The following is a 141732-nucleotide window of genomic DNA, read 5'->3' on the forward strand; positions in this document are numbered from 1 at the left end:
TTGAATTTCAATGGTGGCTTGCCCTTAGTCAAAGGATCATTTATCATTAACTCAGTGCTTACATGCTTAATGACCACTTTCTTTTCTTTAACACATTTCCTTATAGCTAAATACTTAATATTGATGCATTTACTTTGACTCCCACTATTATTATTCTTTGCTATAAAAACACCAGCTGAATTGTCGCAATAAATTCTCAATGGCTTAGTGATAGAGTCCATAACTCAAAGTCCAGAGATAAAACTCTTATGTCATATACCATGTGAAGTAGTCTCAAAATAAGAGACAAACTCAGCTTCCATAGTGGAAGTGGCAATCAAAGTCTGATTGGCACTCTTCCATAATACAGCTCCACCGACCATAAAAAAAAATGTATCCTGATGTTGATTTGTGTGAATCAATACAGTCAGCAAAGTCAGAATCTGAGTAACCAATTACTTCTAGATTGTCGGTCCGTCTATACATAAGCATGTAGTCTTTGGTTCCTTGAAAGTATCTCATTACTTGCTTTGCAGCTCACCAGTGGTCTAAACCTAAATCACTCTGATATCGACCCAACATTCCTATAGCAAATGCAATGTCGGGTCTTGTGTAGACCTGACCATACATTAGGCTTCCAATAGTAGAAGCATATGGAATATTCTTCATTTGTTCCCTTTCAAGGTCGTTTCTTGAACATTGGTTAAAGTCATTTCTTGGACATTGATTCAAATTGAACCTATCATCATTCACAATGGGGGCTACACTTGGTGAACAATCATTCATTCAAAATCTCTTTAAAACTTTATTAATTAAGATTTCCTGAGACACACTCAAGATACCTCGAAATCTATCTCTATATATCTTAATGCCAATGACATAAGATGTCCCACCCATATCCTTCATATTGAAATTTTTAAAGATAAATTGTTTCACCTCATGTAGCATACCTTTGTTATTGGTTGCTAGTAAAATATCATCTACATATAAAACAAAAAAACATATTTTACTTCCACTGACCTTTTGATATATACATTGACCCATAATATTTTCGACAAAATCAAATGAATAAATTACATTATAGAATTTCAAATATCATTGGCGGAATGCCAGTTTTAAACCGTATATGGACTTCTTAAACTTGCAAATCAATTGCTCACCATCACTAGAGAGGAATCATTCAAGTTGTTTCATATAAATCTCATCCTCTATATTTTCATTGAGAAATGCCGTTTTCACATCCATTTGTTGCAACTTTGAGTCAAAATGGGCTACTAATGCATCGGATTCCATCAGAACTCCGCAGTTAAATGTGTTTAGGCGAGAGTAGTACTAGGATGGGTGTGACGCCCCCAAATTCCGTTTGGGATCGGACGGACATTTGAAGCGTCGAGACATGCAACACAAGGTTACCTGCCCCCGTTCATGACATATAAGATGCAATAATCCTAACATGCATCTAACATTATGCAATATTCGCAGCGGATAATTTTTTTCTTTAGCAATACTATGCACCAAACTGAAAATATCCCAATACTTAAAACATACTTCATACATAAAGATCCATTGAATAACTAAGATCACAACACTATTCCAAAATAGTTATGATCCAAAAGTACTGGAGATGCAACTCCATCGTACAAGTAGTAATTTAACTACTATATTAACATTAACGACGCACCGTCGTTCAGTCGACTGTGTCTAGTTGGTCAGCTCCTGATCCTCCTTCAGGTCCTGTAACAAGATCTACCATTCGGGGGGAATGGTAGTTGGGACTACCACAGTGAGATTTGATTACAAATCTCAGCAAGTTAACAAAAAACTTCCACACAGACTAATGATGCATGGATGACAGTAAAAGCATAAATGCATAATCAAATTCATAAGTAATTAAAGAATAACTTAGCGTACAACATAGCATAATTGACATAACTTAAATTGAAACATGAACTTGATCTGAAACTTGACTTGACATGAACTTGCTCTGAAACTTGAATTAACATGAAAAATACATACTCCACAGTTGTTGTGGCCCCATGTATTCTACGTGTAAATACATACTCCACAGTTGTTGTGGCCCCATGTATTCTATACAAACTTGACTTAACATTAAAAATACATACTCCACAGTTGTTGTGGCCCCATGTATTCTACACAAACTTGACTTAACATGAAAAATACATACTCCACAGTTGTTGTGGCCCCATGTATTTTACACATCACAATTGTAGTTAAATACATACTCCACAGTTGTTGTGGCCCCATGTATTCTACACAAACTTGACTTAACATGAAAAATACATACTCCACAGTTGTTGTGGCCCCATGTATTTTACGCATCACAATTGTAGTTAAATACATACTCCACAGTTGTTGTGGCCCCATGTATTCTACACAAACTTGACTTAACATTAAAAATACATACTCCACAGTTGTTGTGGCCCCATGTATTCTACACATCGTAATGTACTCAAGATGAAATGTGACTGGAATACGAAAGGACTGAAGCCCTGACGTAACATAACTTGACTTGAACATAATTTGAAATACATAACCAACTTGAGATAGTAACATTTCGTAACATGGCATAACATATAACAGACAACATATTTAACATGACATATTTGTAATGTATAGTAATACATGACAGAATATATTGTGTAACAGATAAAAATTGATGACAGAATAAATTCTGTATAATAGACAATTACATGATAACTTGGCATGGCATGACATATGTGATAACATACATACATACACTGTAATTCTTTTACTTAACACACATACACAGTAGACTGCTAGTAAGTTAAAAGCTAACTTACCTCGATCTCCGCGTTTCTTATAAAACTTTAAGTGCGATCACGAGAACTGTAATTAGTGATTCTAAAAGTTAGAACTAAATCACTAATAATTTGAAATATGGAAAATACTAACTTAAAGAGTAAAATTTTCATTTTACTCTCTACATGTGGGAAAATGACCGTTTTACCCATAACTTAAGAATTTTGCATACTAACTCCAAAAGTTTCCAAAATTTACATTCCTCATGTAAATTTTGTCCTAAACTTAAATATCAATTCAGAAAAATTTAAAACAAAACACAACTATGAAGAACACATTATGGCCGAAACATCCATAGGCCATTTCCCTTGATTTTTGTTGCAATTCCTTCCAATTTCAAAACTCATGCTTAAACCAAAATTTTGCAACAAACATCTTCCAATCCTAAGTTCAAAATCATACTTAAAACATCCATTTAGAAAAAGCTAATAATTAACACCAAACTTTTTTGTAAAAAGATCCAAGTACTTGAATCACAAGTTTTGACCTTAAATCAAAACATCTCCAAGAATTTCAAAAATCAAATCTTACTTCTAACATATTAATAATATCATCCTAACATCAACCATGATTTAAATCATCGAACTAAAGTCACCAAAATCACAAAATAACATTTGGAGTTTTTGGTTTTACACTTAGTCCAAAAACATAAACTTTTTCCTCAACTAGTTTTGATAAATCTCTTGATCTATGACTTATATTTATATGATCTTCAAACCAAACCATCACATGGTTTAAAAAGATGTCCTAAAACATATATAAGCTTCTAATTCAAGATCACATGGTTAGAAATTAATCAAAACATAAATTTAGCCAAAAATATCCACACTTTGGCTTATCTGAATATCTCTTTGCATAAAATTTCATATCTTTGAAACTAACATCAAATATCTTCAAAATAATAATATAACATGTATATAAGATTTTTAGGATCCTCCAATAAAATTATTAAAGTCATTAGAATAGGTTTAGACCACCAAAGAGTTAAACTTTCTCAAAACAGAAACTGTTTTTCCTCTTCCAGTTTCTAAGTTTCTAAATCTAAGAAAATCTTTCATCAAAACCTTTAATCATGCAAAACTCCTCAACCAATAGTCATATATACATGTTAAAAATACTCCATAAAAATTTCGGACCAATATCTATCCATTAGCTTGGTCAAAAACTCCAAACTATAACATACTCTCCAGATTCACGCCCAGAAGGACCTTTCTATGGTTAAAAATACTTTTGACCGACCAAATGACCATGGAATGATACGAAAAATATATCTACGGAAACTAGACTCAAAGAGGAACAACTTATATGAAGGAGACTTTATGATAAAACACTTACAAAAGCTTCTAAATGGGTGTGCAAAAGAACTCCTAAAAGCTGTCCGAGAGAGAGTGTTTGGTATTCTTTCAATGGAAAGCATAAATGAAGATAATTTCGTGGGGAGGGATGGCTGGAGATATTTGTGGATAAGATATGGAAGAGATGAGGCTGGAGTGAGAGTTAAGTGTAGGACTCTCTTACCCGAAGTGAGAGTTAAGTGTAGGACTCTCTTACCGGAGTGAGAGTGGAGTGTAGGACTCTCTTACCTAATAATATCTACAAAAATCAACTCAAGATATTTTTACCCAATAATATCCACGAAAATTACCTCAAGATATTTCTTTTTATCCAATAATATCTACAGTTTTAAAAAGACGTTTTGACCGAAAATATGAAAAAATGTTATTGCGCCATAAGACTTTAAATAACCCCCCGAGTCTAATGGCACAAACCATAATACATTTTGACACTTCTAACTATCTCCAATAATCAAAAACACACTTCTGATACCATAGTAAATAATAACACTAACTATGTAATTAGACAAAAACCTATATGATTAATGGATTCGTGAAAACTTATGGGGTTTTCACTAGATTCTTAAAGTTAATAGAAATTTCACAATTGAATTTCTAGCGGGCTGTTATAATGGGTGACCTCCTAGGAAGTCCTCGTGTTGCACCCCTTATTTTTGCCTTTGATTAACTATGTGTCTAAACAATACATTGTTTATGGCTTGGTGAAAAACGACACGTCGTTTAGGAAGGCAACATTGAATCTATGTTGAAGAAAAATGACGTGACAGGTCGTTTAGGAATGTAGCATTGAATCCGTGTAGGAGAAAGGTAGCATTGAATCCATGTGTTTTTCTCCTACACGGATTCAATGCTGCCTTCCTAAACGACGTGTCGTTTTTCACCAAGCCATAAACGACATGTCGTTTAGACACATAGTTAATCAAAATCACCCAAATTAAACGACATGTCGTTTTTCACTAGACTACAAACAACGTGTCATTTAGCTCTAGGCTGCCCACTAAACTACATGTTGTTTAGCTCTATACAAATCCAGTAGTCACTGAAAGACATGTCGTTTTGGTCGTCTTTAACCTCTAAAAATGAATAGTAACTCCAAAAAACCCCTACGAAAATCACATTTTGTTGACGTAAAAAATTAATATTTTCTTTTCATAAAGGCTAGAAATGTTTTTTTTTGAATAAAAAATAACTAAAAACCAAAACTCAATTTCTTCAAAAATTATGGTTAAAAATAAAGACAAACAGAATATCTATACAATCATCAAAGCAGAGATAGAACCTGGCTTTGATGGCAAATATGAGCTTAATAATGATTCTATAATGCAGAATTAAACACTTAATAAGAATCAAAACTAAAAATATATAAGAAATTGTACCTCCAACCATTGATACTTATTCACACTTTCTCATTGTTTTTCTCTCTCGTTTTGGCACTTCCAAGCTCTACTCACTCTATTTAGATGGTGTAAGATTGAAGGGATCGAATTGAGCGAGTTTAGGAACCAAACCGTACTATTTATACCAAAGCTTCTATTAAGTTTTGGTGGATACGTGCCCCACGTGTTCAGTTTATCATGGGCAATTCTAACGTTCTACAAACGTGATGATAACTTAGATGTGGACCATTTCAAAAGCTCCTAAAATCAATGAGAGTTAGAGACTCGTTTATATGAAAGGTCTCCGTGAGAAACGGTCAACATAAGTTATTACTTAAGTTATACACTATAAACTCTAAAGTTATAAGTTAGAGCATTGCTACTCATAAGCCCCATATACCACACAGCTCACTTTTTTTTATTTTTACAATTTTTTTAGATTTATTCTTTTTAAACTAATTCAATTTTTCTATTCATTATTCATATAACAAAAATTTGATAAAAGAAAAAAAATTAAAAAAAATGGATGGTGTGTGGTGTATGGGTTTATGTTTAGAATTTTTCTATAAGTTATATTTCTCACTATAATCTAAATATGTACAAAATGTTTTATCTGCACTAGCTTATAATTAAAATTTCTAATTTAATTATTTAGATAGTAATAACTTCGTGTGATTTGGTGTGACTATAAAAATATCAAGAGTTAAAGAACTCATGAGTCTTGGTTAATAACCAATGGTTATAAGCCCTCCTCTTCCGTGTTACAAAATTCTTAAGAAGGAAGTGAGTTTAAAAAAAAAAAAAAAAAAAAAAAAGAAGAAGAAGAAGAAGAAGAAGAAGAAGAAAGAAGGTGGCGAGTACGAAGAGAGAGTGCAGATTGCTTTCGGGGAGAGAGATGTAGAGAAGACGAGTAGGAGAAGATAAAAGTGTCAAAGATAGATAGAGAATGTGAAAAGGCAATAAAATAATTAGATAGTGAAATGAGATAAGATGATTTTAGATAAAAATTAAATAAAATATTATTAAAATATTTTTATTATTTTAAAATTTGAAAAAATTAAGTTATTTATTATATTTTAGGTAAAAATTTTAAAAAATTATAATAACATAATATAATTAATTGAAATGGGATGAAATTGCGAAAAAAATAAACCTAAAGCTACCCATCCTCTTGCACAGCTGCACACAAAGACTAAAATGTCCTGACTTAAACGGACGGACACAAAACACTAATAGATCATGTCATGCTTATTTTCCCTTCTTCTACGGATATTGGATATGATAACAATGTTGATATATCTATAAGTTTTTTATAGTTTATTTTAAAATTATAATTCATAAATATTTAGAATTTATTTGGGATTGTAATATGAGTCTTAAAAAATGTTTAAATAATTTTAAATTAGATTGTTTGGGTGTTTCATATTAAATCACTTTTAATTTCAAATAAGTTAAAAAGTACAAATATGTTTTTCTGAATAATACAGAATTTAATTCGAATTTTAAAAAAATTGTCAATAGACAAAAATACCTATACAATTTTAAAATAATTACAACTTTCAAACTTTCAAGGATATGATTATAACCTTAAAAAATTTAAATAATCTCAATTTCTACTTCAGAAAGCATTTTTTTTTTAATTTATTTCCAGTCAAACGTAATATATTGGAAAGTATTTTAAATATATGGTTTTCAAAAAATAAATAACTTTTTTATAGTAAAACTTATTATTTAGGTTATGAGCTATAAGCTCTAAAGTTATACTTAGGTTATGAGCTATAAGCTCTAAAGTTATAAATTATATTTCTCATCGCAATCTCAAATATGTACTTAATTAGAGTTATTATATTCTCAATATTGTTTAACTGATAAAATTTAATTTATAAGATTTAAAATTTAAAATCTATCTTCCAAATTAAATTATATCATATAAACATTTTACTAAAAGTTTGTTTGGGGTCGTGTTAGGAGTTTTAAAAAGTACTTAAATAACCTTAAAAGCTATTTAATAGAAAAATTAGATTGTTTGAGTATTACATATTAAAATATTTTTTAATCTCAAATAAGTTAAAAATGTATGTTTTTTATGTTTTTCCTCAAATGTATTTTTCAGCATAAATGCGGAATGTAATTCAAACTTTAAAAATACTGTTAATGGACAAAAATAATCATACAATTTTCAGATAATTATAATTTTTAAACTTTGAAGGATATGCTCATAATATTTTTTAAAAAATCAAATAATCATCATTTCTATGTTAAAAATAACTTTTTAAATTTGTTCCCAGACAAATATAATATGTTTGAAAGTATTTTAATCATATAGTTACTAAAAAATAAATAATTTTTTAATAATATAAGTTATTACTTAAATTATAAACTATAAGCTCTAAAGTTATAAGTTATATTTTTTACTATAATCTAAATATGTACAAAATGTTTTATCTACACTAGTTTATAATTAAAATTTCTTATTTAATTATTTAGATAGTAATAACTCCGTGTGATTTGGTATGACTATAAAAATATCAAAAGTTAACGAACTCATGAGTCTTGGTTATAAGCCATCCTCTTCCTTGTTACAAAATTCTTAAGAACGAGGGAGCTGAAAAGTAAAAAAAAAAAAAGAAAGAAAAAAAAAAAGAGAAAAAAGAAAAGAAAAGAAAAAGTGAGTAGAAAGAGAGAAAGCAGATTGCTTTCGGAGAGAGATGCAGAGAAAGCGAGTACGAGAAGATCAAAGAGCCAATAGTAGGGAGAAAGTGATTTTAAATAAAAATTAAATAAAATATTATTTTAAAATTTTTAAAAAATAAATTATTTATTATATTTTATATAAAAATTTAAAAAAATTATAATAATACGATAAAATGAATTAAGACGAAGCTGTGGAAAAAATAAACCTGAAGCTACCCATCCTCTGTTACAACTGCACACAAAGTCTAAAATGTCCAGACTTAAACGGACGGACGCAAAACACTAAACAAAAGGACGGAAAAGACAAAAATATATGGGTAATGATACACTTACCACCCTTTTACCACTATTTTACCATTTGTAGTGTATTTATTTTTTTATCATTTTCTTTTAAGTATTTTTTTAACATCCTTAGCCATTAAGAAAAAATTTTAAAAATATATAATTTTAATAATAGTCACTTGCTTAATCATTAAGTAAAAAAAAAAAATTAAAAAAATTAAAAAATTAAAAAAAGTGGTAAAAGAGTAGTAAAGTAGTGATAAACCTATCATTATTCAAAATTATATATGCTTTATAACTTTTGAGAATAGCTCAGCAGATAACTTTGTTAAATGAAGGACCCACTTTTCTAAACGTTAAAGAAGTTAAAGGCAATAATAAAGTTTTATATTCTAAAACATTTTTGGTTTGGCGCGATAGATTTGACATCTCACGTTAAGGTATATTAATTTCTATTTTTTTATATAAAATTTCTTTTAATTTTAATAAAAAAAGATTTTATAATTTGAAGCAATATATATATTCTTTTTTATATTTGTGAATTTTTAGGTCAATTTATGCACACCTTAATTAATTTTATAAGATCTTAAAATTAACGATAAGATAAACTTCTAAAATGTTTAAAGAGACGCGAACAAATTGGGATGGATATATAGAATTAAAATAAAAATAATAAACAAAATTAAACGGAAACGGCCTGGCATTGGATGCCAATCTATAATGAGAGAGAAGTTGCTTAACTTTAGTCCAAATTAAAGGCACCCCTTCCCGCCATATCCTCTTAAGAAAAATGATGATTAGTCTGTAATTTGAAACCTCGAATGCTGCACTTCTCAAAAGAGAGAGAGAAAAAAAAGGAACATTGTACGAAACAAGTGGTTCTGGAATGTTGTGACTTATGAGCCTGGTTTTTAGCTTTACCTTCGACTAAATTCAATTCATCTTTTAACTCATTTTAAACCGTTGATTGATACAACTTATTATTTTTTTAATTTTTTATTAAAAAAATTAAATTTATCTTAATTTAAAAAAATTAAGTAATATTTAAATAATAAATTAAGATAAAATCAATTGAGATAAAAGTTAAATAAAATATTATTTTTTAATATTATTATTATTAAAAAATTTTAAAAAAATTAAATTATTTATTATATTTTATATAAAAATTTAAAAAATTTATCATAATAAAATAAAATAATTCTTATATTTAAACAACACCTTAAACATATAATATATAAAATATTATTATTTACATCTCAACTCAAGTTACTTCAACTCACTTCAGTTCACATCAACGTCTATTCTTAAGTCATATTGTCTGGATATTAGGGACGGGCCCACGCTCTGACAACTGACCCACCCATGGCACAAAAGTCTTATCCTTCAATCCCCCACTGAAATTTCTTCTTATATACACCAATATTAATGTCATATACATTGTCTAAAGTATATAATAATAGCACCGCTAACTTTTCAGTCCTCCTTGGTTAGAAACGATATTTGCTTTTGGGTATCACCCATCTACTGTTCAAGTATATTTCAAATTTTTTTTTATTTTTATTTCATTTTTTTTAAAATATTTTTTTAACATTTTTAATCATTAAAAAAAAATTAATAAAATATATAATTTTACTAATACTTACTTTCTTAATCATTAAATAAAATAAAAAATTAAAAAAAAATAAAATATAAAAAAAGTAGTAAATGAATTGTAGAGAAGTAGTAAGTATATCATTTTCCTTTATTTTAGAGTATTTGCGTCATTTTTTACAAAATAAATAAATCTTAAATTTGATAAAAAAATATTTTTTAATTATAAATTCTACTTTTTAAAAATATAAAATATCGACAAAAGCTACTAATTTTATTTTTTTAATTGTTAAGGAAGTATTTTTAAATAAATTTATGAAATTTTTTTCAAAATTTAAAAGAATTTTAATAATTACTTACAAAATATATATATATTTGACACTTACGGTAGAAATCCTTGGCGCGACTCCACTAGCAGGGCTCAAGTTCTTTTATCACCCTGCATGCAAGTAATGTTGCATATATATATATATATAGATAGCATCAGATACTATATGACTAACGACTGCGATTGTTAGGGCTTGATCTCTGAATTCTAAAGTCCCTTCAACTTTCGAAAAGCATAGGCCTGGTTTGACTATTAAAATTAAATTATCTCACGTTATTTTATATAATTATTATAATTTTTTAAATTTTAATATAAAATATAATAAATAATTTAATTTTTTTAAATTTTAAAATAAAAATTATATTTTAATAATATTTTATTTAATTTTTAATTTTTACCATATTCATAACAAAACGAGATGAATTATTTAAGTAGCGTTTAAAAAAGCATAATTGAGAACACTTGTTCCTTTCGCTTTTAAGTAAATTTTGTGATGCGTGAAACGAACAGTTTTGAGTTTTTAAACGAGGCTATGAAAAGCACTTTCGGGTAACTTCTCACACAAGTTGACAGCTTTCTATAAAGCTCGAGACATTCCAAATTTAACACACACACATTGACGAGGACAACGAAAAAGCTCTCTACTCACGTACTCGCACGATATGCAAAGCACTATAACATTATATATTTATTATAAAAAAATATTTTAATTATAAAATTTACAAATCAATATAATTTAATGTGATACATTAAATTATAAAATTATTTTTTATTATAAATTTAATTTAATATATTATATAAAATTATATCAATTTATAAATTTATTTATTAAATTAATAAAACTCTATATTATAAATGGTGTGCCAATTGCGCTTTGTATAGTTTTAACAATATTAGTAATTGAAAATTTTTATTCTCAAACTAATGTGTAGTATAGAGCACACGTGATAAAATATTTAGATGACATAATTTGATTTTGAAGATATATTTTAAAATTTCAATCTTACAAATTAAATATTATCATTTAAGTAATGTAAATGGTGTATTCTATACACTAACTTAAAAATAAAACGACTCTTATTATTTTTTTCTCTTAATTATATTATAATCTCAAACATCAATGTCTTGTATTATTTAATGTGAAGACATGAGCATATGTGACATTTTAATTGGGTATGAAAATTTTTAAAATAAATTATTTAAAACAAGCTTTTAATTCTACGGTCTAGATACCATATCAACACAATTGATATTATTACCAGTTCGTTTGCAAGTATCATTTAAATTAATTATGAAATCCACAGTTAGAAATGAAAGTTTTGTCCACAAAATTTTCATGGACCAACTATACCATACGCTTGTTAAAAAACCAGTGAAAATAACATTTTAGGGTTTGAATATAATAATTTATGGTGCGTTTGGATGGTAGTATTTAGGATGAATGATTTGGATTTAGGGTTTTATAAACCACATCTCCTATATGAATCATATATTAAAATCTATATATAGATTTATACAAAAACTAAACAAGATCGAAAAATTGAATAATACATGCAATATGATTTTACGTGCAATATTATATATATAAAGTAATATTTCCATTGAACTAGTATTCTATTTTTTAATTTGAAATTTAAAATTTTCGTCATTTTTAATAGCAAACACATTAACATTTACAACTATGTAAGTAAAATTGTAAATATGTATAATAATAAAATTTTTATATGTAGTTATTTTTATATATTTTTTATATACTTCATTAATGTGATTGGCTATGCTACTTTTTTAATATAAAATAATTATTTTGACTAATTACATTAGTAAAAAACATAAAAAATATATAAAAATGACAACATATAATATAACTAAATATTACTATTTATAATATATTTTAATACTTCTAAACACTCAAACCTAATCTTAAAATAAAATATATTTTTATAGCATTCTTTAGAAGTATAATTGAAACAGGAATATATGAATATTTTCTTTTTTAACTCAACTCGAATTGAGAATCTTTTCTACGTTGATGTAACACTAGCGATAATCAGAATATAACTGGTGGGGCCACCTTTAAAAGCAGTAGATTATTCACATAATCACCCCCGAAGAAAAAAATAAAATAAAGAAAAAAAAAAAGGTGGAAAAGAAGGAGAGAATGTTAATTTTATATGAAAAGATTATTAAAATAATATGAATAATAGTGGAGAAGAAGCCGATTCGGACACGTAATGCAAGCGTCTAACATACGCATTGTGAGAGTTATCCGAATAAAATGCCACCTCAGCCTCACGTACAAAAAAAGAAGACGACAAAAACATTTACGAAATTCTCAATATCACGGGACACAAGTCATCCTTTCCACATGACTACGTCGTATGTTGATAAGGTTCTTAAAAGGACGATGTCGTTTCTACCAGGTTGTTGTTTTGTTGATAACATGGATTTTGGCGGCTTAGAATAAAAAACCAAAAAAATAATTTTTTTTTTAGTAATTTAATTTTTAGTATCTTATCATTATATTTAAATATACTAATATTAAGATAGAAGTGAAAATATATAATATATAAAATTTATTCTTATATTTAATCAGCATGTCGTAGTGAGATAAAGGGACCACGTCAAGATATTATTAAGGCTGATGTAGATGTTTTATGAATCTACCAAACTGAGGAAGGTGGGTGTAGGAGCCCATGATTTGATATTTATTTGGTATGCCATTGTTATTACTCCCAAAAATAATATTATAATCATAATTCTTAAAAAAAAAAAAAAATCATGCTTCCATTTTTTGAACCACATGCTAACATTTTTGATAGATAAGGTTGATTTTTCCGTTAAAAAAGAAAAACAAAGAAAAGAAATATTTATTTGATGTATGGAGGGGATATTGTAAGAATTACTATATATAAATTTTAATGTTAAAACAAAAATAATGTTAAAATTAATTTTTTTTATATATTTTTGGGTAAATTAAATGGAGAGTTCTAGAATTTTAATAATGTTTCTATTCAAATGGATATGTGCTGTTAGATCTAGAAATGAAAAAAAAAAATGAAAGGAAAAGAGAAGAAACCGAATTAGTTTTGGATGTCTAAAATTAACCGTTCGGTTGGAGTTGGACAGCATGGTTGGCAGTAACACTCTTTTGATTTTCAACTCATAATTAGAAAATATAATTAATTAAATATTATATTTTTATAATTAAAATGACACACAAACTCCAAAAATATTATTAAAAATCGAATATTTTTCTTACCCTCCGATATCCTCTCTCTATCTCTTATCTATATATAAAGGCTTCCTCCGTTGCGAGCTTCGATCTCGTTGCTTATTTCATTTCATTCGATCCGTAGAAACTCTCCTTGGGTGCACAATCTCTGTTTGTGGTTTTGTTTGTTTAATATTGCGTCTGTTTGGCCATGGGTGATACGCTCTTGCCAGCAATCGGGACGGAGATTCTGATTCCGGCGTGTTCGTTGGTGGCAATCGCCTTCGCGCTGCTCCAGTGGCTCATCGTCTCCCGAGTCAAGCTCTCGCCGGGAGGCCTTGACTCCGCTGGTGCCAACAGTGGCTCCGGCAAGAATGGCTACGCCGAATACCTCATCGAGGAAGAGGACGGCCTCAACGACCACAGCGTCGTCCTGAAGTGCGCCGACATCCAGAACGCCATCGCTGAAGGTTTTTCATCTCTGTTCTTCAACTTCCAAAACTCAATTTATTTTTTAATTAGCTCACTTTCTGTTCTCTGAGCTTGCACTTCAAAACACTCGATTTCTTTTTTATTTAGTTCTCTCTGTTTTCTGAGCTTTTCCTTCTCTTTTCCGGGGAGTTTTTGGTAGATCTCTGGTTATTTTTGTTTGTTGATTTTTTTTTTCCGGATTTGTATGCTTTGAGATTACGTCTTCGAACTAATTTCTTCCATTCAAAGCGTTTTATTTTGATTTATGACGCCTTGTTGGTATTCTGTCACCAGGGTTTGTGTTTCAAAGAAAGTAACAATGTTTTTTATTCTCTCTCTTGGAAAGTGTATTAATAAATTAATGGAGTGGTGTTCACTTTTGAGGAAGATATAATGATCATAGCATGTTTAATTCGTGTGTTTTATTTTTTTTCCCATTATATGGTTTATGTTTGATTCTCATTGTTATCATATCTCATGTTTCTGGAATCTGGCCCCACTGGGAAATTAAATACCATGTTTTCTGATCAACATTAATTCTCATTGTTATCATATCTTATTGTTTATGCGCTGTCAAGTTCATTGATCTATTTACTGTTTATTATTCTTTCTTCGTGTGTATATGTGAGGGCCTGGGTGCGATCTTGCACACTCTCTCTCATGCATGTACAGAATACTAATGAACACTCTCTCTCATGCATGTACAGAATACTAATGATTTATTTATGCTAATACATGTGCCAAATCACACTAGACTTTGAACTCTGTCATTGTTAAACTTTGGACTCTTTGTCATTGTTAAACTTTAATGCCATGTTCTGTGGTTGTTTTCGTGAGATATTCAAATATATCTATCTCAATCTCTTTGCAGTTCCCTCATTCCCCGTACGATAAATTATTCAATACACTCGTTGTAGTATTCCCTGACTTTGTCTCCCATAGGTGGGGTCCACAACACTGGTGAAAGGAAGTAGTTCTACACTGGGTGTACAGAATAATTAAACTTCTCCCACATGGGGAGAATGGCAGTTACCTTATGAAGGGTATATGTGCTGATTAGCCACCTTTGGACAGCTTCATTCAGATTACTAGATTTGGAGAAGTCTGAAACTAATAGTGGTTGGATGTACTTACCATGTCGCCTACTTTATAAGCCTTTATTGACTTGATCACTTTAACCATAGATATCATACCTCTAATAGTACACTGTCTGAGGGTTTAATGCCTGTTGTTTAAGTAGATAATGTCCTCGAGTTTTCCCTTTTAAAATTATTTCTCCTTTTCTTAATTTTAATTATTTATAATTTGTTTGATATGTCCTTGTTGCATGGACAATGAGAATGCTATTTTCACATTTTGTTTGGAGTTCTTTATCATGTTCACGTATTTGAAGATAACCTCTAAATCATTGTAACATGAAATTAGCATTTTTGTTGGTCTTATTACATCCTGTCCTGGAGGGGGCACTTCATTTGAGGGCCATTGTGGCAGTTTATTTTGGATAATTTTGAACAATTTGATACGAGGGACTTCTCCTGCTATTCCTAGGGTATTGAGAAAATATCAATATTGCTCATAAAAAAAGTAGAAAATATCAATATTCGATATTTAGAATATATTTAGTTGGTCTGATACTTCATGGGTCCCTTTCTTGTCCATTTAAGTTTTATGAAGGATAGAACGCTTAAGATCCAAATTTCCTCAGCCTCTGAATGTTACTAAAGATGAGTAAACATTCCTTGGTGGTAATAAAAAATTGAGGATGTATATAATGTTTGAGATTTAACTGTTTCTCCTAATTTTTCCTTATGATTGAATCATCATTGATTATAGGTCTTGATTCTTGACAAGATTTATCTCTGCTTTAAGTTTCTATCAAGCCCATGAAAAGAAAAATTATTGAAGTTTTTTTAATTATGTTTTTTTTTTTTTTTTTTTTTTTTTTTTTTTTTTTTTTTATGTTGGGGAACCTCTCCAAGATAGGTCCGAATTCGGACCCACCCCTGCAGATTAAACTTGGGTCTTGTGCATCGCACCCTTGAAAGTTTCCTTACACGAAACTGATTAAATCGTTGGTTTTTCACTAGGAAGTGTGGCCCCAAAGGATTGTTTGCACCCATGAGGTGTTGAACCTTGGACCTTGAAGGGAGTAATACCCCAAGACCAAGGCCTTCACCACTTGGGCCAACCCCTTGGGGTTATAAAAATGGTTGAAGTTACCATCACATTTTTGTGAATATGGTATTGTTTTTGCCTTCAGCATGTTACATATGTGGAGATTCCATTTTATCAACTGCTCTTTATGTTGTCGTTATATTCGTTGTGATTGTGGCACGGTAATTTTTTCATTTTCCTTGTTTCCAAACTTCATCTCCAATTTTTTAAAAAGTGCCTTGGGGGATCACTAAGGGGTGGTTTGGATAGTGAGATGAGATGAGATGAGATGAAAGTTGAATAAAATATTGTTAAAATATTATTTTGTTTTGGCATTTGAAAAAGTTGCATTGTTTATTATATTTTGTTTGGGGATTTGGGAAAGTTGTAATGATTAGATGAGATGAGATGAGTGAGATCAACTTATTATTCAAACAAGGCCTAATTTTGTGGTGCCTGAATATTACAGGAGCAACCTCCTTCCTATTTACGGAGTATAGGTATGTTGGTATTTTCATGGTGGCTTTTGCTGCATTGATATTCCTTTTCCTTGGCTCTGTGGAGGGTTTCGGCACAAGCAGCCAGCCTTGCAAGTATGATCCAACCAAGCTGTGCAAGCCTGCTCTTGCAACTGCCATCTTCAGTACCATATCATTCATGCTTGGTGCTGTCACTTCAGTGGTTTCTGGCTTCCTTGGGATGAAAATTGCTACCTATGCAAATGCCAGAACCACCTTGGAGGCAAGAAAGGGTGTTGGAAAGGCATTTATTATTGCATTTAGATCAGGTGCAGTCATGGGCTTTCTCCTTGCTGCCAATGGTCTTTTGGTGCTTTACATTACCATCAATCTCTTTAAGCTGTACTATGGCGATGATTGGGGGGGCCTCTTTGAGTCTATAACTGGTTATGGTCTTGGTGGATCTTCTATGGCTCTGTTCGGCAGAGTTGGTGGGGGTATCTATACTAAAGCTGCTGATGTTGGTGCTGATCTTGTTGGCAAGGTTGAAAGGAACATTCCTGAGGATGACCCTAGAAATCCAGCTGTAAGGATCTTTACTTCACGGAAATTTTTTAGCTTCTTAACTTGCTCTTTTCCTGTTTCTATTTTTGAATGACTTCTATTTTGTCAGGTCATAGCTGATAACGTTGGTGATAATGTTGGGGATATAGCTGGTATGGGATCTGATCTTTTTGGCTCATATGCTGAGTCCACCTGCGCTGCCCTGGTTGTTGCATCTATCTCCTCTTTTGGGATCAATCACGAATTTACTGCAATGCTATACCCTCTCATTGTTAGTTCTGTGGGTATCCTTGTTTGTTTGATCACCACTTTATTTGCAACGGATTTCTTTGAAATCAAGGACGTGAAAGAAATTGAGCCAGCATTGAAGAGGCAGCTCATCATTTCCACTATTTTGATGACCGTTGGGGTTGCAATTGTTAGTTGGATTGCACTCCCATCTTCCTTCACCATCTTCAACTTTGGAACTCAGAAAGTTGTGAAGAACTGGTAAGCTTTATTGACTCGTGTTTTTTTTTTTTTTTAAATTTCTTTTTAAAAAAAAAAATTGGGAGGGGGGATTCCAATTTTAAGGCCTTGTTTGGATACAAGAAGTGTCTTATCTCATCATTATAACTTTTCCAAATTTTTACACAAAATATAATAAAAAATTTAACTTTTTGAAATCCCAAAACAAGAATAATATTAAAAAGTAATATTCTAACAATATTTTTTTCAACTGTCAACTTTCATCTTAATTCATTTGATCTCAACTCACCATCCAAATGGCACCTAAATGTCTTGCTTTCCTCTTTTGCCATCCCAAAATAAATGTACTTTTGAAACGTGGAACCATTACAACATTTACTTTGATATTTTCTTAAACTACCCGCATTCGATTCAAAAGAGAGAGCAAATTTCGCATTCAAAAGTCATGCCCAACTCTAATATAGAATTAAAGGCATTTTTAGAAAGTTCATTAGACATTCTAATTTTCATGAATCATCACGCCCTTTCAAATCAAGATGCTTATATGGGGGATGGAGGGCGTGGTGTTTGCATTGCTTGTTTTGGTGCTCCATTAGCATCAAATGAGGAGACATTTTGCAGCTTTATGTTTTCTGCTTTAGTTGAATATGTTTATAGGAATTGTTTTGATTATTTGGGACATCCAAGCATCCTTCAGACATGTTGTCTTTGTTTTGTGTATGCAGGCAGGTGGCCTTGTGTGTTGCTGTTGGTTTGTGGGCTGGGCTTATTATTGGATTCGTAACTGAGTATTACACTAGCAATGCATACAGGTACTAGTCTTGGCAGCATTTAGGTATTCTCCGTTCTATTTTGTTTAACGATGTTCTAAAGTAACTCTTGCTTTACATTATTTCTTGCAGTCCTGTTCAAGATGTTGCTGATTCCTGCCGGACTGGAGCTGCTACTAATGTCATTTTTGGCCTTGCATTGGGCTACAAATCTGTCATTATTCCTATCTTTGCAATTGCTGTTGGCATCTATGTTAGTTTTAGCTTTGCTGCTATGTATGGTATTGCTATGGCTGCCCTTGGAATGCTGAGTACCATAGCTACTGGATTGGCCATTGATGCATATGGTCCAATTAGTGATAATGCTGGAGGCATTGCTGAGATGGCTGGCATGAGCCACAGGATCCGTGAGAGGACTGATGCCCTTGATGCTGCAGGGAACACCACTGCTGCTATCGGAAAGGTTTGAAAAGTCTCTCAAACCCTACACTCCTCCATTTTCATTTACTAGTATGTGTAAGGTGCTGGTCTGTATCCCTGCTTCATTTTGGTTGGAGCTGGGAGAGCGATGTCCACACTTGTTTGTTTCCTGGAGTTTCATTTTTGGACTTTTTATAGAAGCATGCCCTTTTACTTTTTTTATTTTTTTTATTTTTGGTTTTCAAAAGCATGTTTGCTGACACTTGACTGGTGGTTTTCCTTGATTTTTCACTGGGATCAATCTATAAGCAGTTCACATAACTTGAGAAATGGGAGAACTACCCGAGCACTGGCTTTTGCCTTGTCCCATTTTGATGCTTAGGAATTATTTTTTTCCCTGCACTAATATTTTGTGAGAAGCATTAGATTTTATCAAGTGCAAGTCCAAGATTGTACTGTGTTTTGTTGTCAAATATGATTTTATTCGCTACAAGCCCAAGATCGAGATGGGCAAACTACATGACCAAAATACGTTACTGTAGAATCCAAAACTAATTTTTAATCCAATTCAGAACTCTTAATTTGTGCTTTTATTCTAGGGCTTTGCAATTGGTTCAGCTGCTCTGGTGTCCCTGGCCCTCTTTGGTGCTTATGTGAGCCGTGCTGGAATCTCAACAGTTGATGTATTGTCTCCGAAAGTGTTCATCGGTTTGCTTGTGGGAGCAATGCTTCCTTACTGGTTCTCTGCCATGACAATGAAGAGCGTGGGAAGTGCAGCTCTGAAGATGGTTGAGGAAGTGCGCAGGCAATTCAATACCATCCCAGGTCTCATGGAGGGCACTGCCAAACCTGACTATGCTACCTGTGTTAAGATCTCCACTGATGCTTCCATCAAAGAGATGATCCCACCTGGTGCCCTTGTCATGCTCACACCCCTTATTGTCGGTATCCTTTTTGGTGTGGAGACTCTATCTGGTGTCCTTGCCGGATCCCTTGTTTCTGGTGTTCAGGTAATGCTAAGTAGCAATCTAGGTAGCATACCTTTTCAATCAAAATCACGTGGTAGTTTTATTTACGGTCACAAAGGCGTGGTTGCTTGCAGTCATATGATTTGGCATTCATGTTCTTACCTATCTTCATTGACAGATTGCTATCTCTGCATCCAACACCGGTGGCGCCTGGGACAATGCAAAGAAGTATATTGAGGTAAAACACTTTCGATTTGTCACTTGTAATTCTTTTCTTCACCAGCTGGCCATGGAGGTCTATTGCTTTATAGTATAGCTTATGTTATTGGATTTCAATGATAGGCTGGTGCTTCAGAGCATGCAAGAACCCTGGGTCCAAAAGGATCAGATCCACACAAGGCAGCTGTTATTGGTGATACTATTGGGGACCCACTCAAGGATACATCTGGACCATCTCTTAACATTCTCATCAAGCTAATGGCGGTCGAATCGCTCGTGTTTGCTCGCTTCTTTGCTACACATGGTGGCCTTCTCTTTAAGATCTGAAACAAGGGGATGAGAAAAAAACACAAATGGGGGGGATGATTTGATGATCATTTGACCCTTTTTGCTATGATCTTCAATCTTACACCTTTTGTTTTCCAATTGCGCATGGATCATTCTCTGCTGATTCTTCTTTCTCTTCGTATTGTCCCTTTGCAAAAGTGATAACCTAGTGTCTAGAACATTTTAGCTTTTGAAAAAAATCTCTCCCTCAGAGTTGGACCGGCAGAGAATTTCTCCTTTTTAGGAGGTTGATGAGGATGATGATAACGATGATGATGTAGTAGTGTTCAATCTTTAACAAGAGTTGGAACTCTGCTATGTTATTCTTTATGCTTCATAGTGGGACAGGTTATTGCTTCTTTCCTTTTTTATTTATTTATTTATTTGTTTTATTCATTATGAGTGCTACCATGCTTGCTTCTAAGATAGATTGAGAAAGTGGGGGGATGTTGAGCTGCCCTTAGTCCTTTTCTTTTCCTTTCTTTTGATATTTCCTTTTCTGTGATAAAATAATGATGGTTACAAATATTGAAAGAAAAGACAACTATTTTTTACGGAAAAAATGATGAAAATGTACCTTCTAATGATTTTAGTAGAGGAATTTGATTAATGGAACTGTTTTTAGCTATGAGCTCTAAGGAAAAATTTAGTTGCAAGTATAACTGTACAGTAATATGTGTATTAATTTAATGTGATTGATTAAAAAATATATTTTATTGAAAATAGTATTAATTTAATATTTGAATATGAAGAAATAAGTATTAGTATACAGATTAATACGTGATTTTATTTGTCTATAGCAAAACTCGAGCTTGAATAATAGGTCTTGCAACCTAGATGTTTGAGAATAATAAAAATTAAATTATTGGAGATGTATAGACTATTCGGAACATGAACTTAAAAAATATCACTTGAGATGCCATAGCCTTTTTATACAACACGATTTACAACTAAAGAAGCGAAAGGCTAATTTGGACTCTCGGCCTGCACAAAGGGATTTGTGTAGACATATAAGTAATTCTCTCAATCCAAACGCATTGGACTGTTCATTATACATACTTAATGGTTAGATCGACCAGCCAAAAAGGGATAATTATCAGCAAATTATAGATATTAATAATTAGTAGAGAAATGCATGCATGCATGCTTGTGATTTTGAATCTCAGCTTGTGCAAGAAGTAGAACAAGTAAGTAAATAAAATAGAGCCACGTGGGCTGAGTTGTGAACAAAATGTAACAAAAGGTAAGGATATCATTATCTTAATTGGAATCCACATGAAACCAGTTGAGCGCAAAGTCTTTAATATTTTCACCCGACTCATTGACAAATTTGAAAGGGCAAAGGAAAGAGATTGAAAGAGAGAGCGATGGAGCATCTAACTAACCATGTCTGTTTGAAGTTGCGGTGGATTTTAAGTAGTAGTTAAAATAGTTTTAAAATTATTTTAATAGAAAAATTGAATTGTTCGGGTGTTACATATTATTATTAAAGTATTTTTAATATGAAATAAGCTAAAAAATATGTTTGAGAAAAAATATAATTTTGATGTTTTTTTTCAAACGTAATTTTCTAGATAATACATAACATATTTTAAATTTTAAAAGATTGTGAATGAACTAAAATACTTATACAATTTTTAGATAATTATATATTTCAAACTTTCAAGAATGTGTTTACAATATTTAAAAATTCAAATGATTGTAATTTCTATATCAAAAAGTATTTTTTAATTCTTTTAAAAATAAATATAACATGTTTAAAAGTATTTTAACATATGTTATCAAACAGTAAATAATTATTTAATAGTAAAACTTATTAATTAAATTATAATCTATAAACGATAAAGTTATAAATTATCAATCTCAAATATGCAGGTTTGCCCAAAGAAAATGACTTCGGGCCTCAATTTGAATTTGAGTATAATTCCTTTAAAAGAGGACTAGAATTCTTGAAACTTGAAACAATCACCCTTCTTTCTAAAAGCCATAAATAGAAACTAGACAAGAGCCGATCGAGAAGTCGCAAACACTTCATCAAAATGAATTTGAGTAGAATTCTTGTAAAAAATACAGTTGAGTTCGATTTGTATATAAGAGGATGCCACAAACCCAATACCCGATGAGAAGGACATTTTTGTCGCTATGAACACCACGTCACATGATTCATTCATGCGAAATATGACATGTTCCCTAGATTTTTCTAAGAAATAAAGGCAATGCCTATTGCCTGCCACTAATGCTATTGCTAATCATTCCTTAATTTCTCACTATTCCACTCTTTTTATTTTATTTTATTATAAATGGCTATAAATTTATTTATGTGTAATGCTATACACACGTAACGCACGTTTTTGCAGCCCCACCTGTTTTATTATAGAATTATTCCTTTTGGTTACGGTAGAGAGGGTAGGAAGGGCCTCTTATTTATGATGAAAAATAACACGTTTTGAATACATAAAATCCCTTCTTGCCTATTTAAAGTCCCGACATTTTTCTAGTCGTAAACGAACACGCACTCCCTTCTTTGCCTTGCACGGTTGTACCGTCCGTCGAGCCGGAGATCAGTTGGAGCTTGGAATGAAGCTGAACGAGCCTTTCTGTGTGCCTGCGGCCTGTCTCTTGTCAATTGAGTCGGCACTGTCGTCTCGCTTATCTCCAGCAATGCTCTCTCTCCACCCTTTACACCAGCATGCACCTTCAGTACTCTCAATACGGCCCAAAGCTTCTCTCCCTTTCTGCCCTCTGCGCCACTCTATCACTTTCAACAACCAAGCTGCCATCTTCTCTCCTCGCCGTCGTCGAGAACTCTACGTACGAGCCCTCGACGCTGCTCAGCCGTTTGACTATGAATCCAAGCTCGCCGCTGCTCATTTCCACTCCAGCCAGCATCTCAAGATTGCCATCATTGGCTTCGGAAACTTCGGGCAGTTCCTGGCAACTACACTCGTCCGCCAAGGCCACACCGTACTCGCCCACTCCCGCTCTGACTACTCCGACGCCGCCAAGTCCCTGGGCGTTTCCTTCTTTTCCAACCCCCACGACCTTTGCGAAGAACACCCAGAAGTCATTCTGCTCTGTACCTCTGTAATCTCCATCGAATGGGTCCTCAGCTCCCTCCCTCTCCAACGACTCAAGCGTAGCACCTTGTTCGTCGACGTTCTTTCTGTCAAGGAGTTTCCCAGAGACATACTTCTCGAACTTTTGCCCGCCGATTTCGATGTGATTTGCTCCCATCCAATGTTCGGACCCCAAAGCGCTAGACACAACTGGAAGGGACGTGCCTTTGTTTACGAAAAGGTTCGAATTGGCAACGAAGAATCGAGGATTTCGCGGTGCGAGAAGTTCCTCGATATTTTCGCGAGAGAAGGGTGTAGAATGGTGGAGATGTGCTGCGAGGAGCACGACAAGCACGCGGCAGGATCGCAGTTTATTACCCATACGGTTGGTAGGGTCTTGGAGCTGTTCAACTTGGAGTCCACGGCGATTAATACAAAGGGGTATGAGGCCTTGTTGGATTTGGTTGAGAACACGGCCGAGGACAGCTTTGATTTGTATTACGCGCTTTTTATGTACAATAAGAGCGCTTTGGAGATGTTGGAGAGGTTGGATTTGGCTTTCGAGGCGTTGAGGAATGAGCTCTTCGACCGGTTGCATAATGTGGTGAGGAAACAATTGTTTGAGAAGGTGCAGAATTCGCAGGACAGTTACACTTGGCCTCAAAATGGTGCTGCATTGTCTTCTTCTGCATTGGTTGTGAGGTAAAACTCATAAATGCTTAAAATTAGTGTGGAGTTCCTTTTAATTCTCACAATCATTTTCGCGTTAAAGTTGCTTTCTTTGGTGTTAAATATGGAGAGAAGTTGCTTTGAGAATGTCTGGTGTAAATCTGATCTTTTCAGCATCAGGAAGTTTTAAAACTTGAAACAATAAGAGGGCTATCGACCAGAGTGTCGAGAGATTCTTTCTGAGTATGGCAATTCCTGCTTAAAGCCAAAGGTCATAAATACGGGCTTGTAGATGATGGTCAAGGTTTTGTTCTTTTATTATTATTATTATTATTATCGTTGTTGTTGTTGTTTTTTGGAGTTCAAAGTTCAAATTAGCAATAGCTGAGATCATGCGGTGAAAATTCCCCCCTTTTCTTTGGCTATTGGTGGGATTACATCAAAACTTGGTCAATCAACATGGATAAATAGTGGGCTTGAAGTCCTTTGGGGATGTGCATGAGTCATGCTAGAAACACAACATTCACAACGATTTTTCATCAAGTTTTTAGTTCAAACTTTCAGGTCTCAGGATAATGCTCAACCATACGAGTACAAAGGGCAGATCTCTGACCGCTTCGATGACAACTTGAAACTAAAAATTGCAATAGTTGGATTTGGAAACTTTGGTCAGTTCCTTGCAAAGACCATTGTATGCCAAGGACACACGGTTTTGGCGTATTCTAGATCGGACTACTCTGATATAGCTAAAAAATTAGGGGTTTCTTACTTCTCTGATGCAGATGATCTTTGTGAAGAGCATCCAGAAGTGATTCTTCTTTGTACTTCCATTCTTTCTACTGAGAAAGTTCTGAAGTCATTGCCGCTTCAAAGATTGAAAAGGAGTACTCTGTTTGTGGATGTACTTTCTGTGAAAGAATTTCCAAGAAGTTTGTTTCTTCAAAATCTGCCACCATATTTTGATGTTCTCTGCACACATCCCATGTTTGGACCTGAGAGTGGTAAAAATGGGTGGAATGGTCTTTCTTTTGTTTATGATAGGGTTAGGGTTGGAAGTCAGGAATCAAGAGTTTCACGGTGCGACCGGTTTCTTGATATTTTTGCACGAGAAGGGTGCCGAATGGTGGAAATGTCTTGTGCAGAGCATGATCAGCATGCGGCAGGGTCACAGTTCATCACTCACACAATGGGAAGGGTTTTGGAAAAGTTAGGGTTGGAGTCAACACCAATTAACACAAAGGGTTATGAGACACTGTTGAGTTTGGTGGAGAATACTGCAGGGGATAGCTTTGACCTTTACTATGGCTTGTTCATGTACAATGTAAATGCGATGGAACAGCTAGAGAGGTTGGACCATTCTTTTGAATCATTGAAGAAGCAGCTCTTTGGGCGGTTACATGGTGTTCTTCGGAAGCAACTGTTTGAGAATGCAGAGAAGCTCCAAATTTCGTGGGAAAGATGAGTCTTGCCACAAGTATCTCAAAGCAGTGCTGCATTGGCATCTTCTTTGGAGACTGTCCAAAACAATTGAGTTCCATATTCCTGCCATTTGGCAAGCGGTACTCGTACGTCTTCTTGAATTAAAAAAATTAAATAAAAGCATGGTTCGGAAGTTTGAACCCTGAGAATTTTAAGGTTCAAGTTCTTTGGCTTTGTTAGATTGCTTCCTGCATGTAACTAGAGGCAGATATAGTTATATATGAGATTTTATGTGCAATATTCACATCCTTAGTTGTGTCATTGCTGGTACCTAGATTTGGAAAATCAAATCCAATTTGAGGATTCAACATTCTATTATCAAATATACTGTGCTCTTAGTAGCTGGTTTGAAATTTTAGTTTAGCCCATTATCCTGCTCTCCATTGTCTAGAACTGTCCTCACGATTTTTGTTTCTTGTAAAATTTGGTTGCTGGATGAAATCTCATTCAGAATTTCTGGAGTCATTGGCTTGGTTTTATCTTATATTCACTCTTTTATGAAGCAAATTATAACAAATATACGACAACTAAGTTGCATCTGAAATTTTGGTATTTTAATAATTTTTACTTGTTAAAGATAAGTGCATTTCTTTTCATGTTGATCAGGATCACTGCCCTTTTGAAGAATTCCTTGGGGTTTTGTGGTGTGAAGGAGACTTGATCTGTTTTGCTAAGTGGGTGTTGGTGGTTTGTAACAACATCGATACTTGCTTGGAGCTGCAACAATTGGAATGCTTTCTTTAATCTTCAATATGTTGAAGACAGTGGCTCATTGTTGCAGTTATGATAATTATGTGTAACTTAAGTAAAGGGATGCACCGGTAATAAGTGATTAATTGAAGTTTGAGGCACTACAAGGACAAGGGAAGGTAAAGAAAGAATCAAGATCGGAGGCGACTAGAGATGACATTGTGGCCTGTAATGTTAGGGAAGATACGAGTCTTGATAGAGCTGCCAAAAATTTATTGATTTACTCAAGTTTTGATTCTTCTAGTTGTTGGAGTATATATGGTTGTTCCTCCATTTAGGTTCCAACTTTTTGGAATCTGGTTGATGTCAGTTATTAAAGTAATTGCTAAGGTGTAAGCTAGGAAAGAGTTGTGCTCTTTCAACATGTTTTGTTACTTATACTGATGCGAGCTCTGACATGAATGAAGTTCTTATCTTTGTCCTGGTTAGTTCTTCTTCTTTTTTTTTTTTGGGCCAAGTTTGAATATCTTCTCTACTTGAGTTTTCGTGTGTAAATGTCAAGCAGAGATCAAATTATACATAAAGCATCAATTTTCTTTTGAGCATGCATTGGACTGAGAAAAATTCCTCTTCCAATGTTTTCATAGCATTTATTTGTATTAAAAGAAGGATCAAGGTACCAGGCAAATATTCAGAATATAAATCCTGCTTGCAAACAGAAGGTTGTTGATATGCTTCCGTGCCTCGGTGGTGTACTGCTTTTCATCATGGCCTAGGGGTCATGATAAAATGGTAAGACACAAGGTCTATAACCAGCTGTAGCCATTATTTCCATTGAAAAATTCTTTCAATCATCTTTGCTTCCAAACCACAAAAGATTTTCATAACAGATTAAATTTTTGCACCATCAATTGGCCTCTTGCCTTGCTGGTAGCTCTGGAAGTAGATATCTACATAATTTTTTACTTTCTTGTATAATCTTGGCTGTGACTTGTTGACCAGCCCATCAACCGGTTGAATCTCTTTTTCTGATTCTGGAATACAGAAAACAGCCAAAGAAATCCTCTCCCTTTCTGAGTTTGTCACCACCCTATGTACTGGGCTCTTGAATATTCCATTACTCATTATCTGCATAGAATACAGAACCAGTTAGTGTGAATAAACCATTTATTGTAAACCTATCTATTAGTGTTTATGGCATGAATTTTCTTTCCCCAAAACAAAAAACAAGACATTTATTTCCTAAGGCAGAACTTGTACTTCGATATTGTTAGTTGAATAACGAGTTATTAGAACTGGACATTGCGTTAGTGTAGCATTTAAATGATGCCCAGTAGGCACTTCAAACCTGAAAATCTACTCTTAGTTATATTGCTGATTTTATTTTTTTAGCTGAATACTACTCTATTCTAGTTACCTCTGCTTGATCACCGACATTAATGAGAAGAGCTTCAGGAATGATTGGAACTTTATTCCATTGATTATCTTTCTGGAATTGAAGACCTTCCACTTCTTTGTCTTGCAAGAGAATAGTGATTCCCGATCCATCTGCATGTGGTTTGACACCAAGAACGAGATCTGGCCTTGGACATTTTGGGTAGTAATTAAATCTTGCAGTCATTGTTGGTCCTTTTCCATATTGGTCCAAAAAGCAGTTATCCTCTAAGTTCAGCGACCTAGCCATGGCCTTAAACACTACTTCATTTATCATTTTCATCTTGAAGGTATAATCATGAAGAATGTCCCTGCAGTGTTTGTGAATGATTAAATTACATTATTCAATATTCAACATGCATCTTGCTCTTTGACTCTTGAAATGTCGGATCAAGAAACCGAGCAGATGAAGTTGATGAACAGATACTACATAAGCTAAACTGTATTATATAACTTTCATCTTTGTATTCGCTTAATGCCTTTTCTAACATACTTTTTTGAAGTCAGAAGTTTTTTTGCATATAGTTCTGTTTAGGTAAAACTTGAATGTCACAAAGCAATTTATTCTGTTAATACTGCTAATACTTTGAACGGATGAACACTCATCATGAACATCAGCCATTCATTAAAATAACTTAAATTTCTTTAACTGTTATTTGTTTGCAGATGGTTACCTAAAATCTTGGGGAATTTCAGGCCAAAACTTCAGCCTTCGCTGGTCTTCTGGATATATGGTAAGATACAAGCGGTCAGTCCAATCGAGTATTTGTTGTGCTGAAAGGATCATGTCATTTCCATACCCTTCAATTTCATCAACTTCTCTGGAGTATTTTTGCTTCTCTCCCACTGGAAGTGCGAAAAATTGTTTCGTTACTTCACGAACTTTTTCTAGGAATGAACTTGTTATGCCATGGTTTATTGCCTGGAACACAGTCAACCTTGAGATACTTTGCACACGGTTGGAACTCAGAGAAAAATGAAATATATATACAGATACGAATAATTCCCCCCCCCCCCCCCCCCCCCCCCCCCCCCCCTTCTGAAATTGCCCTGAAATATAGTCAAAGAACTTTGTTCATTTGACTGTATCCTTGAAGTTCTGTTTTATGATTATATTGGGGTATATGAATCAACATCAACAGGATACAGAGATTCTTGAGCTAGTATTGCTTTAAAAATATGGTTTTTATGATCTACGATATGCGGAGAAAATAGGATCGATATACATATATATATATATATATATATATATATAGAGGTACGATGGCTTCCATAGTATGACAGAAAAAGAAAAAGGTGTGAGACCTGAAAGCAGCCCCAAGAGCTTAGAGCGGATCGAAGTTTCTCCAGCTCCTCTTCTGCTGGTCAACGAAGAAGTAAGCAGGCTAAGATCGACAACAGGAACCTCCATCAATGGAACATCCAAGACTCCACCGTCACCATCCTTGTGAATATATTTCTCTGGAAGTTCTTCGCCATTGATGACCAGTTCTTGGACAGTTTTCTGCAACCACTGGGTCTTGGCAGGAGGGGCAGATTCGGCCATATCACCTTGTGAAGGAGGCTGTATGTTTAGGCACTGCTCTTCTGACTTCAACGCTAAATAATAGGTATTGCAAAGGGCAAAATCCAAAGGGTAGTTCTTTTCAGCATTGGGTGGTGTTCAATTATATATATATAGGGAGAAAAAAGGGAGAGAAGTTGGACTTCTTTGTGCTAAGAAGAGAAAATATTTTTCAATCTGTAATGTTGCGTAATCATTTTGAAGTTTCAAAGACAAGAGGATTTATTTTATTTTATTTTTTATTTGGGGGTTATCACTTAGTGCGTACCCTTCACTGCCACAAATAAAAAATTTTAAAATTCTTTTTTCTAGAATTTTGAGGGTCGATCTTCTTTTAACAAAAAAGATGGTGCGTTGTAATTTCTTAATAGTTTAGGAGGTGATTGCTGAAATCAATAGTTCGAGACTGATTGTTGAAATTGATAATTTGGGGGTGATTTGCAAGTTGGTTAGTAATTTAAGAATAGGAAGGGCTTGCGTGTTTTCTCATTACTGCAACAATGAGAAGTTTCGAAGGAAATTTAGATGGAATTTGTTTGCAGGAAGAGTAGTTTTTGTTCTATTTTATTTTACTGCTTGACCAAATGCAGGACAGTTTGTTCCCTTCATCATTTGGTCCAACATTCCAGCTTACTTCTTACTTTGTTGATCATGGATTTGCTTCAAATATGTGAAACTTCTGGCATTTCTAACCGTCATAGCCGCAACATTTCAATGGTAGGGATCTAATTCCCTGTCGACCAAGCCATGGATACCACATTCAGAGCAGCAAATAAACTTGATTGGATTTTATTCAAGGTTTAAACTTGTTGGATTTTATTCTTGTTTCCCGGTTTCCACATACTTAAATCTTCACTGTTTCAAGAGCTATCTTCCCTTGCTGATAGCACTCATAGTTTATGGCTCCATAGTTCTTCACATTTCTATACAACCTCGGCCTCTTCTCGTCTATCAAGCAATCCACAGGTCCAATCTCTCGCTCTGGCTCTGGCTCACTGAGCGTTGCCACTGATACTCTCATCTTCTCTGAGTTGGTCACAACCCTGTGCACTGGACTCTTGAATATCCCGTTGCTCATTATCTGCAATATGAATTGAGTTACAAATGCTTATATCTGAATGATGATAGGGATTAGGGATTAAAGTTACAAAATTTGGGAGAAATTTACCTGCATTTGATCACCGAGGTTCACAAGAAGAGCATCGGGGATTGAAGGGATTCTAACCCATCTATCTTCTATGAAAACTTGAAGACCTTCTACTTCTCCATCTTGCAAGAGCACTGTAATTCCTGACTTATCTGTATGAGGTTTGAGGCCAAGAACCTGATCGGGTCTGGAACAAGGTGGATAGTAGTTAAACCTGGTTTGCATCATTGCACGCTCTCCAAATTGTTTTGAGAAGCTATCCTCTTCCAACTTCAATGACTTTGCCATGGCCTTGTACAGAAGCTCCATCACAGACTTTATCCTTGTTCCATATTCATGAAAGATCTCTCTGCAAGAAAATATCATAAATCTATATCAATTGAAGCAGGTCTGCAAATTTCAGAAGCAAAAGAAAGAAATGAAATGAGAGGGGGTTAAGTACCCAAAGTGAGTTGGGTTTCGGGGCCAAAGCTCAAGCCTTCTTTGGTCTTCCGGAAATACATTGAGAGCAAGGCGATAGGACCAGTCAAGAATTTGCTTTTCTGACACTACAACATCATGTCCATACCCTTCACCCTCGTTCACTGCTCGGGCATACTTCTGCTTTTCTTCCATTGGTAGAGCGAAGAATTGTTTTGTAACTTCGCGTACTTTGTCAAGCAATGAACTTGAAATCCCATGACCAATTGCCTGAAACATTGAAACAAATACAAAAGAAAAGGAAGGAGACGAAAGGAAAGATCTATTAGATGTAGAAGGGCAATCAATGAGGAAAAACGAACTGCTGTTCAGTTCTTCTAAGTTCTTAAACCAAGGTGGTCCGAATTGGACTGGATATTGCCGGATTGAGCCGAAAGTTTTGGAGTCGGGGCTGAGACTGGGAGTTGCATGGCCCAAGAAAAAACATTTCGGCCGAATTTGGATGAAGAAAATGTATGGGTGTATGGGTTGGGAATTAAGGTAACGATACACCTCCAACCCATTTATAACTTATAAATAATTTTAAATATAATGATATTTTTATATTATATTTAAACACATAAAATTATCAATAAAATCAAAATAAAATTTAAAACAATATTATTTTTCTACATAATTGTATACAAATTATAAATAAAAAGTAAGTTTATCATTTTCCTGATAATTAAAGAAAGAACTGGGGCCGAGAAAGAAAGAGAGAAACGACCAAGGAGTATTTGGGTCGATAAGAGAGGAGAAGTTTGGGCAATAGAGCTAGAACGGGCTGTGGTTCAATTCTTATGGAAAGGGCTTAAGCCCGCACCCAAACGAGGAAGAAAAAGCTCCAAACCTATCGAGAAAACACGAAGCCGTTTGGATAAAACAAGAAAAGCAAGGGATCTTGGGGAGAAAATCTCTCTCTCTCTCTCTCTCTAAGTCTAAGTCTAAGATATTACGCCTAACTACTTATGCAGAATAAAATAAGAGGATTCAAGTTAACTAAGACAAAACTCAAAAAATTAACCTGGAAGCATCCCGCAGAGCTCAGAGCTGATCTGAGTTTGTCAAGTTCATCCTCAACTTGTTTGGGATCAAGATGTGACGAAGATGGGGAAGAGAAGAGGCTGATATTGATGATGGGAATGGAAACCAAGGATAGAGAAGACTCAATAGATCCAAAGGTGGAATCTTTGACGATGAACTCAAGAGGGGGTTCTTCGCCCTTGATCGACATTTCTTCAACACTCTTGGACATGAGGGCAATCGCTTCAACAGAAGAGAGAGCCATTCTGCTTTTAATGCCCCCCTGAGCCAGTCTGCAACCTCAATTGCCTATATATATAGAGCAAGACTCAGGTGGGCTAGCTCCAAAAGTGCAAATAATTAAAGTGGCCATGGCTTTAAATATAAAATACGTTATGTGAATTTAATTAGCTGTATTTAATGGAGTTTAACATTTAATGCTTTGCATGAATTCTGTCTATCTTTCTTAAAATTAGAAATCAGCTTTTCAAAACACCCTCTCTTAACCTAGGCAACCAAATCAACAATTCTACAAAGTTAATGCAATTAGGTGAGAGGTCACTCATAAATGCATATACACCTCAACCTTATTAATCGGCTCTTGTTCAAAAGGCACCTGCTAATAAGAATCTATTGAATTGAGATATATTTTCATTTTTATCTAAATACTTTTTCTGATATTAAATCAGTAATGTTAGATATAGTCTTAGGTTGTATAAGTCCCGTATACTTCTTTTAAAAAAAGATAGGTTCCATTATTAAAAGCTAATTCTTTTATGTGGGTGCTATATTTATATTTAAAAAAAAAAAATATATATACAATACTTACATATTCTAATATTACAAATATCATTTATCATATTAAATACAGTATACATTTATATATATATATATTTCTCTCTGGATTATATAAAATAGATCTAAATCATAAAATTATAGAAAATCCTTATTGGCATCTATTAGGGTTATGTTAATCACATCTCTCTAACATGTGACGTTTGAACATTCAATGAGCATATTTACATATCTAATTGATTTATTTTACTTGAAATAGTTATAGAGCAAGGATCGGCTTTGGAGCACTTTTCAATGCTCTTTGTTCCCCAAGGCAACCGAAAACATGAATGGCAATTTGGTAAAAGATAGCCGACAAAACATATTTAAAATGCCCTACATGTCGGCATACGTCTCCATTTCATTTGTCTTCTTTGATTAATTAGTCTTGAAATTGATTAACAATGAAGCATTTTTATTTTTTTATTAAATTCGGTTCCTGCTAATTGTTTGAACCATCATGAGTATTACAAGACAAGGTCTATGTTTTGGAAGAAGATGCCTGCCAACTTCAGGTTTTCCAGATGTGATGGCCCTTCTGTTTGCACATATATGTCCCGTTCCATTCGTTGAAGCAAAAACGATCGAGCGAGGTAGAAAACAGCAACCACGTGAGGGTGAAGAGTGCCGGTCTTATCAATAATAATATTATATTATTCATTTTTTTCAAAAACATATTATAAATAATTATATAAAAATAAATCTATAAACTAACACAACTTAATGTTAATATTATGTTATAAAATTACTTTTATTATAAAGTAAATCTTACCAATCTCATGAAATTACGTCAATTTGTGAGTTTACTTTTTTATAATATTTTTTATGTAACTAGCCATTTTTTTTTTCATATCATCTTCCAATAAGAAACGGATCGAGTTTATAGTGTTTTTCTTTTTAATTATCATGAGATCGAATCTTAGCAACAAGGCACTTGTTTGATTGATAATATTTTATCATATTTTTTAAAGTAATTTGACATATTTTTCGGTTAATAATCTCATTTTGTGATCATCATTAGGAGTGGGCAGCAAGCCCCGCACCTCGCTGCTCTGCCCCGCCCTCATCTGGGGCCTCTAGCGGAGGAGGGGGACAGACTGGGTTCAACCCCACTTCATATATATATATATATATATTATACGTATATATATTTATATGTTTATATATAACCCAAGCATGAAACGATGTTGTTTCGTCTGTCATTTTAGACAAAATGACGTTGTTTCATGCCTGGGGTTAAGAAGCCCCCTACCCTGCAACCCCTTTTAGACTTTCAATCTCTCTCTCTCTCTCTCTCTCTCATTTTGTTGCTATCATTGTTCGTCTGATTTACTGCGCTGAAGGTAAGAATCGAATCTCATTGAGTCACTACTGATAATTTTGATTTCATTTTAAGTTTTGTTGAGTTTTGGAATGGAGATAGAAGGAATGATGTGATTGAATTGAAGATGGATGATGAGATTGTGTTTGTGAATTGTGTGTTTTGGAGAATTGATTGTGCATGTGATTGTGTGATTTTGATTTTTTGAATTTTGATGTGCAATTTCAAATATTGTAGGGTTTAACTTTTGGATTAGAACCCTAAAAACACCCTGGGCATGAAACGATGCCACGCCGTTTCATGTTTGGGGTGTTTTTTTATTTTTATATATACATATATATATATATATATAAATATTATATATATGAGTGGGGCTCAGCCCCCTCCGTCCCCTACCTTTGGTGGAGGCCCTAGATGTGGACGGGGCCACTTGCCCCTAGAATCTGCGGTACGGATACCTAGCCCTGCATGGGCAAGGGTGGGGCGAAGCAGTGGAGTGCGGGGCCCCGTTACCCACCCCTAGTTCATGGCAGAATTGGCCAAGAGAACCCCCACCAAACTGTGGGAGTTCATGGATCAGGTCGATAATTTCATCAATACCAATGACACACTTCGCACTCTAATCGAACCAAAGAAGAAAGAACTGGAGCAAGTGTACAAGAAAAGGAAGGCCCTGGCTATCGGCCTTGCTCGCAAAAAAGCAGAAAGAAGGCCGTGCGACAGAAGGAGGGAGGAGCCCTCATCGAAGAGTATGGGAACTGGCTAAACCACTTGGCGCTCGCCATCCAAAAAGATGAGTGCCAGCCCGCCCAAGAGGATAACCAACTAGTGCGCTATTACTGCACCTACTACCAGTCGACCACTCACAGCATAGAAGATTGCCACTCCGCTCGAGGTGGAAGGGATCGGGCAGCACTAAAATATCCCCTACTTGACAGGTAGAACAAGTGTGGAGGAAGCGATCTCGGAAAAGAAGCTCTAATAGGGGCGATAGGCAAAGAAGAGCAGAGGGTCCCCAGTGAAAGGAAACCGAGCAAAAACCTCCGCATGGTTCTCCCAAGTTTCTGTGTCGAGAAGGATTTCCATTGGGAGAAATCAGAACCATTGGATACAAATGGAGCCTGATGACAAGAAATAGAAAGTGGTCTGTAAAGAAAGTCCTTTACTGAGATGAATTATCTGTTATAAAAGGTGGCTGTAGAGGCCATTATATATACAGAAGGTGGCCTCTGCTCTGCACTGTCAAAGCACTAGAAAATAGAAAACAAATTCTAACAACCTACTGCTGTGTATAAGGACAGAATGTACACGTATAGAGAATATACAAATATGTAAATGAATATACTGTATTACAACTTTTAACACTCCTCCTCAAGATGGACTATTTATGTTTAAAAGTCTCATCTTGGAAACTAAAGACTCAAACTGTTGTTGTCTCAATGCCTTGGTGAAGAGATCTGCCAATTGCATGTTGTTCTTGACATGCAAAGTTTTGATTAAACCAGCTTGAAGCTTCTCCCTTGCTACATGACAATCGATGTCTATGTGTTTTGTTATCTAATGGAAGACTGTGTTAGTTGCTATTTGTAATGCTGCTTGGTTATCACAGAATAACAAGGCTGGATGTGAGTGAGGGACATGTAAATCCTTGAGTAATTGAACCAACCATGTTAATTCACATACTGTTGATGCCATAGATCTGTACTCTGCCTCTGCAGAGCTTCTAGAGATAGTCGTTTGCTTCTTAGATCTCCATGAAATCAGTGAATCTCCAAGGAAGATATAGAAACCAGTGACATTTCTTTTGGTGTCAACACAACCTGCCCAGTCTGCATCTGCAAAGGCCTTTAGGTGCAGCTTTGATTTAGAGGACAAAAAAATGCCTTGTCCAGGAGTCCCCTTGATGTACTGCAGCACCCTATTTGTTGCTACAAGATGTGTATGTCTAGGCTTATCCATGAATTAAGAAAGAACTTGTATCGAGTAGGAGATATCAGGCCTTGTGATGGTCAAATATATTAATCTACCAACTAGCCTTCTATATGCTGCTGGATCATCAAGCAAAGTCCCTTCTATTTTGCTTAGTTTTAAGTTCTGCTCCATTGGAAACTTTTGCATTTTACTCCCCAACATCCCACTATCCTCAAGAATCTCCAGTGCATATTTTCTTTGGCCAAGTGAAATCCCATTAGCTGATCTAGCTATCTCGATGCCCAAAAAATATTTTAAAGGTCCTAGATCCTTTAATTTGCTGTCTAGAAATAACTTGAGTTCTTCAACAGCATTCATGTCATTGGATGCTATTAATATGTCATCCATATACACAAGTAGGGCTATGAAGGATGAACCAGAGACCTTAATAAAAAGGGAGTGGTCTGTAGCAGACTGGATAAAACCATGTGAAATCAAAGTTCCTGAAAATTTGCTAAACCATTGTCTCGAGGCTTGCATCAAGCTATAAAGTGACTTAAGCAATTTACAAACTTGTTTATTCTCCCCCTGTTTAGCAAATCCTGGTGGTAAACTTATATAGACTTCTTCATGAAGTTAACCATGCAATAAAGCATTGTTGACATCTAATTGTGTGGGATGCCAATTGAAAATGAAAGCAAGAGCCAAAATGGTTCTAACAGTTACCATTTTAGCAACTGGGGAGAAATTATCATAATAATCAAATCCTTCTAGTTGGGTATAACCCTTGGGCACTATTTTATTTCAATTGTCCCATCTGACCTGAGTTTGACTTTGTAAACCCATCTGCACCCTATGGGAGATTTACCATTAAGTGGGGTAGTTAATTCCCAGGTTTGATTAGCTTCAAGGGCTGCTGTCTCAGCTGCTATAGCTTGTCTCCATTGAGGATGAAAAACAGTCTCACTAAAGGATTTTGGCTCATAAATTGTGGATAAATTGAAAGTAAAAGTTTTATGAGAGGGTGAGAGATGATGATAATAAATTGTAGAGGCTAAAGAATGAGGATTACCTGCTTGTGGAGGACCATCAAAAGAGGAAGACTGAATTGGAGTCTGAAAGGGGAGGAGCCTGAGATGAAAATCTAATAAGTAGCCAGGAACTCTTCTAACTCTAGTAGAAACACGAGTAGGTAAAATGTTGCCTATAACTGAAGAGGGGATTCGTTGAGGAGGTAAGTGTCAGTCAATATACAGTCACCCCAAAAGGAAAAAGGAAGACCAGATTGAAATCTAAGAGATCTTGTAATGTTTAAAAGGGTTTGATGTTTTCTTTCAACCCTTGCATTCTGTTGTGGTGTTTCAATGTAAGATTTCTGATGTATGTAGCTTTTAGAATTATAGAAATGAGTCACGAGGAATTTTAGACCATTATTAGTTCGAATACTTTTAATTCTAGAGTGAAATTGAGTGTTGAGAAGTTCAAAAAAGGCTTTGAGAATGGACCTAGTATTAGATTTATGTTTCATTAAGTAGGTCCAAGTACATCTAGTGCAATCCTCCACAACAGTAAGGTAATATTTGAAACCAGAATGAGTGGGCACAGAAAATGACCCCCAAATATCACAGTGTATAAGACCAAAAGGATGAGAAGAAATTGAGCTACTAATATTAAAAGGAAGGCATTTTTGTTTTGCTAGAGGGCAGGTAGTACAATGAAAGGGGTCTGAGTATGTAATCTCATAGTCAAGTTTCTGTAACAAACTAATTCTAGAGGCAAAAGTGTGCCCAAGTCTAAAGTGCCATAAATCAAAACAACATGGTTTAACAAAATTACTAGAAATAGAGGTATTTAAGGTTGCTTGTTTGTAGAAGTATAGGCCATCTCTCTCTTCATCGACTCCAATCATCTTCTTGCTGGTAAGGTCCTGAATCAAGCAAGAATGAAGCATGAAAATAAGAGAACAGTTAGAGTTAATACTTAATTTGCTAGCTGAAATTAAGTTGAAGTGAAAAGTAGGGACACAAAGCACATTAAACAAAGTAAGGTCAGAGGAAAGCTGAATTGTGCCTATATGAGAGACAGATATGGAAGTGTTATTTGAAAGTTTAACAATTGAAGAGCAAGGGACAGAAGATACAAAGAGAGAAGGATCATTGATCATATGATCCAAGGCCCCTGTATCAATAATCTAGGTGGCAGAAGAATAAGATACATGATGAGAGGAAGAGAAGGATGTTATACTTAAGACATTGTGAGAAAATGCTAGATTGGTAGACTAAGTGTTTGAATCTATTGGTTTCACAGAATGTGAATTCAACATAGAGATGATTTGGTGGTACTGCTCATTGGTGAAAGACATGGTAGCAGAACCTCATGTCATAGGTGAAGAAACATTAGGATGAAATAAATCATCATAAGTAACAGGATTGGAACCTGAAGTAGTATTGCCAGAAGTTGTAAAGGGCTTATTTTTGAATTTAAAGCTAGGTGGGAAGCCATGTAGTTTATAGCATCAATCAACAGTGTGGCCTAAAATACCACAGTGACTACAGAGAGGTCTCTCTTTAGCATAAGAAGGGGTTTGTCTATTGGTTCTAGTGTAGTCTTGTCGAGATAAAAGGGCCATAGGTTCCATAGGAGGTGTAGGAAGAATCTCAGGTTGTCTTTCTTCTTGATGGACTAAGGAAAAAATTTGGTTAATGGGTGGGAGGGGTATCATAAGAAGGATTTGAGCTCTAACAGCCGAGAAAAACTCATTAAGGCCAACTAGAAATTGAATGACATATTCAAAGTGTTGAGTAGTAACAACATCTTTGAGGGCACCACAAGAACAGAGAGGAAGGGGTTCGTAGTTACTTAATTCATCCCATAGACTTTTGAGGATAGTAAAATAGGTAGAAACAGAGAGTCTCTTGAGAGAGACCAGATATTTGCCTTTGAAGTTGAAAAATACATAGGCCATTAGCTTGAGAGAAACGGTCTCTCAAGTCATTCCAGACTTCTTGAGCATTGGCAATATATAAAACACTATTAGCAATTTCTTTACAAACAACATTTAGAAGCCAAGAAAATATCATTTCGTTGCATCTACACCAAGGACCAAAATTAGGGTTATCAGCATTAGGTCAACTGATAGTTCCATCGAGAAAAACATGTTTGTTTTTGGCTTCTGAGGCAATAAGCATGGACTGGCGCTATGAATGGTAGTTGTCCCTTGAAACAGAAAGGGGTTAGGAGACAAGCATGGCGCTTGGGCTCTCCAAGTGATGGAGGTAATAAGGATTGGAAGGATGATCAGGGTTCACAGCAGGTGGAGGTGGAGGTGGAGGATCACCAGAGGTAAACATGAGGAGCCTATTTGGCAACTGAGAATAGAAAGAAGAATGAAAAAAACTCTTTTCTCAAGAGCTTTCTGATACCATGACAAGAAATAGAAAGTGGTCTGTAAAGAAAATCCTTTACTGAAATGAATTATCTGTTACAAAAGGTGGCTGTAGTGGCCATTATATATATAGAAGGTGGCCTCTGCTCTGCACTATCAGAGCACTAGAAAATAGAAAATAAATTCAAACAACTTACTACTGTGTATAAAGACAGAATGTACACATATAGAGAATATACAAATATGTAAATGAATATATTGTATTACAACTTTTAACACCTGACTTATTGGAATCTTATAAACAGTAAAAAATTTTTATTTTCAAATAAGAATTTCATACATTATCTATCTTTATTTTTATCTCAACATATCCCATCTTATCACTGTTATGTGATTGTATTGATATCGACCTTTTTTCTTTGAAGAGTAGGTCCTAAGTTTTTCCGTCCTTTAACTTGTAACAATGGTGGCGTGTGAGTACAAAATATTTACATATATGTGGTCTGGTGGGATTATTGGAGTACTGCCTGTATTATTGGTTAGAGAAGAGACGTACGACCTCCGTTTTTGCCAATAATTATCTTTACGGTTAGGGAAGAAGGCAATTGGTCTGCGTCTTTATTTTTTGTTTGAATCTTTTTAGTGCATGCATTCGTCTAGACGTGTTTGGGATGACAGGCTAGACTGCACGTACGTGGCCAATGTATGTATGGACGCGCGTGGTTTACATGCTGTGGATAACCATGTCGATCGATCTACTTTGCTGCTAGCCTGCTATTGTGTGGTGAAGAGTCCAAAAGGAGTAAAATCCATTTAATAATTGGATCAGGATGAATTTTTTTTTTTTTTGGGTAATCTCAAACCAAAGTACTGAATTACTTAAACTACAAGAAAAATTCGCCGAAAGTAAATTTTAAAGATGATATCTTTTTTTAAGATATATTAAATTTGTTTTATAATAAAAAATAAATAATTTTATAATCTAATATATCACATCAAATTATTAATTTATAAATTTATTTTTATATAATTTTACAAAATATATAGGGTGGAAAGTCGCAATACTCTGGATAAAAACGTACGTTATGCTATTAAAATTGTTTATAAAAACTAATTATTTCACATATTTAGTGTAATAGGAAGAGAACGTTGTCTGTAATTAAGAGTAACTAATAATATTTACTGTTAAAGATCACTAGCTTTTCCTATGACGCTGTACGGCATGCATGCAGATTAGTGCATGCAGTCTGCACCTGCATCTTTGTGATTTAAAGCTGGTTCCAATTGGAGTTGGAGAGCTGGGTGTGATGTGTTGGCATTCTTGATCTGGGGTCCATGCAGGAACAAAGAAATACGAGACAAGTCTTTGTGTAAATTTATTCTTAAGAAGGCTTGTATTCCAAATTTAGCCACAGCTTGCTTAATGGTACTTACATTATTATACAATATGCTGATCCGTACGGAACAAAGAAAATGAATTATTGATCTTAACATTATGAAGCTAGCTGGTTTTTATGCCAATGAAATTCCCAGCTAGCTAGCGAATTCCAGATGCATTCATACTTAAAACTCTTACTGTTTCAAGAGCAACCGTCCCTTTTTGAAAGCACTCGTAGTTGATAGCACCATAATTCTTCACATTTCTATACAACCTCGGCCTATTCTCGTCTATTAGGAGGTCCACGGGGCCAATCTCTCTATGTGGCTCTGGCTCACTGAATGTTGCCACTGATAATCTCATCTTTTCTGTGTTGGTCACCACCCTGTGCATCGGACTCTTGAATATCCCGTTGCTCATTATCTGCAACCACGTTATTTTGAAAAAATACGTACCCATGCATGTTAAGTGAATAATTAAAAGTCATATTGATAATTAATTAGCAGAATATTAAATGCATGCAAGAACATTTGAAAGGAAGAAATTAATTAGTTAATTACCTGCATTTGATCACCGAGGTTCACAAGAAGAGCATCGGGAATTATAGGAACTCTAACCCATCTGTCTTCTATGAAAACTTGAAGACCTTCTACTTCTCCATCTTGCAAGAGAATTGTAATTCCTGACCTATCGGTATGAGGTTTGACGCCAAGAACCTGATCGGGTCTGGAGCAAGGTGGATAGAAGTTGAACCTGGTTTGCATCAGTACGCGGTCTCCAAATTGTTTCGAGAAGCTATCCTCTTCCAACTTCAGTGACTTTGCCATGGCCTTGAACAGAAGATCGATCACAGACTTTGTCCTTGTTCCATATTCATGTAACATCTCTCTACACCAAAAATATATATGTATAAGAAATTAATCTCTTTCAAATTAAATATCATGTCATCACAAGAGCTTCTATAAAACAAATTCAGTTTCGATACTCATGTTATAGTACCAAACATGTCATGATCATGATAAAGTATATTTGATGAGTGGAATTAATAGAAAGAAATGAGATCGAGAGGGTAAGTACCCAAAGTCAGTTGGATTTTGGGGCCAAAGATGAAGCCTTCTTAGGTCTTCAGGAAAGACCCTGAGAGTAAGGCGATAGGACCAATCAAGAACTTGCTTTTCTGACACAACAACATCGTTTCCATAGCCTTCAGACTCATTGACTGCTCGAGAGTACTTTTGTTTCTCTTCTGCTGGTAGAGCAAAGAATTGCTTTGCAACTTCACGTACCTTGTCCAGAAATGAACTTGACATCCCATGACCTATTGCCTGAAACTTGGAAACAATTCACAAGAAAATATATAGGCAGAATTAGGGCTATAAATGAAGAAAAACGAACGGTGGATATCAATGGTTCATTCCTTTTCAATTTCCAATCAACTGCTAGAATCATGTGGATCCATCGTATAAACTACATTGTACCACTCCAACAATTGGGACTGGACTTGTGCCTAAAAAATAACAGCAGTTTTCTCTAAATTTTATTAATTTGACCCAAAGTCGTCCAAATTGGATTTGAGATAGTCAAATTGGGCTGAAAGGTGAAAACTGGACAGAAATGAAGTTGGGCCTTGTATACACTGAAACCAGGCCGAATGGTTGTATGGCCCAATAAAAGAATTAGATCCAAAAGGTTGGACAAGATGTTTGAACTCTAGAAAGCAAGCAAAAAACTAGGCCCTAAAAGTCAAAAAGAGGTAAACTGGCTTGAATAATTTGGCCGTAAAAAGGTGAACTTGGACAATCAAGCTGAATGGGATATAGTTTAATTTCAATAGAATGGGCTTAAGCCCGCACTCAAAAACAGCAAGATCTTTAACCTAGAAAAGCGAAGCAAGTGCAACTACCCCTACAGCTACAAGTCAACCCGACGATCATCTTCTTTTACAAAAAAGGAAGGTTGGTTCATGAGATGCAGGAGAATGGATCTTCTCACTGTTCATAGCAGAAACCGAAAAAAAAGAAAGGAGAGGAAAATCAGAGAGAGAGAGAACAGGAATCTGAAAGTGGATTGTTAGCATAGGCTAAATACGATCCTAAATCCACTGTAAACTGGATAGGTTTCTGTACTTGCTTATTTTCACATAATTATTGTTTTAGGTTAATATAAATACAGATTGGACATGTCGAGAAAACACGTTGCTGTTTGGATAAAGCATGGAAAGCAAGGGATCAAAGCAAGGGATATTGGGGGAGAGAAAAGAAAAAGGAAAAAAAGAAGGTGGTGGGGGGATCTTTCTTAAAAGAAGCAGAAAAAAAAGTTGTCGAAGAAAAGAAATTGAAGTTAATTAGAGAGATAAAACTGATCATAACCTGGAAGCATCCTCCTGAGCTTAAAGCAGATCTTAGTTTCTCAAGTTCATCCTCAACTTGTTTAGAATGATGATCATGTGATGGAGATAGCTGGGAAGAGAAGAGACCGATATTGATAATGGGAATGGAACCCAAAGGGGGAGAAGACTCGATAGACCCAAAGGTGGAATCTTTAACGATGTACTCAGGTGGAGGTTCATCGCCCTTGATCGACATTTCCTCAACAGAAGGAAGAGCCATGCTGTGTTGCCCCGTGACTCATGAGGTTAAACTACCATACAATAATTTATAACTCAGACGTACTGCTAAAACTTGAAATAGTTATAGAGCAAGGATCGGTTTGTAAATTGCAAGGTTAATAAAAAAAACAAAAAAAAACCGTACGTGATTTTAAAGGGATTGGAGCATTTTTCAATGCTCTTTGTTCCCCTAGGCAACCGAAAACAATGGCAATTGGGTAAAAGACAACCGACAAAACATATTTTAAATGGCCTAAATGTCGGCATATGTCTCAGACCCTCTCTCCATTTCATTTGTCTTCTTTGATTAATTAGTCTTGAAATTGATTAACAATGAAGCATTTTTATTTTTTTATTAAATTCGGTTCCTGCTAATTGTTTGAACCATCATGAGTATTACAAGACAAAGTCTATGTTTTGGAAGATGATGCCTGCCAACTTCAGGTTTTCCAGATATGATGGTCTTTCTTTCTGTTTGCAGATATATATATATATGTGATCCCACTCGCTCAAGAAAAACGTACGATTCGAGCAAGGGAGAAAACAGCAACAGCACGAGACTCTTATCAATAATACTATTATTTTATTTTCTTTAAAAATATTTTAAACACAAATAAATTATATAAAAATAAATTTATAAATTGATATGACTTAATATAATTAAATATAATATATAAGATTATAAAATTAATTTTATTAATTTTTGGTGACTTGATAGAAGAAATAGAGCCTTAAATACGTATATAGGTGTATAGGTCCAGCAAGATGAATGCATGCTATCTCGATCGTGATATATATGTTTGCTTTATCCTGTTTATAAATTTTTAGGAGATTAATATATAAATTATAACACCAAAAAGGAAAACGAATAGATCCAAAGCAGCTCGCCGGCCTCTAACTTGTTATAATGTTTTTTTTATCACGCGAGTGTTTGTTATAAGTAAAAATTATAATTGTGTATTAATATGTGTATTAATTTAATATGATTGATTAAAAAATAGATTTTATTAAAAATAATATTAATTTAAATTTTAAATATAAAAAAATTAATATTAATATATAAATTAAGAGTTTTGCTACATACAAGCACAGTCGCGCACTAATCTGTGTATTAATACTGATTTATTCATATTTAAAATTTAAATTAATACTGTTTTCAATAAAATTTACTTTTTGACCAATCACATTACACTGATGTACAAATTAATGCATAATGGATAATGCTACAGTCACCGCTCAAATATACTGTTTTTCCTTCCCGCTTGATGTGGCAAGCCACGTGTCTTAATTGAAAGAAAAAGAACGAAAGGCCAAAAATGTCTTCCGCCCAACCCCCTAAAATTTCCTCTTCAGAAGTCGAACTCCCCAACGCCTCTGTCACTTGCGCAATCTCCCTCGGCGAAAAAGATAGCAAAAGGTACGTTTGATCCGAACAATCAAACTTTCCCAACTGTCTAGCAACTCATTCGCCCTCTCTTTGTATTCGCAGACTGCCAGTAGCAAACAGGGCTTCAATAACCTCTAAGATGGAACTCAACAAGAGAAGATCGTAAAAAAATCAGATAAATAACCAAAATATACGAAACATATTTTAGAAAAGGTCTGATGAAAAATATTGGAAAAGAACGTAAAGTTAGATCCTTTCCGTCTAATATATATCCATATACATTTGTAGTTCTTCCTCTCCGGTCAGATCTCCTTCATCCATAAAGCCTCCAATCACATGAGCGCCTCTTGCTCCTCAGTGAGTTTTCTTTTTTCTTTTTAATACATATTTGCTTCTTTTCTTTCTTTCCCTATTATTATTATTTTTAATTTTGCTTTTTGGGTTTTGCGTTGCAATATTATGAATTTCTAATATTTGTTGTTCCTGGGTTTTGTTGCTTCTGGTTGTCAGGTTGAGAATCCGGGCATTTGCTCTTGAAACTGAGGAGTTGGACCAATTTTTGGGACTTGAGAATACACGGCCGAGATTGATTATTTCAGTTGGAATGGAAGATTCGGGAATGGAAAGCTCAAAGCTGAGGTTCGCCCAGCGCAGGGGAAAATGCTACTAAGTGGAGAGTGGAGTTAGGGTTTATTTTTTGGGAGAGAAGAACAACAGGAAAGGAAGCCGACTGATCAAAAAATTTTTTTGAGTTGGCATGGAAGACTTGGGGATGGAAGGGCAGAGGAACAGGCTACGGAGCGGAGAGTGTTTTTGGGAGAGAGAGAACAAAAGAAAGGAAGATGACTGATCTAAAATTTTATTTTTTATCTTTAAAGTTGATGCCACAGAGAATGCCACGTCAAGCGGTAGCAGGCAGCGGGAGCATCAAGCGGTGGACATAGCATTTTCCAATGCATAATTATATTTATAATTATATTTTTTCATAAATTAATAAATATCTTTATTTATACATAACAAAACAGTTTTGTTATAATATTTGTTAACAGAACCCACACACTCCAAAAAGTTGGATGCAGGTCAGTTTGCACACACTTTGCGCTCACATTTATAAGAATTAATCTACGGAGAAGCCACTGTTTCGGTGCATCCATTGCACACATGATGTGGCCTAGTAAATTGACCAATTTACCCCTACAGCTGTGCGTTCCCTCTCAGATTTCATTTCACCCATTTTCTATACGAAACAAAGCTCCATCTGCACTCTCCCCCCACCCCCTCTTCTCGCCTATCCTCTTCCCCACCCCCACCGCGGCACCTAGCCCTCAATCCACCGAATCTCTTAATAGCTTCATCTTCCGATTTTCCACCTTGTCTGTGTTCTCCTCTCTGCCCAGAATCTCTTCACAGCTTCATCTTTCTTCTTCTTGGTTGGGCACCTTCGATTTCGTCTGCAGGTAAATTTCCAGATCTTCTTTCTTATTTTTAGGATTTCTGGTTGGGTACAACCATGTGGAAGGGAGGCTTGGGGTTTTGTGATTCTGTGAGGTGGGTTTTGAAGATATTGGGGCTTAGGGTTGTCTGTTGTGTTGTGTGTTGATGCTTAAGTCTGTTTTGGGTATTGTTGTAGTTCTTAAATAAATAAATAAAACTGCAAAACATTAATTGAGAAGGATATGATTATATTTTATTGGTTGTAAATCCGTTTACTAGTTGATTGTATTTTGTTGGTTGTAAATATCTATCAATTCCTTAACAAACAAAATGGGTTCTATCTCAGAGAATATTTTGAAATGTAAACGTTAGACATTTTGCAAGAATGAGAAAGAATGTACCTACGTTCATATGCCATTTTGATGATCCTGCTTTGGTTTCAGCTTTCAAAGTAACTACCCTTTGGGAACCAAACTATTTCCTACAGCTCAATTTTTAATGAATAACTTTGGTTTGAATGTAGACCACTTAGTTGATTGTAGACTGCTCTTCTCGCTAATTTAGTCCTAAATCTGCACTGAAGCTCTTCTGGCATATTGATGCACTTACTATACCTTACATAATTGGCTCATAGCACGTTTAACTTATGTAATTCCAATGGCTTAGCTTGGATAGTGTTTAATTAATGTACTTCCAATGGCTTGGATACTTCTTTTCAGGATACTAGAATTAAAAACTTAAATAAAAACAGAATTTTAAATTCCAAAATTTCACTTCTTTACATAGATCTTCTTAAATATATCAAGATGGTTGGTTCATGGGTATTTTCTTTATACTTGTGTGCTGATTTTTCCCCTTGTACTTAAATATATCAAGATGGTTTATATGTCCTTAATATGATGTTGGTTTTTCTCTTTGAATAGGGATCTTGGTATAGAGCTTGATGGGAAATAGGGAAGAAAACACATCTGCCAACCTACCAATATGAAAGACAAAGAAACTCAAGACGAAGCTGGATTGGAAATTATTTTGGTGTGATTTGTGCTGTAATTATTTTGTATTCGAAAAACAATAATGTATGTCAGTCAGTGTTAAGATATGGATATTAGGTCATTTGTAATGTTCATCCAATTAATGTGTTTTTGAAATGTTGTAATGTTGTAATATTTGTAAGACATTTTGGAATGTAACTTTGAATGTTACTTACAAAAACATGTTTATAATGTAATTGTTTACATTGCATTCTGTTGATTGATTGTAATGATAACAATATCTGTCCAAAATTATATTGTAATTTGTCCAAAATCATAGAGTAATCTATACAAAATTAGAACCGAACTCTGCCCAAAAATACACCAACCACCAAAAATAAACTAACAACCAAAATATTTCTAGAATTACAATAACCAATCTGTCCACAGCATTACACTTAACAATATTTGTTCACAACTACAACCAAGATTTGTCCACAATTACAGCCAAGCATTACAACCGAGCATACCAGAATTATACTCTAAAATAGTTGTCCACATTACCACCAAGATCTGATTGGATAAACACAACAACTTCAATTATATATATAGGGAGAAAAGAGGGAGAGAAGTTGGACTTCTTTGTGCTAAGAAGAGAAAATATTTTTCAATCTGTAATGTTGCGTAATCATTTTGAAGTTTCAAAGGCAAGAGGATTTATTTTATTTTATTTTTTATTTGGGGGTTATCACTTAGTGCGTACCCTTCACTACCACAAATAAAAAATTTTAAAATTCTTTTTTCTAGAATTTTGAGGGTCGATCTTCTTTTAACAAAAAAGATGGTGCGTTGTAATTTCTTAATAGTTTAGGAGGTGATTGCTGAAATCAATAGTTCGAGACTGATTGTTGAAATTGATAATTTGGGGGTGATTTGCAAGTTGGTTAGTAATTTAAGAATAGGAAGGGCTTGCGTGTTTTCTCATTACTGCAACAATGAGAAGTTTTGAAGGAAATTTAGATGGAATTTGTTTGCAGGAAGAGTAGTTTTTGTTCTATTTTATTTTACTGCTTGACCAAATGCAGGACAGTTTGTTCCCTTCATCATTTGGTCCAACATTCCAGCTTACTTCTTACTTTGTTGATCATGGATTTGCTTCAAATATGTGAAACTTCTGGCATTTCTAACCGTCATAGCCGCAACATTTCAATGGTAGGGATCTAATTCCCTGTCGACCAAGCCATGGATACCACATTCAGAGCAGCAAATAAACTTGATTGGATTTTATTCAAGGTTTAAACTTGTTGGATTTTATTCTTGTTTCCCGGTTTCCACATACTTAAATCTTCACTGTTTCAAGAGCTATCTTCCCTTGCTGATAGCACTCATAGTTTATGGCTCCATAGTTCTTCACATTTCTATACAACCTCGGCCTCTTCTCGTCTATCAAGCAATCCACAGGTCCAATCTCTCGCTCTGGCTCAGGCTCACTGAGCGTTACCACTGATACTCTCATCTTCTCTGAGTTGGTCACAACCCTGTGCACTGGACTCTTGAATATCCCGTTGCTCATTATCTGCAATATGATTTGAGTTACAAATGCTTATATCTGAATGATGATAGGGATTAGGGATTAAAGCTACAAAATTTGGGAGAAATTTACCTGCATTTGATCACCGAGGTTCACAAGAAGAGCATCGGGGATTGAAGGGATTCTAACCCATCTATCTTCTATGAAAACTTGAAGACCTTCTACTTCTCCATCTTGCAAGAGCACTGTAATTCCTGACTTATCTGTATAAGGTTTGAGGCCAAGAACCTGATCGGGTTTGGAACAAGGTGGATAGTAGTTAAACCTGGTTTGCATCATTGCACGCTCTCCAAATTGTTTTGAGAAGCTATCCTCTTCCAACTTCAATGACTTTGCCATGGCCTTGTACAGAAGCTCCATCACAGACTTTATCCTTGTTCCATATTCATGAAAGATCTCTCTGCAAGAAAATATCATAAATCTATATCAATTGAAGCAGGTCTACAAATTTCAGAAGCAAAAGAAAGAAATGAAATGAGAGGGGGTTAAGTACCCAAAGTGAGTTGGGTTTCGGGGCCAAAGCTCAAGCCTTCTTTGGTCTTCCGGAAATACATTGAGAGCAAGGCGATAGGACCAGTCAAGAATTTGCTTTTCTGACACTACAACATCATGTCCATACCCTGTTGTGAAAAACGATGACAATGAATTGAAATAACACCGAATGAGAAAAGCGATCACACACGCAATCACACACGGCACAAGATGTACGTGGTTCGGCAAATTGCCTATGTCCACGGGAGCTGCAGAGGATTTTATTATTGAGGAATCACACTACAAGATGGGTCACAACACTATTCATCCACAGTGTTTTCGTATCTGCTCTATACAGACTTAAGAGGCAAAAAATCATATATATAGTTCAAACGGCGGAATCCCTAATTCGTATGTTCGCTCAAGCGGGGTGTCGAGCGCGCGTCGAGCGAACTTCCCTTCCGCATCCCGCTCGAGCTCACTGTCGAGCTGACGTCGAGCGTTCGACTCTGCCTGATTTCGCTCGAGCGGCCAATGCCTCCGCTCGAGCGAACTCCTCCTGCTCGAGCTCACTGTCGAGCTGACATCGAGCGTTCGACTCTGCCTGACTTCGCTCGAGCGGCCAATGACTCCGCTCGAGCGGTGTGGACCAGACTCCACAGTACTCAACAATTCTCCCACTTGGAGATTGGTACACTCGCTGTATCGCCGTCTTCCTCAAACATGATATCCTCCACCTCTGCAACCACTGCTCCTGTCTTCATTCTAGAAGACCAACTGAAGTTGCGCACAACTTCAGTTTCTCAAGCATAACACCCTTTGTCAACATATCAGCAGGGTTCTTGTTTCCACATATCTTCTCAAGTAACAACTGTCCGTCATCTAACAATGACCGTATGAAGTGATACCTGATCTGAATGTGCTTGGTCCTGGAATGGAATGCTGGATTCTTGGCAAGGAATATGGCACTCTGACTGTCACTGTAGAGAGTGCCTTTCTGATTCTTCTTACCCAATTCTTCCAAGAAGCCTTGTAGCCATACCATCTCCTTTGCAGCCTCTGACACTGCAATATACTCAGCTTCTGTTGTAGACAAAGAAACTGTTTTCTGTAAATTAGAACCCCATGACACTGCAGTACCACCAAGTGTATAAACAAAGCCCGTGGTACTCTTTCTGCTATCAATATCTCCAGCTAAATCAGCATCAACATAGCCCTGCACCTCCAAGCTCTCTCCAGAGAAACATAAACAGGTTTCTGAGGAACCCTTTAGGTACCTCAAAATCCACTTCACTGCTTCCCAATGTTGCTTTCCTGGGTTACTCATGTATCTACTCACAACTCCCACTGCATGGGCAATATCCGGTCTTGTGCAAACCATAGCATACATAAGTGAACCAATGGCTGAGGCATAAGGAACCTTACTCATGTAATCTCGTTCCTCCTCTGACTCTGGTGACTGATTCTTGCTGAGTCTGAAGTGACTTCCCAAGGGTGTGCCAACTGGTTTGGCTTTGTCCATGTTGAACCTGCTGAGTACCTTTTTCACATACTCAGCCTGTGAGAGTCTCAACGTACCTCTGACTCTGTCTCTGACAATTCTCATGCCAAGGATTTGCTTTGCAGCTCCCAAATCCTTCATTGCAAAGTGCTCTGACATCTACTTCTTCAGATTATTGATCTCATCAATACTAGCCCCTGCAATAAGCATGTCATCCACATACAATAGCAAAATAATGTAAGAATTGTCAAAATGCCTGACATAGCAACAGTGATCTGCCTAACATCTAATATACCCTGCACTGTGCATAAAGTTGTCAAATTTCTTGTACCACTGTCTAGGAGCTTGCTTCAGGCCATACAAGCTATTCTTCAGTCTGCAAACTGAACCTTCCTTTCCCTGTACCACAAACCCCTCAGGCTGGTGCATGTAGATGTCTTTTTCAAGGTCTCTATGAAGAAAAGCTGTCTTCACATCTAACTGCTCAAGAAATAGATCTTCAGTGGCAACCATAGCCAGTACCATCCTGATAGTTGTGATCTTTACCACAGGAGAAAAGATCTCAGAGTAGTCAATACCCTGCTTTTGCTGAAAGCCTTTTACAACAAGTCTAGCCTTGTACCTCTTACTGCCGTCATGCTCAGTTTTCACCCGGTACACCCACTTGTTGTGTAATGCCTTCTTCTCTGATGGAAGTTCTGTCAACTCCCATGTCTGATTTCCTAGCAAGGAATCTATCTCGTCTTTCATGGCCAGCTCCCACTTGCTAGAATTCTCATCTTGCAAGGTTTCTTCATAACTCTGCGGTTCTCCACCATCTATCAACAGAATGTAATTCAAAGTAGGTGAGAAACGCTGTGGAGGACGTATAGTCTTAACTGACCTGCGAACTGCAACTGTAGGAGTAGACGGTTCTGAAATTGCCTGCGGAATAATAGGAATGGGTGCACTGGACCCACTCTCCCCGTCACTCACATCTCTACACTGCACTGTGACCTCTGGTAGGTCATCCAATCCTACAAACTCGGACTCCTGAGGAGCTACTGCAGGAACTGTACTCGACTTATCCTTGTACATCATTTTCTCATTAAAAATCACATTCCTGCTTCTTATGATTTTCCGACCCTGATCATCCCAGAAACGATAGCCAAATGCCTCGTCTCTATAGCCAATGAAATAGCATTTCTTTGACTTAGCCTCAAGCTTACTACGAGCATCAAAATCAACGAGCACATAAGAAAGACAACCAAAGGTTTTAAGGTGAGAAAACTTAACCGCTTTCCCGCTTCAAACCTCCTCAGGCAATCCACAATCCAGTGGAACTGATGGCCCTCTGTTTATCAAATAAACGGCAGTGCTGACTGCATCTGCCCAGAAAGTGGGTGGTAGTCCAGCGTGCAACCTCATGCTTCTAGCACGCTCATTAATAGTCCTGTTCATACGCTCAGCAACTCCATTTTGCTGTGGTGTCCCAGGAATGGTCTTCTCCATTTTGATACCCAGAGCTGCACAGTACTCCTTGAACCCGCCATCAACATACTCACCACCATTGTCAGACCTCAAACACTTCAGTTTCAAGCCTGTCTCTGTCTCAACCATGGCTTTCCAAATTTTGAAAACATTAAATACTTCAGATTTATGTTTCAAAAAATAAATCCATACCTTTCTACTATGGTCATCAATGAACGTAACATAGTAGCGAGAACCTCCAAGAGATGCAACTGGAGAAGGACCCCACACATCTGTGTGCACAAGATCAAGTCTTCCTGTCTTTGGCGTCCTGCCACTTTTCAAGAAGCTGACCTTCTTTTGTTTCCCCATAACACAACTCTCACACATACCGAGATCAACTGTCTTCAGTTCTGGTAGCTTGCCTCTAGACAGAAGTTCCGTCATGCCCTTCTGACTCATATGGCCAAGCCTACAATGCCACAAATCTGCTGTGCTCTCTGCAACGGTAGTAGCAATAGTGTCAATTAAACCAGTAGTCATATAAAGTGTACCAGTTTTCTTACCCCGAGCTAGTACCAATGCCCCTTTTGTGACCTTCCAGGTGCTGTCTGAGAACACCACTGAATGACCACACTCATCAAGCTGCCCAACAGAAATGAGGTTCTTCTTCAACTCAGGAATGTGCCTGACCTTTTGCAAGGTCCATTTGTTCTTGCCAGGGAGTGCAATGTCAATGTCTCCCATCCCCACTACGTTCACAGCCTCACCATCAGCCAAATATACCTTCCCAAAATCACCTGCAACATAATTCTGCATTAGTTCCCGGTGGGAAGATGTATGGAAGGAAGCCCCTGAATCCAGTATCCAGTCATCAACTAGACTATGAACTGCAAGCAATAGTGTATCCTGTACTTCTTCAGTTACCACATTAGCACTATCATTCTCCGTCTTCTTGGGATTTTTGTAGTTTTTCTTTAGGTGGCCAGCTTTGCCACAATTCCAGCAAGTTGCCTGCTGACCAGGCCTCGACTTGCTCTTGCCCCTGTACTTTGATTTTGATCTTCCTCTGTTTGAATTCCTGTCATGTGATCTCCCTCGAGAGTCAACATTTAGGGCTGAACTCAAACCCGAGGTCTCGCCTGAATCTTTCCTGCGCACCTCCTCAGCCAAAATCAAATCACGAATATCATCATATTTCAGTTTATTTTTACCAGCAGAATTACTAACAGCCATTCTCATGGCTTCCCAACTATTTGGCAATGAAGCCAATAATATCAGTGCACGTATCTCATCATCAAATTCAATTTCAACAGACGACAATTGATTTGTGATATTATTAAAATCATTCAGATGTTGTGCAACAGACGTACTATTTGCCATTTTCAAATTGAATAACTTTTTCATCAGATGTACCTTGTTATTCGCTGACGGCTTTTCATACATACCTGACAAGGCCGCCATGAGATCCGCCGTCGTCTTCTCCTTGATGACGTTGTGTGCAACAGATCTCGACAGGGTTAATCGAATAACCCCCAGAACCTGTCGATCCAACAGGTTCCAACTAGCATCATCCATCTTTTCCGGTTGCTGCCCCAATAGTGGAAGATAAAGTTTCTTCCCATAGAGGTAGTCCTCTATCTGCATCCTCCAGTATCCAAAATCCGTGCCATCAAACTTTTCGATCCCCGATACCTTCAATTCATCTCCAGCCATCGTTTCTCCTTAGACCCGAACCTTGGCTCTTGATACCAATTGTTGTGAAAAACAATGACAATGAATTGAAATAACACCGAATGAGAAAAAATGATCACACACGCAATCACACACGGCACAAGATGTACGTGGTTCGGCAAATTGCCTACGTCCACGGGAGCTGCAGAGGATTTTATTATTGAGGAATCACACTACAAGATGGGTCACAACACTGTTCATCCACAGTGTTTTCGTATCTGCTCTGTACAGACTTAAGAGGCAAAAAATCATATATATAGTTCAAACGGCGGAATCCCTAAATCGTATGTTCGCTCGAGCGGCGTGTCGAGCGCACGTCGAGCGAACTTCCCTTCCGCATCCCGCTCGAGCTCACTGTCGAGCTGACGTCGAGCGTTCGACTCTGCCTGATTTCGCTCGAGCGGCCAATGCCTCCGCTCGAGCGAACTCCTCCTGCTCGAGCTCACTGTCGAGCTGACATCGAGCGTTCGACTCTGCCTGACTTCGCTCGAGCGGCCAATGACTCCGATCGAGCGGTGTGGACCAGACTCCACAGTACTCAACATACCCTTCACCCTCGTTCACTGCTCGGGCATACTTCTGCTTTTCTTCCATTGGTAGAGCGAAGAATTGTTTTGTAACTTCGCGTACTTTGTCAAGAAATGAACTTGAAATCCCATGACCAATTGCCTGAAACATTGAAACAAATACAAAAGAAAAGAAAGGAGACGAAGGGAAAGATGTATTAGATGCAGAAGGGCAATCAATGAGGAAAAACGAACTGCTGTTCAGTTCTTCTAAGTTCTTAAACCAAGGTGGTCCGAATTGGACTGGATATTGTCGGATTGAGCTGAAAGTTTTGGAGTCGGGGCTGAGACTGGGAGTTGCATGGCCTAAGAAAAAACATTTCGGCCGAATTTGGATGAAGAAAATGTATGGGTGTATGGGTGTATGGGTTGGGAATTAAGGTAACGATACACCTCCAACCCATTTATAACTTATAAATAATTTTAAATATAATGATATTTTTATATTGTATTTAAACACATAAATCATCGATAAAATCAAAATAAAATTTAAAGTAATATTATTTTTCTACATAATTGTATATAAATTGTAAATAAAAAGTAAGTTTATCATTTTCCTGATAATTAAAGAAAGAACTGGCCCCGAGAAAGAAAGAGAGAAACGACCAAGGAGTATTTGGGTCGAAAAGAGAGGAGAAGTTTGGGCAATAGAGCTAGAACGGGCTGTGGTTCAATTCTTATGGAAAGGGCTTAAGCCCGCACCCAAACGAGGAAGAAAAAGCTCCAAACCTATCGAGAAAACACGAAGCCGTTTGGATAAAACAAGAAAAGCAAGGGATCTTGGGGAGAAAATCTCTCTCTCTCTCTCTCTCTCTCTCTCTCTCTCTCTCTCTCTCTAAGTCTAACTCTAAGATATTACGCCTAACTACTTATGCAGAAGAAAATAAGAGGATTCAAGTTAACTAAGACAAAACTCAAAAAATTAACCTGGAAGCATCCCGCAGAGCTCAGAGCTGATCTGAGTTTGTCAAGTTCAACCTCAACTTGTTTGGGATCAAGATGTGACGAAGATGGGGAAGAGAAGAGGCTGATATTGATGATGGGAATGGAAACCAAGGATAGAGAAGACTCAATAGATCCAAAGGTGGAATCTTTGACTATGAACTCAAGGGGGGTTCTTCGCCCTTGATCGACATTTCTTCAACACTCTTGGACATGAGGGCAATCGCTTCAACAGAAGAGAGAGCCATTCTGCTTTTAATGCCCCCCTGAGCCAGTCTGCAACCTCAATTGTCTATATATATAGAGCAAGACTCAGGTGGGCTAGCTCCAAAAGTGCAAATAATTAAAGTGGCCATGGCTGTAAATATAAAATACGTTATGTGAATTTAATTAGCTGTATTTAATGGAGTTTAACATTTAATGCTTTGCATGAATTCTGTCTTATCTTTCTTAAAATTAGAAATCAGCTTTTCAAAACACCCTCTCTTAACCTAGGCAACCAAATCAACAATTCTACAAAGTTAATGCAATTAGGTGAGAGGTCACTCATAAATGCATATACACCTAAACCTTATTAATCGGCTCTTGTTCAAAAGGCACCTGCTAATAAGCATCTATTGAATTGAGATATATTTTCATTTTTATCTAAATACTTTTTTTGATATTAAATCAGTAATGTTAGATATAGTCTTAGGTTATATAAGTCCCGCATACTTCTTTTAAAAAAAGATAGGTTCCATTAGTAAAAATTAATTCTTTTATGTGGGTGCTATATTTATACTTTAAAAAAAAAAAAAAGAATACACAATGCTTACATACCCTAATATTACAAATATCATTTATCATATTAAATACAGTATACATTTATATATATATATATATATATATATATATATATTTCTCTCTGGATTATATAAAATAGATCTAAATCATAAAATTATAGAAAATCCTTATTGGCTTCTATTAGGGTTCTGTTAATCACATCTCTCTAACATGTGACGTTTGAACATTCAATGAGCATATTTACATATCTAATTGATTTATTTTACTTGAAATAGTTATAGAGCAAGGATCGGCTTTGGAGCACTTTTCAATGCTCTTTGCTCTCCAAGGCAACCGAAAACATGAATGGCAATTTGGTAAAAGATAGCCGACAAAACATATTTAAAATGCCCTACATGTCGGCATACGTCTCCATTTCATTTGTCTTCTTTGATTAATTAGTCTTGAAATTGATTAACAATGAAGCATTTTTATTTTTTTTATTAAATTCGGTTCCTGCTAATTGTTAGAACCATCATGAGTATTACAAGACAAGGTCTATGTTTTGGAAGAAGATGCCTGCCAACTTCAGGTTTTCCAGATGTGATGGCCCTTCTGTTTGCACATATATGTCCCGTTCCATTCGTTGAAGCAAAAACGATCGAGCGAGGTAGAAAACAGCAACCACGTGAGAGTGAAGAGTGCCGGTCTTATCAATAATAATATTATATTATTCATTTTTTTCAAAAACATATTGTAAATAATTATATAAAAATAAATCTATAAACTGACATAACTTAATGTTAATATTAGGTTATAAAATTACTTTTATTATAAAGTAAATCTAACCAATCTCATGAAATTACGTCAATTTGTGAGTTTATTTTTTTATAATATTTTTTATGTAACTAGCCTTTTTTTTTTTTTTCATATCATCTTCTAATAAGAAACGGATCGAGTTTATAGTGTTTTTCTTTTTAATTATCATGAGATCGAATCTTAGCAACAAGGCACTTGTTTGATTGATAATATTTTATCATATTTTTTAAAGTAATTTGACATATTTTTCGGTTAATAATCTCATTTTGTGATCATCATTAGGAGTGGGCAGCAAGCCCCGCACCTCGCTGCTCTGCCCCGCCCTCATCTGGGGCCTCTAGCGGAGGAGGGGGACAGACTGGGTTCAACCCCACTTCATATATATATATTATACGTATATATATTTATATGTATATATATAACCCAGGCATGAAACGATGTTGTTTCTTCTGTCATTTTAGACAAAATGACGTTGTTTCATGCCTGGGGTTAAGAAGCCCCCCTCCCCTGCAACCCCTTTTAGACTTTCAATCTCTCTCTCTCTCTCTCTCTCTCTCTCATTTTGTTGCTATCATTGTTCGTCTGATTTACTGCGCTGAAGGTAAGAATCGAATCTCATTGAGTCACTACTGATAATTTTGATTTCATTTTAAGTTTTGTTGAGTTTTGGAATGGAGATAGAAGGAATGATGTGATTGAATTGAAGATGGATGATGAGATTGTGTTTGTGAATTGTGTGTTGTGGAGAATTGATTGTGCATGTGATTGTGTGATTTTGATTTTTTGAATTTTGATGTGCAATTTCAAATATTGTAGGGTTTAACTTTTGGATTAGAACCCTAAAAACACCCTGGGCATGAAACGATGCCACGCCGTTTCATGTTTGGGGTGTTTTTTTATTTTTATATATACATATATATATATATATATATAAATATTATATATATGAGTGGGGCTCAGCCCCCTCCGTCCCCTACCTTTGGTGGAGGCCCTAGATGTGGACGGGGCCACTTGCCCCTAGAATCTGCGGTACGGATACCTAGCCCTGCATGGGCAAGGGTGGGGCGAAGCAGTGGAGTGCGGGGCCCCATTACCCACACCTAGTTCATGGCAGAATTGGCCAAGAGAACCCCCACCAAACTGTGGGAGTTCATGGATCAGGTTGATAATTTCATCAATGCCAATGACACACTTCGCACTCTAATCGAACCAAAGAAGAAAGAACTGGAGCAAGTGTACAAGAAAAGGAAGGCCCTGGCTATCGGCCTTGCTCGCAAAAAGCAAAAAGAAGGCCGTGCGACAGAAGGAGGGAGGAGCCCTCATCGAAGAGTATGGGAACTTGCTAAACCACTTGGCGCTCGCCATCCAAAAAGATGAGTGCCAGCCCGCCCAAGAGGATAACCAACTAGTGCGCTATTATTGCACCTACTACCAGTCGACCACTCACAGCATAGAAGATTGCCACTCCACTCGAGGTGGAAGGGATCGGGCAGCACTGAAATATCCCCTACTTGACAGGTAGAACAAGTGTGGAGGAAGCGATCTCGGAAAAGAAGCTCTAATAGGGGCGACAGGCAAAGAAGAGCAGAGAGTCACCAGTGAAAGGAAACCGAGCAAAAACCTCCGCATGGTTCTCCCAAGTTTCTGTGTCGAGAAGGATTTCCATTGGGAGAAATCAGAACCATTGGATACAAATGGAGCCTGATGACAAGAAATAGAAAGTGGTCTGTAAAGAAAGTCCTTTACTGAGATGAATTATCTGTTATAAAAGGTGGCTGTAGAGGCCATTATATATACAGAAGGTGGGCTCTGCTCTGCACTGTCAGAGCACTAGAAAACAGAAAATAAATTCTAACAACCTACTGCTGTGTATAAGGACAGAATGTACACGTATAGAGAATATACAAATATGTAAATGAATATACTGTATTACAACTTTTAACACTTCTCCTCAAGATGGACTATTTATGTTCAAAAGTCTCATCTTGGAAACTAAAGACTCAAACTGTTGTTGTCCCAATGCCTTGGTGAAGAGATCTGCCAATTGCATGTTGTTCTTGACATGTAAAGTTTTGATTAAACCAGCTTGAAGCTTCTCCCTTACTACATGACAATCGATGTCTATGTGTTTTGTTCTCTAATGGAAGACTGTGTTAGTTGCCATTTGTAATGCTGCTTGGTTATCACAGAATAACAAGGCTGGATGTGAGTGAGGGACATGTAAATCCTTGAGTAATTGAACCAACCATGTTAATTCACATACTGTTGATGCCATAGATCTGTACTCTGCCTCTGCAGAGCTTCTAGAGATAGTCGTTTGCTTCTTAGATCTCCATGAAATCAGTGAATCTCCAAGGAAGATATAGAAACCAGTGACATTTCTTTTGGTGTCAACACAACCTGCCCAGTCTGCATCTGCAAAGGCCTTTAGGTGCTGCTTTGATTTAGAGGACAAAAAAATGCCTTGTCCAGGAGTCCCCTTGATGTACTGCAGCACCCTATTTGTTGCTACAAGATGTGTATGTCTAGGCTTATCCATGAATTGAGAAAGAACTTGTATCGAGTAGGAGATATCAGGCCTTGTGATGGTCAAATATATTAATCTACCAACTAGCCTTCTATATGCTGCTGGATCATCAAGCAAAGTCCCTTCTATTTTGCTTAGTTTTAAGTTCTGCTCCATTGGAAACTTTTGCATTTTACTCCCCAACATCCCACTATCCTCAAGAATCTCCAGTGCATATTTTCTTTGGCTAAGTGAAATCCCATTAGCTGATCTAGCTATCTCGATGCCTAAAAAATATTTTAAAGGTCCTAGATCCTTTAATTTGCTGTCTAGAAATAACTTGAGTTCTTCAACAGCATTCATGTCATTGGATGCTATTAATATGTCATCCATATACACAAGTAGGGCTATGAAGGATGAACCAGAGACCTTAATAAAAAGGGAGTGGTCTGTAGTAGACTGGATAAAACCATGTGAAATCAAAGTTCCTGAAAATTTGCTAAATCATTGTCTCGAGGCTTGCATCAAGCTATAAAGTGACTTAAGCAATTTACAAACTTGTTTATTCTCCCCCTGTTTAGCAAATCCTAGTGGTAAACTTATATAGACTTCTTCATGAAGTTAACCATGCAAGAAAGCATTGTTGACATCTAATTGTGTGAGATGCCAATTGAAAATGAAAGCAAGAGCCAAAATGGTTCTAACAGTTACCATTTTAGCAACTGGGGAGAAATTACCATAATAATCAAATCCTTCTAGTTGGGTATAACCCTTGGGCACTATTTTATTTCAATTGTCCCATCTGACCTGAGTTTGACTTTGTAAACCCATCTGCACCCTATGGGAGATTTACCATTAAGTGGGGTAGTTAATTCCCAGGTTTGATTAGCTTCAAGGGCTGCTGTCTCAGCTGCTATAGCTTGTCTCCATTGAGGATGAAAAACAGTCTCACTAAAGGATTTTGGCTCAGAAATTGTGGATAAATTGAGAGTAAAAGTTTTATGAGAGGGTGAGAGATGATGATAATAAATTGTAGAGGCTAAAGAATGAGGATTACCTGCTTGTGGAGGACCATCAAAAGAGGAAGACTGAATTGGAGTCTGAAAGGGGAGGAGCCTGAGATGAAAATCTAATAAGTAGCCAGGAACTCTTCTAACTCTAGTAGAAACACGAGTAGGTAAAATGGGAGGAGCTAAAGAAGAGTTAGAAGGGGAAGAAGTGTGTTCTAGTTCTTGAGATGAAGAGAGCTCTTCATTATGAGTTGAAGAAGAGGCTTCTAGGTCTTGAGGTTCTGTGTTGGAATCATAAACATTGGGTGAAAAGTCATTGAGAGGATATGAAAAGGGTATTGGGAGTACAAGAGGGGAAGAATTAGTTGAAGGGGGGTTGGTAAAATAGAAGTAAGAAATGGGAATATTGACTCATGAAACACTACATCCCTGAATATGAAGACTATTTTAGTTGTAAGATCATAGAGTTTATAACCTTTTGTAGCATATGGATAGCCAATGAAAACACATTGTTTAGCTCGAGGAGAAAACTTGTGTCTACGGCTGAAAGGTGTTGTAGCATAGCGTAAACACCCAAAAACTCTTAAATGATTAAGAGAAGGATTTTTTTAATAAACTGCATCATAAGGTGAAATGTTGCCTATAACTGAAGAGGGGATTCGTTGAGGAGGTAAGTGGCAGTCAATATACAGTCACCCCAAAAGGAAAAAGGAAGACCAGATTGAAATCTAAGGGATCTTGTAATGTTTAAAAGGGTTTGATGTTTTCTTTCAACCCTTGCATTCTGTTGTGGTGTTTCAATGTAAGATTTCTGATGTATGTAGCTTTTAGAATTATAGAAATCAGTCACGAGGAATTTTAGACCATTATTAGTTCGAATACTTTTAATTCTAGAGTGAAATTGAGTGTTGAGAAGTTCAAAAAAGGCTTTGAGAATGGACCTAGTATCAGATTTATGTTTCATTAAGTAGGTCCAAGTACATCTAGTGCAATCCTCCACAACAGTAAGGAAATATTTGAAACCAGAATGAGTGGGCACAGAAAATGACCCCCAAATATCACAGTGTATAAGATCAAAAGGATGAGAAGAAATTGAGCTACTAATATTAAAAGGAAGGCATTTTTGTTTTGCTAGAGGGCAGGTAGTACAATGAAAGGAGTCTGAGTATGTAATCTCATAGTCAAGTTTCTGTAACAAACTGATTCTAGAGGCAAAAATGTGCCCAAGTCTAAAGTGCCATAAATCAAAACAACATGGTTTAACAAAATTACTAGAAATAGAGGTAAGGTATTCAAGGTTGCTTGTTTGTAGAAGTATAGGCCATCTCTCTCTTCATCCACTCCAATCATCTTATTGCTGGTAAGGTCCTGAATCAAGCAAGAATGAAGCATGAAAATAAGAGAACAGTTAGAGTTAATACTTAATTTGCTAGCTGAAAGTAAGTTGAAGTGAAAAGTAGGGACACAAAGCACATTAAACAAAGTAAGGTCAGAGGAAATCTGAATTGTGCCTATATGAGAGACAGATATGGATGTGTTATTTGGAAGTTTAACAATTGAAGAGCAAGGGACAGAAGATACAAAGAGAGAAGGATCATTGATCATATGATCCAAGGCCCCTGTATCAATAATCTAGGTGGCAGAAGAATAAGATACATGATGAGAGGAAGAGAAGGATGTTATACTTAAGACATTGTGAGAAAATGCTAGATTGGTAGACTAAGTGTCTGAATCTGTTGGTTTCACAGAATGTGAATTCAACATAGAGATGATTTGGTGGTACTGCTCATTGGTGAAAGACATGGTAGCAGAACCTCATGTCATAGGTGAAGAAACATTAGGATGAAATAAATCATCATAAGTAGCAGCATTGGAACCTGAAGTAGTATTGCCAGAAGTTGTAAAGGGCTTATTTTTGAATTTAAAGCTAGGTGGGAAGCCATGTAGTTTATAGCATCAATCAACAGTGTGGCCTAAAATACCACAGTGACTACAGAGAGGTCTCTCTTTAGCATAAGAAGGGGTTTGTCTATTGGTTCTAGTGTAGTCTTGTCGAGATAAAATGGCCATAGGTTCCATAGGAGGTGTAGGAAGAATCTCAGGTTGTCTTTCTTCTTGATGGACTAAGGAAAAAATTTGGTTAATGGGTGGGAGGGGTATCATAAGAAGGATTTGAGCTCTAACAGCCGAGAAAAACTCATTAAGGCCAACTAGAAATTGAATGACATATTCAAAGTGTTGAGCAGTAACATCTTTGAGGGCACCACAAGAACAGAGAGGAAGGGGTTCGTAGTTACTTAATTCATCCCATAGACTTTTGAGGATAGTAAAATAGGTAGAAACAGAGAGTCCCTTGAGAGAGACTAGATATTTGCCTTTGAAGTTGAAAAATACATAGGCCATTAGCTTGAGAGAAACGGTCTCTCAAGTCATTCCAGACTTCTTGAGCATTGGCAATATATAAAACACTATTAGCAATTTCTTTACAAACAACATTTAGAAGCCAAAAAAATATCATTTCGTTGCATCTACACCAAGGACCAAAATTAGGGTTATCAGCATTAGGTCAACTGATAGTTCCATCGAGAAAAACATGTTTGTTTTTGGCTTCTGAGGCAATAAGCATGGACTGGCGCTATGAATGGTAGTTGTCCCTTGAAACAGAAAGGGGTTAGGAGACAAGCATGGCGCTTGGGCTCTCCAAGTGATGGAGGTAATAAGGATTGGAAGGATGATCAGGGTTCACAGCAGGTGGAGGTGGAGGTGGAGGATCACCAGAGGTAAACATGAGGAGCCTATTTGGCAACTGAGAATAGAAAGAAGAATGAAAAAAACTCTTTTCTCAAGAGCTTTCTGATACCATGACAAGAAATAGAAAGTGGTCTGTAAAGAAAATCCTTTACTGAAATGAATTATCTGTTACAAAAGGTGGCTGTAGTGGCCATTATATATATAGAAGGTGGCCTCTGCTCTGCACTATCAGAGCACTAGAAAATAGAAAATAAATTCAAACAACTTACTACTGTGTATAAAGACAGAATGTACACATATAGAGAATATACAAATATGTAAATGAATATATTGTATTACAACTTTTAACACCTGACTTATTGGAATCTTATAAACAGTAAAAAATTTTTATTTTCAAATAAGAATTTCATACATTATCTATCTTTATTTTTATCTCAACATATCCCATCTTATCACTGTTATGTGATTGTATTGATATCGACCTTTTTTCTTTGAAGAGTAGGTCCTAAGTTTTTCCGTCCTTTAACTTGTAACAATGGTGGCGTGTGAGTACAAAATATTTACATATATGTGGTCTGGTGGGATTATTGGAGTACTGCCTGTATTATTGGTTAGAGAAGAGACGTACGACCTCCGTTTTTGCCAATAATTATCTTTACGGTTAGGGAAGAAGGCAATTGGTCTGCGTCTTTATTTTTTGTTTGAATCTTTTTAGTGCATGCATTCGTCTAGACGTGTTTGGGATGACAGGCTAGACTGCACGTACGTGGCCAATGTATGTATGGACGCGCGTGGTTTACATGCTGTGGATAACCATGTCGATCGATCTACTTTGCTGCTAGCCTGCTATTGTGTGGTGAAGAGTCCAAAAGGAGTAAAATCCATTTAATAATTGGATCAGGATGAATTTTTTTTTTTTTTGGGTAATCTCAAACCAAAGTACTGAATTACTTAAACTACAAGAAAAATTCGCCGAAAGTAAATTTTAAAGATGATATCTTTTTTTAAGATATATTAAATTTGTTTTATAATAAAAAATAAATAATTTTATAATCTAATATATCACATCAAATTATTAATTTATAAATTTATTTTTATATAATTTTACAAAATATATAGGGTGGAAAGTCGCAATACTCTGGATAAAAACGTACGTTATGCTATTAAAATTGTTTATAAAAACTAATTATTTCACATATTTAGTGTAATAGGAAGAGAACGTTGTCTGTAATTAAGAGTAACTAATAATATTTACTGTTAAAGATCACTAGCTTTTCCTATGACGCTGTACGGCATGCATGCAGATTAGTGCATGCAGTCTGCACCTGCATCTTTGTGATTTAAAGCTGGTTCCAATTGGAGTTGGAGAGCTGGGTGTGATGTGTTGGCATTCTTGATCTGGGGTCCATGCAGGAACAAAGAAATACGAGACAAGTCTTTGTGTAAATTTATTCTTAAGAAGGCTTGTATTCCAAATTTAGCCACAGCTTGCTTAATGGTACTTACATTATTATACAATATGCTGATCCGTACGGAACAAAGAAAATGAATTATTGATCTTAACATTATGAAGCTAGCTGGTTTTTATGCCAATGAAATTCCCAGCTAGCTAGCGAATTCCAGATGCATTCATACTTAAAACTCTTACTGTTTCAAGAGCAACCGTCCCTTTTTGAAAGCACTCGTAGTTGATAGCACCATAATTCTTCACATTTCTATACAACCTCGGCCTATTCTCGTCTATTAGGAGGTCCACGGGGCCAATCTCTCTATGTGGCTCTGGCTCACTGAATGTTGCCACTGATAATCTCATCTTTTCTGTGTTGGTCACCACCCTGTGCATCGGACTCTTGAATATCCCGTTGCTCATTATCTGCAACCACGTTATTTTGAAAAAATACGTACCCATGCATGTTAAGTGAATAATTAAAAGTCATATTGATAATTAATTAGCAGAATATTAAATGCATGCAAGAACATTTGAAAGGAAGAAATTAATTAGTTAATTACCTGCATTTGATCACCGAGGTTCACAAGAAGAGCATCGGGAATTATAGGAACTCTAACCCATCTGTCTTCTATGAAAACTTGAAGACCTTCTACTTCTCCATCTTGCAAGAGAATTGTAATTCCTGACCTATCGGTATGAGGTTTGACGCCAAGAACCTGATCGGGTCTGGAGCAAGGTGGATAGAAGTTGAACCTGGTTTGCATCAGTACGCGGTCTCCAAATTGTTTCGAGAAGCTATCCTCTTCCAACTTCAGTGACTTTGCCATGGCCTTGAACAGAAGATCGATCACAGACTTTGTCCTTGTTCCATATTCATGTAACATCTCTCTACACCAAAAATATATATGTATAAGAAATTAATCTCTTTCAAATTAAATATCATGTCATCACAAGAGCTTCTATAAAACAAATTCAGTTTCGATACTCATGTTATAGTACCAAACATGTCATGATCATGATAAAGTATATTTGATGAGTGGAATTAATAGAAAGAAATGAGATCGAGAGGGTAAGTACCCAAAGTCAGTTGGATTTTGGGGCCAAAGATGAAGCCTTCTTAGGTCTTCAGGAAAGACCCTGAGAGTAAGGCGATAGGACCAATCAAGAACTTGCTTTTCTGACACAACAACATCGTTTCCATAGCCTTCAGACTCATTGACTGCTCGAGAGTACTTTTGTTTCTCTTCTGCTGGTAGATCAAAGAATTGCTTTGCAACTTCACGTACCTTGTCCAGAAATGAACTTGACATCCCATGACCTATTGCCTGAAACTTGGAAACAATTCACAAGAAAATATATAGGCAGAATTAGGGCTATAAATGAAGAAAAACCAACGTTGGATATCAATGGTTCATTCCTTTTCAATTTCCAATCAACTGCTAGAATCATGTGGATCCATCGTATAAACTATATTGTACCACTCCAACAATTGGGACTGGACTTGTGCCTAAAAAATAACAGCAGTTATCTCTAAATTTTATTAATTTGACCCAAAGTCGTCCAAATTGGATTTGAGATAGTCAAATTGGGCTGAAAGGTGAAAACTGGACAGAAATGAAGTTGGGCCGTGTATACATTGAAACCAAGCCGAATGGTTGTATGGGCCAATAAAAGAATTAGATCCAAAAGGTTGGACAAGATGTTTGAACTCTAGAAAGCAAGCAAAAAACTGGGCCCTAAAAGTCAAAAAGAGGTAAACTGGCTTGAATGATTGGGCCGTAAAAAGGTGAACTTGGACAATCAAGCTGAATGGGATATAGTTTAATTTCAATAGAATGGGCTTAAGCCCGCACTCAAAAGCAGCAAGATCTTTAACCTAGAAAAGCGAAGCAAGTGCAACTACCCCTACAGCTACAAGTCAACCCGACGATCATCTTCTTTTACAAAAAAGGAAGGTTGGTTCATGAGAAGCAGGAGAATGGATCTTCTCACTGTTCATACCAGAAACCGAAAAAAAAGAGAGAGGAAAATCAGAGAGAGAGAGAGAGAACATGAATCTGAAAGTGGATTGTTAGCATAGGCCAAATACGATCCTAAATCCACTGTAAACTGGATAGGTTTCTGTACTTGCTTATCTTCACATAATTATTGTTTTAGGTTAATATAAATACAGATTGGACATGTCGAGAAAACACGTTGCTGTTTGGATAAAGTATGGAAAGCAAGGGATATTGGGGGAGAAAAAAGAAAAAGGAAAAAAAGAAGGTGGTGGGGGGATCTTTCTTAAAAGAAGCAGAAAGAAAACTTGTCGAAGAAAAGAAATTGAAGTTAATTAGAGAGATAAAACTGATCATAACCTGGAAGCATCCTCCTGAGTAGGGCTGGGCAACCGGGTACCGGACCGGGTATCCGGGTATACCCGGCCCGGAACCCGGATTTCAAATCCGGGCCGGAGTCCGGCCCGGATATACCCGGGTTATGACCCGGGCTGGAACCCGGATTGATCCGGGTTTTTACAACCCGGAAATCCGGGTTCCGGCCTATATCCGGTTTTTTTTTTTTTTTTTTTTTTTTTTTTTTTTTTTTTTTTTTTTTTTAAAAAAAAAAAAACAAAGCCTGATCAACCACATACGCCGATGCCCTCAACAAATCCTCCAATTCCAGGCTAAACCCCTCGTCCCCCTCGTCCACCACCACGTATTTACCCTTTTGCCCTTCCTCCTCCACGACCTCACCTTCCTCCACTTTCTGGTTCCCCGTTTTACCCTCGCTAGACCTCCCCCACTTCCTCCGAGACAGCCACACAGAGACCGACACGGCCCCCACCACCACTGAAACGCCGGAGATAATCCGTATGGCTGATGAGCCTGCTTTCTCGTTGCCCCTCTCTCCACCGCCATTTGGGAAACTAGGGTTGTGGTTAGTGTTCTCTGGGTTCTGAGGGTCCACGGCGCTCCTGAAAACATTTGGGTTTTGAGCTTCGGGGCATGGAGCTTGCAACGGAAACCCACATAAGCTAGGATTCCCAGCGAAAGCCGTGGGCCCCTGGTTCAACAGCGATCCCACCTGAGGAATCTTCCCGGTGAGATTGTTGTGTTGGAGATCCAAGCTTACTACCACCGGGAACTGTCCGTAAGATTCAGGGACTCCGCCCGAAAATCTATTATAGGACAAGTTTAGGGTTCCGGAGAGATTCTCGAGCTCGCTGAGACTTTCAGGGAGAGACCCATTGAGTAAATTCGATGACAGGTCCAAGTGACGCAGAGTTTTAAGGGCACAAATTTGGGCAGGGATAGGGCCCGAGAGAGAGTTGTGAGAGAGGTCGAGAGAAAGAAAAAAACCCGGGTTCACCCGGGTTTTAGAAACCGGGTACCGGCCCGGATGTTTTCTGGGCCGGTGACCGTAACCGGAACCCAGATAACCGGGTTCCGGACCGGGCAGGAAAAAAATCCGGCCCAGTTGCCCAGCCCTACTCCTGAGCTTAAAGCAGATCTTAGTTTCTCAAGTTCATCCTCAACTTGTTTAGAATGATGATCATGTGATGGAGATAGCTGGGAAGAGAAGAGACCGATATTGATAATGGGAATGGAACCCAAAGAGGGAGAAGACTCGATAGACCCAAAGGTGAAATCTTTAACGATGTACTCAGGTGGAGGTTCATCGCCCTTGATCGACATTTCCTCAACAGAAGGAAGAGCCATGCTGTGTTGCCCCGTGACTCATGAGGTTAAACTACCATACAATAATTTATAACTCAGACGTACTGCTAAAACTTGAAATAGTTATAGAGCAAGGATCGGTTTGTAAATTGCAAGGTTAATAAAAAAAAAAAAAAACCGTACGTGATTTTAAAGGGATTGGAGCATTTTTCAATGCTCTTTGTTTCCCTAGGCAACCGAAAACAATGGCAATTGGGTAAAAGATAACCGACAAAACATATTTTAAATGGCCTAAATGTCGGCATATGTCTCAGGGGAAATGCTACACAACTTCCCAACACATTACATTCTACTTTTTTTTTTTAATTTTTTTTAATTTTTTAATATTTTTTTTGAATTTATTCTTTTTAAATTAATTTAATTCTTTTATTCATTATTTATATATTAAATATTTAATAAAAAATAAAATAATAAAAATTATAAAAAAATGTAGAGTGTGGGATGTTGGGAGGTAGATTTTTTCATGTCTCAGACCCTCTCTCCATTTCATTTGTCTTCTTTGATTAATTAGTCTTGAAGTTGATTAACAATGAAGCATTTTTATTTTTTGTACAAAAGGTATATGTAGCACTTTTCTTTAAAAGAATAAAATAGAGTCCGAAGCTACTAACCATAATATATATATATATATATATATAGGAGTGTCAAATCGTATTAACGGGTCGTATTCGTATCCTATTAAAATATGTATATTATACTATATAGGTCAATCCTAACCCAATCTGTTAACTTTATTGTGTCAAAATCTCAAGCTCTAACGCGATCCATTAATATAACGGATCGTGTTGTGTCAACCCGTTTTGACCTATTAGTGAATATTGCAAAATAACGTTTCAAACTGTTTATGTAACAGAGTAATCCAAGATAGAGGAAAGATAGGTCTAATACGAGAGAGATGAAATTGAAAGAATGTATTCTTATTGAGTTGATTTCAATTACAGAATAATAGGTCTGTATTTATAGACTAATACAGACGTGTAAAGCTGTAACTGAAATAACTAACTCACTGTGTAAGCCAATGAAAATCATTACACGTGTTTATTCTAAAAATCATTTTATCAATCTATAATAGTCCCCCTCAAGATGATGTGTATATATTATACACATTCATCTTGGACAGTAAAGCATCAAATGATTTTGAACCAAGGGGCTTAGTCATCAAATCTGCAATTTGATGAGCAGAAGCAATATGTAGAACAGTTAGTGATCCTTCTTCAACTTTGTCATGCACCATATGGCAGTCCAGCTCTATATGTTTAGTCCGTTCATGATGGACTGGATTGGATGCTATATGAATGGCAGATTGGTTATCACAAAACAATAAAGCTGGTTGTGTATGTGGTTGATGCAGATCCTTCAGCAATGCTCGAATCCAGATTATTTCACAAACTGTAAATGCCATTGATCTGTATTCAGCTTCTGCTGAGCTCCTAGAAATTGTATGTTGCTTCTTTGATTTCCAAGATACCAGAGAATCACCAATGAAAACACAATAGCCACTAACAGACCTGCGGGTATCTATACAACTTACCCAGTCCGAATCTGAAAATGCCTTTATATGCACCTTGGAATCACTTGGAAATAAAAGACCCTGTCCAGGAGCTAATTTTAAGTATCTAAGAATCCTCATTGCAGCTTGAAGATGAGGTACTCGAGGACTGTCCAAATATTGACTCAAATGGTGGACTGCAAATGTAATATCTGGTCTGGTATGGGTGAGGTAAATTAGTCTACCAATCAATCTTCGATAACCAGTAATATCATCAAGTAAATCACCTTCATCCTTTGACAGTTTGGCATGAGTATCCATTGGGAACAAAGCAGGTTTGGCAGCTAACAATCCAAAATCTGCTAACAGCTCTAGAGTATATTTTCTTTGAGACAAAGAAATGCCTCTTTATGATCTTGCAATCTCCATCCCGAGAAAAAACTTGGCTGGTCCCAAATCTTTCAATTTAAATTGAAGAGTTAAAGCTGCTTTTACAGAGTCAATTGCCTCTAAATCACTGCTAGCAAGCAGGATATCATCCACATAAAGTAATAAAGCCACAAATGAATTTCCTTCCTTCTTAGTAAACAAAGAATAATCTGCCTTTGATTGTGTAAACCCAATATCAAGTAGTACAGATTTAAATTTCTAATTCCACTGTCTGCTTGCTTGTTTCAAGCCATATAGAGACCTTTGCAATTTGCATACCCGAGAGTCCCCTTTAGGTAGATAACCAGGAGGTGGTTTCATAAAAACTTCTTCATCTAAGTCTCCATATAAAAAAGCATTGTTGACATCTAAATGAAAAAGATGCCAACTGTGTATAGCAGCCAATGATAAGACACATCTAACAGTAACCATTTTTGCAACAGGTGAGAAAGTTTCAAAAAAATCTAGGCCTTCTCTTTGAGTATACCCTTTGGCTACAAGTCTAGCCTTATGCCTCTCAATAGAACCATTTGAATTGTGTTTGATTTTATATACCCATTTACAACCTATTGGTTTTTTATTTGGAGGAAGTGGTGTAAGAACCCAAGTGTTATTTGATTCAAGTGCAGATAACTCTGCAGCCATGGCATCTCTCCAATGAGTATGCCTAACAGCTTGGTGATAAAAATTTGGCTCAACTTTAGAAGATATTGCAACAGAGAAAGCTCTATGAGATTTAGACAATTTAGAATATGATAGAACATCAGAAATGCTATATTTAGTACCTGTAGTAATAGCAGGATTTGTGAAAGATGTTTGGGCAGTAGAGTCAGCCAGATTGCAATGATATGATTGCAGGTAACCAGGTGCTTTGTGTTGCCGAGTTGATCTTCTCAAAGTAGGAAATTGATTCTCATCATTTAAATTTATTGAATCTGTGTTTTCTGGACTAGGATGATTATTGAATTGTTGTTGGGAATTAGAAGGTATGGAGACATGTATATTTTCAGCAGAATCAGAAACTGGTTTTGGAAAAACGATGTTATCTGATGATGAATGAATAGTAATGTCCAGATTTGAATTAGTTGTTGAAGAATCATTCTTTGACATAAAAGGGAAAACAGATTCATGAAAAACCACATCCCTAGAAACAAAAAAATTCTTATTTTCTAGATCATACAACTTATATCCTTTTATACCAGGTGGATAGCCTACAAAAACACATCTTTTGGCTCTTGGTGAAAATTTGTTTATGTTTTGAAGAAGTGTTGATGCGTAAGCTAAACAACCAAAAACTTTCAAATGATTATAAGATGGATTTGTATTATAAAGAATTTCATGTGAAGATTTGTTATTTAAAACCAAAGATGGTATACGATTTATAAGATAGCATGCAGTTAGTATGCATTCTCCCCAAAAAAGCTAAAGGAATATTTGACTGAAACTTTAAAGCTCCAGCTACATTTAACAAGTGTTGATGTTTTCTCTCAACTATAGAATTTTGTTGAGGTGTTTCTACACGTGACTTTTGATGCATTATTCCTTTTAACTCATAGAAATCTGTCATTTTAAATTCTAAACCATTGTCACTTCTTATACATTGTATTTTCTTTCCAAATTGTGTTTCAATTAAGTTGTAAACATTTTTGAATATGTTTCTGACCTCAGATTTGTTTTTCATCAAGTATACCCAAGTAAATCTTGAATGATCATCAACTATAGTAAGGAAAAATCTGGAATCATTATGGGTTGGAATTGAAAAAGGGCCCCATATATCACAATGGACAATATGGAAAATACAACTTTCATTATATGAATGAATTTCAAATGGTAATCTTTTCTGTTTTGCCAATGGGCAAACAGTACAATGATGATCAACAAATTTATTGGAAAGGCTAATATCTGGTACATTTTTGGAAAGAAATGATAGTCTAGACATTGAAGGATGTCCTAATCTGCTATGCCAAACTTGAGAGCTTATTATAGAATTTACAGAATTGGATCTATGTGGAATAACAACATCACTAGCACCTGATTTCTGCAGTAGATAAAGGCCAGCTGATCTTCTAGCTATACCAATCATCTTCCATTGGGTAAGTTCCTGAATAAGGCAAAAATCAGATGAAAATATAAATGAGCATTTCTGATATGAAGTGAGTTTACTCACTGAGAGGAGATTATAGGAAAAAGATGGTACACAAAGTACATCTTAAAGAATTAGATTTTCAGATATCTGAACTATACCAATATGAGTTACTGGTACAGTATTTCCATTTGGGAGTTTAACAGAAGTGTTTAAAAGCTTTGGTGATTGAAGTAAAGATGTCAATTGAATGAGCAATATGGTCTGTAGCACCTGTGTCTACAATCCATGTATTATCAGATATTAAGGCTGAAACTGAAGCACTTAAAGAAAAGGTAGAATTTGATGATATACCTTGAGTAGAATGAGCAATCAAATTAGAAATGATATTCGCAGCTTGATGATTGGTATTATCATCAGGTTGTGGGTGAATTAATGATAACAATTTTTGATAGTCTTCTTGAGAGAAAGGCATTTGATTAAAATTCTCAAAAGGAGTACTCAAGATTTGACCCGAAAGCTGATTAGCAGTTGCTGTAAATCTTCCCTTCTGTCAAAAATTGGTTGAGTTCTGTTTGAAGCCTGGAGGATAACCATGTACCTTGTAACATTTGTCCACTGTATGGTTGTTCATACCACAGTGAGTGCAGAACAACTTATCTCTTTTCTGTTGTTGTTTTCCAAGAGCAAACCTTTTCATTGCTGGATTTGTATCTTGAACTTTGCTCATAAAAGCAGCAGTATCAATCATGTTATGCTTGCTAATCTCTCTCTGTTTCTCTTCTTGAACATAAAGAAAACACTTTATTTATATTCGGCAAAGGTTCTAACATTAGAATTTGCCCTATGATATGAGAAAAACAATCATTTAACCCCATTAAGAACTGCATCACATGCTGGCGATCTTGATAATCCAAGAAAATTTTTATTGCATCACACTTACAGTTTCTTAGGGCTCCACATGTACATGTTGGAATTTGATTATAATCCAGCAATTCATCCCATAGGGATTTGAATCTTGTATAGTAATCTCGTACTGATAAGTCCTCTTGTGTCAAAATTGATAAATCTTTCTGTAATTGAAAGATTCTTGGACCATTTCCTTGTGTAAATCTGTTCTTCAGATCTTCCCACATATTTTGAGCTGTTCTTGCACATATGATGCTACCTCTAATTTCTTTTGAAACAGAGCTGATGATCCATGAAGAGACCATATTATTACATCTCTACCACAGTTCATATGCAGAATCTGTTGAACTTGGCTACGAAATTGATCCATTCACGAACCCAATCTTATTCTTGGCTTTTAAAGCCATCATCATGGACCTGCTCCATGTATGATAGTTTTCTCCAGTGAGGACATTTGACACTAGTATGTTCCCTGGTGAATAACCACTTTGTAAATGGTAATAACTTGGAATATTCTCCACATTTGATTCAGATACCATGTAACAGAGTAATCCAAGATAGAGGAAAGATAGGTCTGATACGAGAGAGATGAAATTGAAAGAATGTATTCTTATTGAGTTGATTTCAATTACAGAATAATAGGTCTGTATTTATAGACTAATACAGACGTGTAAAGCTGTAACTGAAATAACTAACTCACTGTGTAAGCCAATGAAAATCATTACACGTGTTTATTCTAAAAATCATTTTATCAATCTATAATAGTTTATGTAAATGGATTGAATAGGCTCAAAATTAACTCTTTTAACTTAATTAAATTTAGCATAATTTTATATAAATGTTAAAATCACAATATCTATAAATATTATAAAACTAACTACAAGTCCAAAATTACAATCCAAACAATATAAATATCAAAATTAAAATTCTAACAATTTTACTTTTAGGTAGGAATATATAATTGTAACTTTAACTTTCTTAACGTGTTATAACGGGTTGATCCGTTATCAACCCTTTAAGCAGTCGTGTCTTAATGAGTCAATCCGTTTTGACCTGAACCTGTTAAAACTTAATCCTAACACACTATTATTGTGTCGTGTTCGTGTTAAGTTAACGAGTCGTATAACATATTACTACCCCTACCATCAGTCTTTTTCTACTGGACTAGAGTGCTACTATATTTTGTAGAGTAATATTATATATAGTTATGAAGTATATAAGTGTCGTACAGTTATTTAAAAAAAAAAAGAGATATATTATTAAAATATTAATTTTATTTTCATATAGATATCTTATTTATTCATTTTTTTAAAAGTAACTATGCGATACTTACACATTTATAACTGCAAGTATAATCATTTCTTTATTTTGCGTTCTCTAGCAGTAAAAAATAAGATACCTTTTCCAAGACTTTCCAAGACTGATTGACCTTGTCTCTGTTCTTTGGTTTATTATTCTTAACGAAGCATCCAAATTGAAGTAATTTCGACTTAATGCAATATAGTACTTGTTTTTAAGGTGATTGGCTATGCATCAGATCCAGAATTTTCATTACAAGCACCCCCCTAACTTTTACTGTACAATTCCTTGACTGGATGTATTGAATAATTTGAGCAAGTGCCTCTCTCTCTCTCTCTGTCGGACAAAATTGTGAATCTGTTTTGTGATGGATAGAGATAGCAATACACTAAGTTGTTTATTTACAATTACTACCCTTGTAATAACTTCACTTATGGATTAGAAGCCAGGGGCAAAGAAAGAAAGAAAGAAAGACACAGAAAGAAGAGTATTATTCTAAACAAGAAAGAAAAAAACTTTCATATTGATTAAAATCAACAACCCAAAAATAAAAAAATAAAAAAAAAGAACCTTACTTCATAAATAAAAAAGAATAAATCATTGTCTTTCTTGATCACTAGATGCAACCAATTTGAGCTCTCCACCTAGTGCCGCAACCTACAAGCAGGGACATCAGCATTTGGCAGGTGTGCAAATACAATAGAGTAGGGAGCCACCTGTATTGGGGTTAATGAATTTACGTATACAGGCACAAATGGAGGTATGTCCCCAGCAGAATTTACAGCTAAAATATTTCCATTTAGCAGGACAGTTTGGCTGTGTAGATCCCCATCTTTTGCTGTTAGATGGAACTCCTCTCTTATATTTCCGCCTTTAAAAGGTGGAGGCAGCAGAATGGTTTTTCTTTTAAAGGTCCCAGTACTATTGAAGGCTACATCGGCATAGACGGTGGTGCTGTTGTCTAGGTTCATTAGTAATAACGTGATTCCTCTCTGCATAATGAAGAACCCTTCATCAGATCACAAAAAATTAAACATATTTACCTGTTTTTGTTTATGAAATACGGATGGAACTTACGGAAACTCTTGAGCAGTGAGCATAAGCACGTATTTTCTTTGTTCCAGAAAAGCTAGTTGGAAGAACATTTCTTCCCATTAATCGGTGCCAAAGAAGAGCACTGTAATATCAAACAGGGATAAAAAAAAAAAAGTTTCTTAGTAGCAGTTCAGAAAGTGTCAAACACACTTCCTTGCATTTAGACTCTTATGTTCTGTTGAAAATGAAAATTAAGGTCTCCAACCTGTAGTAGTCTGGATTTGGTTCAAAGGTAGTAGTGTTGAGTAAACCATAGTTTCCACCAATAAAACTCTGTCTGCAGTAAGTTTTTGTGTCATGAGCTGATGACATTCCTAGCTGATCCAAATACCTGATTATCACATCCAAAGTAACAAAATGTTTAAAGTAGAATCGATTGTTAAAAAAAAAAACCTGATGTTTTTCTTCTAGATCATAGTCAATTACCAGAAACTAAACACAAATGCATTTGTGACAAGATGATGGCCACTGTTGTAAGCACCCCCTGACTCTCCAACCCATGCAACTGCTCTAGTTGAATACATCTTGAGGATGTCAAGGAGATCCTTAAATGTATCATACACGCGGTCGAGGTAGGACGGATCCAGAATCTTGTTAACAAGGTTCTTATCAACTCCTGTAATTTCAGATAACAATTTTTAAGTAGACGAATTCGAACCCGAAAGAGGTGCGAAAAATCAGCTTGATCGAGCTAAAATACCTGCCCCCAGATTGTATAAGTGGTGGGTGACGGCACCCAAAGTTGGGGTCGTCCTGTCTATGAAATCTATAAACCATTTCTCGTCAAAGAATCCTCCCGGTGCTAGGATTAGTGGCTTGGGTTTAATTCCCTTGTAAACTCTTTGGACTATGTCCGCCAAAGTGGTAGTGTCCAAAGCATACTGATCTGCTAGAACTCTGGTTCCGACTCCTCCCGCACACAATTCATTTCCTATCCAGGAAATAGGAAAGTTATATCCCTATGAATTACTCTCAGAAAAGATAATATCAAAGACAATTTCCTGATTAGGACTAAACCTGGAAGATATTATGACCGAAGAAATAAAGAACACAAAACAGAACATCAAACATTCTTTTATGTGTTTCAGCATGGATAGGACATGTTTAAATTACAAACAAGAAAAAATATTATTCTTACCAAGCTCCCATCCATGAATAGTGTAGTTCTTGCTGACGGTATAACGCATGAAAGATTCAGCATTTTTGTGATCCCAAGTTCCCGTTGAAGTTCCATCAGGCTGTAGAGTTCTTCCAGAGAGAGCATTCAGCCCGAAAATAATTTTAGCCCTGAAATAAACCAAGGGACCTTAGGCAGTTCATCTAGTAGAAACGAAATCACCAGGGTAAAAAGAATGAAAAATTCTTGTTAGGTACCCGGTTTTCTTGAAGAGAGCATTTAACTCATCCCATCTAGGCATGGGTAAGCAACCATGAGAGAAATTAAACATGGCTGAGGAATTTTGAACAAAAGGAAGACAAGGTTGCCGGTTATCTTCTGTATCATATATGATTTGATCTTCCAAACTGCCGCCAAGTCTAAGTTTCAAGGGAGAAAAGGCTGCAGCATGATTGAAAGGAAAATCTTAGACTCCAGCAGAAAGAATAGAGAAATACATGATCATAATTAATAAAAAGAAAAATCACCAAATGTTAAGGTATTCTCACCTTTTATGGCATTTGCTAGAATATTGTTGCTCAGATTCTGCACATGAATAAGATCAAAGAAAATTTAGCAACAACACTCTTTTGGCTCAAAATAAATGGACATTTCTGCATCAAAAATTTATATTCTTCAACTAAAATACATGTAACATCGTTTTTCCCCCTTTGAATCTTTGGATATGCACTTGTCCAGTAAAATAATTGGACGTGTTGTATTAGAAAAAGGAACTAAAACCAAACATACAAAAACGGTAGGACTGCACGTCAAAACAGATGCCGTACAAGAAAGGAAGATAGAAAAAACGTGGTTATTATCATGTAATGTAATCCCCATATCAAACAAAGAAGGAAACTCAGCAGCGATGGCAACAGCAACGGATTAAAGGAGAAGAAGAAACAGAGAAACATTAGAGAAGGCCACAAACCATGAAAGATCTTGCGCATTACTCTTTGCAAATATCAAACATCGCACTTTGCTCGTACAAACATACTAGTTATGTAATTCAAGACTCAAAAACAAGTGTATAAAACACAAGGATACCAGATTGAGCAGAGAGGCATGACCCCAGCTGCATGTTCCATAATCACATTTCTCAGGAGGCCACCAATCTAAGGTTGCACATATAAAATCTTTATCAGTCCTCCCGATGATTGTTTGGCTATCAACAAAAACAGTCCCCTCAGCACTCCCATCTCCACCCACAGCAGGAATGATGGCGCTGTGACTAAACACACACATCCAAATTCCAATCCACACAAGCAAAACCGGAGAACTCATTCTCTGATGAAGCAAAAAGTAAAAAGCAAGAAACGCTAAGGGGGATACGTTTATGTACGTAGCTCTTCACTCTTTAGTAAATGGAGTCCACCAAGAGTGTAAAAGAGGGAAGAGGACGATGATTGAGATTACAAATTGGGCAAGATATTTATAAGCACAATGAAATGACATTTATATGCTACGTGACTGTTAACAGGGATTGCTTAGCAGGCCAAGTGCATGTAGTTCTCCACACGGCTATGTAGTTTGAATAATATTATTAGTTCAGGGTTGGGCTTCAGACCATATCTTCTATATTTTATATATAAAAAGTGTGTATGAAACGGAAAATCTTATTTTAACGGTTTTTCTTGTTTTTCCGTTAAAGTTAACACCGTTTGTTTTAACGGTTTGGCATATAAAATGAAGACATAAATGTTGAGAGAGAGCATTCAATGTTGTTATATGATTTATTAATCTCAATAATTATAATACTTAATAGTTTATATAATAATAAGTAATTAAAGATTAGTTATTATATTTTTCTCTTTCTCCTTAACATATACACGTGTATTAGGTGCATAAGACGTGAATCCCTAAGTATAATATACGTATATTATACGTTTCATTAACTCAGATTATTGAGTATTCCAAATTTAAAAATCTCATATAATATATAATACAAGTGTGTTTAATCAAAGTGTTTTTTTTTCTCATGGTAGTAGGACGTAACTTCCGCTAAGTCATATTCCATACGTGGGCTTGCTATGATAGGCACGTGACAAAAGTCGTGATCCTTGAGCTAGTCAAGAAAGAGTAAATTCGGCCAACAATTTCAAAATATATTTTATGATTTATATATATGCTATATATAGAAAATATTATACCACAAATTTTATAAAAAGATTATTTTTTAACTTTATGTTGTCCCTGATTGACTCAACTAACAGCAAAATAAGAATTTCAATATTGTCTCTATTGATTGTCTACAGGATGATATAAATTGATGAATTATAATACAAATGCCAAACGACACATATTTTGAACTACCGTTTGTGTTAGACTTTTATTAAATTTTTCGTATACATCTTTACTAAAATTATAGATGTTATAAACATATATTAGATTATATGATATTTTGAACTAATTTTTTTATTTTCTCCAATATGCCTTAAATTATTAAGTGACATCAATAATTTTTATAAAATATATATTATTTTTTACAAATAATCATTTCATAAAATTAGACACTTAATTTTTATAAAACAAGATTTTCCGTTTCATACACACTTTTTATATATAGCACTTAAATCAGGCCTAATGGATCCCTCCAAAACGGCGTCGTTTAGAAGACATTAGGGCTCCTTTTTCTTCCTCTTTCTTCTTCTCTCCTTCGCCTTTTCCCTTATCTTCTTCATTCCCGTTATTAGTCCCTTCTCTTTCTTCTTCTTCTTCATTCCCTCACGCGACACAACGGCAGCGGCGACTCCGTGCTTCGATCCTAGGCGTTGAACTGGATCTTTGTCCACCAATAAACGGCGTTCCGGTGCGATCCACTGGATGCAACCTTCGGTGCCACGTATTCGTGGGTTTCGATGACAAAACTTCTGAAATCGCGTCCACTATCTCCTGCAACCCCACGATTCGATGACTCACCTTCCTCCTCGCGCCCCTCAACAATGGATCAACACCGGGCACCAAGTCGAGCTTCAGTAACAGAGCCATCAGCGCCTCGTTCATCCTGAGCTTCGCGCGATCGATGGCCAAATCTATCGCCTCAGATCTCTCTCTCTGGTGTGCACGGCGCGGTTGTACAACGGTGTTCGTGTGGTCGACGGCTGCAATTGCTTTGTACGGAATATAAAGCAGTGTAAATCTTTATGTACACGGAAAAAAAAAAAAATGGAATTAGAATTCACTATTCATTACTATAGTAATGTGATAGACATTTATTATTATAGATATATATATACCAGTGGAGGGAATGTCCATACACCAATGGAGGGAACATCCTTTGGACGTTTGCTTAGTGGGGGCATAATTTATATAGTAATTTATGTGTAAATATGAACTTTACATACGAGTAAATATCCTATTTAAATATATAATTATAACAATAAGAAGTTTATATAAATTTAAAAGTAAAGAAATAAATATAAACTTTATATATAAGTCAATTTTATCATATTTTCTTATGCAAACAAAAGCATCAAATCCATAAAAAATAAATAAATTAGAAAAAATATTCTAACATTAATAATAAATGAAATAAATAAATTCAATATTTATAGCGGAAAAATTTGCAATAAAATTAATAATACATTAAATGAAATTTATTATCAATACTATTTTTAATAAAACATATAAGAGAAAAAAAATAAAAACAAATAAAAGACTATAAAAGAACCACAAAAAAGAAAAACATTGGAAAGATATTTTTTTTTGGGGTTCTTATTAAGTGAAAAAACATTATAAATTTAATTTTTTTATATTTTAAATTCTTAATACAATTTTATCTAAAACTGATATATAAAATGAAAAAATCTAAATAAATTATGTGCTAATAGGTTAGTAATGAAAATTTTTTATAAACATTATTATTAAATTTGCAATAATTATTAATGTATAAATTATAAAAAAATCAAATTTTACAACATTTTAAATTTGATTTTTTTATATTTTAAATTCTTAATACAATTTTATGCAAAATTCATATATTAAGTGAAAAAAATTTAAATGAACTATGTGCTAATATAGGCAAGCAATGAAAATTTGTTATAAACATTATTATTAAATTTTCAATAATGATTAATGTATAAATTAAAAGAAATAAAATTTGAAAACATCTGGTATTTTAAAATTTTAAAATAAAACATTGAAAAAAAAAGTAAGATTTTATTTTCTCACTACAAATTTATGAGCAATTATCATATTAATTTTAAAAAAATTTGAACACACTATAGGTTAATAGTTAAGTTCAAAATAATTTATAAGATTATTTATTTCTCACATATCAAGCAAAATTTTTAATTAAACTAAGCTGGCCCAATTCACTGCAACACAACACAACATCGTTAAAAAAAATGATTAATTTTGGAATAAATATCAAAGCATAAATTAAACAAAATTACAATAATGTAAATTTTAGTTTTTCGATATTTTAAATTTTTAATATAACTTTATGTACAATTCAAATACAAAGCAAAAAAATTTAAATAAACAATATATTAGTAGGCAGATCTACAAACATGTAACAATGGGTTTTTTTTTTCTTATTTGAAAAAAAAAGCCCAGCCCAATGCTCAACCCGAATTCAATAATAAAGCCCAGTCTACCAAACAACCCAAAAAGTCAAAACGATGTTGTTTCAGCACAGCAACCCTTAACCCATCCCATTCACACCTCAAAACGGCGCCGTTTTATAAAGTAAAAACCCTAAATATAAATAATTGCAAACCCACCCCCCACGGTTCCAGATTGTTCTTCCCCCCCCCCCCCCCCCATCTCTCATCTTTCTTCTTCTCCTTCTTGCGTGTTTTTGTTTCGGATCTACACTATCTCTCTTCTCTATTTACACTGTCTTTATTTCCTTTCACATTTTTTTTAAACCTTACAAATTTTAGTTTCTATATCTCGAATATGTAGAATTTTTTTTTTCCTTTCATTTGACGTATATTGGCTTGCAAGTTTTTGTTTCTTTCATCTATTTGTGCTGGGATTTATTTATTTGTTGGTTTTTGGCGTATTTTTTTGTTTCTTACTTGTTTGCTTTGATGTTCATTTATTTTTTATTTTTTGTTTTTTTTTTTCTGCGTTCAAATCTGTGTTCTTAATCTTTTAAAATTTCCATTCATGTTTATTTTTTATTTTGTTTGTTCTTACAAATCTGAACACATCTTCACATATCTGAAGAGATATGTGTTGAGGGAAAAATGAGCGTATTGACATATTCTTGTGAAAACCCATGTAAAATACTGTTGTAACAAGTGTTGTTGCGGAAAGGCTTGAAGCGTGCTTGAAGTGTTCCCATTATTGGTCAGAACACGTGACTTCGCTCGACCCTCGCTCAACAGGGCGCTCGAGCAAATTTTGGCAGATTGATTCGCTCGACCCTCGCTCAATAGGGCGCTCGAGCGAACTTAGGCAGATTGCACCACTCGAACCTCGCTCGACATTGAACTCGAGCGAACTCAGGCAGAGTCAACCGCTCGACCCTCGCTCGACACTGAGCTCGAGCGAACCCAGGCAGAGTGTGTCACTCGACACTCGCTCGAGCGACTCGGGCAGATTGTGGCGCTCGACGAATGTTCCAGATCTCTTACAATGTAGGGTTTTGAAGCGCCTCATTTGATGGGAACTATAAATAGAACATCTCAACTTCTGTTCTAAGTGTGGAGAATCAGAGCAAAAACCCTAAGGGTCTCCAAGAACTTCTTAGAGCAACCTCTCTTGGATAAACACTTCTCCACCACAATACACTCAAAATCAACTCTTACTTGAGTCCATTTAAGTGGACATTTTTTGTTGGCTGGAAGAGTCCGGAGCTGTTGTTGATGCAGAGATCGAGAGGTTCTCGTGGGTAGCTATAGGAAGGTTGGAGTTCCGACACTACATGCGTGTAGAGATCGAGTGGGTCACTCGTGGTGTTGCAAGCCAAGTTTAGCTACTACAAAGGTTTTGTGAGTGTCTCTAAATTGGTTGTAACAGACTAAAATTTCTATAGTGGATTTGAGGTGGTATCTTACACCCGGAGTGGTTTTAGATTTTGAAGATGTTCTTCAAATGAGTTTCCACTCCGTGATCAAAATCATGTGTTGATTATTTGTGTTATTTGATTCATTTATTAACTGCTTGTTTGTCTAATTTTCAAAAGGCCATAAAAATTAGATTACACCTATTCACCCCCGTCTAGGTGTAGTGTTGTGTAAAACCACTGCTTTTACAATATGTCTTTGGTTTATTTTCTTGTATTTATTTATAGATCTGAACAGATCTTCATAGATCTTAAGAGATCTGTTTGTTCTTCTTGTCTCTTATGTTTTTTTTTTCTTGCACAAGTTTTTTTTTCTTTTTTTTTTCTTTTTTAAATCTTGCGTTTGTTGTTATAGTCATGTAGTAAATATTTTTTTTCTTGCATTTCATGTATATTCGATACACGTTTTTTTCCTTGCATTTCAGATTTGTAGAATAATTTTTTTTTTGCAATCTGTGTTCCTAGGGTTCTCCGTTTCCGATCCAAGTTTATTTATTTTTTCTTGCACTTGATTTCTTCTACTTTTTTTTTTCCTTGTTCTTCACCATTTGATGTATATTACCTTTGTATTACTTATAAAAAAATTTTATTTTTGTATTTTTCACATCTACAGGACAACTTTTTGTTTCCTTTTGATCTATCTTCCTATGCCTTTTCTATGTTGGTTCAAGTTTTTTTTTCCTTGTTGTTTGGCCTTTTTTTTTTAACACTTATTGTTTTTTTTTTGGTGATTTCAGTACATACATTCTTTGGTCATTTCTCTCTCCTAAAGCACGAGCAAATCAGAAGACAAAAGATGGGATTTGTTTTATTTGTTTAAATTTTTTTTGTTGGGGTTATTTTCTGTAAACTACATATGTGAATATGCAAAGATCGTTTTTATTTTGTTTCTATTTTTTACTTTTTGCTGTGACGCATATGCATATGCATATGATGTAATTATATATACTGTAATATTTCATTCATGCAATACTGAAAGAACAAAGAATAACAAACATACCTAAAACTGTCGAGATTCACGAGTAGCACGAATCCGAAGGACACAAGCATTTTTTTTTTTTTGAGAAAGTGAGAATACAGAACACAAAAGAATGAAATGCAAATATTAAGTTTTAAATTTGTGGTAGACGAAGTGATAAGATCCTAAGTGTAAAAAGACAACAATAGAGTTCTCCCAGGAGGAAATAGATAGCATTTTATGCTAAAAAATTCAGGAAGATGTTTGCCCAGAAAAACCCAAGACAAGAGAAGAGAAGGTTCGAAAGTTTCAATGGAGGTTCAAGTTCAGAAAACCGAGAAGGGAGCTATAAGCGAGAAACTAGAGCTGTCAAGGATAATATTCAGTGCCATGAATGTCATGGTTTTGGTCACATTCGATTTGAGTGTGCAAATTACAAAAAGGCCAAAGAGAAAGCTAATGTTGCTTCTGTGACGCCCCCAAATTCCGTTTAGGATCGGACGGACATTTGAAGCGTCGAGACATGCAACACAAGGTTACCTGCCCCCGTTCATGACATATAAGATGCAATATTCCTAACATGCATCTAACAATATGCAATATTCGCAGCGGATAAATTTTTTCTTTAGCAATACTATGCACCAAATTGAAAATATCTCAAATGCTTAAAACATACTTCATACATAAAAATCCATTGAACAACTAAGATCACAACACTAGTCCAAAATGGTTATGATCCAAAAAGTAGTAGAGATGCAACTCAATCGTACAAGTAGTAATTTACGTTAATTACTATATCAACATTTATGTCGCACCGTCACTTAGTCAACTGTGTCTAGTTGATCAGCTCCTGATTCTCTTTCAGGTCCTGTAACAAGATCTACCATTCGGGGGGAATGGTAGTTGGGACTACCAAAGTGAGATTTGATTACAAATCTCAGCAAGTTAACAAAAAACTTCCATACAGACTAATGATACATGTATGACAATAAAAGCATAAATGCATAATCAAATTCATAAGTAATTAAAGCATAACTTAGCGTACAACATAACATAATTGACATAGATTAAATTGAATCATGAACTGAACTTGACTCGACATGAACTTAATCTGAAACTTGACTTAGCATGAACTTGCTCTGAAACTTGAATTAACATGAAAAATACATACTCCACAGTTGTTGTGGCCCCATGTATTCTACACAAACTTGACTTAACATTAAAAATACATACTCCACAGTTGTTGTGGCCCCATGTATTCGACATAAACTTGACTTAACATGAAAAATACATACTCCACAGTTGTTGTGGCCCCATGTATTCTACGTGTAAATACATACTCCACAGTTGTTGTGGCCTCATGTATTCTACACAAACTTGACTTACATGAAAAATACATACTCCACAGTTGTTGTGGCTCCATGTATTCTACGTGTAAATACATACTCCACAGTTGTTGTGGCCCCATGTATTCTACGTGTAAATACATACTCCACAGTTGTTGTGGCCCCATGTATTCTACGCATCACAATTGTAGTAAAATACATACTCCACAGTTGTTGTGGCCCCATGTATTCTACACAAACATAATGTACTCAAGATGAAACGTGACTTGAACATAACTTGAAATACATGACCAACTTGAGATAGAAACATTTCGTAACATGGCATAACATATAATAGACAACATATTTAACATGACATACTTACAACAGTGAATATTACATGACTTGACATACATGTAATAGATGGCATACTTAGCATGACGTACTTGTAATGTACAGTAATACATAACAGAATATATTATGTAACAGATAAAAATTGATGACAGAATAAATTCTGTATAATAAACAATTACGTGATAACTTGGCGTGGGATGACATATATGATAACACACATACATACACTATAGTTCTTTTACTTAGCACACATACACAGTAGACTGCTAGTAAGTTAAAAGCTAACTTACCTCGATCTCCGCGTTTCTTATAAAACCTCAAGCGCGATCACGAGGAACTGTAATTAGTGATTCTTAAAGTTAGTACTAAATCACTAATAATTTGAAATATGGAAAAATACTAACTTAAAGAGTAAAATTTTCATTTTACTTCCTACATGTAGGAAAATGACCGTTTTACCCATAACTTAAGGATTTTGCATACTAACTCCAAAAGTCACCAAAATTTACATGCCTCATGTAAATTTTATCCTCAACTCAAATATCAATTTAGAAAAATTTAAAACTAATCACAACTATTAAAACTCCATAGGGCCAAAATTCTCATATGCTATTTCTATTGATTTTTGTTTCTAACTTGTTTTGATCAACCTTTTGATCTATGACTTATAAATATGTGATCTTCAAACCAAACCATCACATGGTTTAAAAAGATGTCCTAAAACATATATAAGCTTCTAATTCAAGATCACATGGTTAAAAATTAACCAAAACATAAATTTAGCCAAGAACATCCACACTTTGGCTTATCTGAATATCTCTTTGTATAAAATTTCATATCTTTGAAACTAACATCAAATATCTTCAAAATAATAATATAACATGTATATAAGATGCTTAGGATCCTCCAATAAAATTATCAAAGTCATTAGAATAGGTTTAGACCACCAAAGAGTTAAACTTTCTCAAAATAGAAACTGTTTTTCTTCTTCCAGTTTCTAAGTTTCTAAATCTAAGCAAATATTTCATCAAAACCTTCAATCATGCAAAAATCCTCAACCAATAGTCATATATACATGTTAACAATACTCCATAAAAATTTCGGACCAATATCTATCCATTAGCTTGGTCAAAAACTCCAAACTATAACATATTCTCCAGTTTATCTCCCAGAATGACCTTTCTATAGTTTACACAGTATTTTACTGACCAAATGATCTTCAAATGGGGCAAATAAGATATCCATGTAAACTAGACTCAAAAAGGAACAACTTATATGAAGGAGACTTTATGATAAAACACTTACAACAACTTCGAAATGGGCATGCAAAAGAACTCCTAAAAGCTGTCCGAGAGAGAATGTTTGATATTCTTTTAAAGAAACGTGTAAATGAAGATAAGTTCGTGGGTGATGGCTGGAGATGCTTATGGAAGAGATAAGGGATATGATAAGGCTGGAGTTGAGAGTTGAGTGTGGTTTTCTCCTACCCAAAATATCTATAAAATATTATCTCAAAATATTCTATCCAATAATATCTATAAAAATCAGCTCAATATATTTTCCAAATGTGGAGTAGACTTGGAAGAGTAAGGTGGCTAAAATATTTCTATGTGTATTTTAAATCTCTATTCTTAAGATATTTTTCAAATGTGTATTTTGCTTAGGTGTCATGATCTCACACCTTGATTTCCTTCACAATTCCATCTAATGGTTTCTCTTTGTGCCAAGTATCTAATACTATTCATTATGTGTGGTTAAGATCTTGCCAAGTGTCCAAATAAAATATCGCTATCCTAATTTGGACATTTCACACTATGATTTTGAAAACACTGCGCTCAGTACATTTACCGAGGTTACTATTCACTCCAAAAATAAACGTAATAAACTTAGTACTGAAAAATTCTAAATATTTAATTAAGCCTAGTGGTGTAGACTATAATGTATTCTGACACTTTTAACTATCTCAAATAATTAAAATCGCATTTCTAGCACCATAGTGAGTGATAACACTAACTATGTTGACAGGCTAAAATTTATGCGATTAGTCGATTCGTGTAAACTTACAGAGTTTTCACGAGATTCCTAAAGTCAATAGAAATTCCTTAATTGAATTTCTAGCGGGCTGTTACAGCTTCCTTGACTGATAGTGAGTCTGAGTCAAGTGACTCACAAGAGAGTTCTCCCAGGAGGAAAAATCTCAACTACATGGCTTTCACTTCCTCTGTTGTAGGGAAAAGTCATAGCAGTGAATCTGTGGTTGAAATTGAGAGTGTTTCTGAAAATGAATTCGGGGATGAAGATGACTTGCAGGAAATCTATGAGAAGTTGTATAAGGAATGTGTGAAATTGAGGAAACTCAATAAAGCACATATTGAGGAAATAGATTTATGCAAAAGAGAAAATGAAGGACTTCAAGGCAAATTAAGAGAAGCCATTGGTCTAACAGATGAGTTACAAAAGAGGAATGTGACTTTGGAAGATAAAGTGACAACTCATGAAAATGAGCTAACTTTGTTAAATACTAAGTTGCAGAAATTCTCCATTGGGACAAACCAGCTTGACAAACTCCTAAGTTCAGAAAAGTCCTCTAGTGATAAGAGTGGTTTAGGCTACTTTGAAAAGAATCCTGATGCTCATTCAAGCTCAAAAACATTCCATAAAAGTGTGAGAAACACAGTGTTTGTTCCTGAAATGATTGAAAAAAGGAAGGCTCATCCATCTGAAAACGGTAAGAAGCCTTTGCAAGTGCAAAAATCAGTTCCTCCTCCCAAAAGACAAGGAGCTCGCAACGTGAGCCCCATATGTCATCACTGTGGAAAGCTAGGCCATATTAGACCAAACTGTTTTAAATTAATGAGTCACTTTGTGCATGCTCCTGCATTCGTTAACAGTAGAACTGCTTATCCTTCTGGAAGAGGTAAGAATTACATGAATGACCCTAAGAATGTCTCAACCTTCTTGAGACAGAGAGTTCACAAAGCAAGCCCTGTGTGTCATCATTGTGGTAAGATTGGTCACATCCGACCAAACTGTTTTGAGCTTAGGAGGCACACCAAGAGAATTGAAAAGCCATTCTCAAGAAAATGGATACCAAGGTGGATCATCCAAAAGGGGAAGACGCAAGCCACACATGGTCTTAGTGCTGTAGACTAACAGGTATGCATCACATGTCTTTTGAGATTTGTATCATATACCTATGTTTTACAAATGTTTGAAACATGAGTATCTCTTGTAATCTGTGACTGGCATCACACACTTCACTCCAAACTCAATCAATTGACATTTCACCACTTGTGAGTTTACTGGAGAGGCAATTAAAGGTGGTAGGAAGCTTTACCTACATACGAATTGACCACGGGCTAGATGACCTCATCATGGTTCGCTTGTGCAAAAATATGTATCTCAAAAGGAAAAGAAAAAGTGAAGTTGTAATAAATAAAAAAAAATGTAAAGAACAGAATAAGTTTTCTGTTTTCTTGAACATACTGAGACAAGTATTTAAACAGAAAGATTCAGGTCCTAGCAGCATTGGGTTTGACTTTTTGTGTCTTGAAAGAGCTTCCCAAGCACTTATGGTTTCATATTCAGCCCAACCTCACTCACGCCTTACGGTTGAAATTTCTTGATTGAGCGAGGACCGCTTTAAACACGCATGTTGTTCTTGACATGTAAAGTTTTGATTAAACCAGTTTGAAGCTTCTCCCTTATTACATGACAATCGATGTCTATGTGTTTTGTTCTCTAATGGAAGACTGTGTTAGTTGCTATTTGTAATGCTGCTTGGTTATCACATAATAACAAGGCTGGATGTGAGTGAGGGACATGTAAATCCTTGAGTAATTGAACCAACCATGTTAATTCACATACTGTTGATGCCATAGATCTGTACTCTGCCTCTGCAGAGCTTCTAGAGATAGTCGTTTGCTTCTTAGATCTCCATGAAATCAGTGAATCTCCAAGGAAGATATAGAAACCAGTGACATTTCTTTTGGTGTCAACACAGCCTGCCCAGTCTGCATCTGCAAAGGCCTTTAGGTGCAGCTTTGATTTAGAGGACAAAAAAATGCCTTGTCCAGGAGTCCCCTTGATGTACTGCAGCACCCTATTTGTTGCTACAAGATGTGTATGTCTAGGCTTATCCATGAATTGAGAAAGAACTTGTATCGAGTAGGAGATATCAGGCCTTGTGATGGTCAAATATATTAATCTACCAACTAGCCTTCTATATGCTGCTCGATCATCAAGCAAAGTCCCTTCTATTTTGCTTAGTTTTAAGTTCTGTTCCATTGGAAACTTTTGCATTTTACTCCCCAACATCCCACTATCCTCAAGAATCTCCAGTGCATATTTTCTTTGGCTAAGTGAAATCCCATTAGCTGATCTAGCTATCTCGATGCCCAAAAAATATTTTAAAGGTCCTAGATCCTTTAATTTGCTGTCTAGAAATAACTTGAGTTCTTCAACAGCATTCATGTCATTGGATGCTATTCATATGTCATCCATATACACAAGTAGGGCTATGAAGGATGAACCAGAGACCTTAATAAAAAGGGAGTGGTCTGTAGAAGACTGGATAAAACCATGTGAAATCAAAGTTCCTGAAAATTTGCTAAATCATTGTCTCGAGGCTTGCATCAAGCTATAAAGTGACTTAAGCAATTTACAAACTTGTTTATTCTCCCCCTGTTTAGCAAATCCTAGTGGTAAACTTATATAGACTTCTTCATGAAGTTAACCATGCAAGAAAGCATTGTTGACATCTAATTGTGTGAGATGCCAATTGAAAATGAAAGCAAGAGCCAAAATGGTTCTAACAGTTACCATTTTAGCGACTGGGGAGAAATTATCATAATAATCAAATCCTTCTAGTTGGGTATAACCCCTGGGCACTATTTTATTTCAATTGTCCCATCTGACCTGAGTTTGACTTTGTAAACCCATCTGCACCCTATGAGAGATTTACCATTAAGTGGGGTAGTTAATTCCCAAGTTTGATTAGCTTCAAGGGCTGCTGTCTTAGCTGCTATAACTTGTCTCCATTGAGGATGAAAAACAGTCTCACTAAAGGATTTTGGCTCAGAAATTGTGGATAAATTGAGAGTAAAAGTTTTATGAGAGGGTGAGAGATGATGATAATAAATTGTAGAGGCTAAAGAATGAGGATTACCTGCTTGTGGAGGACCATCAAAAGAGGAAGACTGAATTGGAGTCTGAAAGGGGAGGAGCCTGAGATGAAAATCTAATAAGTAGCCAGGAACTCTTCTAACTCTAGTAGAAACACGAGTAGGTAAAATGGGAGGAGCTAAAGAAGAGTTAGAAGGGGAAGAAGTGTGTTCTAGTTCTTGAGATGAAGAGAGCTCTTCATTATGAGTTGAAGAAGAGGCTTCTAGGTCTAGAGGTTCTGTGTTGGAATCATAAACATTGGGTGAAAAGTCATTGAGAGGATATGAAAGGGTATTGGGAGTACAAGAGGGGAAGCATTAGTTGAAGGGGGGTTGGTAAAATAGAAGTAAGAAATGGGAAAATTGACTCATGAAACACTACATCCCTGAATATGAAGACTATTTTAGTTGTAAGATCATAGAGTTTATAACCTTTTGTAGCATATGGATAGCCAATGAAAACACATTGTTTAGCTCGAGGAGAAAACTTGTGTCTACGGCTGAAAGGTGTTGTAGCATAGCATAAACACCAAAAAACTCTTAAATGATTAAGAGAAGGATTTTTTTAATAAACTGCATCATAAGGTGAAATGTTGCCTATAACTGAAGAGGGGATTCGTTGAGGAGGTAAGTGGCAGTCAATATACAGTCACCCCAAAAGGAAAAAGGAAGACCAGATTGAAATCTAAGGGATCTTGTAATGTTTAAAAGGGTTTGATGTTTTCTTTCAACCCTTGCATTCTGTTGTGGTGTTTCAATGTAAGATTTCTAATGTATGTAGCTTTTAGAATTATAGAAATCAGTCACGAGGAATTTTAGACCATTATTAGTTCGAATACTTTTAATTCTAGAGTGAAATTGAGTGTTGAGAAGTTCAAAAAAGGCTTTGAGAATGGACCTAGTATCAGATTTATGTTTCATTAAGTAGGTCCAAGTACATCTAGTGCAATCCTCCACAACAATAAGGAAATATTTGAAACCAGAATGAGCGGGCACAGAAAATGACCCCCAAATATCACAGTGTATAAGAACAAAAGGATGAGAAGAAATTGAGCTACTAATATTAAAAGGAAGGCATTTTTGTTTTGCTAGAGGGCAGGTAGTACAATGAAAGGAGTCTGAGTATGTAATCTCATAGTCAAGTTTCTGTAAAAACTGATTCTAGAGGCAAAAATGTGCCCAAGTCTAAAGTGCCATAAATCAAAACAACATGGTTTAACAAAATTACTAGAAATAGAGGTATTCAAGGTTGCTTGTTTGTAGAAGTATAGGCCATCTCTCTCTTCACCCACTCCAATCATCTTCTTGCTGGTAAGGTCCTGAATCAAGCAAGAATGAAGCATGAAAATAAGAGAACAGTTAGAGTTAATACTTAATTTGCTAGCTGAAATTAAGTTGAAGTGAAAAGTAGGGACACAAAACACATTAAACAAAGTAAGGTCAGAGGAAAGCTGAATTGTGCCTATATGAGAGACAGATATGGAAGTGTTATTTGGAAGTTTAACAATTGAAGAGCAAGGGATAGAAGATACAAAGAGAGAAGGATCATTGATCATATGATCCAAGGCCCCTGTATCAATGATCTAGGTGGCAGAAGAATAAGATACATGATGAGAGGAAGAGAAGGATGTTATACTTAAGACATTGTGAGAAAATGCTAGGTTGGTAGACTAAGTGTCTGAATCTGTTGGTTTCACAGAATGTGAATTCAACATAGAGATGATTTGGTGGTACTGCTCATTGGTGAAAGACATGGTAGCAGAATCTCATGTCATAGGTGAAGAAACATTAGGATGAAATAAATCATCATAAGTAGCAGGATTGGAACCTGAAGTAGTATTGCCAGAAGTTGTAAAGGGCTTATTTTTGAATTTAAAGCTAGGTGGGAAGCCATGTAGTTTATAGCATCAATCAACAGTGTGGCCTAAAATACCACAGTGACTACAGAGAGGTCTCTCTTTAGCATAAGAAGGGGTTTGCCTATTGGTTCTAGTGTAGTCTTGTCGAGATAAAAGGGCCATAGGTTCCATAGGAGGTGTAGGAAGAATCTCAGGTTGTCTTTCTTCTTGATGGACTAAGGAAAAAATTTGGTTAATGGGTGGGAGGGGTATCATAAGAAGGATTTGAGCTCTAACAGCCGAGAAAAACTCATTAAGGCCAACTAGAAATTGAATGACATATTCAAAGTGTTGAGCAGTAACAACATCTTTGAGGGCACCACAAGAACAGAGAGGAAGGGGTTCGTAGTTACTTTTCATCCCATAGACTTTTGAGGATAGTAAAATAGGTAGAAACAGAGAGTCCCTTGAGAGAGACCAGATATTTGCCTTTGAAGTTGAAAAATGCATAGGCCATTAGCTTGAGAGAAACGGTCTCTCAAGTCATTCCAGACTTCTTGAGCATTGGCAATATATAAAACACTATTAGCAATTTCTTTACAAACAACATTTAGAAGCCAAGAAAATATCATTTCGTTGCATCTACACCAAGGACCAAAATTAGGGTTATCAGCATTAGGTCAACTGATAGTTCCATCGAGAAAAACATGTTTGTTTTTGGCTTCTGAGGCAATAAGCATGGACTGGTGCTATGAATGATAGTTGTCCCTTGAAACAGAAAGGGGTTGGGAGACAAGCATGGCGCTTGGGCTCTCCAAGTGATGGAGGTAATAAGGATTGGAAGGATGATCAGGGTTCACAGCAGGTGGAGGTGGAGGTGGAGGATCACCAGAGGTAAACATGAGGAGCCTATTTGGCAACTGAGAATAGAAAGAAGAATGAAAAAAACTCTTTTCTCAAGAGCTTTCTGATACCATGACAAGAAATAGAAAGTGGTCTGTAAAGAAAATCCTTTACTGAAATGAATTATCTGTTACAAAAGGTGGCTGTAGTGGCCATTATATATATAGAAGGTGGCCTCTGCTCTGCACTATCAGAGCACTAGAAAATAGAAAATAAATTCAAACAACTTACTACTGTGTATAAAGACAGAATGTACATATATAGAGAATATACAAATATGTAAAGAAATATATTGTATTACAACTTTTAACACCTGACTTATTGGAACCTTATAAACAATAAAATTTTTTTATTTTCAAACAAAATTTTCATACATTATTTATCTTTATTTTTATCTCAACATATCCCATCTTATCACTGTTATGTGATTGTATTGATATCGACCTTTTTTCTTTGAAGAGTAGGTCCTAAGTTTTTCCGTCCTTTAACTTGTAACAATGGTGGCGTGTGAGTACAAAATATTTACATATATGTGGTCTGGTGGGATTATTGGAGTACTGCCTGTATTATTGGTTAGAGAAGAGACGTACGACCTCCGTTTTTGCCAATAATTATCTTTACGGTTAGGGAAGAAGGCAATTGGTCTGCGTCTTTATTTTTTGTTTGAATCTTTTTAGTGCATGCATTCGTCTAGACGTGTTTGGGATGACAGGCTAGACTGCACGTACGTGGCCAATGTATGTATGGACGCGCGTGGTTTACATGCAGTGGATAACCATGTCGATCGATCTACTTTGCTGCTAGCCTGCTATTGTGTGGTGAAGAGTCCAAAAGGAATAAAATCCATTTAATAATTGGATCAGGATGATTTTTTTTTTTTTTTGGGTAATCTCAAACCAAAGTACTGAATTACTTAAACTACAAGAAAAATTCGCCGAAAGTAAATTTTAAAGATGATATCTTTTTTTAAGATATATTAAATTTGTTTTATAATAAAAAATAAATAATTTTATAATCTAATATATCACATCAAATTATTAATTTATAAATTTATTTTTATATAATTTTACAAAATATATAGGGTGGAAAGTCGCAATACACTGGATAAAAACGTACGTTATGCTATTAAAATTGTTTATAAAAACTAATTATTTCACATATTTAGTGTAATAGGAAGAGAACGTTGTCTGTAATTAAGAGTAACTAATAATATTTACTGTTAAAGATCACTAGCTTTTCCTATGACGCTGTACGGCATGCATGCAGATTAGTGCATGCAGTCTGCACCTGCATCTTTGTGATTTAAAGCTGGTTCCAATTGGAGTTGGAGAGCTGGGTGTGATGTGTTGGCATTCTTGATCTGGGGTCCATGCAGGAACAAAGAAATACGAGACAAGTCTTTGTGTAAATTTATTCTTAAGAAGGCTTGTATTCCAAATTTAGCCACAGCTTGCTTAATGGTACTTACATTATTATACAATATGCTGATCAGTACGGAACAAAGAAAATGAATTATTGATCTTAACATTATGAAGCTAGCTGGTTTTTATGCCAATGAAATTCCCAGCTAGCTAGCGAATTCCAGATGCATTCATACTTAAACTCTTACTGTTTCAAGAGCAACCGTCCCTTTTTGAAAGCACTCGTAGTTGATAGCACCATAATTCTTCACATTTCTATACAACCTCGGCCTATTCTCGTCTATTAGGAGGTCCACGGGGCCAATCTCTCTATGTGGCTCTGGCTCACTGAATGTTGCCACTGATAATCTCATCTTTTCTGTGTTGGTCACCACCCTGTGCATCGGACTCTTGAATATCCCGTTGCTCATTATCTGCAACCACGTTATTTTGAAAAAATACGTACCCATGCATGTTAAGTGAATAATTAAAAGTCATATTGATAATTAATTAGCAGAATATTAAATGCATGCAAGAACATTTGAAAGGAAGAAATTAATTAGTTAATTACCTGCATTTGATCACCGAGGTTCACAAGAAGAGCATCGGGAATTATAGGAACTCTAACCCATCTGTCTTCTATGAAAACTTGAAGACCTTCTACTTCTCCATCTTGCAAGAGAATTGTAATTCCTGACCTATCGGTATGAGGTTTGACGCCAAGAACCTGATCGGGTCTGGAGCAAGGTGGATAGAAGTTGAACCTGGTTTGCATCAGTACGCGGTCTCCAAATTGTTTCGAGAAGCTATCCTCTTCCAACTTCAGTGACTTTGCCATAGCCTTGAACAGAAGATCGATCACAGACTTTGTCCTTGTTCCATATTCATGTAACATCTCTCTACACCAAAAATATATATGTATAAGAAATTAATCTCTTTCAAATTAAATATCATGTCATCACAAGAGCTTCTATAAAACAAATTCAGTTTCGATACTCATGTTATAGTACCAAACATGTCATGATCATGATAAAGTATATTTGATGAGTGGAATTAATAGAAAGAAATGAGATCGAGAGGGTAAGTACCCAAAGTCAGTTGGATTTTGGGGCCAAAGATGAAGCCTTCTTAGGTCTTCAGGAAAGACCCTGAGAGTAAGGCGATAGGACCAATCAAGAACTTGCTTTTCTGACACAACAACATCGTTTCCATAGCCTTCAGACTCATTGACTGCTCGAGAGTACTTTTGTTTCTCTTCTGCTGGTAGAGCAAAGAATTGCTTTGCAACTTCACGTACCTTGTCCAGAAATGAACTTGACATCCCATGACCTATTGCCTGAAACTTGGAAACAATTCACAAGAAAATATATAGGCAGAATTAGGGCTATAAATGAAGAAAAACGAACGGTGGATATCAATGGTTCATTCCTTTTCAATTTCCAATCAACTGCTAGAATCATGTGGATCCATCGTATAAACTACATTGTACCACTCCAACAATTTGGACTGGACTTGTGCCTAAAAAATAACAGCAGTTTTCTCTAAATTTTATTAATTTGACCCAAAGTCGTCCAAAATGGATTTGAGATAGTCAAATTGGGCTGAAAGGTGAAAACTGGACAGAAATGAAGTTGGGCCGTGTATACACTGAAACCAGGCCGAATGGTTGTATGGCCCAATAAAAGAATTAGATCCAAAAGGTTGGACAAGATGTTTGAACTCTAGAAAGCAAGCAAAAAACTGGGCCCTAAAAGTCAAAAAGAGGTAAACTGGCTTGAATAATTGGGCCGTAAAAAGGTGAACTTGGACAATCAAGCTGAATGGGATATAGTTTAATTTCAATAGAATGGGCTTAAGCCCGCACTCAAAAGCAGCAAGATCTTTAACCTAGAAAAGCGAAGCAAGTGCAACTACCCCTACAGCTACAAGTCAACCCGACGATCATCTTCTTTTACAAAAAAGGAAGGTTGGTTCATGAGAAGCAGGAGAATGGATCTTCTCACTGTTCATACCAGAAACCGAAAAAAAAAAAAGAGAGGAAAATCAGAGAGAGAGAGAACAGGAATCTGAAAGTGGATTGTTAGCATAGGCCAAATACGATCCTAAATCCACTGTAAACTGGATAGGTTTCTGTACTTGCTTATCTTCACATAATTATTGTTTTAGGTTAATATAAATACAGATTGGACATGTCGAGAAAACACGTTGCTGTTTGGATAAAGCATGGAAAGCAAGGGATCAAAGCAAGGGATATTGGGGGAGAAAAAAGAAAAAGGAAAAAAAGAAGGTGGTGGGGGGATCTTTCTTAAAAGAAGCAGAAAGAAAACTTGTCGAAGAAAAGAAATTGAAGTTAATTAGAGAGATAAAACTGATCATAACCTGGAAGCATCCTCCTGAGCTTAAAGCAGATCTTAGTTTCTCAAGTTCATCCTCAACTTGTTTAGAATGATGATCATGTGATGGAGATAGCTGGGAAGAGAAGAGACCGATATTGATAATGGGAATGGAACCTAAAGAGGGAGAAGACTCGATAGACCCAAAGGTGGAATCTTTAACGATGTACTCAGGTGGAGGTTCATCGCCCTTGATCGACATTTCCTCAACAGAAGGAAGAGCCATGCCGTGTTGCCCCGTGACTCATGAGGTTAAACTACGATACAATAATTTATAACTCAGACGTACTGCTAAAACTTGAAATAGTTATAGAGCAAGGATCGGTTTGTAAATTGCAAGGTTAATAAAAAAATAAAAAAAACCGTACGTGATTTTAAAGGGGTTGGAGCATTTTTCAATGCTCTTTGTTCCCCCAGGCAACCGAAAACAATGGCAATTGGGTAAAAGATAACCGACAAAACATATTTTAAATGGCCTAAATGTCGGCATATGTCTCAGACCCTCTCTCCATTTCATTTGTCTTCTTTGATTAATTAGTCTTGAAGTTGATTAACAATGAAGCATTTTTAATTTTTGTACAAAAGGTATATGTAGCACTTCTCTTTAAAAGAATAAAATAGAGTCCGAAGCTACTAACCCATAATATATATATATATATAGATGTCAAATCGTATTAACGGATCGTATTTGTGTCTTATTAAAATATATATATTATATTATATAGGTCAATCCTAACCCAATCTGTTAACTTTATCGTGTCAAAATCTCAAACCTTAACACGATCCATTAATATAACGGATCGTGTCGTATCAATCTGTTTTGACCTATTAGTGAATATTGCAAAATAACGTTTCAAACTGTTTATATAAATAGATTGAATAGGCTCAAAATTAACTCTTTTAACTTAATTAAATTTAGTATAATTTTATATAAATGTTAAAATCACAATATCTATAAATATTATAAAACTAACTACAAGTCCAAAATTACAATCCAAACAATATAAATATCAAAATTAAAATTCTAACAATTTTACTTTTAGGTGGGAATATATAATTGTAACTTTAACTTTTTTAACGTGTCATAACGGGTTGATCCGTTATCAACCCTTTAAGCAGTCGTGTCTTAATGAGTCAATCCGTTTTGACCTGAACCCGTTAAAACTTAATCCTAACACACTATTATTGTGTCGTGTTCGTGTTAAATTAACGGGTCGTATAATATATTACTACCCCTACCATCAGTCTTTTTCTACTGGACTAGAGTGCTACTATATTTTGTAGAGTAATATTATATATAGTTATGAAGTATATAAGTATCGTACAGTTATTTAAAAAAAAAGTGAGATATATTATTAAAATATTAATTTTATTTTCATATAGATATCTTATTTATTTATTTTTTTAAAAATAACTATGCCATACTTATACATTTATAACTGCAAGTATAATCATTTCTTTATTTTGCGTTATCTAGCAGTAAAAAATAAGATACCTTTTCCAAGACTGATTGACCTTGTCTCTGTTCTTTGGTTTATTATTCTTAACGAAGCATCCAAATTGAAGTAATTTCGACTTAATGCAATATAGTACTTGTTTTTAAGGTGATTGGCTATGCATCAGATCCAGAATTTTCATTACAAGCACCCCCCTAACTTTTACTGTACAATTCCTTGACTGGATGTATTGAATAATTTGAGCAAGTGCCTCTCTCTCTCTCTCTGTCGGACAAAATTGTGAATCTGTTTTGTGATGGATAGAGATAGCAATACACTAAGTTGTTTATTTACAATTACTACCCTTGTAATAACTTCACTTATGGATTAGAAGCCAGAGGCAAAGAAAAAGAGAAAGAAAGACACAGAAAGAAGAGTATTATTCTAAACAAGAAAGAAAAAAACTTTCATATTGATTAAAATCAACAACCCAAAAATAAAAAAATAAAAAAAAAGAACTTCACTTCATAAATAAAAAAGAATAAATCATTGTCTTTTTGTTGCCCATCTTATTTGATCACTAGATGGAATCAATTTGAGCTCTCCACCTAGTGCCGCAACCTACAAGCAGGGACATCAGCATTTGGCAGGTGTGCAAATACAATAGAGTAGGGAGCCACCTGTATTGGGGTTAATGAATTTACGTATACAGGCACAAATGGAGGTATGTCCCCAGCAGAATTTACAGCTAAAATATTTCCATTTAGCAGGACAGTTTGGCTGTGTAGATCCCCATCTTTTGCTGTTAGATGGAACTCCTCTCTTATATTTCCGCCTTTAAAAGGTGGAGGCAGCAGAATGGTTTTTCTTTTAAAGGTCCCAGTACTATTGAAGGCTACATCGGCATAGACGGTGGTGCTGTTGTCTAGGTTGATTAGTAATAACGTGATTCCTCTCTGCATAATGAAGAACCCTTCATCAGATCACAAAAAATTAAACATATTTACCTGTTTTTGTTTATGAAATACGGATGGAACTTACGGAAACTCTTGAGCAGTGAGCATAAGCACGTATTTTCTTTGTTCCAGAAAAGCTAGTTGGAAGAACATTTCTTCCCATTAATCGGTGCCAAAGAAGAGCACTGTAATGAAGAGAGCATCAAACAGGGAAAAAAAAAAAAAGTTTCTTAGTAGCAGTTCAGAAAGTGTCAAACACACTTCCTTGCATTTAGACTCTTATGTTCTGTTGAAAATGAAAATTAAGGTCTCCAACCTGTAGTAGTCTGGATTTGGTTCAAAGGTAGTAGTGTTGAGTAAACCATAGTTTCCACCAATAAAACTCTGTCTGCAGTAAGTTTTTGTGTCATGAGCTGATGACATTCCTAGCTGATCCAAATACCTGATTATCACATCCAAAGTAACAAAATGTTTAAAGTAGAATCGATTGTTAAAAAAAAAAACCTGATATTTTTCTTCTAGATCATAGTCAATTACCAGAAACTAAACACAAATGCATTTGTGACAAGATGATGGCCACTGTTGTAAGCACCCCCTGACTCTCCAACCCAAGCAACTGCTCTAGTTGAATACATCTTGAGGATGTCAAGGAGATCCTTAAATGTATCATACACGCGGTCGAGGTAGGACGGATCCAGAATCTTGTTAACAAGGTTCTTATCAACTCCTGTAATTTCAGATAACAATTTTTAAGTAGACGAATTCGAAAAATCAGCTTGATCGAGCTAAAATACCTGCCCCCAGATTGTATAAGTGGTGGGTGACGGCACCCAAAGTTGGGGTCGTCCTGTCTATGAAATCTATAAACCATTTCTCGTCAAAGAATCCTCCCGGTGCTAGGATTAGTGGCTTGGGTTTAATTCCCTTGTAAACTCTTTGGACTATGTCCGCCAAAGTGGTAGTGTCCAAAGCATACTGATCTGCTAGAACTCTGGTTCCGACTCCTCCCGCACACAATTCATTTCCTATCCAGGAAATAGGAAAGTTATATCCCTATGAATTACTCCCAGAAAAGATAATATCAAAGACAATTTCCTGATTAGGACTAAACCTGGAAGATATTATGACCGAAGAAATAAAGAACACAAAACAGAACATCAAACATTCTTTTATGTGTTTCAGCATGGATAGGACATATTTAAATTACAAACAAGAAAAAATATTATTCTTACCAAGCTCCCATCCATGAATAGTGTAGTTCTTGCTGACGGTATAACGCATGAAAGATTCAGCATTTTTGTGATCCCAAGTTCCCGTTGAAGTTCCATCAGGCTGTAGAGTTCTTCCAGAGAGAGCATTCAGCCCGAAAATAATTTTAGCCCTGAAATAAACCAAGGGACCTTAGGCAGTTCATCTAGTAGAAACGAAATTACCAGGGTAAAAAGAATGAAAAATTCTTGTTAGGTACCCGGTTTTCTTGAAGAGAGCATTTAACTCATCCCATCTAGGCATGGGTAAGCAACCATGAGAGAAATTAAACATGGCTGAGGAATTTTGAACAAAAGGAAGACAAGGTTGCCGGTTATCTTCTGTATCATATATGATTTGATCTTCCAAACTGCCGCCAAGTCTAAGTTTCAAGGGAGAAAAGGCTGCAGCATGATTGAAAGGAAAATCTTAGACTCCAGCAGAAAGAATAGAGAAATACATGATCATAATTAATAAAAGAAAAATCACCAAATGTTAAGGTATTCTCACCTTTTATGGCATTTGCTAGAATATTGTTGCTCAGATTCTGCACATGAATAAGATCAAAGAAAATTTAGCAACAACACTCTTTTGGCTCAAAATAAATGGACATTTCTGCATCAAATATTTATATTCTTCAACTAAAATACATGTAACATCGTTTTTCCCCCTTTGAATCTTTGGATATGCACTTGTCCGGTAAAATAATTGGACGTGTTGTATTAGAAAAAGGAACTAAAACCAAACATACAAAAACGGTAGGACTGCACGTCAAAACAGATGCCGCACAAGAAAGGAAGATAGAAAAAACGTGGTTATTATCATGTAATGTAATCCCCATATCAAACAAAGAAGGAAACTCAGCAGCGATGGCAACAGCAACGGATTAAAGGAGAAGAAGAAACAGAGAAACATTAGAGATGGCCACAAACCATGAAAGATCTTGCGCATTACTCTTTGCAAATATCAAACATCGCACTTTGCTCGTACAAACATACTAGTTATGTAATTCAAGACTCAAAAACAAGTGTATAAAACACAAGGATACCAGATTGAGCAGAGAGGCATGACCCCAGCTGCATGTTCCATAATCACATTTCTCAGGAGGCCACCAATCTAAGGTTGCACATATAAAATCTTTATCAGTCCTCCCGATGATTGTTTGGCTATCAACAAAAACAGTCCCCTCAGCACTCCCATCTCCACCCACAGCAGGAATGATGGCGCTGTGACTAAACACACACATCCAAATTCCAATCCACACAAGCAAAACCGGAGAACTCATTCTCAGATGAAGCAAAAAGTAAAAAGCAAGAAACGCTAAGGGGGATACGTTTATGTACGTAGCTCTTCACTCTATAGTAAATGGAGTCCACCAAGAGTTTAAAAGAGGGAAGAGGACGATGATTGAGATTACAAATTGGGCAAGATATTTATAAGCACAATGAAATGACATTTATATGCTACGTGACTGTTAACAGCATCCAATGGTTTATCTAAAATAATCAGATAAATTCTACTATTTTACTTCATTTTATCTAATCGCTTTTTAAGAGGACCATCCAACAATTTATCCGAATTTCTTATTTATTTTTATCTAAAAACTAAATAAATTAAAATGGATGACCATCGGGAATGCTAGAATAAATCAACTCATTGACTCATTATTGGAAACGCTACATTTCACCCTATTTTCTCTCCTCTCTCGTCCGAGAAAATTGTTGGTTTTTTAACTTTGCAATTCAGATTAATGACCATGTGAAGGTTGCTAGAGTCAGCTTGCAAGTGGGCCACCATATCTAGTTTTTGTTTTTTTTTTTCTCAGGGAAACTGATCAGGGATTGCTTAGCAGGCCAAGTGCATGTAGTTCTCCACACGACTATGTAGTTTGAATAATATTATTAGTTCAGGGTTGGGCTTCAGACCATATATATATATATATATATATATACATACACACACACACACTAGTGGAGGCCAAACGTTTGTTTAGTTGTGTTTTTTGATTGTTTTATATAAAAATTTGTTTAGAGTAAATTTGAACAAAAAAATAGAAGTACAAATAGAATTTTTTTTTTTTCATGATCATTATAGTTCTCAGCCATATTGCACAGGGCCAATAGAGAAAACATTGAAATTTTTATATTGTTGCTGATTGAATATTTCTGAATCTGCAGCAAGTTGAATCATCCATTGTTTTTTTAAAACTTGTACTGTAACAGTCTCTATAAACGACAGATGCTCCTATATATTAAATATTTAATGGGATTAAAGAATGAATAAATGTGTAAAGAATTAATTTACAAAAAAAGTAAAATAAAAAAATAATTAGTATTTTATTATAATTTAAAGTTAAAATATTTTATGTATAGTATAGAAACTGTAGGAATGAAAAAATTTATTTTATGAATTTTAAGTTGTAAAATTTATTTTGATGTGTTTCTTGGTATTAATTATTGTTTTACATTTAAATTGATCTTTATTTTAAATTAGTTTAATGTTGGACTTTAATTATTTTATTTTATTAATATTGAGTTGTAGTGTTTTTATTTGGCTCTTATTTTTTTATTGTGTATTTTTCTTTTTATGTGTATTTGTATGGAAAGATTATTTTATTTATTATGGTTTATGACTCTTTTGTTTTAAATTTAATGTATTATTCGTTGGGTTCATTTATGATTTTAAGTAGTGTAAATTATTTTAATGTGCTTTCTTGTTATTAGCTATTATTTCGCATTTAAATTACTCTATACTTTAAATATTCTATTGTTGGGTTTTAAATATTTTACTTTATTAATACAGAGTTGTAGTGTTTTTACTTGACTTTTAATTATTTTTATTGCGCCTTTTTACTTTCTTAGAACCTTATTTTCTGAGTGGGCTTTATTTCAGTATATTTTTATTGTGATTTGGGCCGAATTTCCTTCAAACCTAGGCCAGCCTGTAGCACTTAAATTCGGTCCAATGGATCCCTCCAAAACGGCGTCGTTTAGAAGACATTAGGGCTCCTTTTTCTTCCTCTTTCTTCTTCTCTCCTTCGCCTTTTCCCTTCTCTTCTTCATTCCTGTTATTAGTCCATTCTCTTTCTTCTTCTTCTTCATTCCCTCGCGCGACACAACGGCAGCGGCGGCTCCGTGCTTCGATCCTAGGCGTTGAACTGGATCTTTGTCCACCAATCAACGGCGTTTCGGTGCGATCCACTGGACGCAACCTTCGGTGCCACGTATTCGTGGGTTTCGACGACAAAACTTCTGAAATCGCGTCCACTATCTCCTGCAACCCCACGATTCGATGACTCACCTTCCTCCTCGCGCCCCTCAATGATGGATCAACACCGGGCACCGAGTCGAGCTTCAGTAACAGAGCCATCAGCGCCTCGTTCATCCTGAGCTTCGCGCGATCGATGGCCAAATCTATCGCCTCAGATCTCTCTCTCTGGTGTGCACGGCGCAGTTGTACAATGGTGTTCGTGTGGTCGACGGCTGCAATTGCTTTGTACGAAATATAAAGCAGTGTAAATCTTTATGTACACGGAAAAAAAAATGGAATTAGAATTCACTATTCATTACTATAGCAATGTGATAGACATTTATTATTATAGATATATATACCAGTGGAGGGAACGTCCATACACCAATGGAGGGAACGTCCTTTGGACGTTTGCTTAGTGGGGGCATAATTTATATAGTAATTTATATGTAAATATGAACTTTACAAACGAGTAAATATCCTATTTAAATATATAATTATAACAGTAAGAAGTTTATATAAATTTAAAAGTAAAGAAATAAATATAAACTTTATATATAAGTCAATTTTATCATATTTTTTTTATGCAAACAAAAGCATCAAATCCATAAAAAATAAATAAATTAGAAAAAATATTCTAACATTAATAATAAATGAAATAAATAAATTCAATATTTATAGCGGAAAAATTTGCAATAAAATTAATAATACATTAAATGAAATTTATTATCAATACTATTTTTAATAAAACATATAAGAGAAAAAAAATAAAAACAAATAAAAGACTATAAAAGAACCACAAAAAAGAAAAACATTGGAAAGATATTTTTTTGGAGGTTCTTATTAAGTGGAAAAACATTTTAAATTTAATTTTTTTTTATATTTTAAATTCTTAATACAATTTTATGTATATTAAATGAAAAAATCTAAATAAATTATGTGCTAATAGGTTAGTAATGAAAATTTTTTATAAACATTATTATTAAATTTGCAATAATTATTAATGTATAAATTATAAAAAAAATCAAATTTTACAACATTTTAAATTTGATTTTTTTATATTTTAAATTCTTAATACAATTTTATGCAAAATTCATATATTAAGTGAAAAAAATTTAAATGAACTATGTGCTAATATAGGCAAGCAATGAAAATTTGTTATAAACATTATTATTAAATTTTCAATAATGATTAATGTATAAATTAAAAGAAATAAAATTTGAAAACATCTGGTATTTTAAAGTTTTAAAACAAAACATTGAAAAAAAAAGTAAGATTTTATTTTCTCACTACAAATTTATGAGCAATTATCATATTAATTTTAAAAAAAATTGAACACACTATAGGTTAATAGTTAAGTTCAAAATAATTTATAAGATTATTTATTTCTCACATATCAAGCAAAATTTTTAATTAAACTAAGCTGGCTCAATTCACTGCAACACAACACAACATTGTTAAAAAAATGATTAATTTTGGAATAAATATCAGAGCATAAATTAAAAAAAATTACAATAATGTAAATTTTAGTTTTTCGATATTTTAAATTTTTAATATAACTTTATGTACAATTCAAATACAAAGCAAAAAAAATTTAAATAAACAATATATTAGTAGGTAGATCTACAAACATGTAACAATGGGTTTTTTTTTTTTTTCTTATTTGAAAAAAAAAAGCTCAGCCCAATGCTCAACCCGAATTCAATAATAAAGCCCAGTCCACCAAACAACCCAAAAAGTCAAAACGATGTTGTTTCAGCACAACAACCCTCAACCCATCCCATTCACACCTCAAAACGGCGCCGTTTTATAAAGTAAAAACCCTAAATATAAATAATTGCAAACCCACCCCCCATGGTTCCAGATTGTTCTTCCCCCCCTCTCTCTCATCTTTCTTCTTCTCCTTCTTGCGTGTTTTTGTTTCGGATCTACACTGTCTCTCTTCTCTATTTACACTGTCTTTATTTCCTTCCACATTTTTTTTAAACCTTACAAATTTTAGTTTCTATATCTCGAATATGTAGAATTTTTTTTCCTTTCATTTGACGTATATTGGCTTGCAAGTTTTTGTTTCTTTCATCTATTTGTGCTGGGATTTATTTATTTGTTGGTTTTTGGCGTATTTTTTTGTTTCTTACTTGTTTGGTTTGATGTTCATTTATTTTTTATTTTTTGTTTTTTTTTTCTGTGTTCAAATCTGTGTTCTTAATCTTTTAAATTTTCCATTCATGTTTATTTTTTATTTTGTTTGTTCTTACAAATCTGAACACATCTTCACATATATGAAGAGATATGTGTTGAAGGAAAAATGAGCGTATTGACATATTCTTGTGAAAACCCATGTAAAATACTGTTGTAACAAGTGTTGTTGCGGAAAGGCTTGAAGCGTGCTTGAAGTGTTCCCATTATTGGTCAGAACACGTGACTTCGCTCGACCCTCGCTCAACAGGGCGCTCGAGCAAATTTTGGCAGATTGATTCGCTCGACCCTCGCTCAATAGGGCGCTTGAGCGAACTTAGGCAGATTGCACCGCTCAAACCTCGCTCGACATTGAGCTCGAGCGAACTCAGGCAGAGTCAACCGCTCGACCCTCGCTCGACACTGAGCTCGAGCGAACCCAGACAGAGTGTGTCGCTCGACGCTGAGCTCGAGCGACTCGGGCAGATTGTGGTGCTCGACTTTCGCTCGAGCCAATGTTCCAGATCTCTTACAATGTAGGGTTTTGAAGCGCCTCATTTGATGGGAACTATAAATAGAACAGCTTAACTTCTATTCTAAGTGTGGAGAATCAGAGCAAAAACCCTAAGGGCCTCCAAGAACTTCTTAGAGCAACCTCTCTCCCATTTGGTTGATTCTCTCTTGGATAAACACTTCTCCACCACAACACACTCAAAATCAACTCTTACTTGAGTCCATTGAAGTGGACATTTTTTGTTGGCTGGAAAAGTTCGGAGCTGCTGTTGATGCAGAGATCGAGAGGTTCTCGTGGGAAGCTATAGGAAGGTCGGAGTTCCGACACTACATGCATGTAGAGATCGAGTGGGTCACTCGTGGTGTTGTAAGCCAAGTTTAGCTACTACAAAATTTTTGTGAGTGTCTCTAAATTGGTTGTAACAGACTAAAATTTCTATAGTGGATTTGAGGTGGTATCTTACACCCGGAGTGGTTTTAGATTTTGAAGATGTTCTTCAAATGAGTTTCCACTCCGTGATCAAAATCATGTGTTGATTATTTGTGTTATTTGATTCATTTATTAACTGCTTGTTTGTCTAATTTTCAAAAGACCATAAAAATTGGATTACACCTATTCACCCCCGTCTAGGTGTAGTGTTGTGTAGAACCACTGCTTTTTCAATATGTCTTTGGTTTATTTTCTTGTATTTATTTATAGATCTGAACAGATCTTCATAGATCTTAAGAGATCTGTTTGTTCTTCTTGTCTCTTATGTTTTTTTTTCTTGCACAAGCTTTTTTTCTTTTTCTTTTTTTAAATCTTGCGTTTGTTGTTATAGTCATGTAGTAAATATTTTTTTTCTTCATTTCATGTATATTCGATACACGTTTTTTTCCTTGCATTTCAGATCTGTAGAATAATTTTTTTTTTGCAATCTGTGTTCCTAGGGTTCTCCGTTTCCGATCCAAGTTTATTTATTTTTTCTTGCACTTGATTTCTTCTACTTTTTTTTTCCTTGTTCTTCACCATTTGATGTATATTACCTTTGTATTACTTATAAAAAAAATATTATTTTTATATTTTTCACATCTACAGGACAAATTTTTGTTTCCTTTTGATCTATCTTCCTATGCCTTTTCTATTTTGGTTCAAGTTTTTTTTTTTTCCTTGTTGTTTGGCCTTTTTTTTTTTGGTGATTTCAGTACATACATTCTTTGGTCATTTCTCTCTCCTAAAGCACGAGCAAATCAGAAGACAAAAGATGGGATTTGTTTTATTTGTTTAAATTTTTTTTGTTGGGGTTATTTTCTGTAAACTACATATGTGAATATGCAAAGATCGTTTTTATTTTGTTTCTATTTTTTACTTTTTGCTGTGATGCATATGCATATGCATATGATGTAATTATATATACTGTAATATTTCATTCATGCAATACTGAAAGAACAAAGAATAACAAACATACCTAAAACTGTCGAGATTCACCAGTAGCACGAATCCGGAAGACACAGGCATTTTTTTTTTTTGAGAAAGTGAGAATTCAGAACACAAAAGAATGAAATGAAAATATTAAGTTTTAAATTTGTGGTAGACGAAGTGATAAGATCCTAAGTGTAAAAAGACAACAATAGAGTTCTCCCAGGAGGAAATAGATAGCATTTTATGCTAAAAAATTCAGGAAGATGTTTGCCCAGAAAAACCCAAGACAGGAGAAGAGAAGGTTCGAAGGTTTCAATGGAGGTTCAAGTTCAGAAAACCGAGAAGGGAGCTATAAGCGAGAAACTAGAGCTGTCAAGGACAATATTCAGTGCCATGAATGTCATGGTTTTGGTCACATTCGATTTGAGTGTGCAAATTACAAAAAGGCCAAAGAGAAAGCTAATGCTGCTTCCTTGACTGATAGTGAGTCTGAGTCAAGTGACTCACAAGAGAGTTCTCCCAGGAGGAAAAATCTCAACTACATGGCTTTCACTTCCTCTGTTGTAGGGAAAAGTCATAGTAGTGAATCTGTGGTTGAAATTGAGAGTGTTTCTGAAAATGAATCTGGGGATAAAGATGACTTGTAGGAAATCTATGAGAAGTTGTATAAGGAATGTGTGAAATTGAGGAAACTCAATAAAGCACATATTGAGGAAATAGATTTATGCAAAAGAGAAAATGAATGACTTCAAGGCAAATTAAGAGAAGCCATTGGTCTAACAGATGAGTTACAAAAGAGGAATGTGACTTTGGAAGATAAAGTGACAACTCATGAAAATGAGCTAACTTTGTTAAATACTAAGTTGCAGAAATTCTCCATTGGGACAAACTAGCTTGACAAACTCCTAAGTTCAGAAAAGTCCTCTAGTGATAAGAGTGGTTTAGGCTACTTTGAAAAGAATCCTGATGCTCCTTCAAGCTCAAAAACATTCCATAAAAGTGTGAGAAACACAGTGTTTGTTCCTGAAATGACTGAGAAAAGGAAGGCTCATCCATCTGAAAAGGGTAAGAAGCCTTTGCAAGTGCAAAAATCAGTTCCTCCTCCCAAAAGACAAGGAGCTCGCAACGTGAGCCCCATATGTCATCACTGTGGAAAGCTAGGCCATATTAGACCAAACTGTTTTAAATTAATGAGTCACTTTGTGCATGCTCCTGCATTCGTTAACAGTAGAACTGCTTATCCTTCTGGAAGAGGTAAGAATTACATGAATGACCCTAAGAATGTCTCAACCTTCTTGAGACAGAGAGTTCACAAAGCAAGCCTCGTGTGTCATCATTGTGGTAAGATTGGTCACATCCGACCAAACTATTTTGAGCTTAGGAGGCACACCAAGAGAATTGAAAAGCCCTTCTCAAGAAAATGGATACCAAGGTGGATCATCCAAAAGGGGAAGACGCAAGCCACACATGGTCTTGGTGCTGTAGACTAACAGGTATGCATTACATGCATTTTTGTTTTATTTTGTTCTTGATTTTGTTTTGTTTTGTTTTTGTTAAGGTGTCTAGTTTCTTTGTCGTTGTTTGCTGCTCGTACATGCACTCCATGATTGCGCTATATAATAGTGGGATTGTTAGTTCTAAAATCTAGGTGCATATGTCTTTTGAGATTTGTATCATATACCTATATTTTACAAAGGTTTGAAACATGAGTATCTCTTGTAATCTGTGACTGGCATCACACACTTCACTCCAAACTCGATCAATTGACATTTCACCACTTGTGAGTTTACTGGAGAGGCAATCAAAGGTGGTAGGAAGCTCTACCTACATACGGAATTGACCACGGGCTAGATGACCTCATCATGGTTCGCTTGTGCAAAAATATGTATCTCAAAAGGAAAAGAAAAAGTGAAGTTGTAATAAATAAAAAAAAATGTGAAAAATAGAATAAGTTTTCTGTTTTCTTGAACATACTGAGACAAGTATTTAAACAGAAAGATTCAGGTCCTAGCAGCATTGGGTTTGACTTTTTGTGTCTTGAAAGAGCTTCCCAAGCACTTATGGTTTCATGTTCAGCCCAACCCCGCTCACGCCTTACGGTTGAAATTTCTTGATTGAGCAAGGACCGCTTTAAACACGCACGTCTACATTACTTGTGATACTTTATTTTTTACCTGCATATTTTATGGGAATATGATGCTCCTCTACATTTGATATGTACTCTTGGTGTGAAACTTGACATTTCCAATATTTGTCCAAGTCATGTGAGTGTTGTGTGCTTCAAAACTGGGCAAAATATGCTTTTCTGGTGGTCTCGCTCGACCCTCGCTCGACTCTGCTCGAGCAAAAACCGCTCGACAGCTGCTCGAGGGTTTTAAGTTCGCTCGAGCGAACGCCTGTTATAAAAACACAGCGCCGCTCGAGCACAGTGGTTTTTTTCCATTTTTTTCCCTCCCGTGCGATCTTTTTCTTCGTTTTCTCAAATTTCTTCGTTTAATCTTGTGTTTTCCTTTCGAAATTTCTCCAAATCAAGGTAAAGCCCTTTCTCTTTTGTTTTTTCATGATTTGGTGTATTTATTTTGGGTATTTCCGTGTGTTTTGCATATGGGTTTCGGGTTGGGGTTATTTGAGATGCTTCTTGAATTTTTTTCATTCTTTTGGTTTATTGAAGCTTTTGTGGAGTCATTGTTGGGTTTTTGAGTGTATTTAGGAGGCTTTTGAAACTCCCATGGGCTTATGCCCGAGTTTCTCACTTGGATGCACTCCAAGTGTTCGATAAAATGCCTAAATGAAGTGTGTTTTCTCTTTTTCATCATGCATTGGCATAGCATTGTCCCTATATCTATTTCATGTCTATCCTAGGTTTGGGACATCGTTTAACTAATATTGCATTGGGTTTGAAGGTGTTTTAGTTTAGAAGTGGCATTGACTTGCAAATGGGTTGGCATTGGCATGCACATGGGTCATGCATGTGGGTTGTCATTGCATATGGGTCATGCATGTGGGTTGTCATTGCATATGAGTCATGCACATGGGTTGGCATTAGCATGCATGTTGGTCATGCACATGAGTTGGCATTGGCATGCATATGGGACACTTTGGACTAGACATTTATCATTGATTTGAAAAATGAAGAGTGACATAGGGCATGCACCAAGTCTTACATTGTCGGTTGGCATTGTTGTGTCAGCATGATTGGCATGCATTCATCACGTCTTTACATTGCCTTAGCCTTGTTTAACGTCATTGACTCTGTCTACAACCGAAACCATGTCTCGATGTGTTCGTCCTCACCAAAACCCCCTACACCCGCTCAAGCTCACTTCCATAGTGCACGAGCCCGGGAGTTATATTCTCAGAACTTCTCGCATCGTAGTCCCATAGTCGAGCTTGAAGTGGCTTTAGGTGAGCTTACTGAGACTATCATTCCCCGCATTTTTGAGTCTCGTTAGTGGCAGACATTGACCACTGGTCATCCCACTCCTTCTGTGGAATTGGTTAGGTAGTTTTACTCCAACATTCATGACGTGTCTGTTGATGACTCGTTTGAGGTCAGTCTCCAGAACGTTGTTTTCCGAGTAACTCCAGGCATGATAGTAAATCTGCTAAATGCCCCGCGTGAGTCCTATCTCGTGTTTCCCTATACACGGATATCTCCTCCTAGTCCACAGGTTATTGCTAGTTGTCTTTGTGGTTGACCTAGTAGTTGGGAAGGGACGACCCCTATTTCAACTGCTCGTTTTACACCTGATCACCTCATTCTCAGTAGGATTGTTCTTACGAATTTAGATCCTACTGGTCATAATAGTGATGTGGGTCTTGACCGTGCCACTCTGCTGTATGTCTTGATCAATGGTGTCTCCATTGATCTAGGAAGTCTTCTATGTCGGGTTATTCTTGAGGCGTATCGGTCCTCCAAAACACGGACTGGTTTGCCCTTACTGTGTCTAATCACTCGATTGGCCCTCTCCTAGTCTGTTGCTATACATCCTCAGGAGCCTAGAATTGCACTTAAGGCTCCTATTGGTCGTAGGATGGTCTAGCTCAGTCGTGCTCACACAACTCCACACCCTCTCCGTGTTGAGCACCCTCCCGCTCCCTTCTCTCAGCCTTCGAGCTCCCGACCATCTAGTTCTCAGCTGTCTACTCGGCCCCATCCAGCTCTCAGCCATCCTCTTCAGCCCCCGGTCCGTTGGAGCCCAGTCTTCAGTAGGTACTTGAGTATCTAGCCCGCCTTGACGCCTGGTTCGATATTATAGATGCTACGGTTCACAGCCTCAATGTTAAAGTCGATAACCTGCAGTAGGTTGTGACCCAACGCTTTAACGACATTGAAAGGCAGCTTAATGAGGATGATGAGGATGCCGATGGTGATGATTGAAACCCTTGGCCTCTTGTGACAAAAAGGGAGAGATATTGTTGAGGGGGAGTAGTACTGTATTAACTTAGGGGGAGTGTGGAGTGTTACTTGTACTAACTCAGGGGGAGTGTTAGTTGTTTAGTAACACAGTGTTACTAACACATTTTTTGGGGGAACAACAGCTTTTGGTTATGTCTGTTGATTTATATCTTATGTTAGCTGCTGTTGTTTGACTAATGTTTATTGAACTCAATTTCTGATTTATTGCTTGATGAAATATTTCTTTTCTAAAACCTGTACTTGACATGACTGTTCATGAATTATGATTTGAGAATTGCAAACACGTTTTTGTGCATATGTGAATGGGTATGTTTAACTGTTTGCTAAGCTTATGCAGAAATATTTCAACATGTTCAAGAATATGGATCTAGTTGGGTGTGCTAGGATTAAGTCATATGTATAGGTTAGTGGTTTTGTCACAGAAATGCCAAAGGGGGAGATTGTTGAGGGAAAAATTAGCGTATTGACATATTCTTGTGAAAACCTGTGTAAAATAGTGTTGTAACAAGTGTTGTTGCGGAAAGGCTTGAAGCGTGCTTAAAGTGTGCCCATTATTGGTAAGAACACGTGACTTCGCTCGACCCTCGCTCAACAGGGCGCTCGAGAGAACTTTGGCAGATTGATTCACTCGACCCTCGCTCAATAGGGCGCTCGAGCGAACTTAGGCAGATTGCACCGCTCGAACCTTGCTCGACATTGAGCTCGAGCGAATTCAGGCAGAGTCAACCGCTCGACCCTCGCTCGACACTGAGCTCGAGCGAACCCAGGCAGAGTGTGTCGCTTGACACTCGCTCGACGCTGAGCTCGAGCGACTCAGGCAGATTGTGGTGCTCGACCTTCGCCTGATACTTCGCTCGAGCTAATGTTCCAGATCTCTTACAATGTAGGGTTTTGAAGCGCCTCATTTGATGGAAACTATAAATAGAACAACTTAACTTCTGTTCAAGTGTGGAGAATCAGAGCAAAAACCCTAAGGGCCTCAAAGAACTTCTTAGAGCAACCTCTCCCCCATTTGGTTGATTCTCTCTTGGATAAACACTTCTCCACCACAACACACTCAAAATCAACTCTTACTTGAGTCCATTGAAGTGAACATTTTTTTGTTGGCCGGAAGAGTCCGGAGCTGCTGTTGATGCAGAGATCGAGAGGTTCTAGTGGGAAGCTATAGGAAGGTCGAAGTTCCGACACTACATTCGTGTAGAGATCGAGTGGGTCACTCTTGGTGTTGCAAGCCAAGTTTAGCTACTACAAAGGTTTTGTGAGTGTCTCTAAATTGGTTGTAACAGACTAAAATTTCTATAGTAGATTTGAGGTGGTGTCTTACACCTGAAGTGGTTTTAGATTTTGAAGATGTTCTTCAAATGAGTTTCCACTCCGTGATCAAAATCATGTGTTGATTATTTGTGTTATTTGATTCATTTATTAACTGCTTGTTTGTCTAATTTTGAAAAGGCCATAAAAATTGGATTACACCTATTCACCCCCCCTCTAGGTGTAGTGTTGTGTAGAACCACTGCTTTTTCAATATGTCTTTGGTTTATTTTCTTGTATTTATTTATAGATCTGAACAGATCTTCATAGATCTTAAGAGATCTGTTTGTTCTTCTTGTCTCTTATGTTTTTTTTTTCTTGCACAAGTTTTTTTTTTCTTTTTTTAAATCTTGCGTTTGTTGTTATAGTCATGTAGTAAATATTTTTTTTTTCTTGCATTTCATGTATATTCGATACACATTTTTTTCCTTGCGTTTCAAATCTGTAGAATAATTTTTTTTTTTTTTTTGCAATCTGTGTTCCTAAGGTTCTCCATTTCCGATCCAAGTTTATTTATTTTTTCTTGCACTTGATTTCTTCTACTTTTTTTTCCTTGTTCTTCACCATTTGATGTATATTACCTTTGTATTACTTATAAAAAAAAATATTATTTTTGTATTTTTCACATCTACAGGACGAATTTTTGTTTCCTTTCAATCTATCTTCCTATGCCTTTTCTATTTTGGTTCAAGTTTTTTTTTTCCTTGTTGTTTGGCCTTTTTTTTTTTTTGGTGATTTCAGTACATACATTCTTTGGTCATTTCTCTCTCCTAAAGCACGAGCAAATCAGAAGACAAAAGATGGGATTTGTTTTATTTGTTTAAATTTTTTTTGTTGGGGTTATTTTCTGTAAACTACATATGTGAATATGCAAAGATTGTTTTTATTTTGTTTCTATTTTTTACTTTTTGCTGTGATGCATATGCATATGCATATGATGTAATTATATATACTGTAATATTTCATTCATGCAATACTGAAAGAACAAAGAATAACAAACATACCTACAACTGTCGAGATTCACGAGTAGCACGAATCTGAAAGACACAGGCATTTCTTTTTTTTTTTTTGAGAAAATGAGAATACAGAACACAAAAGAATGAAATGCAAATATTAAGTTTTAAATTTGTGGCAGACGAAGTGATAAAATCCTAAGTGTAAAAAGACAACAATATTTAGGCAGTGAAGTAAAACGACAGTGAGCACAACGAAGTAAACAATAGAAGTTAGGGGCAAAATCGAAAATAACATAGATGAAAAAAAGTCAGGCAGTTAGAATGTAAAAAGACCAAAATGTCTGTCGGCAAAAAAAAAAAAAAAAAAAAAAAAACCTAAAAGGATCACAATTTTCAAGTAAAACAAAGGGTAAAATTGAAAAAAGAAGAAGATGTAGACAAAAATACTGTAGCAAGCCAATTCGCACTTTATATATAAGTATAGATATTATAGTTTTACGTAATTAACTTTTAGTGTTACTGGAAAAATGAAGTATCTTAATTAGTTCTCATACAGTGTAAACTCTGTTCATCTACACAACAAAACCGAAAATCCATCCAAGCATGAAAGATCAATATATAGCAACAAGACTGATTGATCCTTCCGGTACGCATAATTAAGGAAATTAAGTTGTACTTAAAATATAAGGTTTTGCTATGTACAATCGAACTTGCATACCAATTTGCGTACTAAAGCTTCATATTTAAAATTCAAATTAGCACTATTTTTAATAAAATATACTTTCCGATCAATCATATTAGATGGGTGCACGTATTAATGTGCAAAATTGCTTATAACTAAATTTTTCTTAAAATATAATACTTTAGTAACCTAGCTAGAACATGATGATGATCATGAATTTGGGAAGTTAGCTAAGGATCCTTATTTTCAGTCATTTTCAGAGAGATTATATATATATATTGTGACGCCCCCAAATCCCCACGCCCGAACACGGGGAAATCGAGACGTCCGGATGGTGACAACCCGGGTCACCATCCTATCGACGGGTGCCAAGTGTGTGCAAAGGCAACAAATGTGCATGAAAGAACACGCAGCGGATAACGAAAGTCATAACTAAGTACCAAAATTTTTCTTAACGTAATACAAGCTGTTTAAAACGTACATAGATAAAATATTACAAAAACACAAATACAGTTTTAAAACCATAAAGAAAAGCATAACATCAGCAACCCGGCGGAGCCGCATCCTCGGGCTCAGCCTCCTCCTCCTCATCCTCTAACTCTGCACCAAAAGCTACGGAACCAAGAATGGTACCGCAGGTAAGTAAAACCCAAACACTACCAGATAAAAACACATAAAACTCAACCAAGATGCATGAAACATGCCCAATGCACAAAGCCCATAAAACACAAGTTTTCCACACACGCCAAAAACCCATTTGGCCAAAAAACACACAACCTTTCTAACTAACACGCCAAAAGTCACATTTGGCCCAATATCTCGCCAAAAGTCCATTTGGCCTCTCAAACCATTATCCAATTTTAACCGCGTGCACCATGACCTCCCTTAGGGGTCATCCGCACACCCTGGCTCCAGTGCCACACCGCAGAGTACCACCACGCGTGTGACACCTAACAAGCGATGCCCAGTTCCGCGCCCCGCGCGTGCGTAGTCAAGCATCCTCTAGCCCTCACCAGCGAAGGGCCACGGAGTCGGTGCGTAGGGCGATGCCCGGTTCAGCGCCCGGCGCGTTCGTAGCCAAGCAACCCCTAGCCCCCGCTCCCGTCGTTACAACTCAGGGGACATCACTCAGTTTATTCCGCTCCCGAGTGACTAGAGGAGCTCCACCGGGATAATACCCCATCCCGGCTTGGGGTCGTGATACACACGCACCCGTAAAACCACTCACGCCAATACACAGGCTTTTCACACAATTCCACAAACACACGTGCATGCACCATGCAATGCCATAACAATGCATAATAAAATAATCAAACAACATAAATCAATTAAACAGACAACTCCGTCCTCCATCCATCTGACCCCCGAAACTCCTCGGACTCAGTCCGGAATCAACAACCAACAACAACAAATAAATTGAATGAGAGATATATATTTAAATCTGAAATAGGGTTTGGAAAATACTTACAGCGCTATACGGTAATTTTAGAAAACAAGCGGCGTTGCAAATGGCGGCGGAAAAGCAACGTCACAGTGAAAATTCACTGCGGCCGTGAGTTTGAAAAACCCACTTTTGAACGGGGACAAACTAGGACACGAAATTGATAGGGAATGGTCTAGGGATGGTTGTGAAGCTATTGGAAGTGGTGAACGGCCGTGGGTGGCGGCGGAATCGCCGGAAAGTGCAAATCGGAAACTAAGCTCGTAGGAGCTGTTCCGGTGGTCGTTGGAGGCCGGAAATGGGTGAGTTAGGACGGCAAGGAGTCGGTGATGAAGTGGTGAAGAAATGGTGGCCGGAGGTGGAGCGACGGCGGCGGATCGGAGCAAAATCCGTGCGGCCTTGCTGGGTGTTTTCCGGCCAAACTGCCGGCCGGTTGGGGGTGGGCTTTGGAGGGGTGGTGCGCCGGAGGGAGAGGAAGAAAATGGGACCGGTGGCGAGCCGAGTGGTGGCCGGACGGCGGTGGGCCGGTAGAGAGAAGGTATCGGCGTGAGGGAGAGGGAGGAGAGAGAGAGAGCCGATCGGGGGGGTTCGGACCCGGGAGCAGGAAGGAAAAAAGAAAAAGAAGAAAAAAGAAAAAGAAAAGAAAAAGAAAAGAAAAAGAAAAGAAGGGAAAAAGAAAAAAGGAAAAAGAGAAAAAGGAAAAAAAAAAGATGCAAAAAGAAATGAGGTCCAATCCTCACTCCGGGAAAACAAAACAAACCGCCGAAAAGGAATTAAAAACCACAAAACAACTTAAAGAAATAAAACACAACATCAAATAAATTAAAAACTAATTTTAAACGTAAATAAATTAAAATAATAAACTAATATATTAATTAAATAAAAACAATTATTTCAGCGAAAATACACTCAAAAGCGGGTCATCACATATATATATATATATATATAATAGTTGGGAATTAAGGTCTTTATCGATCTGTTCTATTTTGGTCTGCAATGAGTAGAAAGTTTAACAATTTCAGTAACAAAATACAACTAATTTCCTTATCCAATTACTAGTTCGATCCCCTCCATCGATCAATTCTAAAATTATTAATTATACTTTTATCTCTCCTAATTATTATTATTGTTGTCCAATTCATGATACCTCCTATTATACGGGCCGATCGATGAATAGTGTTTACAAGTGGAAACTAATGAGAACTCCATGCAAATTAATATTATTCCTGCCAATTTGGACGGCGATGCATCAGTTTTTCAGTCGTATACTACTCCGTTTCCTGATCATCATTTTTTTCCTTATGAATAAATTAATATGACGATAAACTTCTATGAGGAGAATTTCGTTCCTATACGAGCGCATGAATGCACTACTCCATTGCGTTAACGTTACTTATAATATTTTCTTACCTATGTTTATCACGTAAATTTTTGGATAGAGATATATATTAATTTTGATTTTGCCAATATAGATTCATGTGATAAGCACCAGAAGTACTTGATATGACACTATTATATTGTTTTCAAATGGTCCATAGATCAATTCAAATAATTATTTTTTATTTTTATTTTTGTAAACATGATCTGATTAATCAAGATATTGAAGGAAATTTGAACTACGACCATGTCGACCATGCATGGCACCACCAAATGGATGCATATAATATAGCACTAATTGGTCGATGATTCGGATTACAAACAATAATATATACGTCAACACAATACGATAAAAGTAAGATAATAATAATAAAAATTATATAAAAGTAAATTTAAAAATTAACATACATGATTTTATAAGAAAATTAATAATTTTACAATCTAATATATTAATTACTAAATTAAGCCACAATTTATAAGTTTATTTTGATGGAAAATATATATACGGTGGTGGGACGTTGCTCTTAAGGCTTAGTTTATGATCGGCATGTGGATGCAGGACTTGTAGCTAGCTAGCTTTAATGGCGTCTTTACATGAAATTGAATTACCTGTCGACATAATTCCTTAATGGGGGAATATTGAGAACTACATGTATACGTAATTTGACAATAACATTAAATAATGTACGTACGTGGCATTCGATAAAGGTCCCGACCATCATAATCATTGGACTTCTTCTTTCAAAAGGCCATGCACCTAATTATATCATGTACCATATATATCGATCTACTATCTATAAAAGTGCAAATCCGTCTTCTACGTACAGTATATTTGTCTATTTTTTTTTCAATTTTACACTTAGTTGTATTTTAAAATTACAGGTTGTTTGCTTTTATTTTTGTTTTGCTGACAAATATTTTAGTCTTTTTACCTTCCTGACCGACAAATCTCTTGCCCCAAGTCTTTTTTTCCCCCCCCCTCTCTCTCTCTCTCTCTCTCTCTCTTTCTCTCTCCGCATATTCCTCTTCACCGCCACACCAAAATAGGAGAAACGTTTGGCACCTTCACAGAAAACCTAGACTCGTCGCACCTATTTTCTCCCACGGCAGCCACCCTATCTCATGTCAAAAACACCTTGGAAACTGCCCAGACGCACACAGGAAACCTCTGTTTTGATGTTCAGAAACAGAGCACTCCACCATACCCAACCAGCTAGAGCACAAAGCCACGGAGTCACTGTGAGCTTCCACCTTCAGATGCTGTCCTGGTTAAAGCTGAGACCAGCTGCCTCGTCCAGCTCTTTGCCTCTCTTCCACGCGTCTTCTCCGTCGAGTGCACGTTGCAAGACCTTCATTTTCAAGCAGCTTCTCTCATCGGAAACAGCCACCATGCAAGGTAGCAGCTTTTCTTCGCCACACCACCAGCTTGTCAAAGTTTGTTCTCAGTTTCTTCATTGTTTTCCCTTGGGTGAGCTTCTGTAAGTTTCAACAGCCTAACATGCTTTTTCCCTTGATTGTTAACTTTAAAGAGATGTATTTATTTATTTTTTAATTTTATCTTGTATTTCCTTCTAATGCTTGTTTAGTTGGATGTGTAACCAAGTGGAGGGAACTTAGACAGAAGCATAAATTGTGCAACATACAGCTTGAAGAGGTGAGATGATTTTCTGCCCTATTTTCTTATAAAGAGAGGTGTTAAGAATTGAATTCAATATTTTTGAGAAGTACATTTACAGTGTAGGAACGTATAAAATATATAGATACATGCCTTGTCTTTCTATGGTAACAATTAAAAAAGGAATGAAATAATTACAATTACAAATAAATGCTAATATCAGGGAATGGCTAATTTGGTGGGATGTGATCCTGTCAATACTCCCCCTCAAGTTGGTGCATGGAGATCCGTAATGCTCAACTTGCGGAGAAAGTGATGGAAAATTTCCTGTCCCAAGGCTTTGGTGAAGATGTCGGCAATTTGCTCATGAGAAGATGTGTGAACAACGGTAAGAAGGTCGGCACGAATTTTATCATGAATGATGTAACAATCAATCTCAATGTGTTTGGTGCGCTCATGAAAGATAGGGTTGTGAGCGATGTGGAGAGTGGATTGGTTGTAGCAATAAAGACTGATAGGTTTGGGATGATAGACACCAAGATCTGTGAGGAGTTGTTTCAGCCAGATGAGTTCGCAAGTAGTGACTGCCATGGCACGATATTCAGCTTCAGTGGAGGAATGGGCCACTGTAGTCTATTTTTTTGTTCACCAAGAAATGGGGCTCGTGCCAAGCTAATTGAAGAGCCCTGTGGTGGATCGGTGGGTAGTGGGACAACTGGCCCGATTGGAGTCGGTGTAGGTGGTAACATGTAAAGGACTAGAGGAGGAGAAGAAAATGCCTTGACCAGGACTGCCCTTGAGGTAGCGTAGAACATGAATGACATCTTGCATGTGTAGATCGCGAGGAGCATGCATGAACTAACTAAGAAAATTTACTGCAAAAACAATATCAGGGCGGGTTATAGTCAGATAGATGAGGCGACTAACCAGTCGGCGATAGGCGCCAGGGTCAATGAGAAGAGAGCCATCATGGTTGGTGAGCTTCAAGTTTTGTTCCATGGGAAAGAGTGCGGTCTGAGCACCAAGTTGGCCGCTACCAGTTAGGATATCAAGAGTATACTTGCGTTGGTTGAGAAAATGCCTGTCTGAAAACGAGCAACTTCAAGACCAAGGAAGTATTTGAGGGACCAAAGATCCCTTGTTTTGAAATGTGTAGATAGAATGCATTTAAAAACATCAATATGAGAAATATCATTGCCAGCAACAAAGATGTTATCAACATAAACTAGAACCATGGTGATGCTAGTGGGAGAGATAAGAGTAAATAAAGAGTGGTCTGCTTGAGATTGATGAAAACCTGCATCAAGAAGCATAGTGGTTAGTTTAAAAAATCAGTTGTGGGAGGCTTGCTTTAGACCGTATAGAGATTTCCGTAGCTGACACACAAGTGTCTCCCCCTTAGGGCAATAACCAAGTGGGGGGGTGTCATATAGACCTCTTCATCAAGATCATTGTATAAAAAAGTATTGTTGACATCAAGTTGGTGAATGACCCAATTTCTGGTGGCAGCGAAGGCCAGTAAGAGCACTCTGAAATTACATGGCAAAAGTATAGGTCAATGACTAAAACAAATGCAAATGCAAATGAATTTATGGAAAACACCAAGAACTTATCAGAGTGATGAAGGAAAAAACTGAAATGAATTGCTTTTGTATATTCATATCTATGTTTCTGTACAAGAGGGTCTTCTTTTTATAGACTTACATATGTGTCACTAGCTTACAAAATTCTGCAATGTGTACATCCTACCACTACCCTGCACACACTGCTTTTACAGAAATGAAAGTTAAATACAAACAAAAGGACATGGTCTGGACATGGCCTGCACATAGGACAGAAACTTTATTCCTCAGAATTTATTTCCCATTTCCTTACACGATTGTTTTTCCTTTCTTTGCTAACCTACCATCCAATGGTAATGCAGGTGATGATGACTGTGTTTCTTGGTTCTCCAACTCAGCAGCTCTATTGATCTTCAACAGCCCCCCGCAAGATGGAGAGTAGATATCTGCTACTCCCATCTTGGACATGCAAGAATAAAAGCTTTGTGAGTCCAAAGCCTTGGTTAGTATGTTTGCCACTCGTGATTTGCTGGACACATGTTCTGTAATGATACTCCCTTCTTGTATTTTGTCTCGAATTAGGTGGCAGTCAATCTCTATATGCTTGGTCCTCTCATGGAAGACAGGATTGGTGGCTATATGTAGAGCTGATTTGTTATCACAGTATAGAAAGGGTGCTTGAGAATGTTCAACATGTAAGTCCTCAAATAAGAACTTCAGCCATGTCAATTCACAGCACACATTGGCCATGGCCCTATACTCTGCCTCTGATGAGGACCTGGAAACAACCTACTGTTTCTTGGACTTCCAAGACACTAATGATTCACCAATTAACACACAATAGCCTGTCACAGACCTCCTGCTAGTTCCCCAGTCCGAATCACTATATCCATGTAGTTGTAATTTTGAATTTCTTGGATAGAATAACCTTTGACTTGGTGCCCTCTTGATGTACCTTAAGATTTTGTGTGCTGCACGTAGATGTGGGACCTGAGGGCTCTCCATAAATTGGCTTAATAACTGGACTGCATATGAAAGATCAGGCCTAGTTATTGTCAAGTATAGTAATCGACCAACTAACCTTCTGTACATTGTTGGTTCTGGAAGTAGCTCCCCTTCCTCCTTGTTTAAATTGATGTTTTGATCCATAGGGATCCTAGCAGGTGTAGATCCAATGGTTCCTGAATCACTTAGAATATCTAGAGCATATTTTCTCTAGCATATGTGAATCCCATCCTCAGTCCTGGCCACCTCAAATCCTAGGAAGTATTTCAACTTGCCTAGGTCTTTGATTCTGAACTTTTCATGAAGGGAAGTCTTGAGGTAGTTGATACTCTCAATACAATCACCATCTACTATAATATCATCCACATATGCCAAGATGGCTGTGAATGAATCCTTAGTCCTTTTGATGAATAAGTTGTAATCAGCTTTAGATTGAGTGAATCCTTACTCAGAAATGAAGTTTGAGAGCTTGGAGTACCACTGCCATGATGCTTGTTTGAGTCCATATAGACTTTTGTTCAATTTGCACACTTTCTTACTATCTACATCACAATACCCAGGAGGAAGTTTCGTATAGACTTCCTCATCTAATTCACCATGTAAAAATGCATTGTTTACATCGAATTGGAAAAGTCCCCATCACTTTATTGCTGCTACAGCTAGCAGTGTTCTGACAGTGACAAGTTTGGCCATAGATGAGAAAGTTTCATGGTAGTCTAGTCCTTCTTGTTGGATATATCCCTTTGCTACCAACCTTGCCTTATATCTCTCTACACTCCCATCAGCTTTATACTTAACTTTATATACCCATTTGCATCCAATTGCTTCCTTATCAAGTGGTAAATTAACTAAGTCCCAAGTGTCATTGAGTTCAAGAGCTTCTATTTCAGCTTTCATAGTTGTGCACCATTCAGGTGAATTTTTGGCTTCTTGATAAGTTTTGGGTTCTGTTTGAGAGGTAATGGAAACAACAAAAGCTCTATGTAAATTGGAAAGCTTTTCATATGAAATACTATCACTAAGAGGGTAAGCATGACCTGATGGACTCTTGCCTTTCTATTTGTTCAACATTTGAGATGGGTGAAGAGAAGAGACTTGCTGACATATGAAATCCTGCAAGTGGGTAGGTGTTCTTCGATTCCTTGTTGACCTCCTGGGCAAATGAGTGGTTGGTGTTATATTTGATGGATGGTGATGAGTGGGAAGGTCTTGAGGGATAGTTTCTGACTCGATTTGAGGAAAAGTGTCAGAAACTTCCTGTTCAGAGATGGTATTTTGAGAATTTGCTTCTGCTTCTTGAGAAATATTTGGAGGAGTTGTGACAGATTCTGTAAGGATGGTAGGGATTTGAGTGAAGCTGATATTGCTTTGGTTTGATTGCTCATGAGTTTTTGTGAAAATCCCATTTTTGTAAGGGAAAACATTTTCATAGAAAATTACATTTCTAGAAATGAATGTTTTCTTGGTTTCAAGATCAAGCAAAGTGTATCCCTTAACTCCAAAAGGGTACCCTATGAACACACACCTTTTTCCTCTAGGGTCAAATTTATGCCTTTCATTGACAATGATGGTGGCAAAGGCCAAGCAACCAAAAACTTTAAGGTGTGTGTAATTTGGGGCTTTGTTAAAAAGGATTTGATATGGACTTTTATTACTCAGTACAGGTGAAGGTATCCTGTTTATCAAATACATAGCAGTCAAAATACAATGATTCCAATATTAAGGGGATTCCACTTTGAAACCTTAATGCCCTTGCTGTGTTTAAAATATGTTGGTGTTTTCTTTCCACTACAGCATTTTGTTGAGGTGTCTCAACACAGCTCCTTTGATGTATGATGCCATTTTTGAGATAAAAGTCCTTCATGTTAAACTCTCCCCTATTGTCACTTCGAATGATTTTTATTTTGGTCTCAAACTGAGTTTCTATCATAGCACAGAAACTCTGAAGGGTTGTGGTGGCATCAGATTTTAGTTTTAACATGTAGTTCCAGGTACATCTACTGAAGTCATCTACAATAGTCAAGAAATATTTTGATCCATCACTGCCAATCTCATTGCAAGGGCCCCAAATGTCACAATGTAACAGTTCAAAACATTTTTCTATTTTGTGTATGCTCAGAGGAAATGGTAGTTTGTGCAGTTTGGCTAGAGGACATATGGAGCAAGGTTTTTCATTAAGAATTTTGGAAAAATGAACTTCACCATTTATATTAGAAACTGAGTAAGAAGAATGTCCTAGTCTATAGTGCCAAACATCAAAGTTTTGGTCATTGCTGGTGACTGAAGCAGATACAGAAAAAGAAGAGAGTGGACTCATTTTTCTCAAGGTATCTGACAAGGCTGAGGGAGAGACCTCCCCTTGTAGCATGTGGTACAGCCCTTGCCTCACTTCACCCATGCCAATCGTCTTCCAAACTAAAAGGTCCTGTATGTAGCAGAAATGAGGGAAGAAAATTAAACAACAGTGAAGGGTTTGAGTTAATTTTCTGGCAGAAATTAAGTTGAAAGTAAAGTTAGGGACACAAAGAACATCCTGAAGGGTTAGGTAATTTCTAACTTTTACTGATCCTATGTGAGTAGTAGCAGCAGTATGACCATTAGGTAGAGCAACAAAAAAAGAAGTTTGTGATTGGATTGATGAGAATAGTGATGGAGAACAAATCATATGGTCTGTTACTCTTGTATCAATGATCCAAGGCACATTCAATTTATTTGAATGCTTGGAGTTAAAAACAGATAAACATAATGAGGGTGTACTAGAAATTTGATGAACATTTTCATTAGAAGATAAAGATGCCAAAATGCTTTGGACATTGTTGGCTAAGGGACTTGCTGCAGGTTTGAGGAAAGCCAGAAGCTGTGAATATTGTTCTTGGCTTAAGGACACTTGAGACTTGTCATTTTCCAAATCATGTGCAGAAGTTGAAGATGCAGTGACTTGATTTGCTGAAGATCTATTCCTTCCATCAAACTTGTGAGTTGGTGGATATCCATGCAGTTTAAAACACTTATCTGCAGTATGACCTGGGATTTGACAATGAGAGCAAACTAATTTGTTTGGGTTAGCCTTAAGGCATCTTTCTAGAGAGTGTCCTGTAATTTTGCAAAAAGAGCAATAGTATCGATCCCTTTTTTGTGCAGAAAAGTTTGGTTTACCACCTTCCTTGTAGTTGCCTTGAGTAAACAGTGCCATAAAGTCATGAACAGATCTCTCAGTGGATATTTCCCTTCTTTTCTCTTCTTGTTGTATTATGGAATAAACCTCATTAGGACTAGGAAAGGGTTTGATTAAGAGAATTTGTGCTTTGATTCCCTTATAGGAATCATTCAAACCCATTAGGAATTTCATAATCCAATCCCTTTGTTGGTTTTGTACAACAGTTTTCAAGCCTTCATAGCTGCAACTTGGAATTGTCTCATAGTTTAAAAACTCATCAAGTAAAGTTTTGAGTTTGGAGAAATAAACACTTACAACATCTTGGTTTTGCATCAACATAGTTACAGCTTGTTTGATCTCAAAGATTCGAGGTGCATTTTGTTGTGCAAAACGTTGCTCTAACTCAAGCCAAAGTTCATGTGCTGTTTCTGCATATACTGTGCTGCATTTGATATCAAGAGCCATGGTATTTTGCATCCAAGTGATTACAACATCATTGCAGCCCAGCCAATGTTCCATGAGAGGGTCATTTGGGTCAGTTGGCTCATATAGGCTTCCATCAATGAAGCCAAGCTTATTTTTGATTCTCAATGCTCTCTTCATTGATCGAGCCCATGAGTAATAGTTACTAGCATCCAAGCTATGAGTAACAAGCATAGAGCCAGTCCCATCATTTGTGCCAATGTAGTATGGACTGCTTGGATGAGCAGGGTCTTTGGTTGGATTTGAGTTTTGGTTTTGGTTGTGGCTTTCTGAGTTGTGTTCCTCCATAGCCTAAGCTCTGATACCATAAAACAAATGCAAATGCAAATGAATTTATGGAAAACACCAGGAACTTATCAGAGTGATGAAGGAAAAAACTGAAATTAATTGCTTTTGTAAATTCATATTTGTGTTTCTGTACAAGAGGGTCTACTCTTTATAGACTTACATATGTGTCACTAGCTTACAAAATTCTGCAATGTGTACATCCTACCACTACCCTGCACACACTGCTTTTACAGAAATGAAAGTTGAATACAAACAAAAGGACATGGTCTGGACATAGGACAGAAACTTTATTCCTCAGAATTCCTTTCCCATTTCCTTACACGATTGTTTTTCCTTTCTTTGCTGACCTGCCATTCAATGGTAATGCAGGTGATGATGACTGTGTTTCTTGGTTCTCCAACTCAGCAGCTCCATTGATCTTCAACAATGACTTCCACCCATATGGTACTATAAGCTACTTAATACATATACATATACATATACATATACATATATACACACACACATATATATATATATATATATATATATATTAAACCCCTCAATATTTGTATTCATTGGAGTTTGTAGTGTCTAATTTCAATGTTATTGATAAGTAATGTCTTGATGACAAGTTATCAATGAACCAAACAAGCTGACAAACTTTGTCTCAGGGGTTTTCAAAACAAGGTAAGCTCTAATTCTCCCATAAATTAAGAAATCATTCTCACTTGCAGAACTAAGTTATGCACTAGTCCATTTTGGAGCTTCAGAAAAATGTAAGCCTCTAATTCTCCCATAAACATCTATGAAGTAGAGAATCCATCTATCATTGACATGTTATGTTGTTGATTGGATGTGTCCTCTAACAGCTTCTCATGATCACAAGATAAGGCATTACCGGAGCAAAACAGCATGCTTGCCAAGAAGGTAGTTTTTTCATTTATCAAATAGGAAACTTGTTCCATTTCAAGAAATTACCTCCATTACCGTCAATTTAAAGAAATGTGGCCTGTCATGCTTATAACTAAAGTTGCATGAAGTTTCACATATCATTCATGCTATTAAATATCTACTGTGTTTTTATTATTTATCAACTTATCCATTAATTTCACTAATCAGACTTTTCAATCTGTGTGTGTGTGTGTGGCCTGTCATACTTATAACTAAAGTTGCATGAAATTTCACTTATCATTCATGCTATTAAATATCTGTTGTGTTTTATTATTTCTCAACTTATCCATTAGTTTCACTAATAAGACTTTTCAATTTATTTGTTGATGTGTCTTTGAAGTTTTTTGTTTTTGCAGTTATGCAATTCTTATCTATCTTACTTGTGCATTTCTTGAAGTCGCAGAGCATTGGTAAATAGAATGGCTCCTTCTTGCAGTTAGTTCCTAGGTTATGTTTTATTCAGAGTCAAAATATGTGGTATATTTTTTTGTATATTATATTAATGAGAAAATTTCCTTTCAACATGCACTGGGCTGAGAAAAATTCCTCCACCAATGTTTTCATAGCATTTATTTCTATTAAAAGAAGGATATCAAGGTACTAAGCAAACATTTTCGGTATAAATCTTGCTTGCAAACAGAAGGTTGTTGATATGCTTTAGTGTTAAAAACACATGAAGAGTATTTATGCTTCCTTACTACCAATTAGGGAAATTTAATTTGTTGTTGCAGAAAATATTGATTTTTTTTTTGGTTAATTACAGGTCCTGGAAAAATCCTAAAAAATGATTTCAAGTTTATACAATCTGAGTTGAAACGAACCTGTTGTTCGCCAAGCATGATGATATCTACCTATAAACTGCATGCTTTTACTGACAAACCAATCCTACATTCCCTTGACACGTTTTTTAACATGTAAAGGAAAAAGAAAGATTTTCATCATTTTTCTGGTTGGAAGAAAGATTGTTATCAGAGGACTTACAAATTGTATATATTTGGCCTTCCTTGGATTGAGATGTGTTGTTTGATGGCATCTCGTGTGAAAAAGGAATGGAGGATCCTAGAGCTCAAATAGAATTTGCTATATATGTAAAGAGTTTATGAAAATAATGGCTTTATTTTGCCTTTCTGTTTTTAAAATGATGATCGATGAAATGAATAGGGAATTTTATTGCTATTTATTTGTTGTGTTGAGGGTGGATTATTTGTACAAGTCGATTAATATATCCGTGACGGTGATTTTTTTTTTTCCAGTAACTAATGTTTTATCTTGTTGTATGCAATAATGCTAATGGGTTCTTTAGTTTATGGTATAAGATACACTTTTCCAGAGTATCTTTATACTTTCCTTGTTGCAGGAGGTGTGTCTATATTTGCACTACTAAAGTCGATGATTATGTCTTTGTGAACAATTTTTTTCTATTTGAACTATTTTCATGCTTAGTTCTTAAGATATCTTTGGGGGTAAATGATTGCTTCTACCAAATTCATTTCTGATTTTTATAGCTATATAATTCATTAAGAAATAAAGGGAAAAAGGGTTGAAAACTTGAAGAACCTGAGAGAGAAAAGCACTTGTTGCTGTCTGTTACAGTTTCTATTACTATCTGTTTCAAATTTTTGTGCTGTCTATTTTAATTTTTATGTTTGCATGATCGTTCTTTTAGTATTGAGTTTTAATTTTAATGTAGAAGTATGTTATTCCTCCTTAATTATTGGAAAATGAGGAATTGGCAGGGATCTTAGCGGGGTGGAGGTCAGACTAGGACTAGGAGTAGCAAGGAAGAGGAATAATGGAGAGCATTTGCTCCAAGAAGTCATTGTGGGAGGTGGGGTCAATGTGGGACCTGGTGGTGAATCTCAGAGTTCTGGATTTGTGACTATTGTTGTTGGTCATGAATATATATGTTTTGAATTATGAGTATAAAATTAGTTGAAGAGGTAATGTATTGTTGGATCATAATGACTCTCTTTTTATAAGATGACTGTTTTAATTTAAAGTACATAAAGTTTTATCGAACTTAAAATTCTGGTTGGACTTTCTTATCGATTACTCTTTGAGATTGATTTTTCCTCCCTGAATGGAATTATGTATCACATGTAGAGAATTATATTATGTTTACTATATGGTGAATGCATAATAAGTATTTTATAGTGTTATTGATGTAGGATATTGTTGCTAAACAAATATACTCGAGGTCATTTTCTTCAGGTATATTATTATAATGGATGCGTATATTCTTTAATTTTGACATTCATTTTTTTTATACGTTCTTTTATTTTGAGATTCATTGTTAACAAATATGATTATTTTGTTTTATTTTTCCATCTATATTACTATGATTGATGTGTATATTAGCTTATTTTGAGATGCCTAGTTGATATGTTATGAATATAATCTGTAAATGATGTTATTTTGTCATGTATTTTCTCTCAACTAGGCAAACGTCCAAATGACGTTTCTTCTACTAGTATATATATATATATATTAGGTAACAACGTTCATTAAGAAAGACAAAATGGGACTTCTCAATATTTGGATAAATTACCCTAATCTTTGTCTTACATATCTCCTTTTGATTTGACCCTTTCTACCCTTAATTATATCCCATATTTGACATGAGAATGAAATAGACAAATGATTTAAGGCCGAATAAAGCCGATCTAACTTGTTATATATATATATATATATATTTATATATATATATATATATATATATATAATGAAGGTCACCAAATCGAGGAATGGAATGAGGATGAGAGATTCGACTCTAACTTGATAATTATAGGACTTATTTTGTTTCAATAACCTTGTTTGGATATGGGGAGGCACTGTTTTGTAGTGATTAGGACTGGTTTGGGTGGTGAAGTATTTTTAATACTTCACTACTATTCATTATTTTATCATTACTTTTCACTTACTTTATACTGTTTTGTTTGACTATTCATTATTATTCAATATTTTTTTATTAATTTTTTACTACTATTCACAGAATATATGAAATCATCTTATTACTCAAACACAACTTTAAGTTGTAGTTCTTGTTATCCTTTTTGGGATAGGGCCTAAATTTTGTGTGGTTTGGGCTCGGGAGCAACATTTTCTTTTCTCTTCTTTTTGAGACACGAGCTTTATGTGATTTTGAGTCTCAACTCATTTTCGCGAGAATTTGTGTTACTCTAGACCCATTTTTTTTTTTTTTTTTTTTTTTTTTATCCATGAGGCCCAACCCTAGCTTGTTGTTGTTAGTGTATTTTTACTGGACCTTATTCCAACCATCTTTGTGTGTAAATGTAAACCTAAACTAGCCATACTAAAATCAGCTTTGCTAGGGACAATCGGCACTTGGAATCGAGGGGACAACCAATAGCCTTTCACAATGCCACATCAGCCTCTTTCAGAAAAAAATACAAGAAGAGAAAAAAAGAAAGAAAGAAAGAAGAAGAAGAAAAGAAAAAGCAAAAAGAATTTTCTTCAATCCTATGGACAGCAAAACACCAATGGACGGCATAACCCATCTCTCTATCATTCCCAAAACCACTCAGACCCACATGAGGTAAATTCACCAACCTCACAAAGCAAAATGCCAATCGACTTACCAGTTGGAGAATGTCAAAGAGGAGTAAAAATAAAGGAGATAAATGGAGGTTTCCAGTGCTTCCATGGCCTTTCTTGAGTGGCACTTGTCGTTTGATTTTCTATTTGATTCATGAAGGTCCTAGAAAGGTGCTATTAGGTGATTTTGCAGTTGAAACAGAGTAAGAAAGAGATGAAATTCTTGAAATTTCTATGCAAATGATGCATAGATTGAAAAAGCCCAAAACGTTAGGAACTAGACAAGCCTCAAACGTCGTCTACGTCAATCGTGGGGGAGTTCCTATTGTTGATAGCATCGATGGAGAAGACTTTGGAGAATTTTAGAAGATACATAGAAGGATACTCATCGAGATGGGGTGGGATGGAGGCTTTGCACTTGTGTTTGACCAAAAATTGAAACGGTGTCGTTTTTTATTAATGCCATGTTAGATGCAATGCCATGGGGTTATCCAAGCCGGTTGCATCCATTATTTTTCTACTAAAATATATTACTTTGCAAATAAATAAATAAATAAATAATTTCTGGCATGGCATTATTTTTTCGTAGAAGCTTAAGGCTATGTTTGGATTCGAAAAGTATTTTATCTCATCTCATTTCATCATTATAACTTTTCTAAATTTTCACAAAAAATATAATAAATAATTTAACTTTTTTAAATCTCAAAACAATAATAATATTAAAAAATAATATTCTAATAATATTTTATTCAACTTTCATCTTTCATCTAAAACCATCTATTCCCAAATCTGAATTCAAGCTAGCCTAGTTTTGTCCTAAAAGGTTTTTAAAAGCCAAGTTCGATACCAAAAAAGGGTAGAACAGAGGAAAAAAAATTCAAAGGAAGAGAGGAACAAAAATTAAATTAAACGTGAATAGAATATGTGGCAGTAGAGCCGACCAATGCATAAATGTAATGACAGAATTTAAACATGATTGCAGAAAATAGCCAGGAGGTAGAACCTACCATATGAATGAATGTAAAAGATAAAAATGAAAATAAATAAATTGTATAAATATAAACAAGTTACAAGTTAACAAATTCAAAATATTACAACAGGTGGGGAGATAAGGGATGAAGAAGAAGAGAAGGAAGGGATGGGAGAAGAAGGCTCAAGGAGTGATACCTAGAGTCCGGAAATAGGTAGATTGAATTCTCGTCTGGATTCTCCCTAGTTTTGAAGTCAGGCTTTCTTTTTATAGAGCAAGGAAGCACTGTGTATAATAATTAAAGCAGTACAGTGAAAGTAGAAACAGTGAAAGTAATACAGTGAAAGCAATGAGCCGTAATTGGATAGTGCATCCATTCACGTGAAAGTAAAGTGGCTGTCATTTCTTGTCTCAACTTGAATTGCGAGAAAGTATTCTGTCAGCTTGTAAAGCATTTGATTCTTCAACAGGGATCAATTATCATCATATAGTCTTTGAGTGCTTTCTGAATCATATTCGAAGCAGTTACCGTATGGATCAGCAACTGAGGCTTCTGAATTATCTGAATTCACAGATTGTTGAAGTAAGTAAATCAAATCTTTTTTTGTAAGTCCTTTAAGAACATTATTCTTCTTAGACTTAGAGGATTTATTAGTTTTATCAGAAGAGGAAGCAGTTGCTTTCCATTTTGTTGAAGCAACAGGAGCCTGGATCAAAGGATATCCAGGTGTTGATGGTTGGTCAATAGTGGGAAAATCTTTAGAGTTCTTTAGATCTAGAGCAGTCTGTGGGAACTCTCTAATAACAGCGTCAATAATGTTTTGCGTGTGGGGAAATCTATCCCACCGCTTGACAAAAGTATATCGAACAATTAAATCTCCATTTTTCTCATAATTCCATTTTAAGATCCATGAAGTTTTGAACCATTTGCAAAAATGAAGAGATTATGGGAACTTTGTCATATGTCTGTCCAATTTTGATAGAATTTCATTGGTAAAACATTTGAAGGCTTATTGGAGCTCTTCAGAAAAAATTTCTGGAATAAGACCAAATTGGTGCCACCATTTGTTGAACCACAGAAAAATCTTTCCTTTGATTTTTTTGTCAAAATTAAGAAACCAAGAATGAGACATATCAGGTGTTTGAAACAGTATGAATTTGAACCAGGCTTCAGTGTAGTCATAGTATGTATAAATTATTTTAGAATCAGGAAGCCTTTTTGAAGTAGAGGGATGGGTACCCCAATCTTCTTCCGTGATAAGGTGGGAAATATAAGCACTGTGATAAATCAATTTAGATTTATCAGTTTTGTCAAAAATTGGTTTAATAATAAGAGAATTTGTGTGAATCAGGGTACTAGAATAATATTGGAGATTTTTGGCTAGATTTTTTGGGATCCAATGGAAATTTGGAGGAAAATTGCTATAGTAGCAATTTTGAATGGGTCTGTATATATTGACCGGTTGGGTTCAATGTAAAACAAATTCCAAGAACACATTTTTTTGATGTATTGGGTTTTTGAAGTAGGTAGGAAGTATTGATTGGATTTTGCATATGCAACGGGTTTAGCATATAGATCATATGAGGTTGAAACAGTAGAAGCAAATGAAATAGATTTAGAAATACTACCTAAGGTAGTAAATCTGTTAGCAATTTTTAAAGGTGAAGTAGGTTGGTTTGAAACAGGTTTTGGAGGTACAATAACAATTTGTTTTCCTTTGTCTTTCTTTTTACTCATGGTTGCTGTAAGAATTCACATGTAAGGAAATCAGGAATAGAGTTGTCTGAACCCTTAAGATATTCAATATCAAAATCTAATACACTTAAAATAGCTTGTCATTGAGTAAAAATATGTTTTGATACAATGTTTTGAACATCTTTTTCTAAAACATATTTAGCACTTTTGCAATCTATTTGTTATAAGAATTTTTTGTTTAACAAATCACTTTGAAATTTTGAAATGCATAGTAATATAGCTAATATTTCTTTCTTAATAGTACTATAATTATGTTGTGCATGATTCCAAACTCCATAATGAAACCGAACAATTTGTTCGGGTGAGCTTGGTGAAACAATTTGTTTCAGAATGCCACCATAACCAATGTCTGAGGCATCTGTTTCAACAATTTTAAAGGAATCAGAAGTAGGAATACCAAGGCATGGGAGAGTTTTGACATGTGCCTTGATTTGTTTAACAAGATTTGTATTTTTGACCAAACATGTGGCTTACATTGTTTTCATATGTTCTGGTAGAAATCAGCAACATAATTGAGTGAACCAAGTAACCTTTGTAATTGGTTTTTATCAAGGATAACATCAGAAAATTTATCAACGAATTCAATAGCCCTATTAATGGGTTTGATTTTGCTTTCAGAAATATCATAACCAAGGAATCTAACCTTGGTTTGGAACAATTGGATTTTCTTAGCAGAGACAATAAGACCATTTAATCTAATGATATCAAGAAACGAATGCAAATGTTTCCAATGTTCATCAATAGATTTGGAAAATATGAGAACATCATCAATGTAGACGATAGTCAAATAGGTAAAGGAATTGAAGATATCATTCATGATGTTTTGAAATTCACTATGAGCATTTTTGAGACCAAAAAGCATCATATTCTACTCATGGTGGCCAAAAAGTGTGATAAAAGCAGTCTTATATTTGTCTGACTCACTAATCTGGATTTGACAAAATCCTTATTTTAAATCAAACTTGGAAAAAATAACAGCATCACTCAACCTATGAATTAAGTCTTTTTTTGTTGGGGATGGGGTATCTAATCCACTTTAGACTTTATTCAAAGGTTTATAATTAATCACTAGGCGAGAGGTCCCTCTCTCAATCTCTGTATTTTTCTGGACATAAAAAGCAGCACAAAACAAAGGAGACTTACTGGGCCTAATAATTTTCTTTGTAAGTAAATCATTGATTTCTTTTTTACAAAATTCTAAAGTCTCACTATTCATTTGAATAAGGCGAGCTTTAGTTGGAATATTTTTCTCAGAAAAATCTTTAACATAAGGTAAAGAAACAACATGTCTTTTCCTATACCAAAATGCATTTGAAAAATCAGAACAAACATCATAAATCAATCGTTTGTTAAAATCAGCAATTTTTTACTGAAGCAAGGACTAGACAATTGTTCAGAAATCTTTTTTAATTTGATTTCTTGTTGAAGGAAATTCAAATGTTGGTTTTTTGCTAAAAGCAAAGATTCTAAACTCTTATCAGTGTCAATTTCGAATTTGGAAGCAAATTTAAATTTTACTTTTTGTCTAAAAGGATAAGTGGTAATACCATCTTTATCAGAAATAAAAGGATACAAAGTTGAAATAAAAGGAATTCCTAATATGACATTGTGGGACATATTTTGGACTAAAACAGAAGGAATTTTAAAACAAATATTATCTTGACAAATATGAGCATTGTTTAACTCATAAGTGATCTTCATTTGAGATCCATTTGCAGCAGATAATTTTTTAGTAGACTTTTTATAATATTTACTAGATATTAATCCTTCTTGGATACAATTCATATCCAATCCGGAATCAATCATAGCAACAATAGAAAATTTGAATTCATGACAAACAATAATAGTAACACGGGAAAACCACTTGGGAGGAATTGAATGACGAATTAAAGCAATTTGATTGTCTGAAAATTTCTCAAAAACTTTTGGTTGCTCATGGTCAGAAGGAGTGTCATGATCAATGTATTTGTCTATTTTAAAATATAATTTTTTTTAAAGCACCATTTGAAGTTTTGAGATTATTGATCTCACCTTTGAGTTCAATAATTTCTTTTTTTATTAAATTAACTTCATTTTGTAAATCACTTGTAGAAATATCTTTAGGTTTTTTCTTTTGAAATCTCTCCAAAGTATCTTGAAAATTGATCATTTGTTTAAAAGTTTCTGAATCTTGGCGAACCATAGTCTTCTTGAGCTTGAGAAGATATTGTTATTTAAGCTCTGGATCTTGTATTTGGGAAATTAGATTTAATAAAAGATTTTCTTATTCTTCGGCTTTGGTTAAAACATTGATTGTTTTACTTGAAGGCTTGCAACAAGAATAATTAGAATTACAACCAAGTTTAATATTGGGAGAATCAGAGGATCCAGTGAATCACTATAATTGAACTCATTTATGTCAAATGAAGAAGACTTTGTTTCTAGGAGTTGAAACAATTCTTCTTGATCCATGACACTAATGTTTAACTCATTAAGCTTATTTGTTAGTTTATTGGGCTTTTGGGTGCATTTATCAGAAAAATGTCCATTTTTGCCACAATTAAAACATTTTTCCTTTGAAGGATTTTGGAAATTCTTTTTCTTATAAAAAGATTTTTTAGTAAAGGGTTTTTTGTAAAAATCATCATGGGGTTTTCTCATTTTACCCACCATGAAGTTTGGAAAACTTAGTAAAATGTTTATGCTTTCGTCTGGAAGGAGCAATAGGAGGAAGGCCAAATTGTTCAATAAATTTTCTCATTTGGCTTTCTTGCTATTTTTTAATTGTTGACGAAGTTATTTGATCATTGCACATACTAATAGCAAGTTTTTTAATTACACTGAAAATATCACCATAGGTTTAATTATCATAATTAAGAAATTTTGAGATATCAGTAAATGAGGTAAACTATCAATAAATTTTTCTTTCCAGTAGGGCTTCTGACCGTCATCACGAAGCATCACTCTAGACATAAAAATATCTTGATACTATCTATAATTAGATATCTGACAGTATCGTAAATTATTCAAATAATCACTAACACGATTTGTATTATTTAAAGGAGTACTAGCAAAATGTTTGATAATAGTATAAATTAAAGTATTAACACCATCAGGCTGTGCCATTCCAATGGCTTCATTGAAAATAGGTAAGCCACTATCATCACGTTTAACATGTTGGATTAAATCTCTGGTCTCCGTAGTAAAGTGTTTATCCCACCAAATAGGGGATCATTCCGGTAAAACCAGTGGTTAAAATAATAGCAATATTAGGTTCTCTGATATTATTGTTAATATAAGCATTTGCAACAAGAGACATCTTACACATGGTAGAGGATTTCTTGTTCAGACATCCCATCAATATTCCATTTGTGGGTTTTGTTAGCAGAATACAAAGATTGAGATTGAAAAATCTTTTCTTCAGATTGTAAATCAGGAGGATTAGGTCTGGAATACCAATTCTTTGTAAAACTCATTGAATTGGGTCTTGAAGAAAGTCGGGAAATTTCAGGTTTTAAACTGAAATATTGACAATTCTTTTCAAGTAAATCAATATTTTTAATAGTTGAAGAATCACTATCAGATGACTCATCTGTGGTTTGAACAGAAAAATCATCTTTCTTGCTAGTTAGGGCACTAGTGGAAGGTTTATTTTATTTTTATTTTATTTTTTTATTTCTTTTTATATATTTTTTAATTTCTTTAAGGATTTGATCAATTTTATCAAGGTTTTTCAATAGTTTGTGAAACAGATTTTGAAGATAAGGTAGAAATTGGGTTTTCTATCTTTTCTTCAAATCGATCCAATTGTTGTCCAATGGTTTGGAAAAAGACATTTGAAAAATTATTTTGTTGAATAATATTTTTTGTTTTAGATAAAACTGTAATAGTCTCCTTATCTTTGGACTTTGTATTGGAAGTCTTAAAAGGGGAAGCAATTAAATCAGTTTCTAAATGGAAAATAACAATTGCCTCCGAATGAGGATGGCTAGATTTGATAATAGCCTTTCGTTCTTTCTTGACAAAATCAGTTTTTAAAACATTTAAACTGTTTTGTGGACATACTAATTTTCAACGAAATCAAAGAAAATAATGTGCTTTTGAAGCTCATACATCTTTTCTTTCCATTTGCATTTGACACGTAGCTTTTCAGATACAGAAAAATTCGCATGATAAGATTTTCTCTTATCATGATTTTCAGCAAAACTATATTCTTTAAATAAGAAAATTAAATCAATTTTAAAATAATCTCTATTGATAACACATAGTTGATTGTGTAAATTAGGTACAACTGGTGCAACCATATCTGAAGCTGTAGGGATAGAGATGAGGAATCTTCTTCTTCCTTATTAGCTTATTCCTTTATAGATTTATCCTTGGATATTTCAGCATCCTTGGTTGAATAGTAAGCAGAAGTAATTTGAGAGGACGTAAAAAGTCCTTTAAGTTTTAAATCATGATTGTTTAAAACAGGTTGAGCTGTTTTGATAGAATCTTCCAGAAATGTATTGAGATTTTGGTCTCTTCTTACTAGATTTTCTAAAACAGAACCAACAAAAGAAGATCTAGATCCACCGAAAGAATTTCTTCTTATAGTGGGTGCTGGAGTTTGATCAAAACTAATTTTAACTGTACCATCTAAGTATTGTTTAATATAATCAAGATCGGGTTCATTAATACAAACCTTAGTAGGAGGAACTTCATGTTCTAGAATCCATTCATTGGGCAGAGTAATGTCTTTCCAGTAAATTACTCTTGGAACTTGAATGTTCACATAAGGAGTTGAAGTTTGGATCAACAAAGTTTCGTTTCCTGAAGTTTTAAAAATAGCTTTTGGATTTAAAGTTGTTTTTAAAACTCTGTAATAAATACGGTAAACCATGACAAGAGATTTGCTATCTTCCATCATGTCATACTCAGAAGTAACAATATTTAAAGTTAAAGCTTTCAAAATATGGGGATCATCTAAAGTAAGTGGTAAATCAGGAAAACAGTCAAAGTGAATGGAGCCACTAAATAAAGAAGATTGAATCATTCCAAGAATGCTGGCTTCAAATTGATTATGCCTAGCATCTCTTAAACACAGTAAAATAGAAGCGTTGATGCCTTTCCTTTGACTAAAGGTTTGACAGCAACTTGAACAGATGAACATATATATATATATATATGTATATAGCTTTCTTTAAAGAATAACTTAACATTTAAAAAAAAAAAATTCCTTAAGAGTCTACTTCAAACATTTCTTTGCTCTCTTTTACTCTCTCGTGCTTTCTACTTATGAGTTAATTTTCTCCATCTTTGATGGAGCTGCGTACTAATTATTAGTAATTTCAATAGTGACTTTGCCACGGCCTTCAAGATAATATTAGTAATTCCCTTTATTTTTGAAGCATAGTTATCTAACATCTCCCTGCCAAAAAGAAAAAAGAAAAAAAAATTCAAGTCAAAGCTCACTAGTCAACTTAATCGAGAGATAGATCTTTCTCCTTTTTATCAAGTTGCTTCCCTCAAATTTAAGTAGATTTCTTTTTTTCAAATAAATTCTCCACCTTAATCAGAAATTAGCCTAAATAGAGTTTCACAATGTCATAATTTATGTGCAACCACACACACACACACAAAACAAACCTGAAATCCTCACAACATGTTACTAGTTTCTGTAAGAACATCAGGGAATATGAGTGAAAAGGGAAAAAATAAAATAAAATCAGAAAACCCGGAAACAACCCCCTGAGCTGAGAGCTGATATGAGTTTCTGGAGCTCTTCTGAATCTTGTGAGGAGAGCAGGCTTATGTCAATGATTGGAATAGGAACTGAGGGAGAAGAATAAGTAGAAACAATACTACTGCTTTCTTTGACAATAAACTGTGGTGGTGGGGAGTCGCCGTCGACGGACATTTCTTCCGCACTCTTGTCTAGTGCCGGCAGAGCCTTTGGCAAAAAGCAAAGTTCCGACCATGTCGTAGTCTTTGCATTGCCGATGAGAGCGAGGTAGCTATAATGATAACAGAATATTGTCTTTGTTGAGATCAACGGTGCTATACAAGAATTAAGAATACCAAAAGTTACTTTTTTGGTTGTCGAATGACGATGTATATGTCTTTCAGTCGTTGCTTTCTTGGACTATTCTGCCGAAATGAACTCTGGGGTGGCAATTGGCAAAAGACCGTACGTATTTCACCCTCACATGCACAATAACCCTTGTGGATTCACGGAGAGCTTTGGAACCCCATATCAATTGGGCTCAAGGCTCCATTAGGAGGAAGCATATGAAATAGTGGAGCATGGTCCAGCCCATTCGATTTAGCCTTACCCTTTTGTAAGTCTCTATCGTGTTTATTTGTCTTTTTATTATAAGGTATATGTAGCACTTGAGCTCGCAGCTACGAACCCAATAATATAGTATGGGCCGAGGTAACAAAATCAAAGCCACAAACTCCCTCATATGCGTGGCCCAGCTCAAAGTCTGTGGCTTCTTCTTCTACTGAACTGGAGTGCTATTATATTTTGTAGACTAATATTATATATAGTTGTAAAGTATTTAAATATCGTTTTTGAAAAGAGTAATATTTATTATTAAAAAATTAATTTTATTTTTATATTATTCATTTTTTTCAAAACAATTATACCGCACTTACACATTCGTGATTGTAAGTATCATTTCTTTATTTTGAGTAAAAAATAAGAAACCTTTTCCAAGATTGATTGACCTTGTTTCTGTTCTTTGGGTTCTTTGGGTTTATTATTCTTAACAAAGTATCCAAATTGTAGTAATTTCAATTTAATGCAATATAGAACTTATTTTTAGACCTAGTTAAGGTGATTGGCTATGCATCAGATCCAGAATTTTCATTACAAGCATCCCCCTAACTTTTACTGTACAATCCCTTTACTGGATGTATAGAATAATTTGACTATTTGAGCAAGTGCCTCTCTCTCTCTCTCTCTCTGTGTGGACAAAATTGTGAATCTGTTTTGTGATGGGCAAAGATAGCAATACAGTAAGTTGTATATTTACAATTACTACCCTTGTAATAACTTCACACTTCAGGATTAGAAGCCAAGGGCAAAGAAAGAAAGAGAGAGAGAGAAAGAAAAGTATTATTCTGAACAAGAAAGAAAAAAACTTTCACATTGATTAAAATCAACAACCCAAAAAATTAAAAAAAAATTAAAATAAAAAAAGAACTTTACTTCATAAATAAAAAAGAATAAATCATTGTCTTTTTGTTGCCCATCTTATTTGATCACTAGATGGAACCAATTTGAGCTCTCCACCTAGTGCCGCAACCTACAAGCAGGGACATCAGCATTTGGCAGGTGTGCAAATACAATAGAGTGGGGAGCCACCTGTATTGGGGTTAATGAATTTACGTATACAGGCACAAATGGAGGTATGTCCCCAGCAGAATTTACAGCTAAAATATTTCCATTTAGCAGGACAGTTTGGCTGTGTAGATCTCCATCTTTTGCTGTTAGATGGAACTCCTCTCTTATATTTCCGCCTTTAAAAGGTGGAGGCAGCAGAATGGTTGTTCTTTTAAAGGTCCCAGTACTATTGAAGGCTACATCGGCATAGACGGTGGTGCTGTTGTCTAGGTTGATTAGTAATAACGTGATTCCTCTCTGCATAATGAAGAACCCTTCATCAGATCACAAAAAATTAAACATATTTACCTGTTTTTGTTTATGAAATACGGATGGAACTCACAGAAACTCTTGAGCAATGAGCATAAGCACGTATTTTCTTTGTTCCAGAAAAGCTAGTTGGAAGAACATTTCTTCCCATTAATCGGTGCCAAAGAAGAGCACTGTAATGAAGAGAGCATCAAACAGGAAAAAAAAAAAGTTTCTTAGTAGCAGTTCAGAAAGTATCAAACACAGTTCCTTGCATTTAGACTCTTATGTTCTGTTGAAAATGAAAATTAAAGTCTCCAACCTGTAGTAGTCTGGA

General features: G+C 35.6%; 13 protein-coding genes, 3 long non-coding RNA genes and 2 pseudogenes across 19 annotated transcripts in view; 5 read left to right on the forward strand and 13 right to left on the reverse strand.

Moving 5' to 3' along the window:
* Positions 1 to 13749: 13749 nt before the first annotated feature.
* Positions 13750 to 20871, forward strand: LOC122305202 (pyrophosphate-energized vacuolar membrane proton pump-like). The gene is made up of 8 exons (XM_043117565.1): positions 13750 to 14126; positions 16751 to 17325; positions 17413 to 17792; positions 18497 to 18583; positions 18674 to 19004; positions 19561 to 19971; positions 20108 to 20167; positions 20272 to 20871. The coding sequence occupies exons 1-8, from the start codon at positions 13868 to 13870 to the stop codon at positions 20473 to 20475; spliced, it is 2307 nt and encodes a 768-aa protein (XP_042973499.1). The 5' UTR covers positions 13750 to 13867; the 3' UTR covers positions 20476 to 20871.
* Positions 20872 to 22329: 1458 nt separating this feature from the next.
* Positions 22330 to 26857, forward strand: LOC122305203 (arogenate dehydrogenase 1, chloroplastic). 3 transcript variants are annotated; one of them, XR_006241050.1, is made up of 3 exons: positions 22330 to 24233; positions 24765 to 25765; positions 26286 to 26857. XR_006241050.1 is itself a non-coding variant. In XM_043117566.1 (2 exons), the coding sequence occupies exons 1-2, from the start codon at positions 23053 to 23055 to the stop codon at positions 25660 to 25662; spliced, it is 2079 nt and encodes a 692-aa protein (XP_042973500.1). In that variant the 5' UTR covers positions 22330 to 23052; the 3' UTR covers positions 25663 to 26857. The 3 variants fall into 3 exon arrangements, 1 of the variants encoding a protein (XP_042973500.1); XR_006241051.1 differs by having other exon boundaries at positions 24765 to 25759; XM_043117566.1 differs by having other exon boundaries at positions 24765 to 26857.
* An 85-nt stretch (positions 26858 to 26942) lies between these two features.
* LOC122305205 lies at positions 26943 to 29981 on the reverse strand (annotated as a pseudogene).
* A 145-nt stretch (positions 29982 to 30126) lies between these two features.
* Positions 30127 to 32320, reverse strand: LOC122305204 (codeine O-demethylase-like). 2 transcript variants are annotated; one of them, XM_043117567.1, is made up of 4 exons: positions 31998 to 32320; positions 30957 to 31204; positions 30536 to 30884; positions 30127 to 30448 (listed from the first exon to the last, which is right to left on the reverse strand). In XM_043117567.1, exons 1-4 carry the CDS (start codon positions 32259 to 32261, stop codon positions 30212 to 30214), a joined length of 1098 nt encoding a protein of 365 aa, XP_042973501.1. In that variant the 5' UTR covers positions 32262 to 32320; the 3' UTR covers positions 30127 to 30211. The 2 variants fall into 2 exon arrangements, with proteins under 2 accessions (XP_042973501.1, XP_042973502.1); XM_043117568.1 differs by having other exon boundaries at positions 30536 to 30863; positions 31998 to 32312.
* A 2694-nt stretch (positions 32321 to 35014) lies between these two features.
* LOC122304934 (uncharacterized mitochondrial protein AtMg00810-like) lies at positions 35015 to 36470 on the reverse strand. The gene is made up of 3 exons (XM_043117195.1): positions 36179 to 36470; positions 35835 to 36079; positions 35015 to 35272 (listed from the first exon to the last, which is right to left on the reverse strand). The coding sequence occupies exons 1-3, from the start codon at positions 36468 to 36470 to the stop codon at positions 35015 to 35017; spliced, it is 795 nt and encodes a 264-aa protein (XP_042973129.1).
* Positions 36471 to 40812: 4342 nt separating this feature from the next.
* LOC122305206 (protein SRG1-like) lies at positions 40813 to 43530 on the reverse strand. Its single transcript, XM_043117569.1, has 4 exons — positions 43195 to 43530; positions 41903 to 42150; positions 41386 to 41713; positions 40813 to 41248 (listed from the first exon to the last, which is right to left on the reverse strand). Exons 1-4 carry the CDS (start codon positions 43432 to 43434, stop codon positions 40985 to 40987), a joined length of 1080 nt encoding a protein of 359 aa, XP_042973503.1. The 5' UTR covers positions 43435 to 43530; the 3' UTR covers positions 40813 to 40984.
* A 2352-nt stretch (positions 43531 to 45882) lies between these two features.
* Positions 45883 to 47499, forward strand: LOC122305209. The gene is made up of 2 exons (XR_006241052.1): positions 45883 to 46277; positions 47178 to 47499. It is a non-coding gene; the product is annotated as an uncharacterized LOC122305209 (long non-coding RNA).
* Positions 47500 to 48479: 980 nt separating this feature from the next.
* Positions 48480 to 55742, reverse strand: LOC122305207 (annotated as a pseudogene).
* Positions 55743 to 58503: 2761 nt separating this feature from the next.
* On the reverse strand, positions 58504 to 59959 carry LOC122304935 (uncharacterized mitochondrial protein AtMg00810-like). Its single transcript, XM_043117196.1, has 2 exons — positions 59324 to 59959; positions 58504 to 58761 (listed from the first exon to the last, which is right to left on the reverse strand). The coding sequence occupies exons 1-2, from the start codon at positions 59957 to 59959 to the stop codon at positions 58504 to 58506; spliced, it is 894 nt and encodes a 297-aa protein (XP_042973130.1).
* Positions 59960 to 64764: 4805 nt separating this feature from the next.
* On the reverse strand, positions 64765 to 68580 carry LOC122305210 (protein SRG1-like). Its single transcript, XM_043117570.1, has 5 exons — positions 68253 to 68580; positions 67135 to 67148; positions 65855 to 66102; positions 65338 to 65665; positions 64765 to 65200 (listed from the first exon to the last, which is right to left on the reverse strand). The coding sequence occupies exons 1-5, from the start codon at positions 68476 to 68478 to the stop codon at positions 64937 to 64939; spliced, it is 1080 nt and encodes a 359-aa protein (XP_042973504.1). The 5' UTR covers positions 68479 to 68580; the 3' UTR covers positions 64765 to 64936.
* A 6632-nt stretch (positions 68581 to 75212) lies between these two features.
* Positions 75213 to 78350, reverse strand: LOC122305211 (heparanase-like protein 3). Its single transcript, XM_043117571.1, has 9 exons — positions 78004 to 78350; positions 77466 to 77502; positions 77175 to 77358; positions 76939 to 77087; positions 76501 to 76731; positions 76227 to 76416; positions 76006 to 76131; positions 75783 to 75882; positions 75213 to 75697 (listed from the first exon to the last, which is right to left on the reverse strand). Exons 1-9 carry the CDS (start codon positions 78238 to 78240, stop codon positions 75350 to 75352), a joined length of 1602 nt encoding a protein of 533 aa, XP_042973505.1. The 5' UTR covers positions 78241 to 78350; the 3' UTR covers positions 75213 to 75349.
* Positions 78351 to 79680: 1330 nt separating this feature from the next.
* On the reverse strand, positions 79681 to 90082 carry LOC122304936 (uncharacterized mitochondrial protein AtMg00810-like). The gene is made up of 2 exons (XM_043117197.1): positions 89473 to 90082; positions 79681 to 80057 (listed from the first exon to the last, which is right to left on the reverse strand). The coding sequence occupies exons 1-2, from the start codon at positions 90080 to 90082 to the stop codon at positions 79681 to 79683; spliced, it is 987 nt and encodes a 328-aa protein (XP_042973131.1).
* A 4829-nt stretch (positions 90083 to 94911) lies between these two features.
* On the reverse strand, positions 94912 to 97567 carry LOC122305212 (protein SRG1-like). The gene is made up of 4 exons (XM_043117573.1): positions 97292 to 97567; positions 96001 to 96248; positions 95484 to 95811; positions 94912 to 95346 (listed from the first exon to the last, which is right to left on the reverse strand). The coding sequence occupies exons 1-4, from the start codon at positions 97529 to 97531 to the stop codon at positions 95110 to 95112; spliced, it is 1053 nt and encodes a 350-aa protein (XP_042973507.1). The 5' UTR covers positions 97532 to 97567; the 3' UTR covers positions 94912 to 95109.
* Positions 97568 to 99245: 1678 nt separating this feature from the next.
* LOC122305213 (heparanase-like protein 3) lies at positions 99246 to 102298 on the reverse strand. The gene is made up of 9 exons (XM_043117574.1): positions 101994 to 102298; positions 101456 to 101492; positions 101166 to 101349; positions 100930 to 101078; positions 100492 to 100722; positions 100235 to 100424; positions 100014 to 100139; positions 99783 to 99882; positions 99246 to 99697 (listed from the first exon to the last, which is right to left on the reverse strand). Exons 1-9 carry the CDS (start codon positions 102228 to 102230, stop codon positions 99350 to 99352), a joined length of 1602 nt encoding a protein of 533 aa, XP_042973508.1. The 5' UTR covers positions 102231 to 102298; the 3' UTR covers positions 99246 to 99349.
* Positions 102299 to 103876: 1578 nt separating this feature from the next.
* LOC122304937 (BAG family molecular chaperone regulator 5, mitochondrial-like) lies at positions 103877 to 104314 on the reverse strand. Its single transcript, XM_043117198.1, has one exon. The coding sequence runs from the start codon at positions 104312 to 104314 to the stop codon at positions 103877 to 103879; it is 438 nt and encodes a 145-aa protein (XP_042973132.1).
* A 15180-nt stretch (positions 104315 to 119494) lies between these two features.
* On the forward strand, positions 119495 to 122149 carry LOC122305763. The gene is made up of 3 exons (XR_006241226.1): positions 119495 to 119952; positions 120061 to 120128; positions 122014 to 122149. It is a non-coding gene; the product is annotated as an uncharacterized LOC122305763 (long non-coding RNA).
* An 84-nt stretch (positions 122150 to 122233) lies between these two features.
* On the forward strand, positions 122234 to 129390 carry LOC122305764. Its single transcript, XR_006241227.1, has 3 exons — positions 122234 to 122346; positions 126954 to 127493; positions 129254 to 129390. It is a non-coding gene; the product is annotated as an uncharacterized LOC122305764 (long non-coding RNA).
* Positions 129391 to 140967: 11577 nt separating this feature from the next.
* The window catches only part of LOC122305214 (heparanase-like protein 3), a 3106-nt gene continuing 2341 nt past the window's right edge, over positions 140968 to 141732 (reverse strand). The window contains exons 7-9 of the mRNA XM_043117575.1: positions 141718 to 141732; positions 141490 to 141589; positions 140968 to 141404 (exon numbers count right to left, since the gene is read on the reverse strand). The exon at positions 141718 to 141732 is cut by the window's right edge and continues 111 nt beyond it. Of these exons, the coding sequence (XP_042973509.1) occupies positions 141057 to 141404; positions 141490 to 141589; positions 141718 to 141732 (463 nt within the window). The 3' untranslated portion in view covers positions 140968 to 141056. The remainder of the gene's footprint in view (positions 141405 to 141489; positions 141590 to 141717) is intronic.

Source organism: Carya illinoinensis, chromosome 3 (genome assembly GCF_018687715.1).
Source record: "Carya illinoinensis cultivar Pawnee chromosome 3, C.illinoinensisPawnee_v1, whole genome shotgun sequence".
NCBI lineage: Eukaryota > Viridiplantae > Streptophyta > Magnoliopsida > Fagales > Juglandaceae > Carya > Carya illinoinensis.

What these genes read in the sequence shown, in the direction of transcription:
- LOC122305202 (XM_043117565.1), top strand. Translation starts at nt 13,868, where the DNA reads ATGGGTGATACGCTCTTGCCAGCAATCGGGACGGAGATTCTGATTCCG. An exon ending in CCAGAACGCCATCGCTGAAG is followed by an intron (nt 14,127 to 16,750) that starts GTTTTTCATCTC and finishes TGAATATTACAG; the next exon opens with GAGCAACCTCCTTCCTATTT. An exon ending in CAGAAAGTTGTGAAGAACTG is followed by an intron (nt 17,793 to 18,496) that starts GTAAGCTTTATT and finishes TTGTGTATGCAG; the next exon opens with GCAGGTGGCCTTGTGTGTTG.
- LOC122305203 (XM_043117566.1), top strand. Translation starts at nt 23,053, where the DNA reads ATGAAGCTGAACGAGCCTTTCTGTGTGCCTGCGGCCTGTCTCTTGTCA. An exon ending in TCTTCTGCATTGGTTGTGAG is followed by an intron (nt 24,234 to 24,764) that starts GTAAAACTCATA and finishes TCAAACTTTCAG; the next exon opens with GTCTCAGGATAATGCTCAAC.
- LOC122305204 (XM_043117567.1), bottom strand. Translation starts at nt 32,261, where the DNA reads ATGGCTCTCTCTTCTGTTGAAGCGATTGCCCTCATGTCCAAGAGTGTT. An exon ending in GCTCTGCGGGATGCTTCCAG is followed by an intron (nt 31,205 to 31,997) that starts GTTAATTTTTTG and finishes TCAATGTTTCAG; the next exon opens with GCAATTGGTCATGGGATTTC. An exon ending in ACCTCGGTGATCAAATGCAG is followed by an intron (nt 30,449 to 30,535) that starts GTAAATTTCTCC and finishes TTCATATTGCAG; the next exon opens with ATAATGAGCAACGGGATATT.
- LOC122304934 (XM_043117195.1), bottom strand. Translation starts at nt 36,470, where the DNA reads ATGGATGACATATTAATAGCATCCAATGACATGAATGCTGTTGAAGAA. An exon ending in AGCATATAGAAGGCTAGTTG is followed by an intron (nt 36,080 to 36,178) that starts GTAGATTAATAT and finishes CACATCTTGTAG; the next exon opens with CAACAAATAGGGTGCTGCAG. An exon ending in ACAGATCTATGGCATCAACA is followed by an intron (nt 35,273 to 35,834) that starts GTATGTGAATTA and finishes TCTTGTCATCAG; the next exon opens with GCTCCATTTGTATCCAATGG.
- LOC122305206 (XM_043117569.1), bottom strand. Translation starts at nt 43,434, where the DNA reads ATGGCTCTTCCTTCTGTTGAGGAAATGTCGATCAAGGGCGATGAACCT. An exon ending in GCTCAGGAGGATGCTTCCAG is followed by an intron (nt 42,151 to 43,194) that starts GTTATGATCAGT and finishes TCCAAGTTTCAG; the next exon opens with GCAATAGGTCATGGGATGTC. An exon ending in CAAAATCCAACTGACTTTGG is followed by an intron (nt 41,714 to 41,902) that starts GTACTTACCCTC and finishes TTTTTGGTGTAG; the next exon opens with AGAGATGTTACATGAATATG.
- LOC122304935 (XM_043117196.1), bottom strand. Translation starts at nt 59,959, where the DNA reads ATGGATGACATATTAATAGCATCCAATGACATGAATGCTGTTGAAGAA. An exon ending in ACAGATCTATGGCATCAACA is followed by an intron (nt 58,762 to 59,323) that starts GTATGTGAATTA and finishes TCTTGTCATCAG; the next exon opens with GCTCCATTTGTATCCAATGG.
- LOC122305210 (XM_043117570.1), bottom strand. Translation starts at nt 68,478, where the DNA reads ATGGCTCTTCCTTCTGTTGAGGAAATGTCGATCAAGGGCGATGAACCT. An exon ending in CAAAATCCAACTGACTTTGG is followed by an intron (nt 65,666 to 65,854) that starts GTACTTACCCTC and finishes TTTTTGGTGTAG; the next exon opens with AGAGATGTTACATGAATATG. An exon ending in ACCTCGGTGATCAAATGCAG is followed by an intron (nt 65,201 to 65,337) that starts GTAATTAACTAA and finishes ACGTGGTTGCAG; the next exon opens with ATAATGAGCAACGGGATATT.
- LOC122305211 (XM_043117571.1), bottom strand. Translation starts at nt 78,240, where the DNA reads ATGAGTTCTCCGGTTTTGCTTGTGTGGATTGGAATTTGGATGTGTGTG. An exon ending in TATTCATGGATGGGAGCTTG is followed by an intron (nt 76,732 to 76,938) that starts GTAAGAATAATA and finishes TTTCCTGGATAG; the next exon opens with GAAATGAATTGTGTGCGGGA. An exon ending in CTCACTGCTCAAGAGTTTCC is followed by an intron (nt 75,698 to 75,782) that starts GTAAGTTCCATC and finishes TTCATTATGCAG; the next exon opens with AGAGGAATCACGTTATTACT.
- LOC122304936 (XM_043117197.1), bottom strand. Translation starts at nt 90,082, where the DNA reads ATGAATGCTGTTGAAGAACTCAAGTTATTTCTAGACAGCAAATTAAAG. An exon ending in ATCTATGGCATCAACAGTAT is followed by an intron (nt 80,058 to 89,472) that starts GTGAATTAACAT and finishes AAGCAATTGCAG; the next exon opens with CCGTCGACCACACGAACACC.
- LOC122305212 (XM_043117573.1), bottom strand. Translation starts at nt 97,531, where the DNA reads ATGGCTCTTCCTTCTGTTGAGGAAATGTCGATCAAGGGCGATGAACCT. An exon ending in CAAAATCCAACTGACTTTGG is followed by an intron (nt 95,812 to 96,000) that starts GTACTTACCCTC and finishes TTTTTGGTGTAG; the next exon opens with AGAGATGTTACATGAATATG. An exon ending in ACCTCGGTGATCAAATGCAG is followed by an intron (nt 95,347 to 95,483) that starts GTAATTAACTAA and finishes ACGTGGTTGCAG; the next exon opens with ATAATGAGCAACGGGATATT.
- LOC122305213 (XM_043117574.1), bottom strand. Translation starts at nt 102,230, where the DNA reads ATGAGTTCTCCGGTTTTGCTTGTGTGGATTGGAATTTGGATGTGTGTG. An exon ending in ATGCCTCTCTGCTCAATCTG is followed by an intron (nt 101,493 to 101,993) that starts GTATCCTTGTGT and finishes ATTCATGTGCAG; the next exon opens with AATCTGAGCAACAATATTCT. An exon ending in TATTCATGGATGGGAGCTTG is followed by an intron (nt 100,723 to 100,929) that starts GTAAGAATAATA and finishes TTTCCTGGATAG; the next exon opens with GAAATGAATTGTGTGCGGGA.
- LOC122304937 (XM_043117198.1), bottom strand. Translation starts at nt 104,314, where the DNA reads ATGGCTCTGTTACTGAAGCTCGACTCGGTGCCCGGTGTTGATCCATCA.